General features: G+C 41.3%; 1 protein-coding gene across 15 annotated transcripts; it reads right to left on the bottom strand.

Annotated features, from left to right (window-relative positions):
• Nucleotides 1-46,971: 46,971 nt before the first annotated feature.
• On the bottom strand, nucleotides 46,972-101,854 carry LOC133404972 (neural cell adhesion molecule L1-like protein). Of its 15 annotated transcripts, XR_009768908.1 has the most exons (34): nucleotides 101,653-101,854; nucleotides 94,498-94,673; nucleotides 93,483-93,591; nucleotides 93,198-93,391; nucleotides 92,954-93,076; nucleotides 87,425-87,595; nucleotides 86,611-86,649; nucleotides 86,336-86,441; nucleotides 86,051-86,232; nucleotides 85,794-85,928; nucleotides 84,387-84,527; nucleotides 83,164-83,275; nucleotides 81,582-81,748; nucleotides 80,582-80,747; nucleotides 80,370-80,494; nucleotides 79,081-79,185; nucleotides 78,339-78,536; nucleotides 78,050-78,120; nucleotides 77,758-77,980; nucleotides 76,624-76,659; nucleotides 75,991-76,106; nucleotides 73,186-73,390; nucleotides 72,494-72,616; nucleotides 70,359-70,541; nucleotides 67,494-67,532; nucleotides 61,322-61,342; nucleotides 60,788-60,853; nucleotides 60,273-60,386; nucleotides 59,013-59,174; nucleotides 56,784-56,960; nucleotides 54,509-54,578; nucleotides 53,880-53,955; nucleotides 48,250-48,387; nucleotides 47,317-47,404 (listed from the first exon to the last, which is right to left on the bottom strand). XR_009768908.1 is itself a non-coding variant. In XM_061681587.1 (33 exons), exons 2-32 carry the CDS (start codon nucleotides 94,577-94,579, stop codon nucleotides 53,880-53,882), a joined length of 3,837 nt encoding a protein of 1,278 aa, XP_061537571.1. In that variant the 5' UTR covers nucleotides 94,580-94,673; nucleotides 101,653-101,854; the 3' UTR covers nucleotides 47,316-47,404. The 15 variants fall into 15 exon arrangements, 12 of the variants coding, with proteins under 12 accessions (XP_061537545.1, XP_061537519.1, XP_061537553.1 ...); XM_061681587.1 differs by lacking the exon at nucleotides 48,250-48,387 and having other exon boundaries at nucleotides 47,316-47,404; XM_061681561.1 differs by lacking the exons at nucleotides 48,250-48,387; nucleotides 53,880-53,955 and having other exon boundaries at nucleotides 46,972-47,404; nucleotides 56,829-56,960.
• Between the last annotated feature and the right edge of the window lie 42,325 nt (nucleotides 101,855-144,179).

Below are 144,179 nucleotides of genomic sequence, written 5' to 3'. Positions count from 1 at the left end.
ATAGTTATATTAGAAACAATTACATGAAACTACAAATTGCAATTTCACTAGAAACTGATTGAATGCCTGAGGAAAAATTTGCCCTGAATTGAGGACAGTTCCCCTGGTTAATTCCAAAACATAATACAGTATATTATACATTACCAGTTACTGTGATATGACAATACTGTAATCGGTTGTATTGCAGAACTATTGTCTGTGTTACACCACTGCTGTGTTACTTCGGAGTTACGACTGCGAAATTCTTAAATCTGACATGCACACATAAATCCATCCATCCATCCATTTTCTGTACCACTTATCTTCACTGTGGTCACGGGCGTGTTGGAGCCTATCCCAGCTATCGAGAGGCGGGGTACACCCTGAACATATAAACAAATAACCATTTGCACTCACATTCACACCTATGGGAAATGTAGAGTCTTCAATCAACCTACCACGCATGTTTTTGGGATGTGGGAGGAAACCAGAGTACCAGGTGAAAACCCACGCAGGCACAGGGAGAACATGCAAACCCCACACAGGCGGGGCCGGGATTTGAACCCGGGCCCTCAGAACTGTGAGGCAGATGTGCTAACCAGTCGCCCACCGTGCCGCTAAACAATTAAATACAGTTTCGTAAATTTCGTTCTTTGATTGAGTGAACTCCGGGTACTCTGGTTTTCCTACCACATCCCAAAAGCATGCGTGATAGGTTTGATTGAAGACTCTAAATTGCCCGTAGGTGTGAATGTGAGTGCGAATGGTTGTTTGTTGTGCCCTACGATTGGCTGGCGACCAGTTCAGGGTGTACTCCACCTCTTGCCCGAAGATAGCTGGGATAGGCTCCAGCATGCCCGCGACCCTAGTGAGGAGAAGCGGTACAGAAAATGGATGGATGGATGGAGGGTGTTAATGATATAAATAACTTCTACCATGAATGTGTGGCCAAAATCTTCATGTATACAGTATTTAATCCTCTTTTGTGTCCCTAATCAGCTTCATGTTGTCAGCTGCCAAATCAGTGTCCCACCCAAAAATTGTTGGTACCCTTAATTAAAGAAAAAAAAAAAAAACTACACCTTTCACTGAAATAACTTGAAATTGATGGGACTAGAAATTGGTAAATGCATATTGACAAGCCACACAGATTTTGGGATAATTTACTTTGCACATATGAGACAAAACTGGATCTTTTTGATAAGTCACATATGCTCTATGGTCACAGATGCATAAATAAAGCATCCAAGGAGGACACGGTAGTGAGGATGAAACATGGAGAAGGGTTGGTTTCTTTTGGACTGCTTTTCTGTATCTGGCACAAGACCTTTTGAATCTGTGCAGGACAGATGGACTCCAAGCCATCTTAAAGTGAAATGTGCTGCATGGTGTCAGAAAACCTTGGTTTCAGCTGCAGGTCATAATTCTTCCACAGGATAAAGACCCAAGCATACGCATCTGAAAACACCACAAAATGGCTTAGAACAAAACAATGGACTATTCTGAACGGCCCCAGTCTAAATTATATTGAACCTCTGCTGAAGGAGCTGAAACATTCAACCTGCAGAACGCACCCTAAAAACCTGGCACAGCTGGAGCAGTCTGCTCACAAGTAAGCCAAAATATATAATGACAGTTGCAAAAGTCTCATTGAGAGTAAAATAAATAGTTTTTTCTGCAACGAGTTTAGTTAAGGGTACTATCATTTTTGTCCAGGCCAAAAAACAACAACAAGCTATTGTCAGTGTGAAGTTGTTTATGTAAGCATTGTGATTTATTCTTTATTTAACGGAACAACAATTTTGCTTATGTTTCCACTGTAGGTATCGTATCAGCCTCAGTGATGGAGATGCACATCCCTAAAATACCCTATACACATGATTCAGGACTGACGATTGAGCCATCCATGCCACAGCACACCAAAAAGAGATTGAGAATGAAAGTGTGTTTCCCCGCTGCTGTGGTTGGAATGGTCCTACTGATGCATATAAGATATACGCCTGCCTATCTTATTTAGATACGCATTCATGGATTTGGAGGAAGCTCATGCTGTGAACCGTATCTCATCTCGCAGCATCTCCTGTGGTGAACCTACCTTTACCCAGGAGGTACCATCTTCTAAATGTTCAACTTTGTGTCCTCAGGCTTTGGTAGCAAGCAAGGTGCACAGCAATTAGTCTGGTTTCTGTGCTCTTATTAAAACGCCCAACTGAGGAAGTTTTTTGTGCATAAGGATTAGAAAAAATTGTTTTTATTAAGCGGTGCGACTGTTTATAAAAAATAACTGTGTCAAGGACATGTTTTCTTTGTGGTGGATTTTGTGGTTGTTTTTGCAGTTTTTTTTCACATTCTCATGTTTAGTATGGAAGAATAGACTCCAAATGGGTCAATTCAGAAGGCTGTGTGCATTGTGTCTTAAATGACTTTGTAGTATAAAGGGGCCTTTCGAGCTGTTGTTTGTTTTCGATCATTTAATTTAACATTGTGTGAGAATCATGTTCCATAGCGGATAAATTACTCAATTGGAAGGGTACCTTGAATATTAAAAGCCCTGAACGTTCAGGCCAAGTACAACTGGGGGCTATATGGATCAAAGTATGTTTCATACATGTCAACATATCACGTGAGTCATCAATGGATCACAGTCGTCTGGGTTGTTTGTTCTACTTTTGTTATCTTATGTCTGCTGCACCTTTTAATGCACTTGAATAGATCTAATTTCAGACTGAATTAAAGAATTAACTCTGTGTGCTTTGCCTTTTATTTTTTGCAACACCTTTTATGAAAAGAAGATAATGGTGAGAGAAGAAGAATGTGTGGAAGAGAAGAATATCCATCAAAAGTTATTTTAAAGTAAGCAAGCTCAAAGTCGTAGTAGAAAGTACTTTTGCTAAGGTCAAGTATTTCACTGCCATGCTTGTCGGAGAAAATCATTAGCACCTTGAGCATGTTTGATGTTTGGTGTGGTTACTTGTTTAATTTCTGTAGGTTATTGCTGTTTTGTGTTTGATTGCTGCTGGCTTGATCAAACCAAAGGGATATTTTGTGACTGGTGTTGTGCAGCATTGACGGAAGCTATAGACGACTACCTAGCTTCTTGTGCTAGCTAGCCCCTGACTAGTTAACTGTCATATTATGTTTGTTTTGCATTACATTAAAGATTGGTTTCATTTTATACTCGTGTGACAGTTGTTGGAGTGGTATAATGTTGGACTCTGGAAGAAATTATTCCAAATATAGCATTATAGATCTTAATGAGAAATGTTGTTTTGAGTCAACCAAATGGAAGTTCAACCAGCTTCACGCAACTCATTGTGGTCAAATCTGATTGGCCCGTAGTGGTGGTGTGTGGCAAGCAGAAAAGTGCAGAGAAAATTCTAATCATCATTTTCAAAACCACAAACTTTTTCTTGTCCGTGCTCTGACTGGCTGCAATGGAATGTTTCTGGCTGTTACCATCAGTAAAACATGCTCTAGCTGCCAAAGAGAAATGAAGGTGGTCGACCTGCAGCATATAAATACCGTACATCCACTGATGTGGTTTCTTGTTTCATAGCAGCATCTGGAATTCTTTTGAGGAGCTGTCTGAGGCCACACTACTATCAAACACATTGTAATCTGTGAAGTGTACGGTCAGTATTTTATTAAATATATATTTTTAAGTTTATGTTATGTTCCAATGACAACTCCAGAACTACTGTACATGGCTCACTCACACCAAGTGGTTATTGCAGATTGTGGCCATATACTGTACATGAAAGCTATAAAACAATTTCCATTCCATCCATCCATCCATCCATCCATTTTCTGTACCGCTGATTGTCATGAGGGTTGCGGGCGTGCTGGAGCCTATCCCAGCTATCAATTTAGAGTCTTCAATCAACCTACTATGCATATCTTTGGGATGTGGGAGGAAACTGGAGTACCCGGAGAAAACCCACACGGGCATGGGGAGAACATGCAAACTCCACACAGGCGGGGCTGGGATTTGAAACCCTGTCCTTAGAACTGCGAGGCAGTTGTGCTAACCAGTCACCCACCGTGCCACCTTATAAACAATTTCATCTTTCAAACAATTTAAAAGAATCTGGATTCCACTGAATTGTGATAAGTATAATGTATCCGTTATTGCAATCTCTACCCTCGTTCACCTACTTTTAGTGGCTTAATATTGCTGAAGCAGCTTCGGTCTCCAGTGTTGTGTTAGTACTAGTGATGATGCTAATGTTATTGTTACAGAGTTGTGTACTTTGCACACAAAAGCCCCTTTTCCATTGTACCTGTTCTACCCGCAACCAGCCTGGTTCCGCCCTGTGTAGTCGCTTTTCCGTTACACATTTTCCAGGCCGGGCAGTGACAATGGCACTGACCCTCAAAACATTCTCTGACCTAGTTCTAAAACACAGGCCGAGGAGGGACGTGACGTTACTGTCATCTGATTGGCTGACAGATAAAGGCATTTCTTTCACCAGAGTGACATCAGTGGATGTTTGCGCTGTGGTTTTCGTCCATTGAATCAAAAAATGATCCCGTCACAATTCCTCCCAATGTTGATTGGTGCCTGTTGTAATGGAACAGCAACGACAGCCAGGCCAGGCCAAGCGAGGCCAGGGCAGAACGGGGTTAGGCCGGTGCAATTTTCGTGCAATTCGAAATGAAATGTCAACTGAAGCCGCAAAAATGTACTTACATTCACTGATTCTTAGTCACTTTAACTATTGCATAACCAGTTGGTCCCAGGCTGGTCAGAATGCAAAAAAAAACATTTTGTACAAACAAGTAATTAAAGTGATGGATAAAAAACCAAGGCACTATCATCACTGTGCAATTAAAAAAAAATACAGTCTTTTAAACTGGGACAGTCTTCACATATTTAAATTTGATTTATAAAGTACTGCATGATTTGGCTCCAGCTCCTCTGGCTGAGTTCATCAGCCAAAGAAACAGCTCTGAGCGTGTCACTTGAGACTCTGTCAGAGGTGACTGTCTCATTCCACTGCGCAGGAGCACTTTCAGTAAATCAGCCTGGTCAGTGAGGAGCGCTGGTGAGTGGAACTCAGTACCTGAGGAGGTTAAACTGCTTACAACATACAAGGCCTTCATAAAAACCTGAAAATGTGCCAACACTGAAAGACAAGTATGTTATGATGTTTTTTTTTTGTTATGATCAAATGATTTGTGGTTTTATTCTCTCTTAATATTTTAGTAAGTCTTTGATTATGTATCCTGTATTATATTGTCTTGTAGATGTATTTTACTGCTTTTTTACGTCATGGCCAGGGGACTACAGATGTAAACAAGCCTTCTGGCTAATTTGGGCTTTTTTTAACCACGTGTACTTCATGTGTTTTATGAAATTGCATTGTCCCCTTTCAAATAAACCGATTAATGATAAATAATAATGGAAAAGTGTCCGAAAATGTTCTTTCATCCTGTGATCATTTTACACAGGAAAATCAGTTAGCCTTTAGCACATATGGTACATTCCTTGACAATCTTTGCTATTGTCCATTTGTTTGGGCTTTGCATATTTTGGTTAAAAAATACATTAAACTTGTAGAGGTAACTCTGGAGCATACATTCAATTCCTAGGCAGCTGGAATTCTGTAAATTCTGTTTGATATTTTGGGACTCAACAACTAATCATGCCAGTCAATGAGGAAATTGTTTTGGTGGTGCTGTGAAATTGCAAATTTAACAACCACCATAGCAGCAATTTCATCAGAACCAAACAACATCCACTGTGTGTTTGTGGAAATACTTTTACCGTTTTTGGCTCTTTTCTACCTCCCAGAATATGCTACGGTGGCCCTAAATGTTTAACTTGCAACTACAACTACTTGGACAGGGGAACCCAGGGGACACCAGAAGGCCACTAAGTAGAGAGCACAAATACTTAACCCAGACCTTTTGTAGTTAGGTGAGGTTTTACGTGTTTACAACCAACCCTCCTCAGTGCACATGTTTGTACGTTGTGCAGAGCCGGCTCACACCCGACTCAGCTTTTACTTGAACACATATTTCCATGCAAGATTCATATCCCTCCTCACACTATGCGGGTGCCGTCTTTTGTGTGAACAGCAAATCTATCCTTGGCTATAGATCAGAACAGGGCACAATGCAAAATGGCACTCACGGAAGAAATGGCATGGTGAGAATAGGATGGATTTAGTCAAGAATTTGAATAAGTATGGAGGGAAATGGCATAGGTTAATAATGGGGATAAATCATATCTTTCTTGCAGCTTGAGGCTGTGGCTTGTCGATCTGTCGGCGTCATTAGTCATCCCCTCTCAAAGACCTGACAGAAATACAAACGCACAAATAGAGGAGACAAATCTCTGACCTTGCATCCCACAATATAAAACCAACAAAGTGACTGATTGTAGATTCAAAGGCATCCAGAGCAAAGGCATTTTGTCCAAATCCTAATGCCTCTTTTGTCTGTTTTTAGCCCAGTTTCCTCATTTATTTCAAAGCTGTAGAGGGAAGCAAAAGTATTCCTAATGGATGGAAGGCATTGTGTGTCTTATTTATCATTGCACCTCACTTTTAAGACTATGCCTTGGAAATTGTAATATTGAAAATAAAACTGTCAGAAGTGAAAACACAACAGATGCGTTTATAGTTAGTTGTATTCGTTCTTTGTTTTTCTGTGCGAATGTGTCTCAGCTGGATGTTACCCACCCGATTCCTCAATTAATTTTTCATGAGGAAAGGTTTCACAGGCAGCACATTTCACGTCTCAGCCTTGCAAAGATTGTGTTTCAAGTTGCGGCTCGGCTGAAACGCAACCTCTCCGAGGACGTGAGCTTCTCTCGGGTAAACTGAGGTTGATCATGCTAATACGCGCTGACGTACGAGGGTCTTCGGGTCAGTCTTTGTTTTGGGAAAGCGGTGCGGATCCATTTCACAGCCGCACAAAGAAGATGAGTATTGACAGATACATGCAGACCTACAAGACAATATTACTACGATGAGCTACATACACTGATACATATATAAACTAGATTTTCTTGGCAGATAACAACCCCCTGGGAGCAGATAAGTAATACGTGAGACTAAAATTACAGTGCAACATCTGAAGTGAGGTACGTTTTTATTAATCGTTAATAAATTATGGCTTCAGTATTTGTCATTTTAATGTTTATATTATATCATCCTTGTCATCGCAGACACAGTTGCTGCCTAAATCAAAGTACCAGTATATGAGATTCCTGACATTCCATCATCAAAAATATCTGTGTCTATAGATTAATTCACCTTTTCCAATTATGTTTTCAACCCTGGTAACAAAAAATACAAGTCTATTAAAGCCGATTAATCAGCTCTCAAATGTCAAAATTACAACTCAGTACTCTAATTTTGAAATAAACAACATTGCTGAATTGGATAGTTTATGTATGGACAATAGTTTTGGTTTCTATTTTGTGCAAAGTACTGTACTTCTACTTCTGTAAGAAAAAGAAATGTAATTATCTTCTCTTGCATGCTATTTATGTTACATATTTATATTTCCTATATCCACAATTGCTGCTGAAACAATGCACAGTTCCCATTGTGGAACTAATAAAGGTTATCTTATAATTATGAATATTTATTATTAACAATAATTATATACTTTTAACCTGCCCATGTTCTGAAGGGACGTGTGCAGTGACATAATAATTAATTTCCATTTCAGACACTGGTGTCCTGTGTGGACATGTCCATTCCATCCATCCATTTTCTAAGCCGCTTCTCCTCACTAGGGTCGCGGTCGTGCTGGAGCCTATCCCAGCTGTCATTGGGCAGGAGGCTGGGTACATGCATGTTTTTGGGATGTGGAAAGAAACCGGAGTGCCCGGAGAAAACCCACGCAGGCACGGGGAGAACATGCAAACTCCACACAGGCAGGGCCGGGGATTGAAACCGGGTCCTCAGAACTGTGAGGCTGACGCTCTAACCAGTCGTTCACCGTGCCGCCGTGTGGACATGTATTAGTTTATATTTTATATCACGTAATAATTGGCCTCTTATTTTGTTGTTCAAAGTTGGTTACGCTGCAAAAACGCAGTTCCGGTTCCTATGTGACAAGTGTAATTGTTTCACCAAATCACTTATTTCGATGTTTTGCGACTACATGACATGATAGCTTAGCAATTAGCATGGCTTTGACATCGTCTTTGCCGAGCCACTCCTCGACCTCCCTGGTGACACTTTTGTAAGAAGCATGGTAAGAAGTGTAGCTTATTCGCTACCATGGAGGCGATGATCAATGGCTTACAATGTGTTGACACCGGACGCAAAGAGAACTTTCCTCTCTGCGGCTTGGCAGCCGGGGGACGTAATAAAATAGCGTGCACCAAACAGCTGTGCAACGTGGATGCGTCGGTAATGTCAGAAGCTCGATTGTATTTATTTTTTCAATATCCGGAACAATCACTGTTACGGCCATAATGAATCAACGTTCAGTGATTTCCGTAACAAAATACGGAAGTTCCGTAACATTTGGCCGTGTATTTATTGAATACGTTGCAAACAAAAAAGATGATGAGTGTGTAACAAGAACTCATCCATCCACCCATTTTCTTAAGTCTCATTAGGGTACATCCTAGAATGGTTGCCAGTCACTAACTAGGCATATACTGTATAGACAGACAACTATTTACATCCACATTTAACACGTGGACAATTTAGAGCCATCATTGAAAATGGGAGGAAAATAAGGTACAGACAATTGTTGTGATTAAATAAAGTGATCTCCACAAAACACTGTGAATGGATGGCGCATGAGAAAACGAAGAACCAGTTACATATACAGTATGTGAGGTTCTGGATAAGTGTGCAGATGTAGAAATTTATTTTTATATTTTACTGTTTGAGTCACTCAATTGATACCATCGCAATTGAACAGCCTCTGAGGAGGTCTGCGGCTGCACTCTACGCAGTAATATTATTGGTATGGCATTACAAAAGCTCAACTCTAATGGTGGCTTTTGCACCCATGCTGAATTGTCATCCGTTTGGGGAGGCATATATCCAAAAAGATGGATTTTGCACATGCAATGTGATTCATCAAAACTGAGACAAATTCTGATTCCAATAGCCTGTCTGAAAGGCAGGTGCAAATGGCAGTGCTGTGTGTAACCATGATGAGGAGGGACAGGGAAAATGAGATGTGACAGGGAGAATGGTTCTTTTCCACTAATGTAAACATTATTGAAATGCCACATACAAAAATTATCATGAAATTTTTCTTTTTCAGCAATGCGATTTTGGAGTTTCTGAATGACTTGGAGCCAATCTCAAGAAGGACTTGGAGCCAATCTCAAGAAGGAGTCATGCCATATCATAAATGACAAAACTCTTTTCAACTCTGCTTCAACTCTCCTTGTGTCTGGGTCATTTTAGCACACTGTGACAATTGTCTGGTGCTGGCCTATCAAAAAGCACTTATTCAGGCATTATGTCCTAAGTTTATCTAAAGCACAAAACTTCCTCCCACTACTTTAAAACTGTTGCCAACAGTGCATGCAATCTCTTAGAGTAAGTGAACATGCAATTTAGCATCTACTATTGAGCATCTTTGTAGAATTTTACAATCTTAGTAAATCACGCGCAACACACCCACTGACAGCGAAAACATTCTGTTAAAGTTAACAATAAAAGGAATGCCTGCAATTAGGGATCTTAGCATGGGTGTCATCAGAAGCATGTATGTAAAAAAAACAATGGTATGTGGGTACCAGAATGTTTAAAATGTCTAAACAGTATTTATACTTTACATCTTTGAGACAAATATGACAACAGTACATGTATTTACTTAAATCTTTAATTATAAAATGCTGCCACCACCATGCTTCACTGTTGGGACTGTATTGGACAGGTGATGAGCGGTGCCTGGTTTTCTCCACAGATGCCACTTAGAATTAAGGCCAACAATTTCTACCTTGGTCTCATCAGAACCAGGGAATCTTATTTCTCACCATCTTGGAGTCCTTCAGGTATTTTTTAGTAAACTCCATGCGGGCTTTCATGTTTCTTGCACTGAGGAGAGGCTTCCGTCAGGGCACTCTGTCATAAAGCTCCGACTGGTGGAGGGCTGCAGTGATGGTTGACTCTCTAGAACTTTCTCCCATCTTCCGACTGCATCTCTGGAGCTCAGCCACAGTGATCTATGGGTTCTTCTTTACCTATCTCACTAAGGCTCTTCTCCCCTGATAACTCAGTTTGGCTGGACGGCCAGCTCTAGGAGGGGTTCTGGTTGTCCCAAACCAGGCCACTGTGCTCTTAGGAACCTTAAGTGCAGCAGAATTTTTGTAACCTTGCCCAGATCTGTTCCTCGCCACAGTTGGGTCTCTGAGCGGTTCAGGCAGTTCCTTTGACGTCATGATTCTCATTTGGTCTGACATGCACTGTGAGTTGTAAGGTCTTACAAAGACAGAGTTGTGGCTTTCCTAATCAAGTCCAATCAGTATAATAAAACACAGCTCATCTCAACGATGATCAGAAGAAATGTACAGCACCTGAGTTAATTATATGAGTGTCACAGCAAACGGTCTGAATACTTATGGCTGTGTGATATTTCAGGTTTTCCTTTTTAATAAATCTGCAGAAATTTCAAAAATTCTGTTTTTTTTGTCAATATGGGGTGCTGTGTGTACATTAATGAGGAACTAAAATGAACTTAAATGATTCTAGCAAATGGCTGCAATATAACAAAGAGTGAAATATTTAAGGGGTCTGAATACTTTCCGGACCCACTGTATATATATATATATATATATATATATATATATATATATATATATATATATATATATATATATATATATATGAATAGATGCTGAATGTTACATTAAACAAAAATGTTAACAAGAAGTTAAGAGCTGTTACTGCAAATGGCCATTCATTAATTATTCCATCCTGATGTCAGTGTTTTAATTGGAATACACAATTTTTCACTCGCATGAACATATTAAAGCAAGCTAAGCAAATGTACAAATTTTTTTTTGCAGATTCATCATCATTTAATTTCATTTTTTTCCTCATTAATGTACACACAGCACCCCATATTGACAGATTTATTAAAAAAGAAAAACGGAAATATCACACATCCATAAGTATTCAGACCCTTTGCTGTGACACTCATATTTAACTCGGGTGCTGTCCATTTCTTTTGATCATCCTTGAGATGGTTCTACACCTTCATTGGAGTCCAGCTGTGTTTGATTATACTGACTGAACTTGATTAGGAAAGTCACACACCTGTCTATGTAAGACTTTACAGCTCACAGTGCATGTCAGAGCAAATGAGAATCATGAGGTCAAAGGAACTGCCTGAAGAGCTTATTGTGGCAAGGCACAGATCTGGCCAAGGTTACAAAAAAATCTCTGATGCACTTAAGGTTCCTAAAAGCACAGTTGCCTCCATAATCCTTAAATGGAAGACGTTTGGGACGACCAGAACCCTCCCTAGAGCTGGCTATCCAGCCAGACTGAGCAATCGGGGGAGAAGAGCCTTGGTGAGAGAGGTAAAGAAGAACCCAAAGATCATTGTAAAAATAAAAGTGTTACTTAAAATATAAGGTTGCATGGTGGCACTGACTGGCTAGACATCGGAACAGTTCATCGGATATCCAAACAAATGGGACCAATTTACCACAACGACTTGGAGATTGGACTGTATTTTGTGCGTGTGTTCATATTATAATTTGTATTATTTTGCACAGTCTGATCCAGCTTGATTAAGTGTCGTTCAAATCTTGGCACTACAACAGAGAAGGCTTCATTGTGGGATTTGCAGAGAGCACGCCATTGCTGTAGATGTCACCGAGATGGGATGTGGTAGTGGAGACAATCTGCTAATACCAGAGTTAATTAACTTCAGGGTCATCCTACACCATGTCAAAATGACATATGCATGTAGGTAGAATAACGTTAGTGTGACATGTTTGTCATCAAAATGTAAGGCTGTATGGTCACTGACGCGATACTCAGTGGTGGAAAGGAATGCAGTGTAAGAATTTTTGTTTCTGTACTTAAGTAGATTTTCCTGTTTTCTGTACTTTACTTGAGTACTTGCTTTTCCTGATCAGAATCAGAATCAGAATCAGAATCATCTTTATTTGCCAAGTATGTCCAAAACACACAAGGAATTTGTCTCCGGTAGTTGGAGCCGCTCTAGTACAACAGACAGTCAATTTACAGAACACTTTGGAGACATAAAGTCATTGACAAAAAAACAATTGTGCAAAAAGATGCAGAGTCCTCTAGCACTTAGAGCAGTTCGAATGATTAATATTGCAATGACCATTGTGCAAAGGGCGCTGAGACTTCAAGGAGTGTATGCGGTTTAAAGTGACGAGTAGTGCGATCATCTGGGACAATGTTGGTTGTACAAATGTTACAGATACTCCTCAATCAGTGTGCAAATGGAGCAGATGCTACTCTGGCATGAGTGGCCAGTATATGCAAATAATGCAGCATGGCGAGACAACTACAGTGACTGCACGAGTAATACATAATTGGCCCCACAGAAATGTGACAACGAACTCAAGTCAAAAAAATGCCAGCTTGTTGTAATGGAATTATAGGTTTGGTGTTTAAGAAGTTGATCGCAAGAGGGAAGAAGCTGTTGGAATGTCTACTAGTTCTAGTTTGCATTGATCGGTAGCGCCTACCTGAGGGAAGGAGCTGGAAGAGGTGGTGACCGGGGTGCGGAGGGTCCGAGAGGATTTTGCACGCCCTTGTCTTAGTTCTGGCAGCGTGCAAGTCCTCAATGGTGGGTAGGGGGGTACCGACAATCCTTTCAGCAGTTTTGATTGTCCGTTACAGTCGGAGTTTGTCCTTTTTTGTAGCAGCACCAAACCAGACTGTGATGGAAGAACACAGGACTGATTCGATGACCGCTGTGTAGAACTGTCTCAGCAGCTCCGGTGGCAGGCCGTGCTTTCTCAGAAGCCGCAGGAAGTGCATCCTCTGCTGGACCTTTTTGAGGACGGAGTTGATGTTGGTCGCCCACTTCAGGTCCTGAGAGATTGTAATTCCCAGGAACTTGAAGGTCTCGACGGTTGACACAAGGCAGCTGGACAACGTGAGGGACAGCTGTGGCGAAGGATGCCTCCTGAATTCCACGATCATCTCTACAGTCTTGAGCGTGTTCAGCTCCAGGTTGTGTCGGCCGCACCACAGCTCCAGCCGCTCCGCTTCCTGTCGATATGCAGACTCGTCACCGTCCTTGATGAGGCCGATGACAGTGGTGTCATCTGCAAACTTCAGGAGTTTGACAGTCGGGTTCGCTGAGGTGCAGTCGTTCGTGTAGAGAGAGAAGAGCAGCGGAGAGAGGACACAACCTTGGGGCGCCCCAGTGCTGATGCTGTGTGTGGATGAGGTGGCCTCCCCCAGCCTGACCTGCTGTGTCCTGCCCGTCAGAAAGCTGTAAATCCACTGGCAGATGGCAGGTGAGACGCCGAGCTGGAGAAGCTTGATTGATAGGAGTTCAGGGATGATGGTGTTGAACGCTGAGCTGAAGTCCATGAACAGGATCCTCGCATAGGTCCCTGCACTGTCGAGGTGTTCTAGGATGAAGTGCAGTCCCATGTTGACTGCATCATCCGCAGACCTGTTCGCTTGGTAGGCAAACTGCAGGGGGTCCAGCAGGGGACCTGTGACACTCATGAGGTGGTCCAGCACGAGACGTTCAAAGGACTTCATGACCACAGATGTCAAAGCGACAGGCCTGTAGTCATTCAGACCCGAGATTGCAGGTTTCTTGGGGACTGGAATGATGGTGGAGCGTTTGAAACAGGATGGAACTTCGCACATTTCCAAAGATCTATTGAAGATCTGAGTGAAGACTGAAGCGAGCTGGTCCGCGCAGACTTTGAGGCAGGATGGGGACACATGGTTCGGGCCTGCCGCTTTGTTAATCTTCTGTTGTTTGAAGATGCGTCTCACATCCTGTTCATGGATGGTTAACGCAGAAGTCAGAGGTGTGGTTGTGGTCGCGGGTGGGGCCGGGTGGGTGTGTGGTGTGAAACTGTCCTTTTCAAATCTGCAGTAGAAGGTATTGAAGTCGTTGGCTAGTGTGCTATTGTTCTCAGCTTGGGGGGATCGTCGCTTGTAATTAGTCAGCGATTGGAATGCATGCCAGACTGATTTAGAGTCGTTTGCGCGAAACTGTTTTTCCAACTTTGCTGCATAGATCCTCTTTGCAATGTTAATTTCTTTAGTCAGCTGGTTTCTAGCTCGGTTATACAGGGCCCTGTCCCCGCTCTGATATGCGTCCTCCTTAGTTTGGCGAAGCTGCTTAAGTTTAGCAGTGAACCACGGCTTGTTGTTGTTGAATGTGCGAAATGATTTTGTTGGTACACAAACCTCTTCACAGAAACTGATATAGGATGTGACAGTGTCCGTATAGTTTATCCAGGCTGCCAGCTGAATTTTCAAAGACACTCCAGTCTGTGCAGTCTAAACAGCTTTGAAGTTCCATCTTGGCTTCATTGGCCCACTGATGACTATTTACATTCCACTGCTTACATACGACCCCACCTCTTGCCCAAAAATAGCTAGGATAGGCTCCAGCACGCCCCCGACCCTAGTGAGGATAAGCGGTACAGAAAATGGATGGATGTATCGATGGATTCTTACATGCAGTACATTGTCAAAATGACCTTGCTACTTTATTTTGCTGAAGACAGTGAAAAAAAAGTCTTCAATAAATAAATGTAAAGCATCTTGGGGGAAAACAGGGACAGCAGTGACATGGAGTAATGTAAAGCATGAAGCATTAATGGCAATGGTGCTTTATTATGAATCCCACTTGTGTTCTAGGCAGGACACGCCCCGCTGCAATATGACTGGCTGTGGGCCGACCATTGGGATGATGTAAAAAACTAAAAATAATAATGATAATAACAATATTAATGGACTCAATTAATTGCTTTCTACAATGATTCAAAGTGTTCGATGTCCTCTATTCACAAATTATGAATGAGATACGTCTGATCCTCCACACGTCTGCTGAGCTCGCATATCTGTCTGCCTGCACCGCAATTAAATTCACTCAAAATTGCGTTAGGCCTGCTGCACACTGCACAATGCTGTCGAACCCGATTGAACCGAATGAGATTTGCTGACTCACCCACACACATTGAGCGATTGGATATATGGACACTGTGAGAAGCAAGCCTGTATGCTATACATACAGTATATTATACTTGATCACATTTATTAAACCATAGAAATATAGATTATTAGTTGAGTAAGAACCAGTTGCTAAAGAGAGTGTGGACATTTTAAGAGTCCTGCTCAGTCCCATTCAATTGAACTACCCAGTACAGTACGTACCGCTCGCATATATTTTGGCCACAAGCTTCACTTTGTCATCCACAGGCACAATAGAAAATATAAATATAGTTTTTACTTTGACTTGAATATTCATGTTAAGAAGAAACTGTACTTTTACTCCATTACAATGATCTACATGCTACTCACTACTCTTATTTATCAATTATTGCTTTTTAATTATTGTTGTGCAATCTGTTTGTTTAGATTTTAACTTCCGCATTGGGCGCTGTTGAACCAATCCAACGTAACCACAAGTGATATTTGACTCCAGTTCACCAATCAAACGGCACAAAGCAGACACGATTGCATACATAGTCTTCTATACGGCTTTGCGGGCCTGCCAAAGTGACTCATATTGAAACATTACAAAAAATCCTAAATAAAATCCAAAATATCGAAGTTTGTCTGCCCAAACTTTGATATTTCAGCCCAATACTAACTTGAGAAAACACCTCGTGGTTTGGTTGTGCATATGACATATGACGTCCATTTTATGGACATAAATAACTATTACGTACGTGCCATAATCTGTCTGTCTGTCCGTCTGTCTATATGTCTCTCTCTCTCTCTCTCTCTCTCTCTCTCTCTCTCTCTCTCTCTCTCTCTCTCTCTTAAACACACACACACACACACAAACACACAAACACCAACTACGGTTGTAGTACAAGTACCATAAAACATATCTACTAAAAAGCCGATACTTTATCAAGTCATTTCTGTGAATAAAGCAAATTGGCTGGCGACCAGTATAGGGTGTACCCCGCCTCTCGCCTGCAGATAGCTGGGATGGGCTTCAGCACGCCCGCGACACTCGTGAGGATAAGCGGTACAGAAAATGGATAGATGGATGGACGTTCTCTGTAAGGCCCTATGCATGTGTTGTGGATTTTTTTGGCACATGAAATGGTGGCAGGTGTCTGTGTAGACTCCATCCATCCATTTTCAACACTGCTTATCCTGGTTAGGTTTGGGGGACACTGGAGCCTATCCAGGTGACTTCAGGCGAAAGGCGTACCACACCCTGAACTGGTCGCCAGTCAGTCACAGGGCACATATAGACACGGACCAACATTCACATTCACATTCACATTCACACTGTCACTGAGTGGGAACTGAACCCACGCTGTCCGCGTGGACTGTGTGGACTCCTACTTTAAAATTAGTTTGACTGGTTACTCCTGACCACAGCCGCATGCCACTTATAAGAGGGAGTGCACCCTTGTGCAACCAGATCATTTTAGTTGTAAATTATCACATCCCCTCTCAAAAAAATAATAAACAAACGAAAATCAAGATACGACACCATTTGCCCTCCAGCGAATGATGCGCAGTTTATTAAAATACAACCCCAATTCCAATGAAGTTGGGACGTTGTCTTAAACATAAATAAAAACAGAATACAATTGTTTGCAAATCATTTTTCAAACTATATTTAATTGAATACACTACAAAGACAATATATTTAATGTTCAAACTTATAAACCTATAAAAAAAAATCATTAACTTAGAATTTTATGGCTGTAACACGTTCCAAAAAAGCTGGACAGGTGGCAAAAAAAGACTGAGAAAGTTGAGGAATGCTCATCAAACACCTGTTTGGAACATCCCACAGATGAGCAGGCTAATTGGGAATAGGTGGGTGCCATGATTGGGGATAAAAGGAGCTTTGCTGAATTGCATTGGCACTAACATATGGGGCTATGTTAGTGCCAATGGCATGGGTAACTTACACATATGTGAAGGCACCATTAACGCTGAAAGGTACATACAAGTCTTGGAAAAACATATGCTGCCATCCAAGCAACATCTTTTCCATGGACCCCCCTGCTTATTTCAGCAAGACAATGCCAAACCACATTCTGCACGCGTTACAACAGCGTGGCTTCGTAGTAAAAGAGTACGGGTACTAGACTGGCCTGCCTGCAGTCCAGACCTGTTTCCCATTGAAAATGTGTGGCACATTATGAAGCGTAAAATACGACAACGGAGACCCCGGACTGTTGAACAGCTGAAGCTGTACATCAAGCAAGAATGGGAAAGAATTCCACCTACGAAGCTTCAACAATTAGCGTTCTCAATTTCCAAACGTTTATTGAATGTTGTTTAAAGAAAAGGTGATGTAACACAGTGGTAAACATGACCCTGTATTTTACGCTTCATAATGCGTACGTTGCAGCCATAAAATTCTAAGTTAATGATTATTTGCTAAAAACAATCAAGTTTATCAGTTTGAGCATGAAATATCTTGTCTTTGTAGTGTATTCAATTAAATATAGGTTGAACATGATTTGCAAATCATTGTATTCTGTCTTTATTTATGTTTGACAACAGCCCAACTTCATTGGAATTGGGGTTGTAACACACTAATCAAGTATACGACATATGTACATTATAAATATACAGTTTATGTATATACTATACAGTATAATGCCATGTAACACTCCTGCTTAAGTTTAGGCTTACTATTGTACTTTATGGTTGGTCAATGCCATATTTATAAGTATCGTATAAAGTACAGTATAAAGAGACACTCATACAAACACATCAAACACCATGCACACATCCAGGTCAAATAAGCTTGAAACATATGTCACATCCATTTACACACCATACTCAAAGTTAGCGAGATCAAGTTTAAAAGCATAACACTTTAGCCATTGGTTCGAGTAATGGTTCATTTCTTGATGCTTCATGTCCATACTAAACCAACTGCTGGCCATGTGCATAATCACAAGCAGCTGTATTTTAACCACATATTTGATGCGTTGCATTTGTGCATCTTTTTGGCTCTTGTGAATGACTATGTATTACCATAATGTTTAACTGAATAATTTCCTGACATAAAGTGTAAAATATAATTTGTGAACGCACTCTGTGTGCGTAAAATGCTCATCATCACTGGTATGCCAGGTTGTATAATGTTTTTCTGTCACTTTCGGAAAATGGCATGGGCTTCAACTTTTTGTTTTAAGTGATTCATTCAAGAGCAAGATTATATAAATTGGGGTACAGTAACTTTTCCTCTTCCAGTAAGTTTTTATTGTACTTTACTTTATTGGAACACAATAAATACCTTCCCTTTTGTATATATTAAGAAATGGTGGAAAACACAGTGTTTGATAAAGGAATGTAATTGATAAGCCTCAATGATAGTTACTTATACGGCCCCGTCCTGCTTGTGGTCCGAGCTCACATGAACACCATACCCCAGGTTAAGAGTTAAGTGCACCAATTTCATTTATTCTATTAGACCAGGTTGCTGGGTTAGCGGCCAGCAGCCTGTTTCCAAGGATTCCGAGGACTGATGTTTGGCACCGCATGAGCTGTAATCACTCTCTCTACTGTCCAAGCTATGTCCAAACTCTATGCTGTAAACACTCTCCAAGCTATAGTAGCCTATACAAACTACACAATCTTTATCCAAACTCTGAATGAGCCAGAATGAGAGGTTTACATTGCTGTCAAACCTCACAGCAAACTCTCAAGCGCTTCCCGAATCTGTCACATGGTGAGGCTGCGGATATCATTTCTTCCGGACCCTCCCCTAAATGAAGCAAGCCTCGATACGCGCTTTGCGGAAACGCCCCTTTAATTATCCGACACACGACTAAAAGACTCAGCACGTCTCGTAACATCACTATGAAATGCATTCAAAAAATATACTCAAATCCTTTCACACAGCAATCTCAAATGCTCTCATACTGTACATGCTTGTGAAAAAAAAAACTCTTGGGAGATTTATTTTAAGATAGATTGATAGTTATTATTATAGGTAGTTACATATATATAATAATGCATATACATACAATGTACATATAATAATTTTGTGTTCTGCTCGCTTCTTCCATAAAATCAGTATCAAGAGAAGATAAGCATATAGAACGTGTCAACAAAGTGGAGGAAAAAGTGTGAAAAATTCTGTTGTGATGTTTTATTAAGCAAATAATTCACCAATCAGAGGGCACTTCATTTTCCATAAGCTGCCATTTCGCCTCATGAATGCCAATGAGGAGGTACTAGAAGGTTATTTATAGTTGAAGACTGAATACAGGGTTTATCCTTCTGACTGATAATGCCCCCATCTTTGTCTTTATGTGAAGATGGAGAGATGTTTATGCTTACAGCTCCACGGCCCGAGTATCGCACCCTGCACTCTGACACAGACAGAGGCAGAAATGATGAAGACAGTAAGAGGAGGATTTAGCTAAAGGACAGCAGGAAGTTGAGTATTATTTGTAAGGAAGGCCTGTAGCTGGAGCACAAATAGATCCAGGCACACACACATAGACACAACACATTGAGTTCTCCAGCAGGGGCCACAGTGCGTGGGCCAAGCTTAGTGGACAGTGTGTTTGAGAGTCATCGCTGCCTGCCATGACAATTGCCATAATGAATGTAAGACGACTCTGGACATGGACACAACTACAAAAATAGTCTGATAAGTCATCCTGTACAGCTCAACAGAACAAAAGTGACTGCTGTCCTCTTGAGGTAGACACCCAGCAATCGCTTCACATTCTGTTCCATGAACAAAGGGACGATACTACATCGCTGATGCAATGGTTACCAACAAGTTTCCCTACGTGTTTGTATTATTGTCACAATGTATAGCAGAGATGTTAGTTACAGTGCAGTGATGTTAATTGGTGAAATAGACTGCAATGTTAGAATAGTGTAGCTGTAAGTAAGAATTTGATGATACAGTATAAATAGGGATGGATATAATAATAATGATGAATAATAAACAATCAAAGAGCATTTTCCTTTCAGTTTGGTGGTATATAATACTTTGTCCTATGTGGGACATTGAAGGGTGGAAAGCTAACATTTCAAGAAAATATAACCCCAATTCCATGAAGTTGAGATGTTGTGTTAAACATAAATAAAAACAGAATACAATGATTTGCAAATCAAGTTCAACCTATATTTAACTGAATACACTACAAAGACAAGATAGTTAATGTTCAAACTGATGAACTTGATTGTTTTTAGCAAATAATCATTACTTAGAATTTTATGGCTGCAATACATTCCAAAAAAGCCTGGACAGGTGGCAAAAAAGACTGAGAAAGTTGAGGAATGCTCATCAAACACCTGTTTGGAACATCCCACAGGTGAACAAGTTAATTGGAACAGGAGGGTGCCATGATTGGGTATAAAAGGAGCTTCCCTGAATTGCTCAGTCATTCACAAGCAAAGTGGGGCGAGGTTCACCTCTGTGTGAACAAGTATGTGAGAAAATAGTCGAAAAATTTAAGGACAATGTTCCTCAACGTACATTTCCAAGGAATTTAGGGATGTCATCATCTACGGTCCATATCATCATCAAAAGGTTCAGAGAATCTGGAGAAATTACTGCATGTAAGCGGCAAGGTCGAAAACCAACATGCCCGTGACCTTCGATCCCTCAGGCGGCACTGCATCAAAAACTGACATCAATATGGAAAGGATATCACCACATGGGCCCAGGAACACTTCAGAAAACCAATCTCAGTAAATACAGTTTGGCGCTACATCCGTAAGTGCAACTTGAAACTCTACTATGCAAAGCAAACGCCATTTATCAACAACACCCAGAAACGCCGCCAGCTTCTCTGGGCCTGAGCTCATCTAAGATGGACTGAAAAGTGGAAAAATGTCCACATTTCAAATTGTTTTTGGAAAATTGTGGGTGTCGTGTCCTCCGGGCCTAAGAGGAAAAGAACCATCCGGACTGTTATGGACGCAACGTTCAAAAGCCAGCATCTATGATGGTATGGGGCTATGTTAGTGCCAATGGCATGGGGAACTTACACATATGTGAAGGCACCATTAACGCTGAAAGGTACATACAAGTCTTGGAGAAACATATCCTGCCATCCAAGCAACATCTTTTCCATGGACGCCCCTGCTTATTTCAGCAAGACAATGCCAAACCTCATTATGCACGTGTTACAACAGTGTGGCTTTGTAGTAAAAGTGTGCAGGTACTAGACTGGCCTGCCTGCAGTCCAGTCTCCCATTGAAAATGTGTGGCGCATTATGAAGCGTAAAATACGACAACGGAGACCACGGACTGTTGAACAGCTGAAGCTGTACATCAAGCAAGAATGGGAAAGAATTCCACCTACAAAGCTTGAACAATTAGTGTCCTCAGTTCCCAAACGTTCATTGAATGTTGTTAAAAGAAAAGGTGATGTAACACAGTGGTAAATATGACCCTGTCCCAGCTTTTTTTGTAATGTGTTGCAGCCATAAAATTCTAAGTTAATGATTATTTGCTAAAAACAATAAAGTTTTTCAGTTTGAACATTAAATATCTTGTCTTTGTAGTGTATTCAATTGAAGATAGGTTGAACATGATTTTCAAATTTGTTTTTATTTATGTTTAACACAACATCCCAACTTCATTGTAATTGGGGTTGTAAATTGAATTTGTAAGGCCCTGGATTATGGACATATTAGAAATTTACCAAATTTATATCTGTTTTCACATGCTGAGATATTACCATTGGTCTCTGCAGGACATATCTGCAATTGCCCTGCCACCGCTTTTCGAAGTGTAAATAATCTCAAAGCCTCACACATTTTAAAGCGCTATTGAATAATGCATGCTCTAAATTACAGCTGCTGTGATAGTTGCCGCTGTTGTAGCCGTGCATCTCTCCTCTCTCGTATTGCTTGCGGCCCCATAATTCCCCTTCGTCTAAAAAGCCAGCTGTCACAAAGACGACAGGCCGATAAGAGATTCTACTTTGTCACCCTTGCGAGGAGGAAGGTGCTTGTATCTCCGGTCAGACTGCAGGCGGAAATTGCGACACTTCACCGCACGGTCTGACACAACCTCTCAGAATGTCAGACCATGACCCAGGGACGTACGCCCCTGACACACATCTCTGATCATTTTAATTTTCCTAAACATTTAAGCAGCAACACATGCAGTACTTCACAAAACATTTAAGGATAAATCCAGTGGTGGCTGGTCAATAGAGGGCGCGAGGGCATCGCTCAACCATGCACGGTGGTCACCACATTACTTTCGTCGATGTCCCAAACATGTAATAAAAATATTGATCGTAAAATACAAATATTTTGATAAATAAGTATTTCTATTTTTAGATGATCAGGATAAATAATATGTGCTGAGGTTAAAGTTTGACATAGACCAAGGTGGGGCACTACATTCCAGTGCCCCAAGCTGGCTGACGTCAGACCCGACTGTCGCGGCTCGGTCTCAATGGACACACCACTTCTGCATTCCATGGATGAATGACTGACTGGAAACCCATGCTATGCCACTGCATTCGAACAATCCGATTGAATGCTCATGTTAAAACATCATTGCTTCTTTGTGCAGGCTTATTAGATTAATTGAAGATTCTAAAATGTCTATATGTGCCCTGTGATTCATCTCGAACCAGGCTAGGGTGTAATGTAACCCACCTCTCACATAAAAAGGATAGGCTCCAGCTCACCTGATACTCAAACAGGATAAGATGTTGAAAAAGACTTTTGTAGAAGTTATCCACTTGTTATTCTGTACTTACTGTAGCTGTCATAGAAACCACATTCTTTATTTGCTATTGTAACCCAGCTAATATGATTTCCAGGTCAGTTGTGGATGTGTAGTACATTACACCCCTGTGACCCAAGATAATTGTGTTCAACCCCCAGGAAAGTTTTTCCTCTACTCTGCAAAAAGGGGAGTAAGCCACCAAATTTCTCAGAGTTAGTGCAATGCAGTTTTATGACCTGCTGTGTTGTTTTCCGCTTACACTCCACTCAGGGGCACTCAGGCTCTCCCAAAAACCTTAAACTAGTTTCTGCTGAGTGTCAGGGACAGACAAACACATGGCCTTCCAATAAAAGATAATATAAATGACAATAAGATTTACCATCTTCATCCATCTTCTTCATGACTGATCTTTGCAATAGTGAGAATAAACCGATCCAAAAGACTCACTAGCTCACCAGGTCGACACCAGGCAAGTCATTCATCCAATTTCCGTACCGCTCATCCTCACTAGGGTTGCGGGCGTGCTGGAGCCTATCCCAGCTTTAACTCGGGTCCTCAGAACTGTGAGGCAGATGTGCTAGCCAGTCATCCACCGTGCCGCCAGCAGGCAATTCATTACATTTAATGGGATTTTACACGCACTTGTGCTTCAGGGCTTCTACATATTGAGTCTTTGAAAAGAGTTATAAAATCTATTCCTCTGTGGCAAAAGTATACGCAACAAACCTGTGAAGAAATGCTCCTCTGCAGCTGTGGTATGATAACTCCAGTATACTCAATAAAACACAAAGATGTGATCCTATACATTTGCAAACTGCCTTTGGCCCTTGAGTGTGTGATGCCATGACGAAATGCAGTCTGTCCTCTTCACAGATGAAAATCCTTATTAATGCAGTCTAGCGGCTGACGACAATTATCTCTCTTTTCGTAAAGGTTTGAGCAAAACGTGGAAGCTAATTTAATTATGATTAAATTAATTATGATTATAATTTAATGTCTGCTTGTTTTAGTTTGCATTGATCGGTAGCGCCTACCTGAGGGAAGAAGCTGGAAGCGGTGGTGACCAGGATGTGGAGGGTCTAAGAGGATTGCATGCTCTTGTCTTAGTTCTGGCAGCGTGCAACTCCTCAAGGGTGGGTAGGGGGAATCGACAATCTTTTGATTGTCCGCTGCAGTCGGAGTTTGTCCTTTTTTGTAGCAGCACCAAACCATACTGTGATGGAAGAACACAGGACTGATTCGATGACCGCTCTATAGAACTGCCTCAACACCTCCTGTGGCAGGCCGTGCTTCCTCAGAAACCACAGGAAGTACAGCCACTGCCTGGCCTTTTGAGGATGGAGTTGATGGTGATCTCTCCGCGCCGTCGAGGTGTTCTAGGATGAAGTGCAGTCCCATGATGACTTCGTCATCCGCAGACCTGTTTGCTCGGTAGGCAAACTGCACAGGGTCCAGCAGGGGACCTGTGATGCTCCAGGTGGTCCAGCACGAGGTGTTGAAAGGACTTCATGACCACAGTTGTCGGCCATTCTTTTATTGTTGTCAGTTTGGGAGGTTGGTCGCTTGTAATTGGTTAACGATTGTAATGCATGCCAGACTGATTTAGAGTCGTTAGCGGTAAACTGTTTTTCTAACTTTACTGCATAGTTTCTCTTTGCAATGTTAATTTCTTTAGTCAGGTGGTTTTTAGTGCGATTATACAGGGCCCTATACCCAATTCAATATGTGTCCTCTCTAGCCTGGCGAAGTTGCTTAAGTTTTGCAGTGAACCACGGTTTGTTGTTATTGAACGACTTTGTTGGTGCACACACCTCTTCACAGAAACTGATAAAGTATGTGACAGTGTCGATATATTCATCAAGGCTGCCAGCTGAATTTTCAAAGACACTCCAGTCTGAAGTTCTATCTTTGTTTCGTTTGTCCACCTTTCCACTATTTTCACAGTTGGCTTCTCGCATTTAAGTTCTTCCTGTATGTTGGTGTTAAGTGAATTAAGCAGTTATCAGACGAGCCCAGAGCTGCACAAGGTATGGCACGGTATGCGTTATTTAGCGTAGTATAGCAGTGGTCTAAAATGTTATTTTCCCTGGTAGGACAGTCGATGTGCTGCTTGTATTTAGGGAGTTCGAGGTTGAGTTTAGCTTTGTTAAAGTCCCCAAGAATAATGAGGAGTGAGTCTGGGTGGTTTTTGTTTTTCAATTTCATTTACTTGTTCAGCGAATGAAAGATGCGAACTCACGAGCTCCGTGACGTTTTTTGTTGACATAGAAGCATATCCCGCCGCCTTTTGTTTTAACTGATAACTCCATGACGCGGTCTTCCCGGTGAAGATCGAAGCTCGGAAGCATTACGGTGCCATCGGGGACACTCTCACAAAGCCATGTCTCCGTAAAGCACAGGGTGGCGGAACGTCCAAAGTCTTTATTGGGCTTTGTCAGAAGATGAAGCTCGTCCATTTTGTTGGGTAAGGAGCATAGATTCGCGAGGTGGATTGACGGGAACGCCAATCTGCATCCTCTCTTGCAGCGCTTCACTTGGATGCCAGCCCGGTTCCCCCTTCGTCACCTACGTCTCCATGCGCCATAGACGGCAACCGCCGACCCCCCCGGTGATTAACTCAGGTAAAAAACTGAGCAGATTTGCGAAAGTTGGTGAAAGAAAGTCCGGGGTAGACTCCCTGATGTTTAGCAAGTCTTTCCTCGTGTAAGTGAGTGGCCTAATGTCTCCAAAGACGAACAAAAAACACAAAAACATAGACAATACTATAGAGCACGTAACCGAGGCATCCACACGGATAAACGACATCTCTCTGGACGAGAGGCGCGGTACACCCTGAACTGGTCGCCAGCCAATTGCAGGGAACACATAAACAAACAACCATTCACACTCATATTCCCACCTATGTGCAATTTAGAGTCCTCAATTAACCTACCATACATGTTTTGGGATGATTTACATCAAATAGCATATGGGAATAACTGCGTTTCACAGGCCATTTTGTAGAGAGCTAAATTCATTCCATCACACCTCTATGAGTACGATGGTAAAGGGCATCAAATGGTTTTCCAGTAATTGCGCGTGTCAGAGCAGATGTCTCTCAAGCAGAAAATGTAAAGTTAAGAAGAAGGGTGAAGTGCGAATAAGCCACGGTAGGCAAAAGTTGATGGATTCCCGGGGAAGATGAGTGGCCACTAATTGAGGACTTGGCACCCCTGTTGTGTTGCCCTGCATGTGGCGCGTAGACATTGGACAGCGAAATAGGTTTGGTGAAGTCGTATGGGAGACATGAGGCGTGATGAAGTACAATGGAGGCAAATTAAATGACGTGATTTGGACTGAAAGATGCAGAGGACTCAACATACATGCACTGGAGTGTGAAGACATTTGAAGAAGTTAGGCAATATGAGCCCAGACAAGTCCGGTTCCATGTCCCTAACTTCTTTTAATGGACACTACAGAGATGTCAATGTTAACATTACAGGTGAAGTCTGACATGAAAGCCAGTTCAAGCAAAGTGACATGTCTGTGTGCACAATTCATGCTATTAAGGAGAAACTGTTTTAGAGGAATGTCTTGCTTGCTGACAGACACATACCTTAAGCAGTAGTGTTGCACAGCTAGTGTTGGTTAATGTTGGTTATGTAATGAATTAGACAGTAAGCAAGCCAAATTTGCTAAATATAAACTTCAGAAGATGTACTTGTTTCTACAGAGCAGAGAGAATCTATGCCTGCGAGTATTGTTGGATGTTTTATTTGTTTGCGTTACTGCCATGTTTATGCAAAAGCGACAGTTGTGTGATGGTTTAAAATGATCACAATAGCAATGCTAATATCCGTTAGCCCGTCTATAGTTTTTCTGATTCTGTGTCAGCATTAAGCTAGACTTATGTTAGGCTAAATATAATGGAAGTGATGTGGTGTTGAAAGTACTTTGAATGAACATTTACTGTATTACAATTAAACAGCTTGAAGCAAGAAGACTTTGTCTCTCATTAGGAGTTAGCTAACTGCTGAACTGAACACTGCATTTTCAGGATGGGGAGAATACATACAAATACAAGAGGAAACACGTGTAAATAATATAAAATAACACAGAAATGAAAATACTGCTGTTGCCACAACAACATTTATTTGTCATGTTTTTGGCATGATGAGGATGTGCGCTTGAGCAGAGCAGAATTTTTTTAATTTCAACATAAACAGTTGACACCTCAACATGGAGGTCCTCAAAAAAATCTTGAACAGTTAACACGATTTTGGCGAGGTAAAGAGAAGCTAAAAATAGACAAGAACGAGACAGGAAAATCCTCAAACATGCCGCATCTTTGTTTCAGCCTAAAGCTGGGGAAAAAGTTGTGGCTTTTAATTTGAACTTCATGGTACTCGAATGCAATTTTTCCTTACAATGTATTAATAATTACATCCATCCATCCATTTTCTGAGCCGCTTCTCCTCACAAGGGTCGCGGGGGTGCTGGAGCCTATCCCAGCTGTCATCGGGCAGGAGGCAGGGTACACCCTGAACTAGTTGCCAGCCAATCGCAGGGCACATACAAACAAACAACCATTCGCACTCAGATTCACACCTACGGGCAATTAAGAGTCTTCAATCAACCTACCACGCATGTTTTTGGGATGTGGGAGGAAACCTGAGTACCCAGAGAAAACCCAGGCAGGCACGGGGAGAACATGCAAACACCACACAGGTGGGGCCGGGATTTGAACCCCTGTCCTCAGAACTATGAGGCAGATGTGCTAACCAGTCGTCCAACGTGCCGCCGACTTGTCCTATAATAAACACACAATCACTCCTCCACCGCATATTCATAATAACCGCCACAAAGCAAAATAGAAATGAAGATAATGACTAGAAATAATTAAGTCCACCACCCGCTCAGTCACATGGGCTCCCATTATACATATCATGATTAATGTGATCGCTCCTCTGACCAGATATTCAAAATAACCACAACCTTGCACATTGGAAATGAACAGAAATGTAGCATTGTATAATCAAATGATGGCTAAATACTACACCTGTAACAATACAATCTCAAAACTGAAAATCGTAATACTCTTAAGACAGTAACCTGTGCTGCCTTTGAAAGTCATTTAAAAAAATGTAGACCGAGATTGAGCCTCCTTCAACTGCATGTCAATACTTTTTCTGGGGAAAGTCATTTTACTAGAGTGAGCAAACCTGTGATTACTAGTTCAACTACGCAAAGCGGATTGGAGCAAAGGAGGAAACATGGCTCGTACTACATAACAACTGAAATAGAGGGTTCACTATTCCAAGCTCATTTTGGTCAACGTTATGGGAGCATTTGGTTACTCACTTCAGAAAATAGATGGAAATCGCAAAGTCGACAAGACCGAGACTATTTGCCGTAAGCGCTGCAAGAAACTTCCGCAAGTCACGTTGAACATTTTAATACATGTTCAAATACATAATCCTGAAATTAGTGTAAGTGGAGCACTGAAGAACACACAAGAACATTCTACTCTGACACATTTCTATATTATATTAATGAATTATATACATTATACATATCCATCCATTCTCTGAGTCGCTTATTCTGAATAGGGTCTTGGTGGAGCTGGAGCCTATCCCAGCTGATTTTGGCTGAGAGATGGGGTACATTCTGAACTGGGCGGCAGCCAATCACAGGGCACATACAGTGTCAACAAACAACCATTCACACTCACATTCACACCTAAGGACAATTTATAGTGTTCAATGAACCTACCATCAACCATGCACTTCTTTTGGAATGTGTGAGGAAACCAGAGTACCCGGAGAAAACTCACGCAGGCATGGTGAGAACATTCAAAGTCCACACAGGAAGGCCGGAGCCTGGTTTTGAACCCAAAACCTCTAAATTGTGAAGAGGATGTGGTAACCAGTCGACCACTGTGCTGCCCATTATAAATATAATGTTGAAAACAAATTAATATTATATCCATTCATCCATCCATCCATTTTCTGAGCCGCTTCTCCTCACTAGGGTCGCGGGCGTGCTGGAGCCTATCCCAGCTATCATCGGGCAGGAGGCGGGGTACACACTGAACTGGTTGCCAGCCAATCGCAAGGCACATATAAACAAACAACCATTTGCACTCACATTCACACCTACGGGCAATTTAGAGTAGTCAATTAACCTACTATGCATGTTTTTGGGATGTGGGAGGAAACCGGAGTGAAAAAAAAAAACCCATGCAGACACGGGGAGAACATGCAAACTCCACACAGGCGGGGCCGGGGATTGAACTCCGCTCCACAGAACTGTGAGGCAGACGTTCTAACCAGTCGCCCACCGTGCAGAAAATTAATGTAATATGGTTATATATATATTTTTTGCTACAAAAAATGCTACGTGGGTCAGAAATCGAGATATAAATCAAATCTTAACTTTGGCTTATCGTTACAGTCCTACTAAAAGCCTAAACAGTCTAAAACACAAAGCTTAAAGAGAAGTGTGAGTGAAGGATGACAATGCATCAACGTGTCATTATTTTTCACGTCCTACATACGGCGTATTTAGTTTTTTTTTTGCTGCTCTTTTGTCTTACTAAATAAAACAATTGATTCTTCACAAATAGCAGCGATTTACAGAGGAATCAGAAAAACATACTCGACTTAGAGAGCAACACAACACTGTTTGTGACTGCTGTTGTCAGCATGAACACTGAGGTAGTTCAAGTGTGCCTTGAGGGCTTGGCACACAGCTTTAACAAAGAGAGTAATAAAAGAAGACAATTAGACAGAAAAGCTCACTAAACACATAATACCCATCTGTGCTCATTGTTCCAGCATGTAAGTGTGTGTGCGCGTTAATATGCAGCCTTAATGGTGCGGAGCTTGTGAAAGGATCAAATATTTCCATGGTGGAGTGAAGGGCAAAGCCAGTATATAATCACAGTAATCAGTATGTGCTGAATGGAATTCAAAGAAGAAAATATGTAGGCTTTCATGCCCGTGTCCAATTTGATTTTTAGAGATGACATCGTCATTATTATTTCACTCTAGGTGATGCTTTTTGCACTTGCCATTACCCAGCATCTCACGAGTTCACCTTTTTGCAACAATGCGACAAACAAATTGGCCTAACCAAATAAGTATGGACACATGAAAATGGGGTCACTGATGGTGTAGTGGTACACTCGCCTGACTGTGGTGCGGGCAGCGTGGGTTCAGTTCCCACTCAGTGAATGTGAGTGTGAATGGTTGTCTGTGTCTATATGTGCCCTTCGACTGACTGGCAACCAGTTCAGGGTGTAGTCTGCCTTTCGCCCGAAGTCAGCTGGGATAGGCTCCAGTGCCCCGTGACCCTAACCAGGATAAGCGGTGTTGAAAATGGATGACACATAATATGGCTTACTTTATTTGTGACAGGCTGACAGCAACAAGTGAGCAAGAAATAAAAAGCACAATTTGAAATGGGGCTTTTAGTGTTTCCTCATATAGTGGTAGGGACGCCACAAATTGTGGCGTAACTCGCCTAGCGCTGCCTCCTAGTCTTAGTAAAGCTGTGTTCGCCATCTGTCATCCATAGCTCCCACGCCGCTCGCAACTTCACTTTGAATGGACTGTTTACACTGATGTCCAGCGGTTGGAGTTCCTTCGCAAAGCCTCCCAGAATGATGGCAAGCAGTCGAATGGTGACTGTAGAGACGCTTCTCCCGGCTGTTCTTCGCTCATTAATCCATTGCTCGAGTTGGTCTTCCAACTCGGGCCACCGGAAACTCAGAAGACGAAGCTGAGTTTCCGTGGACTTGGCGAAGCTCATTTTCCTGCTTCCTCCACTTGCGAACCATGGATTCGTTGATCTTGAATTCTCTCGCGGCTGCGCGATTCCCATGTTCCTCCACGTAACTGATAGCTTGCAGTTTAAACTGTGCTTCGTAAGCGTGTCTCTTCGCAGTTGCCATTTTCGGGGGTCCTTAGCCAAACCGATGTTGTTTTGCACAATGCACATACTATATACTTATTGGGGGCGTGCCTTTAGCGTCCTCCTTCACGCGCACCCTTCCCCCTTTAACGTCCGCATGCTGTCTTCAGTCATGTCTGCCTTTCCTCTATATAAGCAGCGTGTTGGCAGGAAAAGCTCCCAGTCAGTCAAGCGGCACGCTCATCAAAGTCACACAACGTTTACAGATTTTGGAACTCGGTGCACACATAAGGCGCGCCGCATTATTAGGCGCCCCGTCCATTTTGGAGAAAATTTAAGACTTTTAACTGCGTCTTATGGTCGTGAAAATACAGCAGTTACAGCGCTAGCATTGCTTAACAGAACCACCATTTCTTTTCAATCATCCACATGACTACAAGCGATCATTTCCAACAATCATGACACTAAACACAAGCTATTGTGGGACGGAAGTCTTTGAACACCACTAAAATCCTTTTTGCTGAGAATAAGATTCAGCCATAAAGCCGAAGAAAAAGGCAAAACACACATGCAACATTAATCCTTCTGGCTGAAATGAGATCAGAGCTACTGAGGTGTGCTGATGGCTTGTGTTGTAAGACGCGCACTGACAGTTGGATAATTTTTTTCTTCCTTTTCCCAAAAATTTTGGGTTGAACTCCAAATTGTACAACTTTTGGGGCATTCCAATTTGAAGGTACTGTACTGTTTTCTACTTTCTCTACATCATGAAAAAAAAGTCACATTTTAGAGTGGAATTTTATTGAATCCACACAGCAGTTATCTAACGTATTCAACCTTGCGCTGATGAGAAAATGATTCTTGGTGATGTCTGACACATACAGTGGGTACGGAAAGTATTTAGACCCCCTTAAATTTTCCACTCTTTGGTATATTGAAGCCATTTGCTAAAATCATTGAAGTTAATGTACACACAGCACTCATATTGACAGAAAAAAAATTTAATTATTAAAGGTTTTGCAGATTTATGAGAAGCACCCTTTTCAGCTAATACAGCCATGAGTCTTTTTGGGGAATGATATAAGTTTTTCACACCTGGATTTGGGGATCCTCTGCCATTCGTCCTTGCAGATCCTCTCCAGTTCTGTCACGTTGGATGGTGAACGTTGGTGGGCAGCCATTTTCAGGTCTCTCCAGTGATGCTCAATTGGGTTTAAGTCAGGGCTCTGGCTGGGGGATTCAAAAACAGTCAAGGAGTTGTTCTGAAGCCACTCCTTCATTATTTTAGGTGTGCGCTTAGGGTCCTTGTCTTGTTGGAAGGTGGACCTTCGGCCCAGTCTGAGGTCCTGAGCACTTGGGAGAAGGTTTTTATCCAGGATATCCCTGTACTTGCCCGCATTCATCTTTCCAGCAGTTTTCCTGTCCTTGCAGCTGAAAAACACCCCCACAGCATGATGCTTCCACCACCATGCTTCACTGTTGGGAATGTATTGGACAGGTGATGAGGAGTGCCTGTTTTTCTCCACACATACCACTGAGAATTAAGGCCCAAAAGTTTTTTTCTCACCATCTTGGAGTCCTTCAGGTGCTTTTTTTAGCAAACTCCATGCGGGCTTTCATGTGTCTTGCACTGAGGAGAGGCTTCTATCGGGTCACTCTGCCATAAATCCCCGACTGGTGGAGGACTCCAGTGATGGTTGACTCTCTAGAACTTTCTCCCATCTCCCGACTGCATCTCTGGAGCTCAACCACAGTGATCTTTGGGTTCTTCTTTACCTCTCTCACAAAGGTTCTTCTCCCCCGATTGCTCAGTTTGGCCAGATGGCCAGCTCTAGGAAGGGTTCTGGTCGTCCCAAACGTCTTCCATTTAAGGATTATGGAGGCCACTGTGCTCTTAGGAACCTAAAGTGCAGCAGAAATATTTTTGTAACCTTGGCCAGATCTGTGCCTTGCCACAATTCTGTCTCTGAGCTCTTCAGGCAGTTCCTTTGACCTCATGATTCTCATTTGCTCTGACATGCACTGTGAGCTGTAAGGTCTTATATAGACAGGTGTGTGGCTTTCCTAATCAATGTTCAATCAATATAATCAAACACAGCTCATCACACGGATGATCAGAAGAAATGGACAGCACCAGAGTTAAATATATGAGTGTCACAGCAAAGGGTCTGAATAATTATAGCTGTGTGATATTTCAGTTTTTCTTTTTTAATAAATCTACAACAATTTCAACAATTCCGTTTCTTCTATTAATATGGGGTGCTGTGTGTACATTAATGAGAGGGGGGGGGGGGGGGAGAAAAATGAATTTAGCAAATGGCTGCAAAATAACAAAGAGTGAAAAATGTAAGGGGGTCTGAATACTTTCCGTATCCACTGTAGTTGCACTATATAAAATAATCACATGGATTGTTCTAATTTTTTATTGATAATAGTATTAACATTGAATCATTGCAATATTTATTACAGTCAACATCCACAATACAGATGCACACACGTTAATTTGTCCAATAAGCTATCCCTCACAAATTGGAATTTGTGAATCAACTTTGGGAACAATTGTGTACAGACACAAGACACACAATGCAGCTGTCACCAATACTTCCCCCACTCCTATATCCTACCCTAATGCAGATTCCATATCCAGAATTATTGTTTCAAAAATATTTTTCAAAAGTGGTAGTTGGGTCATTTTGCACATGTTAAAATGTTGTAAATTAAAATATATGATATGATATAAAATATATAATATGATATTTTAAGTAAAAATAGAAAATGCGTCACAGATTTTTCGCAAAACTTGCATGTCTTTACTTTTGTGAAGTGGTACATCATGTTGATAATGAAACAGCTTGGTGGGTGTTATTGTCATCCAATTATTTCAAAATTCCGCTTGGAGCACACATGATTGTTTCACACAAATTCTGCCCAGCAACAAGTTATCACAGAGTAAAATTAACCCACAGATGTTAAAGAGCCTCACTGTACCTGTAAAGCTGCCCAGATTTCTATTTGCTATGGTAATGTCCTGCTGCATACATTTTTGTGGAACATTTCTCTCGCAGAAATCCCCACTATATTGTTAAAATCTGGTTTATATCAATTGTGTTTATATGGTTTAACTGTTCACTTACTGCAGTGCCCTCACATGTGGAAAAGAAGAGCCACAGTAGTCAATGCACATTTCAGCCAGTTATTGAACACTGTGAGAACAGTAAAATACATAAACACAATGGGGACACTACTGCAGAAGGTGGCAGCCACAGCTCACATCCAGACACTCACATACGGGCTCTTATTACATCACACCCCAACAGGCTCCGCCTCTTGTAGGCACATACTATATCTAACACACTGACACTACAATGCATACGGTATTTTCTATACATATTATGCCTACAATTTTGCGTGTGTGTTCAAATATACTGTATCGATAATCTGCTTAAAAAGTGTATAAACAAGGCCTCACGTTAGTGGTGTGAATTTGGTTAAACAACAGCATACCTTTATTTTACGGATAATACATTGTCGTTCAGATGTCATTTTTAAAAGAGCAAAAATGTATCAAATAGTTTTGAATGTATCGTTGCCCTCAATTGACCTCAGTTCAGTGTTAGGCTGTGATTTGTTCGTCTGTTTGTGGGTGTGGCTTAGCTAAATGAATCTCTGCTGCTGTTGCAGCTCTGAAAAATGTTATTTTACTTCAGAGTTCTTAATGAATCACATTAATTTTTTGCTGTCTCGACAGTTTTACAAATGACATTTGCTTTATGCAGCTTATTCAAAAAGTATTCAAATACATCCAAAATGACATTACATGGCATGCTTGCTCAATTTACTTATCATAATTTTTCACCATACCAGAGTTATGCTCTGTGAACCAGAAAGTTTCTTCATTATTTGCCAAGATTTAAGCTGTAATCAGTTTACTTCGAGATGTTTAAAGTTGTCCATGTTCCCTGGTTGCTTGACGGTCCAGTGGCAGGCTAAATCATTTGACATTTACACGAGGCTCAAAAGCTCTAATGCATTTTCAACCGCCCCGTGTGTTATGCAAATCTCAGTGTTTTAATAAAGGCGTAATGAATAATTCAGGTGCTGTGTACCATCAAAGCACAATGCAGGAACAAACGCGCTGAAAATAGTTATTTGCAAGGATAAAACCTTATAATGCAGTCTTTTTTGTGAATGTCTAATAACCTCATCTCTTCCTTATTCGGCTTTAATGACCCTGTTAACGGGGACTGCGTGACAGACAACCGATTACTGGGTAGCAGTGAAGAAAAATGCTTTTAATTTGCTGACAAAAAAAAAAAACACATCACTTTTGATCACAGTTATCTCCAGAATCGTCTGTCAGATACTGCTCACCAATCATTGGACATTAATTGAGTGCTGAACAAATTTAATTGACCAGTGTCCAATGTATGTTTTTTTAATTAATTAATTAATTTATTTATTTTACCAGAGAAGTCCTAAACTACCAGCTTTGTAGTTACTAACATATTGTTTTATGTTTCTATTCGTTTGTTAATGTTAATACACCAGTATGTACAAGCTCATTAACCGAAATTATATTTTGAATGCTAAAATATAGTGATTATTATCAGTGGTGTCGCTTTTCAGCTTCAACCCCCTGAAATGTTCTTAAGCTCCTCCCAAAATTATTTTGTTGTTTGTGCTTTGGCCATTTTTGGGGGATTTTAGCCCCCCCCATATAATTTGGTAGTTTAACTTTTTAATTTTTGAACAGAAACATTTGATTTAGTGGTTGAATGTTATGCTTCTCAAATGTCAGGTGACTTAAGTTTGAAATACATTATTCCTCATTAAAGCACTTCATGATGATTTTATGATAAAAACAATCTTATTCATGATCTTACTGATGGTTGTCACTGTACATCCAGTGAAAATTTAGTTTAGTGAGTAAATGGGCTATTATGTAGAAAATGCAGATAAACTGCAACAACCAAGGCAAGCTTAACAGAGACACATTTGGTGCAAGTAACATAAGAGGTGTAGCTCCCCGGAACATAAGAATGTACACAACAATGCGGAGCAAGCACAGTGGCCACTGGAATGCGAATTCACCTTTTCAACATATTATACAGTGACTTCAAATACTCTTTAATACTACGTAGGAAAGTTGATTAGAACATCCAAGACTGCATCCTTTAATTCTGTGATTCTGAAAGTGTGTTACGCTGGCGGGCGAAAGAATCAGTGCCCAAGTACAGTTCAGGTTTGTTTAACTTTTTTATGTTTGCATTTAATCTTACACATTTATTTAGATACAATTGTATTTAACTTGTATGTGCAATGCATTTTAATTCAATTATTATTTAAATAAAGCAAGCATCACTATTTGGAGTGTTTGTTTCAAGTAGATGATGTACCCGACAGTAATTGAGGAGCCTCCACTTTAATAGATGCACACGTCATCTACTGCTACTATTCATCCATCCTTTTTTCTTTTTTTTTGTAAATAGAACTTGTCCCCATTAGGTTTGCGGATGAACTGGAAATTCAGCATGGCTTTTGCTTTGATATAGATACTTATGGAAGTAGATTGATTGATAGTTGCTGCCTTGCCTGCCAATCAGTAGAGTTCTTGCTTTTGACTAGAGTGAGGAATCAGAATCCTTTTAGTCATTTTCTTCTATCTTCATACTTTTCATACAGTATGGGGTGAGTGTTTCAAGCCCAATTTGTCTTATCTTGGGGTTCCACAATATAAGTGCAAAAAGAATAATAAATGCAATGTTGTCTTGTGCTTTGACATTTGCTAAATGGTTATAAGAAAATATTTCACACGCTCGAAATATCATTTAATAAAACCATCGCTGGTGTGAACACAAACAAATGGAAGTCATTTGTCATCAAGTTAAGGATGCCATTTTTCACACAGATTTCAAGAAGATGAACATTAAGGGTATGGATTTCGTTGAGAGCTGTGTCGTTGCTCTGACAACTCTAGGCCAAGAAAAAGAACGGTGAGAATTATTCACCACCCACACAACACTTAAGTGTCTCTTATTTAATCCTGCTTGCAGTGAATCTCCTCAAAACAATCTTTGACCTATAGGAGCCTGGACAGTATCCTTCAAATACTGACTCACGGCAGGTTCCGTGCTTATGTTGCTCTAAGTAACCTATCAATGGAAGCACAAGCTGGTATCGTGCAAATGAAGGTCCCTACGTGCACTTTTATGGGGAGAGATTTGTCTCAAAATTATTTACAAAAATAGATCCACAATTTCCACGTTTTTGAGATCCACAAATATAATCGCGGTTTACACGTTCTTCAGATCCACAAATACATCCGAAATTTGCGTGCTTTTAATGCTGTGTGAAACATTTATCATGACTTATCATTTGTAAATATTAAATTCTGCTTGTGAATTGTTGAAGTTGCGTTTGTGAATCAGCGGGCACATCCATTTATTTTTTAGACAAATGTAACGCAGTTTTCAAAATATTCACACACACGCACACACACACACAATTGGGAAATTCACACGTGTGAGAATTTCCTCCCTCCATCCGCTAGGTGGCAGTGTTGCTGACTCCGTTGAGAGCCTAGACTATAAAATAGATGTTGAGAGCTAGCCACTGCTAAGATATAAACACTAATAATAAGATGGTTTTTGTATCTTGCTGACAGATGAGGAGAGCGATTTCTTTTTATTTTACTTACTAATGACGGGGCTGCCGGTTGTCCACCTTGTACAGCCATGGTCAATTTATTGGGGATTTCAGCAGGGTCGGACCATAGACTGTTAGATTCCTATAAAAATCATTTGCAGTCAAGTCATCAACGGAGACAGCAACACTGCCGCCAAGCGAATGGAAGGACGGGTCTTCCCACACGTGTGAATATTCTCAACTTGTGTGTGTGTGAATATCTTTAAAATTGCGTTACGTTTGTCTAAAAAATAAAAGTGTGTGTCTGCTGATCCACAAATGCACCTTCAACAATTCACAAGCAGACCTGAATATTTATAAATGATAAGTCAGGATACTGTAAATGCACACGCAACATTAAAAAACAAGCGTAAAGCACAGATATATTTGTGGATTTAAAAAACACGTGTGTAACTCACGGATACATTTGTGGATCTGAAAAACGTGTAAATCGCACATATATTTGAGTAAAAAATTTTGAAACAAATCTCTACCCATAAACTTTGTCCTGCACTGTGTTTTCACTAAAGCTGTTCTCTGACATTGGCGGCATGACTTCAATTATATTACCATTGCATGTCTCATTAGTTTCTGACATGGCTGAGTGTTCCTGTGCATGCACACACACTTAGACACACACACACGTGCGCGCGCACACACACAGACACACATGCACACACACACAGTCACACAAACAGAAAACTTGCTGGCATTTTAAAATGTCTGGGCTTGCATCTTAAAGCAGTTTAGTGGGGAAATAATAGGTTTCAAAAGGAATTCTGTGTACGCAGCGTCATCCCATTACATTTGCATTCGAGTGAGATTAAATTTGAGAAAAAGGTAAGTGGCAGAGGAATGATACAAACAGTGGACCCCTAGGACGTCTAGTCAGTCGGGGGTGTTCTTCCAATTATTTTGGTGCCGAGCCAAAAACGTGTCAGCACTGAGTGAGTTATGCAGTGTGCTGCAAAAGTTTTAGTTGAGTTGAGGCAGGAATTGTTCAAATTTAGATATTTTTTCTGCATTCAAAAAAAAATAAAAAATTCAAAAAATTAGAATACTGTGAAGACATCAGCCCAAATTTTGCAGGCCATAAAATGTTTTAAACTGAGTGTCACACACTATTAAACTCAAAGCACCTGCACAGGTTTCTCCAGGTGTCATTAAATTGCTTCAGTTTGGTTCAATTGTCTCAGTTGAGTCCAATATGGGGAAGGCTGCAGACTTGACAACTGGCCAGAAGACCATCATTGATACCCTCCATTGGATGGTTAAGCCACAAAGGTTCATAGCCAAAGAGGCTGGCTGTTCACAGAGTGCTGTGTCCAAGCATATCAATGGAAAGTCTAGTGGAAGGACAAAATGTGGCAGGAGAAGATGCACCAGCAGAAGAGATGACCGTGTGCTGCACCAGATTATCAAACAGAGAAGATTCAAGAATCTAGCAGAGATCCAGAAAAAGAGGAATGAGGCAGGAGTCACAGGTTAAAAAACCACCACATTTAAACGCTTCCGGGAGATGGGCTACAACTGTCGGGTTCCTCGGGTCAAGCCACTTCTGAGCCGGAGGCAACGGAGGAAGCGTCTCACCTGGCCAAGGAAAAGAGGGACTCAACTGTTGGCCAGTGGTGCAAGGTCCTGTTTTCCAATGAAAGTAAAGTGTGCCTTTCATTCAATCAAGGTCCAAGGGCTTGGAGGAAGACAGTTGAGCAACAGAACCCAATCTGCTTGAGGTCCAGTGTGAAAATCCACAGTCAATTATGATTTGGGCTGCAATGTTCAGTGCAGGTGTTGGTAAAATCTGCTTTTTTAAATCCAAGGTCACCGCAACAGTCTACCAGAATGTTTTTGAGGACTTCATGATTCCTTCTGCTGACGATCTGCATGGAGATGCAGATTTAATCTTTTAGCAGGACCTGACCCCTGCCCATACCGCCAGAAGCACCAAAACCTGGTTTGATGCCCATGCCATCACAGTAGTTGATTGGCCAGCCAACTCGCTGGATCTAAACCTCATTGAGAAGCTATGGGGTATTATCAAGAGGAAAATGATGGGCACCAGACCCAAAAACAAAGAAGATATCTGGGCTTCCATACCTCCCAAGCAATGTCACAGGCTCACTGCCTCAATGCCACGGCGGATCGAGGCAGTGATTAATGCAAAGGGATTCCCAACCAAGTATTGACGATTAACATATCATTTTGAAAGTACCATAGGTCACAGTTTGAAGTCGGATGTGAGTAGAATTGGACCCAAGAGCAGACTGAGGCGGAGGGAGTAGATTTTAGAATGGTTTATTGCAGGTTGGCACAGGGTAAGGATATCCAAGGGAAGGTGGTGGGCCGTCGGGGACAAGGAGCGAGCAGGAAGCGGGAACGTGAGCAGGTGGTGTGGCTGGAGCAGACAGCGAGGCGGGGAAGGCACGGAAGGAACACTGGAGACGGGAGAGAACAAAATCAGGTGAGTACAGATGCGGGTCGTCGGATAATTACATGCATACCACAGCAACCTGGAAGTACGAGCGTTGACCAGTGAGTCACAGACAAGTGTCAATACTCAGGCAACGGAACTGACAGGCTTATATGCGGTCTGAGTGCTGATTGAAGACAGGTGCGCGGTGAACGTGATGCTGATTGCTGGGGGAGATAGAGAGAGGCGAGGCGCAAAGTGCTACCAAAGCTCCAAAGGAGGAACGGCAGGGCACAGATCATGACATCATATTTTGATAGATTTAATGTCACCCTAATTTCTTTCTTTTTTTTTCTTCAAAAACTGAGAAGTAAATGGTGATTACAGTCTTCTTTTTTTTTTTAATTCCTGATTTCTTGGGTTTTATGAGCTGGAAGCCCAAATTAACAAAAAATAAACAAAATTCTATTTTTTGGGAACAATTTTTGTTAAATTGAGTTTGAAATACAACTTTAGAACAATTCTGTGCAATAAATTAATCCATCCATTTTCTGTACTGTTTATCCTCACTAGGGTCGCGAGTGTGCTGGAGCCTATCCCAGGTGACTCTGAGCAAGAGGCGGGGAACTGATTGCCAGCCAATTGCAGGGCACACATAGACAAACATCTATTCACACTCACATTCACACCCATGGGCAATTTAGAGTCTTGAATTAACCTACCACGCATGTTTTTGGAATGTGGGAGGAAACCGGAGTGCCCGGAGAAAACCCACACAGGCAAGGGCAGAACATGCAAACTCCACACAGGCGAGGCCAGATCTGAACTCGGGTCCTCAGAACTGTGAGGCAGATGTGCAAACCAATTGTCCACTGTGTCATAGTGCAATAAATTCAATCTTTAAATTCTAATTTATAATTTCACATTTCACAAACCAAGGCACTGAGTGATTCTCTCTCACTCAAATGCACCCGTGCAGTCACGTGTTTTTGTGTTCATTTCACAAGCCTAAAACCCTAGACCTAGATAATGTCATTGTTCACACTTGTACTTGTTTCCTCCTACTGTATGTCAGTATGACGGCTATGAAAAGGGTCATTAAAGCAAGAAAATTATACAGTGGCCATTTTACACATAACTGTATTTTCTTTTAAAAACAATTAAAATCTCTGAAACTGAATGTGAGAAGAACGCCTTGAACACCAACAGCTCTTCATTTTTCTCTTCTTTTCTGAAAAGCCCACACTATCTTAAAAAGATGTGTGCAAGTAAAGGCCATTAAGAGAATGTAAAACAAATCAGTCTTTCCAGTTCGCTGTCAAGGTCACATGCCTTCTGTCGCACCTGCTTTTCTTTATCTCAAAATTTAGTCAGAACAGTAAAGAGCAGAACGTGAAATAACATTAAATGCTTGACTCTCGGCGGCACGGTGGCTGTCTGGTTAGAGCGTCAGCCTCACAGTTCTGAGGACCGGGGTTCAATCCCCGGACCCACCTGTGTGGAGTTTGCATGTTCTCCCCGTGCCCGCGTGGGTTTTCTCCGGGCACTCCGGTTTCCTCCCACATCCCAAAAACATGCATAAATTGGAGACTCTAAATTGCCTGTAGGTGTGAATGTGAGTGCGAATGGTTGTCTGTCTGTTTGTATGTGCCCTGCGATTGGCTGGCAACCAGTTCAGGGTGTACCCCGCCTCCTGCCTGATGACAGCTGGGATAGGTTCCAGCACGCCTGCGACCCTAGTGAGGAGAAGTGGCTCAGAAAATGGATGGATGGATGGATGCTTGACTCTCTTTTTTCTGCCGCCACCGTTGACCTCTTTTACTGGTGAGAGTGTTGAAAGTGTGTCCTTGTGTTCTCTCACTAGATTGTCGGTCCATTTCAAAAGTCAGAGCGGTGACGTTGCTTTAACTCCTTCACTGACTGCATATGAGAGCATCTTGGCAAACACCTGTCTCACACGCACTTACCCTTCCTGTGAACCCGGGCTGTGTGCATTATGGATGTGACGTTCATGTTCGTGACGTTCACTCGCCGTCTTCTTCACCGGACAGTCCTATTGTGAACTGGCGTTTGCAATTGTTGTCAGTTGTGTGCGTGTGTGAGGTGGAATGTTCAAAGCTGATGAGTGCTTCCTGCCTCTGGGTGTTGGTGCAAACATGTTATCGATTTCCTTCCACCAGGCAATTTCCGAGGCACTTAGCCTTAATATCGGCACCGATCAAATTGACTGAAAAAGAGCGGGTGATCTGCTCTGAAAGTGAGATCCATGTGTTTGTGTGTTTGAGTGTGCGAGCAGTGGGCTGGCATGGGTTTCCTGCACCTGGGGCAAGTCAAACTTTTAGTGACACCCCCCACTCTCCAACCAAAAGCCCAGCGCACATCCAGTATTCAGACACATCTCAATCAACACACTGGATGTATCAGAACACTTTTAATTGTCCAAACATAATCATGGTATTTGCAGATTTATGGAAGCCTACTTTGAGAATTATAAATTGGGAGATTGCAGTTTTAAAACTGCTAGCAAGAATTAAATGAAGCCTTACTTCATTTGTTGTACAAGCCAAATGTATAAGCCAATAAAAATCACAAAAAGGAGATAGCTGTACCTGTCAAGCAGAAATTCATTCCGCACCGCTTCTGAATCCTCTCAGCTGCCTGAGGTCCCTTTGCTCTGCTTCTGTGCAGTTATTGGTAAATGAGAGATGGGATTTTTTTCAGAGATGGATATTCAACAGTTTCAACAATGCTCCTGAAGCCTATGCTAAAAGGTCAGTGCATAGCTGTGCGGTGTGCTGGTGAACGGCTATGATCGTGTCCACAAGTGCACGACACCTCATTGGTCATGCCGTCTGTTTCTGATTTGTTATTCTTCCTCAGGCGCGGCGCTTTCTTAAAACTAAAATAAGAGGTACACGGTGAGGCCAAAGAGGGCTGACATTTTTTACAGATTATTTACTAATTTACTATTGTCAGTGATCTTTTTTTTGAAAATTTAAATTCCACTTTTAACACGTTTATTCGACAAATATGACCATCTGCAGTGGGTGATGTGGACAAAGGCATTATATTAAAAAATGGAAAAGGTGTTGTAGTTTAGTTGAATGCTACATGTGAGATTAATTAAAATTTAGCCACATGACTCACAGCTAACTTTATCAACCATGTGTCTATGTAACAGCTGAAACGCATCTTATTCACAACAGCTCACTTTACCCATCACAGCTTTCTATTTAACCATCTATCCATCTATCTGCATAGCTCACCATGAGTTGCGACTGACTCTTAACCAATTACTGTACTACTACTACTACTAGTACTACTACTACTACCACCGTCAGTTTTCATGTATAATGCGCACCCATGTATAATACGCACCCCAAAAGTTGACCTCAAAATTCTGGAAAACCGTTCTATCTATTTATAATGCATTTTTACAATGCATGATTTTGCTTCTTCCCATAAGATCAAAACATGAAGTATGATCTGTATTATGTGAGGTCTTTATCAAATAATTATTCTGACGTTAAGCAATTTATTTGAACACTTAATATTTTTTTTTATTTACTTGCTCTTATTTTGAAATTCACAGCCCTACTTTTATTTAATAAATTAGAAAACACAGAGTTGTGCTCACATATTTGATTACCCAGACAGAATTTTGGTTACAATTCTTTAAAGAAAACATGAATTTTTTTTTTAAATTAAATCTATTTTAATGGGATTCAAATTTAACAGTCCAGCATTTCAGAAAAGCATTATCATTAAACAAAACATAACCATAAAGAAATGAATGATGGTTTTTGTTCAGTCATCAGTCATATTTAAAAAACAAAAACAAAAAAACAAATTCACAAATTCTGCCAGGGTATGTAAACTTATGAGCACAACTGTATATATATGCACTCATACGTACCCCCGTCATATTGGAATGAAAGTGTACCCTTTCCTCATTACCTCTAGGGGACGGTGGCATTTTGGAATGAAAGTGTACAGCTTTTTTATAACCACTAGATGGCGACATACATTTATAAAATGTGATTTTTTTTTTTTCTTTTTCCATTTGCCCCTATACCTATGTATAATGCGCACTATTGCCTTTTGACAATTTTTTTTGGGGGGGGGGGGGGGGGGGTGAATGTGCATCATATACAAGAAATTACGGAACTACTAAAAATATTATGACTACAACTACAACTAACCTATAAACCTGTATCTGTCCACCCCGGATTCCCCATGCTATGCTACCATATGCAACCATGCAACAATTACCCATGCGCTTTCCCAACCAGGACTCCGTATGTTCTCACACACAAAAAAAAAGGCATTTGTGTGTGACCCCCATTGCAGCTTTGAGCGGCGTTGTAGTTTGTTGTTGTTGTTGTTGTTCTGGCATTTTAGCAACTGGCGGAAAGAAAGCAGTTTGGAAACAGATGAGACAACAGAGGGATTATCTCTTTATAACCTTTATCTTGCCATGAGCCAGCGAGTGCTATATAGGTCTGTTTTGGTTATTTTGAATCATCAGACTACAGACAGCTGTGAGAAGATGCCCACTTGAAACCGACATGGGAAATCTAGCAAGATGAACACTTAAGATGTTGCAGGCTGAATAAAGTGACATACACCGGTAGGCAAATCTCACAATACATGCCTGAATTGTGAGTAATTTGTGAAATGTTTTATTGATTCAGTTATTACATATTTTTGCTGTGTTTTCCCTTTTGGTACAATACCTATTTATAAACAGCAGAAATTCTATTGTTTATCTTTTAAAAAAAATTATTTCCTTGATGAGTGGGTTGGACTGACACCTTCACCCGAGAGAGTGTGACTAGTACTGAATGACCTTTCCATCCATCCATTTTCTATACCACTTATCCTCACTAGGGTCGCGGGCGTGCTGGAGCCTATCCCAGCTATCTTCGGGCGAGAGGCGGGGTACACCCTGAACTGGTCGCCAGCCAATCGCAGGGCACATATAAACAAACAACCATTCGCCCTCAAATTCACACCTGTGGGCAATTTAGAGTCTTCAATCAACCTACATCCTGTATGAAATTTTTGTTTACAATTGAGCACTATGACCTCTCCCTAGCAACAAGGTACTGCACAAATGTATGAAATAGAAAAACTGTTGTGCTGGAGAGTTGTGTCTTTTGATTAAAAATATTTTAGTTGGGTAAAGTTTACTTTCAGAATCTCCAAGAATGTTTCAGAAATAAAAAATAATCAGGTAGGTAATTTGAATGTTTTGCATGGCTAGACAGGTGCATGAGTCAGTCATATGCCATCTTTGTTAGTTGAGTATTTGTCTGTTGTTATTGTTATCACCGAATCAAAAGTTAATATATATTTCCTGGGTACAAAGGAGCTTGGATAATTGGTGCCACGGGAGATGCTTCAGTAAAGATTGACAACAATTTCACAGCTACCTTCTTCTATATGGCTAAGTTTGATCTAGTCAGTTTAAAATAAAATTTGCATCATCTGCTGTGCACGACGTGAGAGAAGAAAAAAAAAACTCAACTTCATTTTACATAGTAGTGGTTTGTTCCACTCTGAAGTCTAAATAAGAAGTCTGAAGTCTAAACTAAATAAAAATAGCTTCAAGCCATTGAAATATTCAGCACTTTATTTCATTTAAATCATCTAAAGTATATCTTTGATTAATATTTGAGCAATGTGCATTATGCATGCGAAGACTAAAGACAGGTCAGTGGTGAGGAAAGAGGAATTTCTGGATTTGAATGTTTGACCCCTGGGAACATCGCACTTATGTATCTCTGATTTGTGTCCTTTAGGTCACTTAGTGCATCAATTGAGTGATTAATATAATATAATAATAATAATAATAATAATAATAATAATAATAATAATAATAATAGTAATAATAATAATAACAATAACACAAAAAAATGAAGATCATCAATAAAAAGGTTTTGGTTTAAAAATAATGTAATTGGACTTTTAATGACATTAAAGCTCATATAAATTTTATTTTTTATTAGTTTTATTCATTAAAAATTATAACATATAACTAGATTCATACATAGAAGAAGAATATTCATACTCATGTCTATCATTAAGTTGGAATTGATGTATAAGAAGTTTTTTTCATTTAATTGGAATATATTATACTTATTATAATCCCTCAAGGGCAAATTAAATGCAAACGATTCTGAATATTTGTTTTGCGCACCACACAGCAGATCCGCTTTAAAAAAAAATAAAATAAATAGTTATGTGTAACATTTGTCTAAAATATTTTTTTTTCTCTTTGTCATTGTTTTGCCCCACACCTCTTGAGCATGTGTGAAGCAAAAGCATGTGTTAGGGCCTAGCACGTTTTAGTTTAGTAGCCTAAGACTCACAGCAAGGCTTAGGTAGCACTAATTGTAATAACCTTACTCTGTGTAATTAGGGCAATGCCAAGACACCGTTAAGTACAAACAGATGTATAAATATCTACATGGGGTTAGCAGACAAAGGGGTTGCCTTATCTCAGAGGGGCCGACGTGTTCACTATATGTGGAGTTTATACTGTATGGGGAGTTTGACAAACCAGTAACCAGTCAAACCTGTTACACTAAAGGGGACTAGGATTGTCGTGTCTATTTTGCTCTGTTTTGCACAAAATATATTTGTTTCACCTCACCGGTTTCAAACGTCTGCATTTGAGTTGTGATACTGTTGTAGTAAATTGACATAGTAAATGAAATTGATGAATCAAAACTAATATATATATATATATAAATCATTCACGTTTACTCATTTACCCTTTCTCTGGGTACTCCGGCTTTCTCCCACATCCCAAAAACATACGTTAGGTTAATTGAAGATGAAATTGACCACAGGTTTGCGTGTGAATGGTTGTTTGTCTCCATGTGCCCTATGATTGCCCAGCGACTGATTCAGAGTGTACCCTGCCGCTCACATACAGTAAAATCAGCTGGTGTAGGCTTCAGCTTGCTAACAACCAAGAACAAACAAGAACATGTGCTGTTGAATGGATGAATTGATGAACTACTTCATACAACTTCTTACAGTATTTCTTCATTTATAGCCAGAAGACAAAAACTGAATTTAACCCAAAAAATGGACATGGATTTGAATGTGTGTTTGTTGTGATCACTGTGTAAACATAATATACCAACAGAAGGGGACTGACAAGTAAACAAAGTTTAGTTTTTTTTTAAATTATCATCAAACCCTCAATCCAATCATTCAGTTCAGTACATTATGTATACAAACACTTGTCTTTACAGTCTCTTGGCAATTTTTTTTATAAAAGATATTTCTATTGCTTCATATTTTGGCTATGTGTGCTATACATAATGTTGTGAAAACCTAATATACTGTACAGCAGTTCTTGTCAGAATTTGAACGGAAGCTTGGCATTATGCAGTAACAGGGCCAAATCCATTGGGCTCGGTGACAGATCCTGATTGTTTGTGTCCTGAATATTCCCCGATAAAGGACCCGTCCTCGCTGAATTCTCCTCCGCCGTCAGCATAGTCGACCAGGCTGTCTCTGCTGACGCTGTCCCCGATCACATCATCGCCGTTCAGGGAACACAAGCTGCCCCTCAGTGGCTTTTCATCACTGTCACTGCCATCAACAACAGACCAGGGTCAGTGGTACAATTCATAAACAAAGACATTGTATAGCACAAGAAGGCAAGTTCACCTATGGCCAGTGGAGACTTCTTTACTCTACAAGCAAACACACAACATCACACAGAGCAAATGCTGAAAAACTAAATTATAAACAGACTATCAAAGGTTGGACAACTGGAGTAGGTGAGCCCACACTCACAAGGCAAGTTCTTATGGTTTCAATGCATCACTACAGGTTACGAGCGAGGTGCAGATGCAGCGGCTGCATGGCGCAAGGGAGACGGCGAGGGCTTGCTACAATCACTTCACTAATTGCTAATTGCCAAGGTTCCAGGACCAAAGGCAATTTCAAATCTCTTTAGAGCCCGTGATGGAAATTGCAAGAGTGGAGCTCATTCTGAACACTGACAAAACAAAGACGTGTGTGTGTGAGCTGAGTTAGCGTTGAAGGCTGAGATTGAGAAAGGGAGAGGAATCAGGAAGGTGGGTGGCAGAGAGAGGTGGGGCCAGACAAACAGCCTGTCATTCCCGGTATTCCCGGGGGGTTGCACACCAGGGCCGACGAGATTAGATGCCAATTTAAGAGCAGGCAACTGGCCAACTTTGCTGGTGTCTCACTACAAGACAGGAGGTCACCTCAAAACAGGATATTTATCCCTCGCTGTCCTGATTTCTAATTCCCCACACCACACCCCCCCTTTGATTTAGTATTCACAACACAAAGTAGCTATGTACAGAGGTGAGAGTTGTGTCTTCCCTTGGGGGGGGTTGAGGGATCTAAAGGACTTCAAGGTAGGTGCAGCAGCTTGAGAAAAATAAAGAAACATTGTTTTAAACCTGGCGGCACGCTGGACGACTGGTTAGAGCGTCTGCCTCACAGCTCTGAGGAGCGGGGTTCAATCCCCGGTCCCACCTGTGTTGAGTTTGCATGTTCTCCCCGTGCCTGCGTGGGTTTTCTCCAGGCACTCCGGTTTCCTCGCACATCCCAAAAACATGCATTAATTGGGGACTCTAAATTGCCCGTAGGTGTGAATGTGAGTGCGAATGTTATTTGTTTGTATGTGCCCTGCGATTGGCTGGCAACCAGTTCAGGGTGTACCCCGCCTCCTGCCCGATGACAGCTGGGATAGGCTCCAGCACGCCCGCGACCCTAGTGAGGAGAAGCGGCTCAGAAAATGGATGGATGGATGTTTTAAACCTGTGCTAAGCACTTCACGTTAAATTTAAAGTGTTTTTGTGATACTCAAAATCACTATTTAAATCCTATTGTCAAAAGGCACAATGCATTAATGTTTAATTTATACGGTGAGATAGGATCCTCTTTGAGAGCCACAAATCAGCCTGTTAATAAGGTTCAGTATTAGATGAATATAATATTTAAATACGAGACAATGTTGCAATAGTAATACAAGTTGCAGTACTGTGCATGTTGTGCAGTGGTGAATTCTATCATTTTCATTTTAAAAATAAGGTTTTTTCCGCACTTACAGAATTCATTGTGGCGTACTATGGTGCGTCTTTGTCCAACACATTCTGAGCACAAAGACGCACGTCAAGATTCAAAGAAGGTCTCCATGTGGACTTTTAATAAGCAATCTTATCTTTCCTTTTCTATTCTATTCCATTAGGCTGTTTTACCATGCAGGCCACATTGGGTCCACATTTCAACTCTTATCAAACCTCCTTCGGCTGATGATTGTTGCTCGGTGAAGATAAGTGGCTGTTATCGAAGTGCGGTGTAATGCCACGGACGCCGCTGCCCGCCCACAGGGACTTTGAATGTGCTGATAAAAAAGAAAAACAGCTCAATGCTTTTGAGTTGCAGCTCCTTCAGGACGTTCGGTCTCAGTCGGCCTCAGCTGTTCGTGCAACAAAGCTTTCCTGCGGCCTCCGACAAGAAGCTGAGTGATGGAGTGGAGGCACATCACCGGGCCCACAGTAATTACTTTTGTCTTGCCATTGACCCGTACTGACTTGGTTCCAGGGTGGGACAGAAACATCAGGTGCAAGGAGGAGGATTTGGGCGTCTTATCCACTGGTTTTATTGAGTTTCAAGGTGTTTTCACACTTCGCGTCTTTTTATAGCTGTCTTAACAAACACTAAGGAATTGACGTTTTCTGATACACCAAACAAACTAGCGAAATTAGCAACAGACCCAGAGAGGTTCGCTTATCCTTTGCATTGTAGACGCAAAGATTCACTTAGGCTTCTCTCCATGGGTGCCCTTTAATAGGCTTGCTCTTAGTAGAGTGGCGTCGGTGAAGTCTGCGATTCGTCAACTAATTACAGTATGCCCTTCCAATGACGGTTTTAAATTGTATGATTTTTGCAGTATTGTAACACAAAGTAAGCCACACGCCCAGTACGAAAATTAATGATTACTTTTGTCATCCATCCATCTGTCCATCTTCCATACTGCTTATCTTCAAGTTATTTAAGTGAGTATTGTGGTTTTTTTTCCTCAACAGTATTAACAATTTAGCCTTTGTGTGCGTTTCTCCTAACCAAATAGGAGGCAAACAGACATCCTGAAATGGATTATAGTCGACACAAGAGTTTGAACAGGACTCACTGTGAAAACACCCTAATGGTGTATGGGCAAAAAACATACTGACATATGTAGTCAACTTTAGCAAGCTCTGCTAAAAAAAAAAAAGGAAACTAGCTAAAGGTAAAAGACAAACAAAAAATAGAATCTCCTTCGTGGCTCCAAGCAGACCCTGAGCCGTGACACCTGCTGATTTTGCAGTGGGCAGCAGGGAAAAGCAGCAGAGGGCTGTCTCCTATGAGAAATCGTCTGAAGCATAATTACCACTTCTCAGCTCTCCGGACACGTGGCAAAGCAGTGGGTGGCTTATTGCCTTCAGAGACTCAAAGGGCATAAGATCCAGTTTTAAAGCTCAGAAAACAACATCATAGCCAGGCTAAGGGCACTCCAGGGGGAAGGCAGTCAGAACAGCTTCATGAAACCAAGCATGAGAGGCATTCTAAACAGATAGGAGTAGTCTAACTTCTTCACTGAATTCCCAATACTCCCTCCAGCTATACAATATTTATATTCAAACCTACAACATTAAAAAAATAACATCATGTTGAATGAGCAGTGTTTTTATCTGAAGGCAATTTGTTGCGTGTCAGATTCCTAAAACAGACACCAAAGTGCAATGCTTTTTAACACTTTTAACCCATTTGGCAAACAGTTCATCTTGACTGTGACTCTTAAAAAAATAAAAAATAAAAATAGCCCCGCCTTATAACAGCACAACAAAAATGTCAGTCACTCACTAGCCCTCAGACCTCCACCAAGACAGAGCGATACAAAAACAGCACTGTCATAGATGTGACATCCTTCATGTCTGGATTTTGCCATTATGATTTATCCACTGAGGGATTAAGGAACACAGCTGCAGCTGGCTATGTTAACATGAGCGAATACAGATGCAGAATTACACTTTTTTTCCAGATTTGTACCAGAATATATTATGTTCCTCCTTAGCCCATGCCAACTTCTCGTCAAATTTTGCAGACATTCGATAAGTAGACAAACTAAACAGCAACGAAAACACAAGCATTCGTCTTTTATCTTAAGAAATCAGCAAATGTTCAATTTGATCCAATAAGCACAGAAATGAAACATTGTTGCATGTTGAGGTCTTTAAACCTTTAGCAACAGAGCTCTTGCTTTGACTTGGTAAATAGCAATCCGTTTAAATAAGAAGATCTTGAGCTAAAGTACTGACTATCTGAAGCTCTGTGGATATGACAGAGTTGGTTGAGGTGGACTGGGTCCATATCCAATGTGGTCCCACTGCTTCACAAGGACTATTATTACAGCTAAAAGTAGTTGGTGTCATACAATGACCTCCATCTAGGTGAAACCTGGGAGACAAAAGCAATATCTAAAGCAACCCAATGTGTGTTTGAGCCATGTCAGCGTGTGCACAGCAGTGAGCGAATCAGTGCTGTTGCCCAGCATCACTTTCATGCCCACAAATTGCTTCGGGCTGCAGAGAAACCTTATCATGTCTTGGAGCTATAGTGCATGAAGAGTTTGAAGACACCCAAGACAACATGTTTCTTCCTTTTGAATTATTATCTTGGCAAGCGTCACGGGAATGCAATTGGCAGCCAGCGTGCAATTGTGACTCACTAATTTTAGAATGGAAGATTTCTTTTGTGTGTGTACAAACACATCTTTGTCACAAAAACAGCAAGCAGCAAAACGGGATTCAATCGATTCTCCTTTCTGTCAACATAACACCGACAAACCCCCCGCCCCCCCCAAAAAAATAAAAAAACAACAACAACGAACAATGACACTTCATAAACTGCTATTTATTATGAAGAATTTTCCTTGTGGTTTAGAAATACAGCTACTCTGTTTTAAAGGGGACATATTAGAGGGAATTGACTTTTTAATTGGTTGTATACACTTAGTTGTGTCTCTGGAGTTCCTGCTCACTCAACAAGTATTGAAATTATGGCTGCAACGATGAATGGATAATATCGATAAAAATCGATAATTAAAAGCTTTGGCAATCAATTTCATTATATTTTAAGAATGTGCTCATTGCTGTGCGTAGTACAGTATAACTGGGCATGAAAACAAATAATTTTTACTTGAAGTCTGGTAGGATTGTTATTGAGCAGCTTAACCTGCTCAGTTTTTGTGCACTTTAATTAGAAAATATATATATATTTTATTACTGTATTTTAAGAGCTCTGGGATGTTTGTGCAGCAACTTGGTTTCGCACTTTTCAGCACTGCCGTTTGAAATAATGTCCTGTTTTTTTTTTTAAATCAGATTAATCGAACAAATAATCAACCGAATAAGCCATTATTAATAGATGTTTTTACATTTGTTTTATGTTTTAACAGCTAAGCATCTACAATGATTTCCCTTTAAAAGGTTTATTTGTCCATTAGGTGGACCGCTGCCAGCATTTTCTCTCTCAACTAGAATTCCAGTTTGATACCATCCAAAGCTGAATACTACCAAATCACCCAATGCATCGGCCATGTTAACCATGCGCCCACTCATCTCTCTCCCAGTGTGGCAGAGGGAGTGCTGCTGCAGATGGCTTGTGCACTTTATTATGTGATTTAGGTCTGCATGACTCATTGATCCTTTTCTGCCTGTGGATTGCACAAGTTAGGATCTTTGACCCTAGTTTCTGGCTTTAAAAAATAAAGTGGCCTCACTGGTCTGTGTATTGACAAGTAAGTTCTGCTATCTCTGGTGCTGAAAGAGGAGATGGGATTATTCTGTTGCTTTTTTTCATTTGTTTGCTCTCTTGGCTTTGCTCCTTGCACATAGATAACTTTGCCACATTGAATCGTAGAATTGATGGTGTCAGCAACAACCTCCGAAAAAGAGTAAACATGCACTCACTGCCCAAATCATTAGGTATACCTGCATAATTTCATAAGCGCTAATACAAGGGGTGTATCAAAAGCATTGCCTTTACATAGATTTGATTGACACTGTCAGAGAAGTATCTGTTTTTTTCTCTCTTTGAGTCTCCAGTGGTACCTCGACTTACGGGTGAGATATGATATATATATATATATATACTTTTTGAGATATGAGCCGTGGCTCTGCCAATGTTTTGTCATGAGTTAGTTAGGAGTGCTAAATTATGGCATTGAACATCACAGCAAGAAGCAGATAATAAAAAAATTGCTGTTTGTTGCCATTCCCAGTTGAAGTTTAAACATAAAACAAAGAGAATTGTATGTTGTGTATTTAACCAAAGCACATAACCTCCAAAAGTGAGCTCGCTTCATCCCAAACGTAACCAGCATCGACGTTGCGGTATTTATAAGCCTTTAACCAAGGGATATTTGAACACAAACGGTGCAGGAACATGTATAAACATACAATATAACAATACTCACAGGCATATATTCTTTACCTTCTGTGAAAAACAACTAATAATACTGTGAGTTACTGAATCACATGGTTGTGAAACTCTTCTTTGGTATTATCTATGTTTGGATTATATGGCCCCCTGGAGGCCAAAGTGGGCACTTATTACAACACTGTAGAGTGCTATTTTTCTTTAAAAATAAATTTTAAAAATGTGACAAAAATGTTTTTTTGTGGAGTTGAAATGGATTGATGGCATTTCCATTCATTTATCGACTGTTGTAAGTTATAAGCGTGGTGACAGGAAGAATTAAACTAATGAGTGGCTTTATTTTTGATACACCAAACCTCTCATGTTAGACCTCATTAAATTGTTTAGATGAAGTGGACCTGGATATATTCAGTGCCAATGATAACACAACATAAAGTAAAAACACATACAGTGCATGCATATTCTAAAGCACTGCAATAAACGATTGATGCCACAAGCAATACACAAACTACACACAAGCCTACACTCAGACCAATTTAAAGGATCTGCACAACATATCTATTGAGTCCTAGTCCAACTAGTGTAATCTACACTGTGTGATTACCTAGCCAATTTCATGGCGGAAAGTCGAAAAGTGTCTTCTCGGCTCATCCTCGTAAAGCACATGAACAGACGGTTTGCTTTTTGGATGGGGAAGAAAGGAATGACAGTAAAAGAAAATGAAAGTGTGTTCAAATTGTGCTTGTTTCATTACACACAATCAGAGCCGGCCCTACCCAAAGTGGCCCACCAGGCAAAATAATATATGGCGCCCCCCTCGTTCTGCGATTTACATTCGCTTACAAAAGAAATCGAATGGCATGGTTTTTATCATCCTCTTTAATATCACTTGAGTCTCCAAAACCATCATTTTTCAGGAAACCGAAAAAAAAATCATGTTCGTTAAACCTTTAGCATTGCATTGTCAAAGAGAGAAAGCCATTTTCAACACTTTAGATTGATCAGTCATTTGGAAAAATAACATATCCACGTGGGGACTGACTAGTTGTATTGATTGGTGACAACGTGAAATTTACCAAATTTGGACATTCGGCCTGACACCAGAAATATAACGTTTTCACGATTTTGTACACCCCACCCTCTGCGCCCTTAGCATTTGCTTTCATTGCCTAATGGGCGAGCCGGCTCTACACAAAATGATCAATTTCCTCAAAACCAAATGTTGCAGCTCACCTGTATTCACAGGTGTCATCATTCATTGCTTGTGACTCCTCATTAGGGTGGAGGTCTTCCTTCTCTTTCACTGCAAAAACAATGGGGGCATTTTTGCTGTTATACATGGTTTTGTTTAGATGGACTGACAGGAGCCACAATTTGCACACCAGTCTACTGAAGGATAGCTCAAAACAGCAATGAAACCTTTTGTTAGTTTTCTACATTGCAATGCTTGCAAAAAGAGTAAAGAGCCACTTAACATTCAAGCTAAATAAAAAAAAAATCCTCATGAAAGCATTTGAGTGGATGCCAGAGTTAGATTTCCAAAGACAAGTGAAAAGGTTTTGGGGATAACGACATGTGGCGTGTGAAAACATTCTATCACGTTTGAGCATGAAGCGCTTCTATTCTCCCTTACACTTGATCTATTCTTGCCTTGAGGTTGAACTGAACAGAAAACAGGTTTTTACATAAATAACTGGATTGGGGCGGTAGGGCAGGAGCTCCAAAAGTGCTTGTGAAAATTTTCAATACTTGTCAAAAACTACCCACGCTGAGATGGGTTTGCAAGGGAGAAGACAGCTTGTGAGGAACTAAAGCACATGTAAGGAGAAGGAGTATCTCTCTGCTACGAGGGAGGACTAAGGCTCAGCGGGAACATAAGCACAGGTGAGAAGTCGAACCTGCCTCATCCGCCTTGACAAGATTTTTATTTGGAGGTAACGCTTTACACAGGCATGCAAACCATTTTTCACATGCAGTAGCTAGCATGTCAGAGCTGATTCTGTTGAGAATTTAATAAGACCTCATCAGTAATGCACTGTATTTAGTAGAGAATTTACATAAATAGAAAACAATATATAATGAAATCCATTCTAACATCCAAACTCAGGATATCTTTGCAAGTTCGTCCATCCATCCATCCATTTTCCGCCTATCTCGGCTGACTTCGGGCGAGAGGCAGGGTACACCCTGAACTGGCTGCAAGCCAATCGTAGGGCACATAGAAATTTGCACTTACATTCACACCTACGGGCAATTTAGAGTCTTCAATTCACCTACCATCCATGTTTTTTTGGTATGTGGGAGGAAACCGGAGTACCCGGAGAAAACCCACGCAGGGACGTGGAGAACATACAAACGCCACACAGGCAAGGCCGGATTTGAACCCAGGCCCTCAGAACTGTGAGGCAGATGTACTAACCAGTCTCTGCAGGTTCAGGGAAGACAAGTTAAAACATTTCTAGACCTACTTTAAGACCAATTCTAGACCTATTATATACTAAATACGACTGGCATGGTAGTGACTAATACGGGCTCAAAAACACAGTATTAAGACATTTGACAATATTTTTACATATAAAGTATGAACTATTGATTACAGCTTTGAAGGTAGCAGCAATACCAAACAGAACAAACAAGCAAAACAAAATGAAATATTGATCCAAATGTGTGTTTTTCTTGTCAACTGACAGTTGCAAAAGCACAGGAATATGATCATAATTCAGGCATCTAATTCATTTTGATCACATTTTTTCCATAAGGAATAACAGAGCATGGCATGTATGTGAAACGTATACTGTTATTAAATAGTAAAAGGGGCAAGCATTACCTTTGTGTATAGCTTTCAGCAATGAGCCCTTTTTTGTTCTATTGTCATCATTCCCATTTTCCTTTATTATTATGAAAGCGTTTGCGCAAATCAATAATGGATTTGGAGGATAGGGTTTGTTTAAAAAATATTTTTTAAGTAATAAGGATAAAGAAAACACAATATAACGTGTTAAATGTCTACAAATTTTAAAATACTGACAGCACTAATAAATTAGATCAAATGTTGGAAACAATAAAGCAACAGTTGTTGCTAAGTAATTTTGTATTGTCCGTTCTTGCCCTGTTTTTGTTTGGATTCTGGATTTGTGTTCCACTACTAGACTTGTTGGAAAACCAAGTTTGTTTGACTGCCGAACTGTCTAAGTGGTGCTGCATGATTTGTATGATGTGCTACTAAAATCTCAGGACAAGCATTGTTGAAAACATTGATGTCAGGCCTGATGGGGTATAATGCAAACATGGAACATGCATACATGATGCAGAGTTTGGTGTTTTGGGGTTGAGGCCCACTCTTTCAGGAGGTCAACCAAAACGAAGGTGAAAAGGTGATCAGATAAGTTGTATCCAAACGAAGGGGATGATAATGTACTGTATGTCAATGAAGGTCGCAACATTTTGGTTGACTTCCAAAAAAGACATAGGAGACGCGAAAGCAAACCCCCGTGAAAAAGTAACTGACCTTTGTCCATGGCGAGCATGTCTCGTCTCCCAGGCGGCGGCGTACCTGCATACTTGCCACCTTGGTTTCTCCATATAAAGCACACAGTGAGGACGACGAGTGTGAGGAGAGCCACAGCACACATGGTCCCTATGAACCAGCCCTTTGTGGATATGCTTCTCTGTTGACCTGCCAAGCCTGCAGACAACAGCAAACAATCTTTGAAAGACCAGCCTATGGACATTTACTTCTAACAAACCCACAGATCCAAGCTGGAGAAGCTGAAACTCATTTCTTTCAGCAGGAACACTGTCTTCACTAAGGACCATATTCTCCCGTATGCTTCAATCAAAAAAGCGTGCAGCTCCATGCTTTTCTGACTGTGGCCATTCTGCTGTCCACTTAATTCTATCATTAGTGCACCTTCTCGCCATTTACGCACTCTGGGTGCGGTAACCCTGAAGTATGGGCGTTCCCTCTTATATCTGGCCGAGCGCACATTCTGCTGCACTCCAGAGGCTGTAGTAAGTCGAGCTCGTTTTGATTCGGCCCCTTGCTCTGAGCCTCCGACGGCTGGTGAGAGCCCGCCGGCTGACTCGTGCTGAAGGACAAATTGCCCATATACGCTCACTGACTGCCCAATGGCCATAAATGTGTCCCGACTTCCGAACATCGACATACTATGTCATATTAATTGCCAAATTAATATGACATAGTATGCCAAATTAATCTCATGCACCTGCGAGGGTCATTTTTGCTTAACATGCTACATGGTGACCTGGAGTTTGTCTGAAAGTGCCACTCACAACAATTGCAGTCATCTTCATGGCGCAATGGGGTGTTAGATTTGAAATCTTTTGTTTTTATATATTTTTTATCAATGTCATTGTCGGTATTGTCGGTTGCCTGTGTGGCACTAGTATGGTTTCTGGGCAATGCTGATCAACAGCTGGATCACTCACTTTCCAATTGATGGCCCAAGGCTGTCCATCCAAACATGCGTTCACTCATAAACATTCTATTACATTCTTTTCAACATAAACATTCCATTCTATGAGTCTATAAACATTCTATTCTATGAGTAAATTAGATTTATTGTGCAGTATTTATTGAATAGAGAATACCAAAAAATAAATATGCTCCTTCAAAGTAGCCTGTTACATGGCGGTGCTCACGTCTCACTGACGGCGCCTAACTTCCGTAGCCGCTACGGGGGTTAATTTCACATTTAAAGCGTCGACATATTTTCCAAATGGATTTCTTTAGCAATCACATGTCTAAGGGAAACTCCACCTTCCGGGACCTGCAGCCTCCCACAGACTTCAAAGAGTGACTCCCCCTGGGAGGTTGCCCACATACAGTATTTACTTGGTACGTATGGGGGGGGGGGGGGGGGGGTGTCACTAGTCATTACAGGAGAATCAACGCACCTTGACAGCGTGCAAGCCAGGTGCGTAAAAAAAACAAATAAACAAAAAAAAAGACTTACGCACAAGTGGGAGAATATGGCCATATGCGAATATCACACATAGCAGAGCCGGCCCAAGTCTCCATGGGGCCATAAGCACAATTTGATTTTGAGGCCTTCTATTTATGTCAATAATATTGATTATTCGTCAGTCATTCACCGGAGACAAATTCCTTGTGTGTTTTTGACATACTTGGTTGGCAAATAAAGATGATTCTGATTCTGTTTCAATACTGAATGTGAATGAGGGATGACAGGAGCAAACTGAGGTTGATTGATTCCAAGTGATAAAACAGAGGGATACTGAATATCATTAAGGACTACTAAAAGTAACAACATTAAGGCAGTATGCTGCATTTGGTTTAAAAGTCTCCTCTGGTTTACTAATTTTTGTTCAAGATCATAAAATCCTTTACATACTGTACTGTATATAAAACGAACTTAAATCACACTAAAATAAAATATTAAATAAACGAAAATCAAATATTTAGATAATGATGTAATTGAACTGATTGGCTGGCAACCAGTTCAGGGTGTACCCCGCCTCCTGCCCAATGACAGCTGGGATAGGCTCCAGCACGACCGCGACCCGAGTGAGGAGAAGCGGCTCAGAAAATGGATGGATGGATGGACTCTTAATTTCTCTTGGGCGCCCCCTAGTGGTCACAGGGATTTTATCGGGTGCTTAATTCGCTTATGCCTTGGACCGGCTCTGAATGGCAGACAACAACTTCAGGCAGTAAACGCTACTGACGATACACAACAAGTTTGCCGCTGCTTACCTCTGATTTGCGTCTTGATAACATCTTCGAAAATGCTAGCGTTATCAAGCAAAGTCTTGGCCATGAGGCGCACCGTGTACACCATCCCCGGTTTGAGCCCGCCAATAATGTGGAAGCTTTGAGATGTGTTTACCGCCTCGGATACGCGCCAGTTACCATCACCTAAACACAAGCCAAGCACAACAAGTGCACAAGCAGCGAGTCTTAAACAAACATTTTGTCAGGAAATAAAGACATGCTGCTAGAGCAGAACCTCGAAAACTTAACGCTCAGTTCAGCCAACTGTGTGCCTGTGACATTAGCTTGTTGTCATCATTAAAAAGGGTTTTGTTGTTTCGTTTCCCCATCATACGTACATTATTTATGACTTTTCCTGCTTTTACATTTTACTAGTAAGAGTGGTTAACTTCTTTTTACACTTGTGTCACTGTTAATGTTGAAATGTAAAATCAGTTTAATGAAAGTGAAAGTTTGTCCCTGCAACACATCATTAGGTCAGCGTGGGGGGCACATTGTGTCACTCAATGAACGCACGTGCCTGCATACCACAGCAGGCATTGGACAAATTAAACACACAGTTTAGCTTTAGAGGAGTTGAGGCGGCAAGTGTGGGCATTTTTCTACATGCGACAGTGTCCTTCCACTCGCCTGTGCATTTTCTGGTTACATCTCTCAAACGACCAGCTGAACGGCTAGGCATTTGATGTTACTGAATATTGTGCACCTGTTGTCTGAAAACACGTTTATCAGAGTGGGTAATGAATTCTCGCATATTCCGTACTCCATAATCCAAATGTTAAGATAAGTTTGAAAGCATTCAGCTCACTTAACACCTGGCATGGCTATTCGATGTGTGTCTACAGTACTGTGATGTGACCATATGCAAATTGCAGTTTTTCTTATTTTTAAACTGTTTGGATTCTTTATCTCACTGTTAGTGGCTTAAAAATGGATTTACACATAGTTTGCATGAAAAGGCTACGCTGCAGGGGTCGGAGGCAGGGGGGGCATAGTAAGCCATTTGAGGGTGCACAATAACTCATTGGAGGGGGGTGGGAACTTTCCTACAAATGCTTCCCCATGATGCCGACACTGAAATGAATGAGGCAGCATTCCGAAAAGGACCGTATTCGATCTGAAGAGGTTCAATTGTATCTTATAATCTAATTTAAACGTAATCTTGAAGTTTTTATTTCAGATACATTTGTATTAATGTCACCTAAAACATCTGTCAGTGTGGAGTTGTCGAAAGAAGCTTACGGTTATTCATATAAGCCACATAAAGCTGCGAGTCCTGCTTCTCCTCCCCGGCAGTCCATCTGATTTTGGCATAGGTGTCGCTCACGTAAGAGCTTATGTTCAACAGGACTGGAACTGATAAAGATGGAAGAAACATGGAGGAGGGGAAAATACAGAGGGAGGGAGAGGAAAACACCATCAGGTACAGAAAAGAGAATGAAGGGAGGCAAAGAGGATTAGCAAAAGCAAATAGGATCCCCATTGCAGTTTGAGAACAGTGCAGCTTCCAGCAGAACCCCTTCGAGATGACACAAAAGGAAACCACAGTCCCCCAGATATCATTAAGCAGAGCTGGATTTGGGCTCATGAAGGGTCGCTGCAGATGTGAGTGACATCTACAACTCTCTTAAACAGACCTTAAGAGACCCAAACTGAGCAAAGCAACTCCATGCCTGGGATCTCATTGTCCACTGAAAGTTTGGATACATGGATATGTCATCACAGAGAGCATGGGCTAGAGTACATTCTGTATATACCTAAAGAAGGAGGATGAGTAGCACTGCCTGGAATTGAGTGAGGAAAGGAAAGAGAGCAGTTGTGGCCTGAAATGACAGAAGAAGATGTTAGATTCACGCTTCTGTGCAAGTTAGAAAATTAGAAGCAAACTAGCTAGCAAGACTAGAAGCAAGCAGAAACTACTACAGTAGAACCTCTGAGATCGAAACACCCCTGAGGTTGTACTACTCTCCAATTTACCAAATGTTCTGGAAAAAAAAGTCACCTCTAAAATCCTACAGAATCTCAGTCATTGAACTGCCATCATCCATGATGCCGCTGAAGACCTGAGCGCTCTGGGAACAGATTGTGTTCGACCTTAAAGCTTCTACTGTATAAGAAACTACTACTGGGTAAGCAAATGGAAGAAAGACACTATGAACTTACAAGTAAACCTGAATGTCAACTCTAAATGGAAAAGGCCAACACAAAAATTCTAATACTCAGGTGTAGAATACATCTCGCACTACTTCTGTTGTCAGTAAGCTCCAGAGGCTACAAGCGGTCATACATACCACGATCGACAGAGGCCATAGCTGCAATCAACAAATATAAAAAAGAGATAAATATTACAATATTTTCCAGAAAAAGACAGCTTTAAAGTTTGCACATGTGCAATATACAAATGTCTACTTATTGTTTATCACACTAAATACAAAAACTGATGATTTAAATGAGCAACATTCTCCTGAAATTCTTGAAGATATTAGAAAGAAAACCACTTAAGATTTTTCTTTTTGCTCCAGGGCTCCCCCTATGCTTATATACAGTATTGTGTGTGTGTGTCTGTGATTGTGTGTGGGCTCCAGCATGCCTGCGACCATAGTGAGGATAAGCGGTTAAGCAAATGGATGGATGGATGGATATATATTAGACTTTACGCCAATCTGATCGGTGTTATCGGTAGCGGCCGATAATTAGCATTTTATACTGATCGGCTGATCGGCTTTTATGTCATAATTCGCCGATCCGATCAATGACGTCATTGGCTCCGCACAAGACATTTAACTCTGCGTTTTCGTCGCGTATGAATCCAAAAGCTAGTTTATTTTTAGCCTTGTTACGTGTCTTGTTGCGCAGTACTGTAACTATCTGATGGCCAACAAAGTCTTTTCAATGTTGTCTGTGAAAAAACACGTCGTCGGTGTGGGACTATTTTGCGGTGTGTCAGACAAACCACACGTAAGTTATTTGCAGTTTGCACACAACTGAAGTACGTCGTGGGGAACGTCATGTAAATGCTTCAACACAAATTTGATCGAGCATGTGAAGAATGTATACAAGGAGCATGCCGCGTTCAAGCAACACAGCGTGGGGGGGAAGATAAAATAAATAAAAAGTCAAACGGGCTCGAACTCTGGACAACACCCGTCCTAATAGCTGGGACAGTGAGAAAGTGAGTAAGCATGTCATTAACAGTATTTATTCAAGTAATAAAGTAAATAAAGTCATTTAATTACAGTAAGTTAGCACCCATTATTTCCGTCATGTTGTAATGTTGATTTGACCTAAATTTATGCCAGTGGCCAATCCTTGAATGCCCCCTAGAGGTCATTGATGTTTTAACTTTTGTCTAAAAATGCTAGAGAATAATTTGAGCTAGGACGGACGGGCTCCAGCACGCCCGCAACCCTTGTGAGGATAAGCTCTACAGAAAATGGATGGATGGATGCATACAGTATACAGTACACAAGTATATACAATAAATGAACAAGGCATGTAAATAGACACATTGCTCCATCTTGTGATCGGATCGGTGATCGGTTATCGTTTTTTTTTTAAACTTGCTGATCGGCCCCAGAAATCCTGATCGTGTAAAGCCTAATATATATATACCGCTTCACCCTGCTGACCCATGACTCCACACCGACATACAGCTCCAACCTCTTCATCAAGTTTGCAGACGACACAACTGTGGTGGGTCTCATTAGCAACGGGGACGAGACAGACTACAGGAGTGAGGTTAGCCGCCTGGCAGAGGTGGTGCATGGACAACAATCTCTCCCTGAACATGGAAAAAATCCAGGGAGATTGCTGTGGACTTCAGGAGGGCGCACTCCAAGCATGCTCCCCTGAACATCAACCGTGCTGCGGTGGAGAGGTTGCGCAGCACCAAGTTCCTGGGAGCGCACATCACCGAGAACCTCTCCTGGACCAGCAACACCTCATCACTGGCCAAGAAAGCTCACCAGCGTCTCTACTTCCTGAGCAAGCTGAGAAGAGCCAGAGCCATGGACCCTCATTATGTGCTCGTTCTACAGAGGGACCATAGAGAGCATCTTGACCAACTGTGTGTGTGTTTACTGTGATGGGTAAAATACAGAGAACACATTTCGTGTGCATCCATGCATGTTCATGACAATAAAAGAGATTATTCTTCTTCAAACTGCAAACTGCATATACATATCCATCCATCCATTTTCTGAGCCGCTTCTCCTCACTAGGGTCACTAGGCGTGCTGGAGCCTATCCCAGCTATCATCGGGCAGGAGGCGGGGTACACCCTGAACTGGTTGCCAGCCAATCGCAGGGCACATACAAACAAACAACCATTCACACGCACATTCACACCTACGGGCAATTTAGATTTTTCAATTAACGTGCATGTTTTTGGGATGTGGGAGGAAACCGGAGTGCCCGGAGAAAACCCACGCAGGCACGGGGAGAACATGCAAACTCCACACAGGAGGGGCACACAGGAGGGGGATTGAACCCCGCCCCTCAGAACTGTGAGGCTGACGCTCTAACCAGTCGGCCACCGTGCCGCCGATATATACATATATCAGCCTGAAATATACATTTTTAATATTAATTATAGTGAGGAGATTTTCAGCCCTTACTACTACTGCTGATGGCTGTTTTGTGTCTACAATGTCGAATGTGGCAAGAAAAGGCTTAAGTTGGACACGTACATGCGCATGTGTGCACACACACACACACACACATCTACAAAAATACACGCTATTATACTGTTGAACTTCAACACCAGTAAACTATTATTTCAGTGCTTACAGAAAACAGTAAAAATATTGTTGCTACATGTTTTGAATGGGAAAAGGTGCTGCCATCTGATGGACGAATACATAGGATGTCAATAATGATAACATATTCCTTGAAATCCAGTATTTAATGGAAATTATTTTAGCTGTTTTTCAACATGTTTTACTTTTTTGTATGCTTAATGTGCAAAAACTGTTTCTCTACAGTTCTTATAGTTTAAAAATAAGTTATCGTCGGTTAGATAGCTCAATACATATTGAGGCTATTGCTGCATCACAATACTCTCATTACATTAATGATGGGTATTACAGTTCAGAGCAGTCACAGTTTCTCACCCAGAGTTTGCCTCAACACAATACTGTCTCTACTTAAAGGGGACATATTTTGCCAAACTAACTTTTTCTAGTATTTGGGATGTAATATTGTCTCTAAGGTGTCTCAGTAAACATGTGAAATATGATTTAAAATCATCCACGCATTTCTGAGTTCCAGGCGTTTTTCTGTCCTGAGGCCTGAAATCAGGTCACTAGAATTTCTCGAGCTTATCTAGTGACGATCTCCGCCTTTTCTTTCCTCTCCTGAGGCAGCGCTGTAAACATAATAAACACAGTGTGCTCTCACAAGTGGCTCTTCTAGACGGAGGCAAGCAGTCAGCGGAAAGGGGGCGGTCTTAGCCAAATATGGACAAAGCAGATACAAAACTCGGTCAAACAGACGTAACTGTCAGAGGGGCCTTTCTTGACACTCGTATGACAAAACCTAGGTGTTTTTTTTTTAAATGAAATTGACACTTTTATATTAAGTCCATGTTAGAGAGTCAGTCTATGGGGGTCTAAAAAGCCAGAATACGAGACCTTTAAAGAGAAATACTATTGCTGTGTGTGTGCTGTCGCAGTGTGTATTAGTGATTAACTCCTTGTTGTACTAAAATTTATTCTGATTCTGCTGATGGCTGCTTTGTGACTGCAGTCAAGCTGAAGAGCTCTTGATTGCTATTTTTCTAAACAAACCCTTTTATCAGCATTAGCTACTTTCAAAGCTATCAGCCAACAGATTGGTGATAACAAGCAGGGTGCTCAAATGTGTGCAAGAGAGCAAATATTTGAATGCCAGTGGGAAACTTATTTTTCCCACAACTTAAGATTTGAGTCACAATATGTGCTCTTGATGCTGTTTGTCTAGTTTGCAACCCACTTTATCTCTGCTGGTCTCTTATCTCAGGAGACCCCATGAAGGGAATGGACAATTTTTCCCTCTGTCAGTTTTATTCTTGTTCCTTTTATTTGTAGAGAAACCTTTCATCTACTTTGATTTTCATGTAACTCTCATCTTGGCCTCACACAAATCAAGTTTTTAAAATGTTAAATGCCATTATGACTAGAGTTGGGCATCGAGAATCGAGAACCGATTGGAACCGGGACTAACGTTCCGGTTCTCCCGGAACCGTTAAAATTTAAAACTTTCGGTTCCCAGTCCTCCAGCCGCGAAGAAGTGGTGAAAAGCAACGAAGAAGCGGTATAAACCAGCGAAGAAGAATGGGCACGATGACGTGCTTGTGCCCAACGGCAGTGGCGGGGAACAAAAGTGTGTCTTTGTTCAAATGAGTTGAAAAACTTGTTTTCTGAGGTGAGGCTCACTGTGTCACACTTTGAACACGCCTACTCTATAGTAAGTGTACATACAAGAGTGCCCTAATTTAGACTTCACTCCCTTAATTCTTATTTTTTTCTGTGTAATTTGGTAATATCTTTTGGGTGATTATTATTATTAACATATTTTTTTGGGGGTAATATCTTAAAGTGCAACCAAACAGCAGAATCAAAAGTCTTGGGAATTTGACACATCACAGGGAAGACGCTTGTCAACAAGCTGGACAATGAAGGAATGAATTAAAAATTGCAAAGTATGTGAAATCAGGCTTCAAAATGGTCAAGAATTTAGACATTCTTTCAGCTTTCAGACGCTGTGGGCGTGCCGCTGAGAGCTCTGAAAATCCCGCCTCTCCTGTCAATCAAATACTCATACCACCTTCCTTCTTTCACTGTGCGACCGAGATATCACACGCTTTGCAGAGAAGCAGCCTCTGAGTCGGCATAATGACCATAAACCGTGCCGCGAGGACAAATTTCCCTCCTTTGAAATTCACGAACAAAGCACTTCTGTGGCCACAGAATGGTGCTACTTAAGCGGCAAAAGCCATGCAACGCTCTCCTGGATCAAAAGGAGGGAAGTAGTCTGTGAGCCTAACGGCACTAACGCTGATGTGCTGGACCTCCAGCGGCTTCTCTAACCTCTCTGGCAATGAGCTGCGGAGTGGCGGAACTTGTCCGTTTTACCGCTGCCTCGCAACACAACGTGCATAGGGTGCCAGACGGCAAGACACGTTGCCCAAATAACACAAAACATATCATACTTCAGGGAAGATGTTTTTTCAAACTGTGGGCATAGTTTCATGGCCAATTGCACGCTATACTGGTAGAACTGGGTGAAGTTATTTATGAACAAGGCAGTGAAATTCCACCGAATGGCCACTGCATGTAAAGGGGCGCTTGGTTTTTAGATAGTGGGGTATAGACCCAAGGCACGTGACTTCACAAGGGCTAGTTTTTAGCCCTGCCCACAAAATCAGGAACATTTGGGAGGTGAAAAAGAGTTTTAAGCAATATCTCAACAATTCAGTACGATATTGTTCTCAGTCTTTGCACTTGTTTTTAGCACTTATCTTCAAACATATTGAATGTACTTAGAAACAAAAGACAAACACGAGCTTGGTTGCATTTTAATACAAGCTTTGGGATGTATTTCCCATTTAGAGGCGCCACACTATGATGGAAAAGAAGATTCCAAATGGTAACCCGACACCTGAACAGCTCATGATGAATATTTGATGTGAGTAGAAAATTTTAGACTTGGTAGGAAAAATTCAGGTGGCATCTTTCTGTGCCGGATACTTTATTGGATGCAAGAGTTCACCTAGCCAGCAGAATGGAATCGTTTTGTTAGCCTAATAGCATAATTGCCCAGGTCATTTTTAACTTAAAATACCACAGTGCTTGCAAAAAAAAATACAAAATTCTGTACATCTGTGTAGATTCTCAGTCATGCAGGTCATGTCAGTCCACATAGGTTGAATCGAGGCAAGTGGACTTATCTGGTTTGTTGAATTAGTTGTGTTTTTTTCTTGATTCTAAAAATGTTAAAAATTTACTTTGGCAAATATGCTATTAGGCTAATGATTTACAATAGTCTTCAGTTCTTGTGTCCACTTGTGTTCACATGTCCAAATTTCACTGTCATTTGCTCCTCACCATTTTTAATTGAAAACAGGTGAACAAAAATTGTTTTTTTTTTGGCCATTGGTTTACGTGACAACAGAATTTGGGATCTTGAAAACATTCTAAACTGGTCTTAATGTGGGAGTGTCACGGTTGCAGGTTGGTGTGGTGGAGTTGGTGGCAAAAGGTGGTGGACCCAAGTGCAGAGAAGCAGGGGAGGAAAGGTGGGAGTACAGGAGTCTAAAAGAAGTATTTTCAAAAAACAAAGGCAAACAAGGATCATGGAAAAATCTAAATAATACATTTAACAAAGTCTGAGATTTGTGAGACATGACAGCAACCACAATGAACAGATGGAGGGCCCTTTTTTCGGAATCGCCAATCTACTAACCTTTACCCCACCTTTCCTTTACCTTTGTTGGCAGCCATAAATGATATAGTGAGAAACATGCCTGGAGGATTACAGCAAACAGAACCATTTTGATCACTACACCAAGCTGCATTTACAAACAATGAATCTTATACAGCCAGGAGAAAATGCTGAGCCCCTCAAAGGAAACCTAAACGCCACAAAGGTATGAGTAACTTTCATTAAATAGAGGACAAATGTCTCCCTTCACGGGCACATTTTCCAACTGATGCTTCGAGGGCTTGTTTTCTAAAACTCCGAATGGTTTCTGTGTTGCTTGTGGACTAACTGCGCTGAAATTACAGTGCAGCCTGGATAGAATTGATTTGGATAACATGTTCTGGTTGAAGCAGGCTGGGTTCAATTACATGGTACAACAACAGTCTTCTTTGAGTTCTGTCAGACGTGTCAAGCAATATGTTGATTTAGACATTCATTCAACTCTGGCAGTGGGTGGGTATGCTCAGGAACAACAGGATTGGGGTTCACTGGATTCATCGGAGGTTTGATTTGAAAGAAGAGTGGACCAGTGGAGCATGTGCAATTGACTCATGGTACTATAAAACAATTAGCTAGCGTGCATTTGTTTTTGTGTCTGAGTGTGTTGTCATTAAGTGCCACAAACTACTTGCTTTCTAGCTACACCATTATAAATCTTTAATGGCTATACGAATAAACAAAAAGTGATTATTTACTTCTATAAGGTAGTTGTTTTCACTTTTTTTGGTAGCTGTGTTTTATGCTGAAAATTAGTTGATTCTATTTTATTGTTTGTTCACCTTGAGTAAAAAAACAAAAAATAAAAAATACTCCACATAGAAAATACAATATCAATTTTGATGTTGCTAAAAAAATAACATTTTCCATTTGACAAATTTGTGATTAGCTACAATTAATCACAGACAACTATACGTATGTCTTTGAGTAAATGTTGGTTACATTTAACAGTCCTAGTTAAAATATGCAAGAAGTGTTGAGAGGAACAAGAACTTGGCAGGAAAGTTTTTAGCTCAAAACAAAACAAAAAAAGCTGCTCTTTACTGTTCAGCTACACATAATTAATTAGTGCTCAGACTGATGAAAACAACGATACAAAACACTTTTGTAAAACCATATTACAATAAATATCAAAAGCATTATTGTGCTGGTTTTTTTTATTATACTTCCCCCGCTTAAAGCTGATTTTCAGAGGAGAGTAAACAAATGATTGGGAGTTTAAATGATTCTGTAATTAGACACAATTTGCACCACAAATTACCACCACTAATGCAGCTATTATTATTCAATTAGCACAAGAGTGGAGAAAAGTTGGGCAGCTTGTTTTCTTTTGCTACCTGAAATACCTGAAGTGGAACTACACGTTAGATGTTAAAAAATACAACATAATGTGATCGTGTTCCACAGAATACCAATAAGTGCGAAACATGTATCAACAATGCTGTTAAGGGAGGGAGTATCAGTATATGAAATAGTTTATCATTTCTCACATTTAACAATCGTACAGATGTGTTACGTTAGAAGTGTTGTTCTCTTCCTTATTAGCAACCCTCTTCTCACTGTCTGATCTTCAGTACTTTGTATGCAACATCTTGATGAACACTCAAGTTGCAATAATGCATTCATTACATGTGCCTCTTTGGAGGAGTTCCAGGCATCCATTTTTTTGTCCTCATTAGGGTTGCGGGTGAGCTGGAGCGTATGCCAGCCGATTTTGGGCAGGAGGTGGAGTACATCCAGGACTTCTTGCCAGTCAATTGCACAATTGGAGGAGTTTCCCAATAGCAAGGGAAAGAATTGTCATTATTTTCAATTAAATCAACCTAGAATGCACATTACAGATGCTTAACTGTAACTGCCTTCGATAGAAAGAAGAGAATAGAAATGTATTGCATGGAAAGTGATAGATTTGTCTGTTATTATTGTATGTTATTATAGCTATTTCCTTTAATTCATTCCTTTAATTGTGCTAATTCTCTATAATACCTCTGTGTTTCAGATGTACTGTTTTTCATCTAAAACAAATGAGATGTGTGATGTTTGTTTGTTTCTGCTCCTCATTCGTCATGAAAGTTAAAAGTGTTTAAGAGAGTGTTTGTTTCTGATATATTAATGTCTGGCGAACTTCAATATGAAATGTATTCATGACAATGTTATTTATGCAGCATCTCTATTGGAACATCTCTGTGAGGCGTTTGCATATTCTCTCTATACTTGTGTGTGTTTACTCCAGGTACTACTTTCTCCCATATCCTAAAAACTTGGTACTTATGGTAATTGAAGACTCGTAGAATATCCTTGTTGGTCAATATACAGTATGTGCCCTGTGATTGACTGGCAACCAGTCCAGGATGGATGGCTGGATGGATGGACAGACGAATGCATGATGTTATTGAAAACAATGTCTGTCTGGTTTTTTTCCCCCAAGTCGACTAAATTGAGTTTCAACCATTGTCACAGAATGGATTGTGGTCAAATTTCTAAGTACCACTGTACTGCCTCAGAGCGCAAATCTTCTTCCCAGCTTTTTCCCTATTTGGAGGCCCATTCTGAATGAAGTTTTGGAACAGGTTTAATGGTGGAATGCCACTCCCGACTCCATCCCTCCCTATTTCGCTGGGCTTGGAACCGGCACTGATTTGGTCCGGCTTGCCCTTCCAGGCGGTCTCCCGCCCAAGTACTAAGCAGGTCTGACCCTGCTTCATTTCAAACAAGGATCAAACAAGCTCAAATGTTCTCAGAGAACTATGGTTATTTTTGTAAAGGCAAAATTGTTGATACAACTTTTGTATTGGATACTGATGGAGCGTGTAGGTGTATATAGCCCATCATCCAATCTGCCATGATAGATTAGTCTTTTACATGTACTCACGGGCTGGAGTGACAGTGCTGCTCTCTCGTGCCAGTGGAGGTCCACACCCTGCTCGAGTGCAGGCACTGAGGTGAAAGAGGTAGAGGCTGCCCTCTTCTAAGCCCTCCAGCTGCCAGTGGGTGGTGTCGGGCCCTGTGATGTTCATTTCCCGGGAATCAAGCACCTCCTTTGTGGTCTCATTAACTGCAGGAGAGATGTTACATCAGTTCTCGTGACTCTAGCTTTCTTAGCTGTGTCCTGGCGATGTCTGGACACTTAAATAGGGGTCAGCGGCTGTTGGAGGTGGGTGGGGGATGAATAGGTGTCACACCCACTCATGCGGAAAACAAATGTCGCACATACATGTCATGAAGTGAGCTGAGCAGGAATGCATTAAAATGTCAAGAGGGAGATGAGGGCGGAATATAGAACTCAAAAGAAGAGAGGGTAGAGTTTTAACAAGTGGCATTTTATGAAGAGGGTAGGAAGCAAAACAGCGAGAGAGATGGCATCACAAAAAGTGGATAAACAAAGTAGCAAAACCTGAAGAAAGCTAGGAATGGGAGAAGAAAGAAGAAAGCATTTGCATAAAGTGTAGGTGGTGCAAGGAAGTGGGAATATAGGGGCAATCATGAGCAGTCGAACATATCATCCAACATGCATTATAGATCAAAGTGCAGCGCGTGTGTGCCGAGTGTGGAAAGCAACCTCGACGCCAGTATTGAAATGCACGTGACGACTGATGCTGAGCCAAAGCAGTTCGCCACCATTTTTAGAAGCTTTCAAGTGCTGATGAACGCCATCAGGTTAGTCATCAACTAATTTAGACACACAGAGTGGATGACTTTGCAGCACTTTATCCGCACATTCAATACACAGCTGTTTTTTTTTAATGTGGCAGAGATACAAAGGGATCTGGTGTTATCATATCATTACATAATTGAGCTAATGACAGTGTAAAAAGCAGAGCCCCTCACCAACATTTCTCATGCATCTGGGAAAAGCTTGTGAATGGGTGTGGGCATCAGGGCAAAAGCAGCCGAGACATGAATGATTGTTTTGGGAAAATAATCTGCAGTCTCAGAGGATGTGAGCCGCTAGAAGACTTAGGAAGTCATCAGTCTTTTGGGTGTTGGTAGGGCCTACTTCAGAACTAAACACTGCCATCTAGCGTTTAATATTAACTCACACTGAGTAGAGGACAGGCTTTCTTTGATTCCATCTATCCATCCATTTTATTAACCACTTATTCTCACTAGGGTCGCGGGCTGCTGGAGCCTATCCCAGCCATCTTCGGGCGGGAGGCGGGGTACACCCTGAACTGGTCGCCAGCCACTCGCAGGGCACATAGAAGCAAACAACCATTCGCACTCACATTCACACCTACGGGCAATTTAGAGTCCACAATCAACCTGCCATGCATGTTTTTTGGGATGCGGGAGAAAACCCACGCAGGCACGGGGAGAACATGCAAACTCCACACAGGCGGGGCCGGGATTTGAAAATGGTCCCCAGAACTGTGAGGCAGATGTGCTAACCAGTTGTCCACCGTGCCGGCACTCTTTGAATCCAATTACTGTATTTTATAGTAAACCCAGACCATTGACTCACTTGAGAAATCAATGTATACATATTAACATGTCTCACAATCCTTATGACGAGATAAAACCCAATGTTTTGTCAGTCTACTATACTTCAAAGTGCTTTCCATTTGACCATTCAAAATAAACAAGCCAAATTGGTCTGTCTGCTACAAGCAACAAATGGCAATGCCAACATGTGACGTGACCAGCAAAACAAATTTGTCTAATGTATCGCATTGCTGTTGAAAAAAAGTATTAAGATTTGACAAGGACATCATCTGATATAACCTAACTGAGGTGGTTGATTTAAAAAATGCTTTCATGTAAATCAAACCTTATGTACTGTATGTGTGTATATATCCTCAATCTGTTAAACAACCTTTCTGCACATCAAACAATGTACACAATGCCACACACAACATGTAAACTCAATGTGCCACACATTGGGTTGGTGCAGTACGTATAGGCCAGCCTTAAGTAATTGTGTGTGTGTGTGTGCGTGTGTGTGCGCGCGCGTGTGTGTGTGTGTGTGTGTGTGTGTGTGTGTGTGTGTGTGTGCCTGTTTACACATACTGAGGTGGTACTGTAGGAGGTAGCCTGTCAGAATGCCGTTTGCCACCAGTGGTGGACCCCATACAAGCCGGATGGAATCTTTCTGGGCATTGGAGGTGGTCAGAATGGGTACCTTTTCTGGAACTGTAGAAAACTATCATTATCTTTTTGTTTGTTTTATTTTACACTCAATGTATTACAAATGTTTTGCATGTGAGTGCAACCAAATCAACATTGTTGAACAATGCTACTTTCTTATTTAACGAGTGTCTCTCACACTGTCTTTACTTAAGGGTAAGCATCATTCTATAGCTAATGTAGTGTTTTTTTTCCTGTGTATATATATACATATATATATATGTGTATATGTATATATATGTATATATATATATATATATATATATATATATATATATATATATATATATATATATATATATATATATATATATATATATATATATATTATATTTTTTTTTTTTTTTTTAATGTAATTATAATTTATTATACCAATCCTTTGGGGGAAATTCAACTCACACTCTGCTCCTCTTATTTTGCACGAGCATCTCTTCTTGCCATTTTACATTGTGCAAATACATTCATTGCATGTATTACAAATATTTTTGCACACGTGTAAAGGCTGTGAGTACATGAGGAGCACTTGGGTGTTAGGAGCTGTATCTATATATAGTTAGGTGATATCAACACCTCACCTCCTTCTGGAGTGTTGAAGGTGACTGGATCACTGCTAGGCCCATTTCCCTTCTTGTTGAAGACATTGACAGTGAGCGTATACTCTGAGAAAGCTTGAAGGCTGGGCACAATGGCGTGAGTCCTCTTCCCGGGGAATGACAGCATGTGGCGTTCATCCAAGATCCTGTCAGGATTCAGGAAACTTCGCTTCTTCAGCAAGTGAACCTGTAAGAAGCAGGCAATGGTGAAATGCTGCCTTTAAGGGGAAAAATGTCCATCCAGTTGGACTTCAAATACAGAGCTACTTTGCTTCCAATTTCCTTGTTATTGTATTATTATATTGCGGTGTCATGCGGTGGCAAGAGCTCATCTTTAGAACCTGAAGGTCACCTTTCAATACCCGCTTCAGACACAATAAAAATAATAGTTTGCATCCTGACTATTCTCAAGGTGCCCTTGAGCAAGGCACCAAAACCCATCGGAAACTTAGCTTGCTAGCCTATGCTTGCGCGCCCCATCACTCTGATGCCTCTCCTTGCATATGCCTGCACATGTGTGGTCTGCTTCTTTTTGAGGAGTGCAACAAGAATATACATTTGTATAATGTTTCTTCTTTGTTAATTAGTCTGCATGCAGGCACGGTGGGCACATCAGCCTCACAGTTCTGAGGACCCCGGATCAAATCAGGCCTCGCCTGTGTGGAGTTTGCATTTTGTCCCGGTGCCCGCATTGGTTTTCTCCATGTACTCCGGTTTCCTCCCACATCACAAAAACATGCGTGGTAGGTTGATTGAAGACTCTAAATTGTCCGCAGGTGTGAATGTGAGTGTGAATGGTTGTTTGTTTATTTGTGCCCTGAGATTGGCTGGCAACCAGTTCAGGGTCTACCCCCCCTCTCGCCCGAAGATTGCTGGGATAGGTTCCAGCACGCCTGCGACCCGAGTGAGGTTAAGCGGTACGGAAAATAAATGAATGTCTGCATGCAGCATTTGGTGAGGTGTGACAAAAAAAAACGAACAATGACACATATTCGTGTTGTTGTTATTTATTGCCCAGACAGGCTGCCATCTGGTGAGGTGTCAGACGGCCCCTTCACTTTCCTCAGAACAGCGTAACAGCATAACAGATTTTTATTCACTTGAGCCTTTCAGGCAGAGCTCAACGGGGCGGGCCGCTGTCTGCGTGCATCGTCAAAAAACCGATGCGGCTTCCCACAAACAGATGGTTGGATGTGATGACCTCTGTGCAAGCGTCTGGTGAGGCATATTTGATACTTGTTGAACAGCAACAATTGCGGTGGGAAGGAAATCTCAGAAATTACAATTCACACCACGTCCCCAGACACATAGCACACATTGAGCCTCTTTTATAACTCGGAGACTACCTCCGAAGACCGCTAATTCACCAGTTCGACTTTATCACCTCGCTCCCTCCTATCTGTCTGACCTCCTCCACAGCAACAATCCCACTTGGACTCTCAGGTCCGCCTCTTCCATCAGGCTCACCGTCCCTCCAGCCCGTCTGTCAACCATGGAGTCCAGAGCCTTCAGCCGCTGAGCTCCTTGGTTGGAACCCCCTCCCTCCAGACATCAGGAACATGGACTTCATAACCAGTTTTAAAACTCACCTGAAAACCCTCCTTTTTAGAGAGACCTGTGAACTTTGATTTTTGTTTGCAAAGTTTTTCTGCTGGTACTGTTTGTCCTGATAGTTGGCAGTCTGTTGCAAACTGTTCAATTCTTAACTTTATATATTTGTTTACTGTACATTTCATTGTGCACTATTTGCATATACTGGCCACTCATGCCAGATTAGCATCTGCTCCATTTGCACACTGATTAAGGAGTATCTGCAACATTTGCACAACCAACATTGTCCCAGATGATCGCACTACTCGTCACTTTAAACCGCATACACTCCTTGAAGTCTCAGCGCCCTTTGCACAATGGTCATTGTACCGGACTATTGCAATATTAGTCATTCGAACTGCTCTAAGTGCTAGAGGACTCTGCATCTTTTTGCACAATTGTTTTTTGTCAATGTCTTTATGTCTCCAAAGTGTTCTGTAAATTGACTGTCTGTTGTACTAGAGCGGCTCCAACTACCGGAGACTAAATTCCTTGTGTGTTTTGGACATACTTGGCAAATAAAGATGATTCTGATTCTGATTCTGATTTTAACTGTGTTTTCATTGTCCTGCACTGTGAACTTGAGTGGCTTGAAAGTCACCTTAGAAAATATTAATTATTATTATCCAGCCATCCATCCATCCATTTTCTGAGCCGCTTCTCCTCACTAGGGTCGCGGGCGTGCTGGAGCCTATCCCAGCTATCATCGGGCAGGACCCTGAACTGGTTGTAATTATTATTATTATTATTATTATTATAGGACAGCGACACAGGAAAAGGCTGATAAAAAGGATGTGTGCACAGAAGTGTAATAAAGGCAAATCTGTGTTCTGCGTTCTCTTCTGCATTTTAGTCTTAATTCTTTTGAATGTGGCAAAGATCTTAAAGATCTTAATTTGAAATCACCACTCCATTATCTGATCACTTTTAGATTAATAGATATACTGTTCTTTTGTCTCTGAAATATTCATTTCAGGTATTATCTGTATTGGTACTATTTTTCCACAACACAGTATTTATACAGCTGGTAGTCTAAATCGCAAATCTGTTACTGTGTTGTCCTACCAAATCAGCAGGCAAATTATGCATGATAGAAATGAATAGATAACTGTTACATGATATATTAATAGAAAACAAATAAGTCATTTGAGTATTTGCCCACAAATCATTTCAGGGAGGTGCTTGGTAAAAACTTACATGGTACCCCCTTAGCTGACCTCTCAGTGTGGCAGGCGGAACCGGTGTCCAGCTCACTCTCAGAACAGTTGTGTTAATCACCTCCACTGCAACATCCCGTGGCGCTGCAGTTGGAACTAAAGCACACATGGAGGGAGGTCACTCAACTCTACAAAGCCTCCAAAGTCTCTTAACACTACAGTCAAGCTTCTGGATTGCAGGACCATTACTGCACAGAAATGTTGCTGCGAGTATTTTGGTTGAGCTGCTAATGGTGGTACTAAATGGGCAGGCAAATACTGTATACTTGAAAACAGAATGCCCTAAATCATCTTTTAAGTAGAAGGGGGACACCAAACATGAGCCAAAAGAGTTCAACATAATTTCTGCTCTACATGGTAGCTGGATAGGATGGAAGCAAAGCAGACACTAGAAGCAGCAGCATCGCGCCTCAGTCAGCCTATGCTGCGGAGCGTGTCGTGATCTAATAAAGGTCGCCCAGACTCTGAGACAGAAGTGGTACATTTCAGATCTCACAGCTCTACAAAAGGTTATTTGGCACCTGCTGCATTTGAGGGTGGGAAAAGTCACTACTGCACAGCGGCACAGGCAAACAGGGAAAAAAAACAAAACAAAACAAAAAAGGAACTTAACCTGACACATTTTCCCGTAGACAGTGGCGAAAGATGACTGAAGAGAGGGTGGGGTACGATAAAAGGAAGAATTAAGAAAATCATAAACAATGTGGGCAAGTTCAGCCTCAAGTTAAGAGAGAAGAGATATTTAACACAGCTCGAAAATTTAACTTCCCTTCTTGACCTTCCCACTTTGTGTGTGACTGCTGAGGATGAAACTGATTGGACGAAAATGCTCGTTAATTCTGGGGAAGGCCATCTGACAAAATATTGTGGTGGTGGCATGGTGGGCGAGTAGACAGCAAATTGACCTGTGTGTGTGTGTGTGTGTCCTCCCACATTCCAAAATCATGCTTCTTAGGTTAATAGAAGACAAAATTGTCAAAATTGTTCTTGGTGTTAATGTTCGTGTGAAAGGTTGCTTTTCTATATGTGCCCTGTCATTGGCAAGTGACCAGTCCAGGGTGAAAATCCCACGGCCTTAGTCTGGATAAGCAGTATGCGAAATGGATGGATGATTGTGATGCACCGAATTTTTGGCTGAAATGGCCCAAACTGCGCCTTTTGTCACAGAAAGAACACGGCCGAAAGAAGACGATGAGATGACGCAAGCAAAAACCGCGGCCGTCCTATCAAACTGTCCTAAGGTTGGGTCGCTACTAACGCGGCTAACACGATGCGAGTTGTGGAGTCGCGAATTCTTCTTATTCTATTAAATATTATACTGCAATAACAGTCCCGCGGTAATGTTTTTGACAAAATTTAAAAACTATGGAAATTCAGACATTGTTCTGGAAGTGAATTTCTGTAGGTTGGTTGCTCTGCAGTCACAGCCATAAATGTTCGGGTTTCCCACGGGATCCCGTGGGTCCCGCAGGATTCCCTTTAGACGTGAGTGAATTTCAGTGTTTAAGATGTTAAAAATCAGTATGTGTGTGTTGTTCTTCAATTGAATTAAATCAACAGCTACTCTGCTGATTGCAGTGATGTAGTGTATCCATTAAAACCCCCAAAATTATGCAGATTTTTATCTCCAACGGAAATTTTGTAGAACGCACTATTGCGCGTGTGAAAGCTTGTCTTCCAGCACATCCACAAGAAATAAATGTAAGGATACAGTATATCTATAGTTACGACATCAAAGTTCACTCACCATCTTCTCCAGAATAACCTGTAGAAATTCTAGGCTCTGGTCCCCATCCGTGGCTATTCCTGCTCTGAATTTTGATCTCGTACGGGATGAATGTTGATGTGTTCCTCACAATGAAGGAGTGTCTTTTGACCAGATGTTCTGTCCAGGTGTCATCCACAGCGAGTTTCCTGTAGCTCACCTTGTACTCCAGGTCTGGGCCGTTGTGTTCAACAGGCAACAGTGGCTACAATGGGAACATTTCATTGGACTGGATCCTAATACATAGAAATGTTGTAGTTTAGCAAAGTCTTACCTCCCAGCTAATGTCCATTTGATTTGGTAGATGGCCTTGGATTTTAATGTTTTCTGGGTTCCTATCAGGCGCTTTCAAGGGTATTTGTAAAAAATTATCACTTTTGGACACTGAATGATGCACAGATGGTCAATTTCAAGCTGCGACAAAATGCTTTTAAGAGGTTGAAAAACATAACCAAGTATCCTGCTGCAGAATTACAGTGTGTTATTCTGGTGTGCCCTATTCATTTAAAGTTGTGAAAAAATCCCTAGAGTAGGAACCAAGTGCGTGAGTGAGTGAGTCTCACCAGCTAGGGGGGTTTTGTAGAGCACAGTGGGCTCACTAGGGGGCCCAGGTCCAACAGCATTCACAGCGTACACTCTGAACTGGTAGTTAAGATGTCCGTGGAGTGCCAGCTCGGCTGTTGCCTGGTTACCAGGGACTTTGAGGAGCTCCTTCCACTTGCCTGGCTCCCATTGGCTCTCCTCATACTCCACAATGAATTCTGTATTCATGCAGGAGATCAGGGCGGTGCACATTTCATCATCACACACATGCTCATTTTGACTTCTGAAATGATACAATGGACATCCTGTTTCTGATTGTTATTTATTTTTTAGTGAAGGGTCAATGTGTGGTTCGACATGAAGACAATGCTGATATAATTTAATAATATGATAAGATGAAGACCTTTGTAAATACAATAGCCAGCAAGGAAAACATATTTCATAGTTTCTGTTGTTGTCCTAAATTATTATCAAAATAACCAATTATATTTTTCACATTTAGAAGCACAGGTTAAACATTTATAGTAACACAAACTACTAGTTCAGAAGGCACAGCACAGTGTAGAAAATATTCAGAAGTTTGAACTTATTTCTGCCTTATTCTATGAGTAGTTTGCAACTGTAATATTACAATATAATAATAATAATGACAACAACAACAGCAGCACAATAACTATGTAATAACCTTTTAAATGGGCATAAAGTTTTTGTGAACATGAAATAAAAAAAGGGAACACATAATTCACGTCAGTTTTTGCTTACCTATTATGGAGCTGTTGTGATCACTGCCAGGTACCCAAGCCAGACAAATATTTCTCTGATTCTTGAGTTCACTTATCTCTACATTTTGCGGGGCATCAGGAACATCTGTAGCATACAGCAACATCTAATAGTCAGGTTACAGTAGCTTTTTAAAATGTTACAATGAATGTTTAACCTGATGTGTCACACATTGGTAATACATCGTGCAAAACATTCTCGGGCACCGACAATTTTTGGTGGGCTAATTACTAATAAAATTGTGTGCTATATCATGTATTACAATATACTCAATATATTGTTATACACCACTCACTTTCCTGAACATGTTAAGGTGATGAAAGACATACAGTAACTTACTGAGATGTAAAATCGTGTATCATTCAAGTTTTACAATGGAGTGCTTTATTTAATGCCTTTTGTTCCTTCTCGCCCTTCGTACTCGAGGGACTGAGTTAATTAGATAGTTTTTTTGTTTTTCTTAATACACATGCTAACACGAGGTAAATTACTTCAAAAACAGCACTATAAGGATTAAGGGTGTGTGTATATACATATATATATCCATCCATCCATTTTCTGAGCCGCTTCTCCTCACTAGGGTGTGCGGGCGTGCTGGAGCCTATCCCAGCTGTCATGGGGCAGGAGGCGGGGTATACCCTGAACTGGTTGCCAGCCAATCGCAGGGCACATAGAAACAAACAACCATTCGCACTCACAGTCATGCCTACGGGCAATTTAGAGTCTCCAATTAATGCATGTTTTTGGGATGAGTGCCCGGAGAAAACCCACGCAGGCACGGGGAGAACATGCAAACTCCACACAGGCGGGGGCGGGGATTGAACCCGGTTCTCAGAACTGTGAGGCTGACACTCTAACCAGTGGTCCACCGTGCCGCACATATATATATTTTATTTTACATTTTATATATATATATATATATATATATATATATATATATATATATATATATAGTTTAAATTTTATATATAGTTTACAGTTTACAGTATACAGTTTAAATTTTATATATATATATATATATATATTTTTTTTTTTTAATTTGAAATTATATATATATATATATATATATATATATAAAATTTAAACTGTTCTGTATGAAATACAAAATAATTGACTAGCACCATATGGTGGTATTTATTCTGTTGATACATAATCACAAGGCATTGGAATATGTTTGGAATTCACAGTCCATTACATCCTTTCCACACATGGCCAATCACTACATACTGTGTATACTGTATACAGGTATAGAGTATTGTGAACAGCCTTACCAAGCACTGTGAGAAGGGCGGTAACATTATCCTCATCCAGACGCGTTCTGGCCATGCACGCATAAACTCCCTCATCCCTCAGGTTCACGTTCATGATCTGCAACATGCCATCACCCACGAAGTACCTGAACATAAAAGCCTTTGATTTGGTCATGGTTTGTAATTGTACACAATACCGGAAACAATGGAGAAATGGTATTGCATCCACAAACCTGGACTGTTCCTCTGTGGAAAGTGTCATTTGCTCCCCGTCCTTTATCCAAACCACCTCAAAGGAGTCCTCTAGACTTTTATCATACTCAGCCTGACACGTCAACTGAGCTGTGGTCCCACTGATGACCTGCATGTCCTGAGGTCCATTTACAATATGTGTGGGGTCTTTCAACAAATGAACTCAAGTCAGTGAGGAAACTGGATAAGACCATGCAAATACACATTTTATTTAAGAAAATATATAACCATCCATTAATCATCCATCCATCCATTTGCAGGTAAACTGGAAGCCTATCCCAGCTGACATCGGGCGAAAGGCAGACTACACCATGGACTGGTGAACAAACCAAAAATCCTGAAAAATCTTTGACTTTTGGCTTTATCGCTGAGCTGTTTTTTTTTAAAAATATAAATTCATTGATATATATAACTGTATACAGTATATAAAATATATATAATTGTTTTGCATACCTTTACATACATTGATGGATCAGTTTTAGCGTGTTAAATAAAATAAAAGAGAAGAATGTCAATGTGGACCTTGCACTCTTTGAACTTTCCGTATGAGGCCCTTGGAAGAAAAAGTTTAGACACCCCTGCACCACATCATCAGTGACTAAAATATGTGTGTATATGCGTCTGTTTTTTAGATTAAAAAAAGACAATAAATGACAAAATACAAAATGAATATCATCCTTGATATGTGAAAACCATTGACAAGAAACCTATAGCGACTATACATATAATCACAAAGAAATGTACCACTTTATGTACTTAATGCCATTCAATTATTAGGACTTCCAGTCTCAAAGAAAGTCATTATCCAGTATGCTATCTAAAATACCTGCCATCCTCAAAGCTAATTTATTAATTTACCTCAACCATTACAATTCTTTGTAATAGGTTAATTTGTCACCATTTGTGTTCATTTGTGCTTGGCCCTTTAAGAACAATCTTGTCGACTAATGATTAAGCAATGTACTTATTTTATTGTGATACCTTTCACTGCCAGCACAGCCGTGATAGACGACTTGCCCTCGCTGTTATCGGCAACACAGAGATATTCGCTGCTGTCTTTTTTCTTCACACTGGAGATTTGTAATGACCCGTTTTGAAGGGTAACAAATCTTTCTCCCTCAATGGTTTCTGGAGTCTCATCTTTGGCCCTGAGAGAGAGCGAGAATGCTTTCACAACAGTAGGTGCTGCATATCTGACAGCCGAGTCCATTATGCAGAACTGAATTAAAAGCAATATTTTACAGTGTTCACAATATCACAAATTTCCTTCAGGATCAATGAACAAAAAAATCACAGAAACACAAGTGAAGAGTGAAAGCTGTTGTAATTGCAAGGGGGGACTAACTCTAGCCATCCATCCATTTTGTATACCCCTTATCCTTAGCCTCTCAGCTGAATTCAGGCAAGAAGCTGACAGCACCCTGGGGTGGCCGCCTGTCAGTCGCAGAGCACATACAGTATAGACAACACAATGCTGTGTAGTGTTTTCGACGAACTGCATTCCTTCAATTTCGACCTTGTGCGTAACAGCCAAGTGTCCCTGTGGTTAACCAAAACACATACAAAAGTAGATTTGCCTCCAAGGGTTAGTTAATGCAGATGCATGTTATGTAGTGAGTAATATGTCTGCCTCATAGTTGAGAAGGTTGTGGGTTCGAATCTCGGTTAAGATCCTCCTATGCGGAGTTTGCATGTTCTCCCCATGCTCGTGTGGATTTTCTCTGGGTACTCTGGTTTGCCACCACATTCCAAAACCATGCATGTAAGCTGCATTGAAGACGCAAAATTGTCCATAGCTGTGATATCAGTGGAGTGGCTGTTTTGTCTCTACAAACTCTGCCAAAAGTCCGCTGGGATAGACACCCTGCCTAAAGAAGATAAGGGGTATCACAAAAGGATTGATGGAAACAATGCTTGCTCCCAAGTTTGGGGCTATCTAAAGTTGTTATTGCTAGTATTTATGTTCAAAATCTGTCCCAGCCGTGTTGCCCAAACAACTCCTGCTGCAGTTCTACTCGGTAACAACCACAGTGCTATGTCCATTCAGTGCACTTAAGTTGGTGACATGGCAATAAAACGGCTTTTGAATGGTGATGTTGCCGCATTTTTTTTTTTTTACCATTAAATTACTAAATATTGCGCAAAGATCTATATGGTGTCCCTTTGCTGGTGTAGTGAGAAGTCCTTTTTTGTTGTTGTTCTTGCACATGTCCATTCCGTGTCAGTAAAGTTTTTAAGGGGATTTTCACCAGGCACAAACTAATGAGTGTGTCAGGAGGAACTACCTGTAAGATCGCTTTTAAAGGAAATGAAGCCGAGCTTTAATGCTCTTTAATAGAATCTTATTAGCCACAATTTCAAGGAAGGCAAGAGGAGAATCTCATGATACAGACAGAAGCCTGTGTGGTGTGAACACCTGAACCAGTGTGGATTGAATAGGTGACTCAGTCACACTCCTCATGTATTCATGACAAAGACCCCCCCCCCAGCCCCCCAAAAAAGAAAACGCCACATGATATGTCAGTTCTGTGAAATTTCTCACCAACAGTCCTGCTTTTCTTACCAAGAGATAGTGGGAGGTGGCGAGCCGAAAACACTACAGTTCATGGTCACGTTCTCGCCACGTATCACTGCATACTCCTGGTAGTCCTCAGTAAGGATCAGAGGAGCCATATCTATAAGTGAATGGAAAAAATACTGGATGGTGTATTCATGCTCAATTAAATACTGCACACGAAACCACTAATGAATTTTGTTTAATTCGTCTTTCTGTGGTAATTTGATGTCCTTCAGTCAGCTTTTGGTAGCTTTGTTTTGTCTTTGCTTTTTTGTTGGAATTGAAGCAATTATGTTCTACTGGCACTCTGTCACCTCCAAACACAGTAAGTAACCATCAATTTCAATAGAGAGTGACACACATAAATGAAAAACATACAATGTGAATGTGTTCATAGTTTATAGCTCATATAGTTAATTGTTGTTTGTAAGCTGCACTAATATACAATTACACAAAGAGTAAATTACATCTTTACCATGTATGTAAAAAGTGATACACAACAGTTGAGGTGAAAACATCCAGTTAAATTATACCACAGAACTGAATCTTAAAAAAAAAAAAAAAAAAACTTGAAGGGAAAGTACTAAAGCAATTAAAGCAAAGTGAAGGGCACATGTGGAATACAAAACAATACGATTTTTGTCGAGCCAATTTCAAATTCAAAGTTAACGAGTCCTTGGCGCAAACGTGTAGCAAAAATAAATAAATAAATATGCCTTCACAGATATGATAATGCTAAGTATTGAGCTTTCACTTTAACATGTTGAGCTGTTTCTATTATTTTTCAGTAGCGGGACACATTCTTAACCAGTTAAAATACAAGTTATAATGATAACAGCTCTCAGTATGGCGCAATGCACAGCAAAACACAATGGCACTAATAAGCATTGTTATATTGATGCATCTCTGACAGTTTCAGAACATATCAATGCATTATTACATTATAGTTTTATTTTAGATTTTTTTAGATCTTGTGTACATTTGTCAAAATGTACACAAGATTACACATTGAGTAGAGAGTACACATTGTAAATGTCTGTAAATATCCTACATGTTCGACATATATTTTGTCTCCACTCCTTGTGTTTATGTATATAGTGGATTTTTCCTTTCGTATAGGAGAGACACCAACTACAGGAATCAAATTCCACATTTCTTTAACATAACTAGTGTAGAAATATGATTATGATGATGATCAACAGTTTTTTATTGCTACGCAGTCTACTCACTCATGACCATGATGTTAATGTTGCTTAGAACAAGACCGTGTCTGTTGACTGCTTCACACTGGTAGACGCCACTGTCATCTGCCATGACATTGTGGAGCACCAGTGTGTCATCAAGCACTCGTTTGTTGTTCAGGGGGTCATCTGAAAAAGAGGAAAAAAATTAAATCGTGTGAAAAATCATTCTGATGAACTCATGTCTCAACAATATCCACTCTTTCTACTTACAAATGTGCACCAAAACTCCCAATTTTAAACATGCAACACAGATAAATGCATTTGGACACATGGCCATTACACTTTGAAGAAGAGAAGATATGGAGTTGGTGCCACCCCCATTGCACCTTTAAAGGCTTCCATTATCTCAGGGAAGGCTTTCTACCAGATGTTGCAGTGTGTCAGTGAGAATTCTCGTCCATTCATCCAGAACAGCATTTGTTCAGTCTCTGCTCTAGCTGATCCTAAATGTGTTTGCTCTTCCACACCAAACCCGTCCAAGTAAGCATTAATGGACTGCACTGGGATGCAGTCTTGCTGTAAAGCAGTTGCCTTGAACAATCAAGGGTCAGGGGTAAATTTTCAAAGATCGATTTGAAAACTTTATTTTTATATTTATTTATATTACACATCTTTACATCTGGCGGCACGGTGGCCGACTGATTAGAGCGTCAGCCTCACAGTTCTGAGGACCCGGGTTCAATCCCCGGTCCCGCCTGTGTGGAGTTTGCATGTTCTCCCCGTGCCTGCGTGGGTTTTCTCCGGGCACTCCGGTTTCCTCCCACATCCCAAAAACATGCATTAATTGGAAACTCTAAATTGCCCGTAGGTGTGAATGTGAGTGCGAATGGTTGTTTATTTGTATGTGCCCGATTGGCTGGCAACCAGTTCAGGATGTACCCTGCCTCCTGCCCGATGACAGCTGGGATAGGCTCCAGCACGCCCGCGACCCTAGTGAGGAGAAGCGGGCTCAGAAAATGGATGGATGGACATCTTTACATCTGTCTCCGGGCACTCACGTTTCCTCTCACATCCCCAAAACATGCACGGTAGGTTAATTGAAGTCTGTAAATTTTGTCCGTATGTGTGAATATGAGTGTGAAAGGTTGTTTGTTTATATGTGCCCTGCAATTGGCTGGCGCCCAGTTCAGGGTGTACCCTGCCTCTTGCCCGAAGATAGCTGATCGATATAATATATATATAGTGGATTTGGTATGTGCATAAAAAAGACAACTTGGGTTTTAAACGGCATCAGTGCATACAGTGTGTCATGCTTCTTGAAGAGTCGAGCCAGTCTTCTGTGCTGTGAAGAACATTTAGCAGAGGTGCTTGCTTGCCATCTTGAACTCTGTGTTTGACAACGATGACTGATGTGCAAACAGATGCATGAATGCATGACTTTCTGTCACCCACCTTCAAAAATGTGTCCATTTTTTTTCCACATTATGTCTGGTTGTGGTTTCCCGCTGACCGAGCACTTGATGTGCACATCAGAGCCGATCACAGTCAGCTGGCTGTGAGACGGCACTGTCAGCCACTTTGGAGGTTCTGGGAGATGTTGAGAAAAGAAATGTGTTTGCTTTGTGTTAAATCAACTTTCATCCCTATGAGTCAAAACAAAAGTGCTCACAGTATGCTTCATGTATAATGAGAACGTGATGTTGACGAACCTTCTACTATTACATCAAAGTAATGGACAGCCTGTCCAGCTGAGTTTTTGGCTAAGCACATGTATTTGCCCTCATCACTTTCCTCTATTGCAGGTATGGTCAATAGTTTTCCAAAGTTGTAAAGGTTTGCTCGAGCGGTAAGTTTCTCTCCCATCTTCATCCATTCTATCTTTGGAGTGGGACTGCAAAATGACACATTTAGATGTTATTAGCAGTCAAGGCAGACAAATATGAACTAAATGCAATCAGGAATGAATAAAATGTGGTTGCAGTACTAATACTTACTATCCCCCTGGTACACACTCAAGCTGAAGCTCTGTGCCTTTCAAGAGCACTTTCTCAGTCTGAACACCAGAGGGAAGCAGAAGGCTGGGTGTTCTCACAGGGGGGCCTGCCAACAGAATCGCCCTTATTTCTATACATAATTTATGTCAGTGGTCATATCAGCAAAAGCCATTTTCATCTCCCAGCTATACTGTTTCATATTTTCGAAAGTAGCACTAACATGAAACATCTTTATTTTGCCGGGTCGGATTTAAGAAGAAGGGGGAATCACTCACTGGCGTCACTGCTGTCAGAAGATTCATACTCTGGTGTCCCTGCAATGGAAATAAAGCATCGTGAGTAGAATATACTGTAGTTTTAGCAACTATCACAAGTAAATACTCTGACATCCTCACACAGCCTACAGTCTACAGCACAAACTAGACAGGACAAGCCCTGCATTTTGGTATGCAAAAACAAAAAGAAGGTTAACCAGGCAATTAAAATACCTACAAAAAAATATCCAAGTGTCCTATGTTCAAGCACTTTGTGAGAGTGGTTTATATATATATATATATATATATATATATATATATATAAAAAGCTGCTTAGTGTATATATATATATATATATATATATATATATATATATATATATATATATATACACTATATATATACACACACACACACACACACACACACACACACACACACACAAAGCAGCTTTCTACCGTGCGGCCTACATCCCTGAAATTGTACTATAAATAAACCACTCTCACAAAGTTGACCGACTGGTTAGGTTCAAATCCCGGCCGTGCCTGCGTGGGTTTTCTACGGGCACTCCGGTTTCCTCCCACATCCCAAAAAGATGTATGGTAGATTGATTGAAGACTCTAAATTGCCCGTAGGTGTGAATGTGAGTGCGAATGGGTGTTCGTTTCTATGTGCTGGCGACCAGTTCAGGGTGTACCCCGCGCCCGAAGATAGCTCGGATAGGCTCCAGCACGCCCGCGACCCTAGTGAGGATAAGCGGTTAAGAAAATGGATGGATGAATTTCAGGGATGTCTCCTACAGTTGTAGTTTTTGGTTGAACGCCAATAAACCTACATGGCTTGACCTCAACTGCCATAGCGAGCTTCTGGACGATTGTGCGTATGCGGAGAAAGTCAGCAAAGCAGCAGTAGTCCGGACGACTGTCTTTCTGTAAGGCATGAGAGAAGTACAGGCTGCCGTCAGTGCCCATGGAAACCCTCTCATCCTGATCAATGTGCTGCAGACCTGCAAAAAGAGTGTACATTTCTGTTAGAGACATGATAATGATGTCAAAACAAAACTAGACATATCCTGTATATATTTTCTTTTTAAAAACATTGTGGAATGATCAACATACAGTGTATTGACAATTCCACAGGTTCATTCTTTCAAACTAAAAGGTCAAAATGCCATCGAAATGCATGGATTGAAAGTATTAAAGATTAGAACATAAAACAACATTTATGAATAAACCATTTTCAGGACTTATGGGATTTTGTTTTTCAAGCCACGACTCTGATTTACTCGACATTTACTCAAGTTTTTTTTCTTGCATCAATATGGTCACACATTACACGGGACAACCGCAAATCTACTGCTGTTTATCCTCTAAATTGAATTTTGAATACCCTATTTCTGCATATGACAATCTTTAAAATTAGTCGTATGTAAGTAACTGCGTCACGCCTCTGACCTTCAACCCATAGGCAGGTGCTTAGTTTAAAACTGTTATTAAGTCTTCGGTCATCCAGGTTAATGGCATCCACAGACTTGAATCAAGTGCCACTTGGCCTTACAACCTGGCTACCATACAGGCCAGACACCCTTGTTTCCTCCCCATCTGTCAGTACTGAGAAACTAAAAATGTATCGGATGAAAAGTGGAATGTGTCTCTGAACAAGTCCAAACAAGCAGGAATCCGGATCCACAAGAGTAATTTACCACTAAGCACTTTACTTTGGAAAACAGGTGTTATTTTAAATCCAGTTTGAATCAGACTGTACCAGTTAAGGCTACAACAGCAATGCAAAGTCAACAAAAAAATCTTTATCACTATCATCAGCCAATACAATAGAAAATGATTCTGTGTTCTGATGAGTCCAAATTGTGGATTCAGACTTTAGATGAACAGCTGATTTCGTGCAAACCTAATTGTTTGTTTTTCTATTTGTATCTGAATAGACAGATAGTTGTTTAACAATATACAATAATACAAATCCCAATTCCAATGGAGTTATGACTTTTTGTAAAATGTAAATAAAAACAGAATACAACCCGAATTCCAATGAAGTTGGGACGTTGTGTTAAACATAAATAAAAACAAAATACAATGATTTGTCAATCATGTTCAATCTATATTTAATTGAAAACACGACAAAAACAAGATATTTAATGTTCAAACTGCTAAACTTGATTGTTTTTAGCAAATAATCATTAACTTAAAATGTTATGGCTGCAACACGTTCCCAAAAAGCTGGGACAAGTGGCAAAAAAGACTGAGAAGGTTGAGGAATGCTCATCAAATACCTGTTTGGAACATCCCACAGGTGAACAGGCTAATTGGGAACAGGTGGGTGCCATGATTGGGTATAAAAGGAGCATCCCTGAATTGCTCAGTCATTCACAAACAAAGATGGGGTGAGGTTCACCGGTTTGTGAACAAGTGCGTGAGAAAATAGTCGAACAGTTTAAGGACAATGTTACTCAACGTACAATTGCAAGGAATTTAGGGATTTCATCATCTACGGTCCATAATATCATCTAAAGGTTCAGAGAATCTGGAGAAATCACTGCATTTAAGCGGCAAGGCTGAAAACCAACATTGAATGTCCGTGAACGTCGATCCCTCAGGCGGCACTGCATCAAAAACCGACATAAATGTGTAAACGATATCAGCACATGAGCTCAGGAACACTTCAGAAAATCAATGTCAGTAAATACAGTTCGGCACGTAGTGTATTCAACTGAATACACTACAAAGACAATATATTTCATGTTCAAACTGATGAACGTTATTGTTTTTTTTTTTTTTTTTTTTGTTTTTTAATAAATATTCTCTCATTTTGAATTTGATGCCCGCAACACGTTACAAAAAAGCTGGGACGGTTGAAGAATCTTCCCCCCCAAAAAAAACACCTGTTTTGAACATTACACAGGTGAACAGGTTAATTGGGAATAAGTGAGGGTCATGATTGGGTATAAAAAGAGCATTTGCCAAATACTCAGTTGTTCACGAGCAAGGATAGGGCGAGGTTCACCACTTTCTAAACAACTGCATGAGCAAATAGTCCAAAACTTTAAGAACAATGTTTTTCAATGTACAATTGCAAGGAATTGAGTGATTTAATCATTTACGGTGCATAATATCATCAAAGGATTCAGAGAATCTGGAGAAATCACCAAACATAAGCCGCAAGGTCGAACACCAACACTGATTGCCCATGACCTTCAAACCCTCAGGCGGCACTGCATTAAAACCCAGCATCACGAGGTAAAGGATATTGCCACGTGGGCTCAGGAACATATCAGAAAACCATTGTCAGTTAACATAGTTCGTCGCTACATCTACAAATGCAAGTTAAAACTGTACCAAGCAAAGTGAATGCCATATACACTATATTGCCAAAAGTATTCGCTCATCTGCCTTGATTCACATAATAATTTCTGATTAATAATTTCTGATTATTTGGATGGGTGAGCGAATACTTTTGGCAACATAACAACAACACCCAGAAAACGGCACCGGCTTCTCTGGGCCCGAGCTCATCTGAAATGGAATGATGCAAGGTGGAAAAGTGTGCTGTGGTCTGATGAGTCCATTTTTCAAGTTATTTTTGGAAAAAATTTTGGAAATCATGGATGTCGTGTCCGCTCGACCAAAGAGGGAAAGGACCATCTGAATTGTTATCAGTGCAAAGTTTAAAAGCACGTGTTACAACAGCATGGTTTTGTTGTAAGAGAGTTCTAGTACTAGACTCGGATGTCAGCAGTCCAGACTTGTCTCCCATTGAAAATGCATTATGAAGTGCAAAATACGACAATGGAGACCCCGGAGTGTTGAGCAACTTTAGTTGTAAATCAAGCAAGAATGGGAAAGAATTCCACATACAAAGCTTCAACAATTAGTGCCCGCAGTTCCCAAACGCATATTGGGTGTTGTTAAAAGGAAAGGTGATGTAACACAGTGGTAAGCATGCCTCTGTCCTCGCTTTATTGGAATGTTTGGAATGTGTGGAATGTCAAATTCAAACTGAGTGAATATTTGCAACAAAAAAAAAAGAAAAAAAACACTTTAGCAGTTTGAACATTAAATATCTCATCTTTTTAGTCTATTCAATTGAATATACAGTCGGTTGAAAAGGACATAATTTTCTAATGAGAGGGTAAATATGAATTCCACCTTCAAACTGTCAATGAAAAATAATTTTTGAGGCCAACTATTTGGACACTGGTATTGGACCTAATTAAATGTGCTCTGATTCTATTGTGTTTGTTGCCTCAAAGATCTAAATATTACAGCAACCTGTATTTATTAGTGTTAGAAAAGATTGCCCCCCTATTTTTGTGGGGTTGTAGTTTGGGGTTTGTACAATGTAGTCTCATATACACTGACTTGATTTCAATGGAAAGTGCACTTGAATGGAACCAGTGAACTCCTATTGCAAGAGTGCTAGGTTTTCACAAACCTATTATTTATGTCTCGGGTCACTGAAGCTTCATTTACAGTCTAATTTAAAGCATAGCCTTGAGTCATTGCTTAAGTCAATACACAAAGCAAACTCATAAAACACTGAGCACAGAGTTATGTTCCATGGCATTTGGGAGAACAGTGAATGAATCTGTTTTCATGCATTTGGGTCATATCTAAAAGAAAAGCACAGCGAGCACTTCTTTTGACTTCTGACTTTCTGTCATCTGTTTGAGGGCACCTCGAGAGGGAGACACTTAGTTCAGGTCTTCCTCGGAAAAGACAGAGGTCACCTTTTGCTCAACAAATAATTTTGTTTTGGCAGAGCTTAGGAAACAGGCACAATGTGAGGTAAACTCAGGGGAGGACAGTGGCGAGGTCTGCGCTATTTTGGGTGGGCTCAAGTCAAAAGCCAAAATTTACCTTAGCCCTCCCTATGAATTCAGTCGCTCAAATTATTTGTTTTCCATTTTTTAGAAAAAAATGTACTGTGGTGATAACACACGCTTTGGCATTGACAAAAAAAAAGAAGAAGTAAACCTCATGAAAATCGGTTGAGAAATGAGCAAGTTATGACTTCATTTTAATGTCCATGTATTGCCTTTGAAGGGAACATCGACCTTCCCAACATGGCCGCCACGTAGGCACGTCAGTTAGCTGGGTAGCGACAGCAAACTGGCGTATAGTTTGATCAAATTTCAGAAGGGTACTTTCCAGAATTAGGTCATGAGCTCAGCCCACCCAAAGTACTCGACCTAGAATCACCCATGGGTGAGTAGCTTTCTTCGCCTCACAGAGGGTTTGAAAGATTCCATACTATATTGTCAAAAATGTTGAGCAACTCATATTCATTGTGGACAATTATATACAGTAGTTCTAACTTTGCCCGAACAGTTTGGGGAAGGCCCTTCTCTGTTTCCACTGCACACAGGAAATTCCTTAATGATATGCTGAGATGACTTTGGGCGGGAAGACCCCCCTATAACAGAGATGGTGGGCAGCCGGGCCCCTTTCTCCAGTCCAACATCCCACAGACGCACTCCAGCATCTTGTCGAAAGTCTTCCCAGAAAACTGGATGCTGTTAGACTAGCTGCAAATGAGGCATCAACTCCATATTTTCTAACATTTTCACTTTCTAGAGGTTTCCCAATGCTTCTGTCAATATAGTTTTGGCTCATGCAAACAACCGGTAGGACACTCTCGGCATCAATTACCACTCTATAAAGTCTTGGTTTCAAAATTGAGTCAAAGGCCTCTTTCCAATTCAATGAAATCGTTTCCCAGCAGGTCCCAATTATGAGGCTATTATCCCTCATTATGACAAAAACACTTTTTGCCTTTTTCGTTACCTGTTGATCACATTAAACAACCTTTGTCAAAATTATATTTTGTGTGTGTGTGTCACCTGTTTACCACCAAAATAAAAAAAGTGGAGCTTAAAAGGACATGTTTTGCATACCTGTATACACACCAGGCGCAATATCACATTAGCATTCATTCATTCACTAGGCATGATGTCCAATACGAGCTGTATCAAATATTTTACTAATACATAGTCAATGATGCTCCATTTTGATTGACACTGTCAAATAAATATTAATTGAACAAAGGGAATGTTTGAGTGGTTATAGTTTTCAGTGGTGTACAACTGTATAATGCTCAGAGTAGTTCCCAATATTTTGGACTCTGTCATGTAACCATTTGAGGTACGCAAAATCTTAGACACAGCTCTAAGTAGCGTTCAGTACAGGTGAACACCATTACAAAAACAATGATGAAAATAATGAATGTCTCTACTCTGGCAGTCAATCGAAATTGAGCATTATTACCTTTATAAAGGCAGAATATTTGATACAGCTCATCATTGGTTTGTGTTAAAGGTTGGTGTAAATGACAGACACAATTCTGATCTTACCAATGGACATCCAGTGGATCTTTCTTGGGGGAACGCCCTCTGGAGGGTTACACTGCAGGACGAAAGGTTCTCCCTCCTCAACAACAATTGGTTCAATTGTCTCCTTTGGAAATTTTGGCATACCTAACGAATAGTTGAGGGAAAAAAAACTGAAACATAAAAAACTGAACTGAACAGTTAACCATGAAAGGCATTGTCTGTAGCTGGTAATAACAGTTCCGTTTTTGCAGTCAAGGTTACTTACTAGGTACTATTAGCTCAACGGTCTCTGTTATGGCGGTTCCCAGCTTGTTGGAAGCGTAGCATCGATATTTACCCTGAAATCGAGCAAGGCTTTTGTTTTGAAGTACAAAAGTACCATCTGTGGCAAGTTGGTCACTTCTGATTGTTGCAGGCTGGGGAGGAATAAAGTCGAGATCATCTTTCGTCCATCTGTATCTGCTCACGCCGAACAAAAAGCAGGATGGTTAATTGAAAATTCTACAGCTGGTCATAGTTTTTAATATTCGCAAAAAATATTGTCACTTACTCGGGGGGAGGGTTTCCCCTTGCTTCACATCTGATTGTCACAGTGTTGTCGTACGGAAGTGCAATAATGGGCCCCGTTGTGTGAAATATAATAGTAGGAAGCTGCTCCACTGTCATTAACAGTACATGCAAAATGTAAAGATAGGTAATATGCATGCATGATGTAAAGATAGATAATATAACCAGCAACAACATTAGTATAGATGCAATCTAATGATCTCCAATACAAGAGCTGTATGAAAAATTGTGCCTCTACTAAGCTAGACCACTGTAAATTACAATAATAAACATATTATATTGTTACACCACCACTGTCACGTTGCAAATATAGAAACTATATGAACATCATCTGTAGCCGTTCAGAATCAATATTTAACTAATACCATGTCAAAAATATGAAAAAAAATAGATAATACAATACTCAATACTCCAGAGATGGTGATTACAAATGTAATTAATGTGTGCCGATCGCTACAGAAGTGATTAGCTTGTTGATCTTAGCTGTAACGAGTTCTGGGCTGACTATCAGACGGCAAAAAAATGCTGACGTTGTCGGCCAGCTAGCTGGCCCTGTGAGGCGAATTTGAAATCTAATAATTTAAAAACAAAACAAAAACAGTGTTGTTGCTAATATACTGTCGATTAAGTTACATCGGCGAGCACTACTAATTCTGAATGCACTGGATAGATAAGATCGACATGGCAGCACATATAGAATGAAATCTAATTGGATTAAAAAAAATCTAACATCCACTAAATCCACATACAGTGCTGGAAGCAATGCAGTGAAGGAAAACGCAACAAAATGAAGACAATAGACTGTTGGGAATAAATTAATATGAAATTATAAAACATGAAGCAATGAAACAAATATTAGAATTTAGTTTGTAAATGTAGGTCAGTGCTTCTCATGCTGTTTAGGCCAGCATTCCAGGCACTGATGGCTCACCAAGGGTGTATCTAATGTACAGGATTTCGGATACTGATGGTGATCTGATCTCTAATGACTCGCCTACCTTCTGAAGGGATATTGAGGCTTGTGGCCTCGGTGCTCAGGGCCAGCAGCAGGACAAGCTGGAGACTCCCTGCCAGCCTCATCACCCCCTTCTGGTCAATGGAGACAGATGAGTTAAGGGATATGTGTTGAGGAAGATCAATTGGTAATCCTTGGACTTTCTAAGGCACGGCAGACCTGCAGAGTGGCATTTAAAAATATGGTCATGGTAAGTCTCGTTCAAAAAAAATAATCTAACAAAGGTAAGATAATGGCATTGCAAGCATCTGCTCTAATCAAATGCAGCACTGAATTAACCTCCAAGATGAAGAGTTGCTTCCCAGCAAATGAACAAGGTGGCGGTGTTTAATATAGGCTCTATAAATAGCACTTTATGCAAAATGGCTGGCTCCCAGGGAAAACAAAAGAAAAACATCGATAAAACTTAAATGCCATAAAAAAAATTATCAAGTCACACATACTTCTCAGGGCTTTTTCCTCAGAAATCCTATTAAAGATCTATTCTGTTATCTTTAGACAGTTGATTTTTCAAATAAGCTTCCCCTCAGGGAAATAAAAGTGTGCTTTATTAATGTGTGTTTTGAGAAATTAATAATTGGATTAGCTGCAAGGACTTTATTAAAGTAATACTGAACTCAATTTCAGAAAAGGGAACAACCTGAATAAAAGCACAAATCAGCGACAGAAAACATATTTCCAACGGTAACTTGAAAATTAATTGAATGAAAATGTGTTTTTCTGACTTCATGGTCAAAAATATAAACACCAACAGCATTAAAAAGAAAAATCTCTGTCCACTCAAAAATGAATTTTCCAGTTTAGCCACTTAAAAGAAAATAATAACTTCTCGATGGCATTCAATAGAGCACAGAACTCAGCCAAGGCCTAACTGCTACAAAGTGTGTGTGTTGCCCAAGGGCGTTTCTAGACCCCCTGGGGGCCTCAGTCAAGGACCATGGGGACCTTCCCCTCAAAAAAAGACTATAAGTAAACAAATATATATTTTGTTTTATAGTCGCTGTGGTCTTAAGTTAGTAAAAACAACTTGATAACTATTAAAAACTACTTTGGTTTGAAGCGGGTTGGCGTTGGTGGTGGTGTCCAAAAAAAGAAAAGACCATACTATATTTGTGTATATTTATTTATCTTAGCTTGCTTTAATCTGTTCATGCATGTGAACAATTGTGTGTAACAGTTAAAACATTGAGATTTGTATTGAATAATGAACAGCCATTTGCTGGAACAGCTTCACACTTCATGTTAACATTTTATTTAATGTAACATTTGGCTTATAACAGAAATTTCAAGGATATCCATCCTCCATTCATTCTCAATACCACTTATCATGTTTAGGGTCATGGGGTGCTGGAGCCTATCCCAGCTGACTTTGGGCAAAAGGTGGACTACACCCTGAACTGGTCGATTCAAGGATATACAGTATTCATATTCCAAACACAAGTTAGTACAAGACTAACTTTTTACAACATGGCTAATGATGGCAAAACAGTAATCCCCCCTCTATCGCGGGGGTTACGTTCCAGACGCCCCCCCCTACACACACACACACAACACACACACACATTTTATTATATAACAGATACACATTCACACTTACCACTATCTCGGTTTATCTTTTTGCGTGCCCTGATCAATAAGTTTGTTTCATTTTTCTGTGCGCCAGTCATATTTCCAACTAGCCTGTTCGCAGGGTGTGCCGTTAGAGAGCTCTTCGATGCCCAACGTCCCATTGCAGTGTCTGTTTAGAGTTGTGTCGTCAATATCGGCCATCTGTCAAAGGTAGGGTCACGTAATCCTACTAACTACTTAAATAAGACCAATCAAAAGAAAACCACTTTACATACTTGGTCAAGGTAATAATGGTGAATTTAAAGACCCACCAAAGAGGCCCCTCCTTGAGCCATCACCTTGTCGTGGTGGCGGGGTTTGTGTGTCCCAGTGATCCTAGGAGCTAAGTTGTCTGGGGCTTTATGCCCCTGGCAGGGTCACCCATGACAAACAGGTCCTAGGTGAGGGACCAGACAAAGCACGGCTTAAAGACCCCTAATGATGACGACAAACAATGGACTTCGTTTTCCCTTGCCCGGACGCGGGTCACCAGGGCCCCCCAGTGGAACCAGGCCTGGTGGTGGGGCTCGAAGGCGAGCGCCTGGTGGCCGGGCCTGCACCCATGGGGCCCGGCCGGGCACAGCCCGAAAGGGTAACGTGGGTCCCCCTTCCCATGGGCTCACCACCTGTGGGAGGGGCCATAAGGGTCGGGTGCAGTGTGAGCTGGGCGGTGGCCGAAGGCGGGGACCTTGGCGATCCGATCCCCGGCTACAGAAGCTGGCTCTAGGGACGTGGAATGTCACCTCTCTGGCAGGGAAGGAGCCCGAACTGGTGTGTGAGGTCGAGAAGTTCCGACGAGATATTGTCGGACTCTCCTCCACACACAGCTTGGGCTTTGGTACCAGTCCTCTCGAGAGGGGTTGGACTCTCTTCCACTCTGGAGTTGCCCACGGTGAGAGGCGCCGAGCAGGTGTGGGTATACTTATTGCCCCCCGGCTCGGCATCTGTACGTTGGGGTTCACCCCGGTGGACGAGAGGGTAGCCTCCCTCCGCCTTCGGGTGGGGGGACGGGTCCTGACTGTTGTTTGTGCCTATGCACCAAACAGCAGTTCAGAGTACCCACCCTTTTTGGAGTCCTTGGAGGGGGTGCTGGAGAGCGCTCCCGCTGGGGGACTCCGATGTTCTACTTTGTGGTCGTGTCATCGGACTTGCGGCCACATGTCTTGGACACTCGGGCGAAGAGAGGGGCGGAGCTGTCAACTGATCACCACCTGGTGGTGAGTTGGCTCCGATGGTGGGGGACGATGCTGGTCCGACGTGGCAGGCCCAAACGTATTGTGAGGGTCTGCTGGGAACGTCTGGCAGAATCCCCTGTCAGAAGGAGTTTCAACTCCCACCTCCGACAGAACTTTGCTCATGTTCTGGAGGAGGCTGGGGACATTGAGTTCGAGTGGACCATGTTCCACGCCTCCATTGCTGAGGCGGCCGACCGGAGCTGTGGCCGTAAGGTGGTCGGTGCCTGTCGTGGCGGCAATCCCCGAACCCGTTGGTGAACACCAACGGTGAGGGATGCCGTCAAGCTGAAGAAGGAGTCCTATTGGGCCTTTTTGGCCTGTGGGACTCCTGAGGCAGCTGATGGATACCGGCTGGCCAAGCGGAATGCAGCTCTGGTGATCGCTGAAGCAAAAACTCGGGTATGGGAGGATTTCGGTGAGGCCATGGAGAAAGACTTCCGGACGGCTTCGAGGAAATTCTGGTCCACCATCCGACATCTCAGGAGAGGAAAGCAGTGCACCACCAACACTGTGTATAGTAGGGATGGGGCGCTGCTGACCTCGACTTGGGACGTTGTGAGTCGGTGGGGAGAATACTTCAAAGACCTCCTCAATTCCACCGACACACCTTCCCATGTTCACTGAGGCGGGCTCTCCTATCTCTGGGTTTGAGGTCACCGAGGTAGTTAAAAAGCTCCTCGGTGGAAGGGCCCCGGGGGTGGATGAAATTCGCCCGGAGTTCCTAAAGGCTCTGGATGTTGTGGGGCTGTCCTGGTTGACACGCCTCTGCAACATCGCGTGGAAATCGGGGACAGTGCCTCTGGATTGGCAGACTGGGGTGGTGGTCCCCCTTTTTAAGAAGGGGGACCGGAGGGTGTGTTCCAACTACAGGGGGATCACACTGCTCAGCCTCCCTGGTAAGGTCTATTCAGGGGTGCTGGAGAGGAGGGTCAGTCGGGAAGTCGAATCTCAGATTCAGGAGGAGCAGTGTGGGTTTTCGTCCTGGCCGTGGAACACTGGACCAGCTCTACACCCTCGGCAGGGTCCTCGAGGGTGCATGGGAGTTCGCCCAACCAGTCTACATGTGTTTTGTGGACTTGGAGAAGGCGTTCAACCGTGTCCCTCGGGGAGTCCTGTGGAGGGTGCTTCAGGAGTATGGGGTACCGAACCCCCTGATACGGGCTGTTCAGTCCCTGTACGACCGGAGTCAGAGTTTGGTCCGCATATCCGGCAGTAAATCGGACTCGTTCCCGGTGAGGGTTGGACTCCGCCAAGGCTGCCCATTGTCGCCGATTCTGTTCATAACTTTTATGGACAGAATTTCTAGGCGCAGCCAAGGCGTAGAGGGGGTCTGGTTTGGTGGCCTCAGTATTGCATCTCTGCTTTTTGCTGATGATATGGTTCTGTTGGCTTCATCAAGCCATGAGCTACAACTCTCACTGGAGCAGTTCACAGCCGAGTGTGAAGCGGCCGGGATGAGAATCAGCACCTCCAAATCTGAGACCATGGTCCTCAGTCGGAAAAGGGTGTAATGCCCTCTCCAGGTCGGGGATGAGATCCTGCCCCAAGTGGAGGAGTTCGAGTATCTTGGGGTCTTCTTCACGAGTGAGGGAAGAATGGAACGGGAGATCGACAGACGGATCGGTGCAGCGTCTGCAGTGATGCGGACTTTGTATCGGTCCGTTGTGGTAAAGAAGGAGCTAAGCGGCCGAAATGAGTTTCCTCCGCAGGGTGTCCGGGCTCTCCCTTAGAGATAGGGTGAGAAGCTCGGTCATCCGGGAGGATCTCAGAGTAGAGCCGCTGCTCCTCCGCATTGAGAGGAGCCAGATGAGGTGGCTGGGGCATCTGATTCGGATGCCTCCCGGACGCCTCCCTGTTGAGGTGTTACGGGCACGTCCCACCGGGAGGAGACCCCGGGGACGACCCAGGACACGCTGGAGAGACTACGTCCTTCGGCTGGCCTGGGAACGCCTTGAGATCCCTCCGGAAGAGCTGGATGAAGTGGCTGGGGAGAGGGAAGTCTGGGCGTCCCTGCTAAAGCTACTGCCTCTGTGACCCAACCCGGATAAGCGGTAGAAAATGGATGGATGGATGGACCAAAGAGGCCAAAACATTTGTCACACCACAGAGAAGTGTTTTTAAAAAGCCTCACGAATTACATTCATTCATTCATTCATCTTCCGTTCCGCTTATCCTCCCTAGAGTCGCGGGCGTGCTGGACACTTTCCCAGCTACCTCTGGGCGAGAGGCAGGGTACACGCTGAATTGGTCGCCAGCCAATCGCAGGGCACATATAAACAAACAACCATTCTCACTCAAAGTCACACCTACGGGAAATTTAGAGTCTTCAATAAAACCCACGCAGGCACGGGGAGAACATGCAAACTCCACACAGGCGGGGCAGGGATTTGAACCCCGGTCCTCAGAACTGTGAGGCAGATGGGCTAACCAGTCGACCACCGTGTCGCCCCTCCCGAATTTGAATGAATGAAGAAAAAAAATAATTCTCCTGTATGTAAAATAAGGCTCTGAAATCATGAAAAAGGGTTGTAAGGACTTTTTGCTTGTCAATCAAATATGTTTGCTCGTATATGCTCAGCCCCCTAGCGGCTAATACGCACTAGCCTAGCCGCTAGTAGGAGGTTACTTCGGAGTGGAGCCGTCCAACTCGCTGTCGGCTCGCTGCGTGAGCCACGTGCAGGTCACCATAACAAAGACACTAGCCCAAATAACATGCTAAAAAAAAAAGGCTTCAGGCTTCAAAAAAATCTGGCCAACTGAGTTTTAAGGTACGTATATCTCAACAAAACAAAACAAAACACAAAAAATTGCTTGGGTTCATCTTTAGGAAAAAGGGGAATCTGAAGTCACCAAAGAGTTACTCCTAAATATTGCACTTGAATTTAAAGTTAGTAAAAAAAAAAAAATGAATTTTGAAAAATGTACACCTGATTCCTATATGACTTTTGGAACACATTTCATTTACATTTCAGAACAAATACAGAAATTTTTGACCAACAATCTATTCAAACTCTGTGGGTCCACTGCACAAATAGTCATGTTTGTGTAGCCATGTCCTGAATGAATTCAAAACAAATCCAATGAACACAAGCCAGTTAGCATCATATGTACCTCATTGTTGTGATGTGATTGTAGAACAATGCAGCAGAACACTTGGTGACCCTATTTTCCCCCCCTGGCAGCCTGTCTCGTGGCATGGTTACAGTAAACCCAACTGGCATAAAGGCTGAGCTGCTGTCTGCTACGATGACTAGATCCAAGTATCAGACTATAAATTGGCTTAAACCCACCGCCGTTTTACAGATTAGTAACTCACAGTGCTGAGTCTGTGGCAGCATCCTTGGCAGTGCCAAACGGCTTCGCCCTGCAGCTAATCACACTATCAGAAGAATGAAGGCTCGGATGTCCAACAATGACAGAGTGCGACTTGTAAATACGCAAGTGGACATGTGTTACCCCTTCTTAGCGAGGAATGTTAATGTGATAATTGGTGTCGACCCGATTCAGGATTAAGCTGCTTGAATTTAAAATCAATTAAACAAATTGAGAACGCATTATATAATTTATTTGATTATCTTCCACTGGATTAAATGGTAAACAAAACTGGTTAGATGTTTATTCCAGAGTAGTAAACGTACATTTTCTCACTGTAATAATGTGGTAAACTGCTTTCATTCATAGTCTTGTACTATTATAAAATCCAGGCTCACATGGATCCCCACACACAGCTTTTGGATGCCAGTACAATAGTAAAAGACATGTTTTGGTGCCAGGAGAGCCAACAGGGTGTTTGCAGAATGGCCTCAAATATAGGCAGTGGCATTCGATGTCAGACCTTCCTTTTAAATGTGATGATCTCAACAACAGAGCATCAAATAGAACTTGGCACAAATTCAAAAATTGCACTACTGAAGAACTTCACCGACTGGGTAATCACTGGTTATGCATGTGTGGATCTGTCAAGCTGCCACTTTAATGATAACACAAGCAATCTTTAATGTCAATGTAAACAGAAAACAGAGACATCCAGCACCTGAACACATGGCAGATCGTGGCCTTAAAGTCTTTGCGATTGTGCCTCCTAAACCAGTGCATGAAAATTAGTTGCGGTTGGTATGCTACACAAGTAATCCTTGTTAACACACAATGTGTTTTAAACATTAAAACTTAAATAGGAGCGACTTGTTACATAAACCTACTAAAGTTTCCTTAAGATAAACAGTTGTTTGAAAAAAAGACAAACTCTAATGTCCAATAAAATGTTGTGTGCAAACAGACTTTGAAGAAGTACTTACTAATTCTTGAGTCATTCTACATCCTTAAGTGCATGGGGAATAGCTAGAATTCCAAAAACAGCACCATCAGGGGAGCGTTCCAACTCCTCTGTCTGAACTAACTTCTGACATGTCCTTCCTCTCCACTTCAGGCCTGCCCCAGTGAACACGCCTCCTCCTCCCACCCTTCCACTCAAGCACGCTGAAGGGGTGACAGGAGAGTCGCTCAAGTGACATATGTCGCCAAAGCCTCTCGCTTGGCAAAAGAGGCTCTCTAAGCCTGTGACAATGACTGGGACAAAGCTTGCACTGCGGGGGCTTGTTGGGAGCATGAAAAAGGAAGTACAAGCATGTCTCTCACTCCTTTTTTTTTGCTTGGATCACTCCATCACTCCTTCTACAAACTATGCACGCCCATTTACACCGTGCTCATGATTTCAATGCAAAATGTGTCTGAGCTTCATTGAAAGGACAAGGGTGTCATCTTTTTGAACATAGGAGCTTTTGTAGGAGGGAACTCTCTTTGCCCTGACTTGCTCCAGGCTACTTGTACAGTAACTGTAGGAATGGGAGCACATGCTTGAAATAGAAAATACGTTGTTTTCCTTTCTTTCTGTCTGTAGTTTGTCTTTTTAAACTTCTTTTTTTTAAGCTTGTAAGCACCAAAATTAGTTTCTCCTGAAGTTGGAACCATGACTTCAATTAAAGGATTGCACTCAATCGTGAACACGTCTGACGGAATAATCATGGCATACTATTCCACTCTAGTCCTTAAAGCAGCAGGATTACACATTACAAACCAAGACTTTAAGCGGCAGCTCCATCAGTCAGATTTGGTGGGTCAATGCAACTCGAGACCCTAATGCAAGTGGACTGTTTCAGCAAACGACAAAGTAAAAATAATATCCTGAAGCCAGAACTATGATGGGTTTTCTTCATGAAAATCTGCTTTTATGTAAACTTGCCGAGCACTAAAACCCTTAAAAACTATGCATTTGCGACTTGTTAACAAACACCTTAAAACACAAAAATCCCCTCCATCCATATCCATTTTCTGTACTGCTTATCCTCACTAGGGTTCGCGAGCATGCTGGAGCCTACCATGCAGCTGACTCTGGGCGAGAGGCAGGGTACACCCTGAACTGGGCGTCAAGCCATTCGCAACATTAATCCCACTCACAGTCTTTTGATTGATATCTATGGATTCAACATTATTGTGATTGAAATGGTTGAGAAATGTAGTACCTCGAAGTCTGATCACCACCTATTCCGTAACACTAGTCAACCTTTTTCTTTTGATCAGTGTAGTGGACACACCATGAAAAGATGACACCCAGATGACGCTCTCCCCGCCGAGATAGACAACCACGGAGTGGCGATATTCAACTTCGCATACAGACGCTAAGTGAATCACAACCCCGGATCATCAAAAGCAAGACACAGACATTTGCTTTTGAATGCCGAGTCTAAGTGAATTACCAGCACCCAGAGCATCAAAGCGGAGACAAACGATACCTAGTTTGCACCAAAACGCTAAATTAAGTAGCTTCCACCACCAGCCAGCCCACAGACCCTCACCAACAAAGGCGTCTCCTCCCTGCTACGCCGGTGTGACACTTAGCCAGTCAAGCCGGGACAATAGACGGTTTGCTCGCGGCACCTGGGCTCCGGCCGTCCTGCCTGGGAACTTTTTGGGCTCGTTTTTTTCTTTTTCTTCTTTCTTTCCGCCAAATCTACCTGTTCCCCATGCGGACCGGGCTGGCCGAACACCCGGAAGCTTGACCTGCCTGACTCAATCGTGTCCAAGACACGTAAATCCAACATTGCAGTCTACTAAAAGTACATATTAGTCCATATTTGGGTTTAAATTAACAAGAACAGGAATCCCCACCTATATGCATTCCCTACACACTCATTCTACCAATCTCACATCACAAGTCAGTTTCCTTTGCCAATGTTCGTCCGTACTTTGTTTGTTTTGTGTTTTTCTGTATTGTTTCCCTGTAGATTCCCCATGTTAGATCATTACATTTTCCATAAAATTCGCTACCTGCATTGTTGTGTGTGTTTGGGTTTGATGAAAGAAACCCCTGGCTGTCTAGAACTCTTATCAAAATTTCAGACCATGTAGCAACCTTCAGATTACGAGACGTTTCTCGTCAATTACCCAAAATTTTATCCACATAAAAAGTGACGTGGTGCCCCCTTTTACGAGATAAAATAGCTTGATTTATAACGCTGTAATTTTAAATTATGCTAAACCGGAAGTAACGCAGGCGTCGCTTCCAGCTCATTCTTTTTGCCTAAATTAATTAAATTCTTACACTACACAACCATTAAACTTTCATTCACTGTACAGGCAATGATTTTGGTAAAACCTTTCATTATTGATGGTCATGCAAGTGCAAGTCACTTAAAAAGAATAACTGACACAAACGTAAAATGAAATCAGCCGTCACTCAAAGCTCATGCTTGTCTAACATCACACAGCAAATGCACAATACCAGTCACGGAAGATCCAAATCAAAGTTCTTACAGAAAGAAGCTAAATAACGGCTGAGAGGAACAAAAATAAATAATAACAACAGAACTCAAAGCCTATCCCACCCATCAAAGGCAACACCTTTGCTCAGTCACCAACATGGCTACTGGCAATGATCCCTGACTATTGCCACACAGAAACACTCACTGACACTAAAAAGTACTTTAGTGCTAGTTAATATTCTCTTTCATTCCTTAACACCTTCGTCCTATTAGATAAAATTGTTGCAAAGAGCAAAAAAAAAAAGAAAAACAAGTGAAATGAAACCGCAATAACAGAGAGCGCTATTTTCATGAATAGTCCAAATCCAGCGCTGTGCTTGGCGTAACTCTGCGTGGAAGCCGGCTAAACACAGTAATGGTAATTTCATGTATGTGTGCATATCTGCAGTGCATTTAAGAGTGTCACTTCTCCGCTGGTGTGGGCAACACCATAGCTGAGTTCACCCTGCCCAATCGAAAACGGCTTCTTTAATTCCCTTTAAAAGTGACACAATTGTCCCAGATGTAGACATCGCTCTACGTTCAATGTGGTAGAGGACGCAGCGATCTGTGCATGACTGGAACATTGTCACTGCTCTTGGCTGTTGTGGCAACAGTCAATGTGATTAAATACAGTACTAGCTGGTGATAACTGCGGGTGACTTACATACAGGTATGTCCGTGGACATCATTTATCTATGCCTACCTATCGTTCGTCTGCTCCCACCCATAGCTGCGTACCGGCCAATTGATGATATCGAAAAAATATAATAATGATGATAATAATAATGGGATCAATGAATTGCTTTGTACAATGATTCAGAGGGTTCTCTGTCCACTGTTCACATATTTATGAATGAAATACATCTGACATCCACCACACGTCTGTCTGCCTGTACTTCGATCAAATTCACCAAAATCGAGTTACAACAGCAGTCTACCTTGCGGCAAATGTTAGACGTGGTCTGGGCAGGTGTAAGTTTGTACCGACTTTCAGTCACCAAATTGTCACATGTGCAGGGCGGATGTCAAAGGACACACCCTTGCTGCATTGGTACACCCATCTTGACGCAGACAGGTTTGTCAAATTGACAAATGCCTGTGAGCCTTGCGCTTGTAATAAAATTAAAATATGCCACCATTTGTGCTCCAGCACATGTAGGGTCCACACACTAAAACCTTTGATGCCGGTTCAAATGAGGTCTAAGTCAGGCCCATGTGATATGAAAAACAGTTGGGGATATTTTTCAGGAAAATCTGGGATCAAACCTCAAGATACTATCCTTTCAAGAAAATGACTGTACTATTGTACATTATATACTGTAGCTAATATTGAGGCCCCTTGTCTGTGAGGTGAATGTGTCCATTAGTTATTCCTTGTCAGTGCAGTCTCAAGTGACTCGTGTCTGTTTGCAATCCCCGAGCAACTCGACAAGTTTGTAATCACGCCTGGAATTCACACAAACAGCTCACACTGACACACATCAAAACCTGATCTTCCAGTATCATGTAAAGCACATTTACAATACACATTGGTTTCCACATGTACACGAGGTAAAACCAAAATTAAAAACAATGATCTCCAAATGCTCATGTGCTTTATACACACATTTGGAGGAGATTACAATGTACTTAATTGTAGTTATTCCTTTTCAACACAGTAGATGGAATGAGGTGCCGTAAACACGGGCTAGGCTAACACGTGATTACACCCTTTCATTTTGGATTCCAAAACACAGATGATGTTTTATCTGTCCTGTAAAAAACATTTTGCCTTTTGTAATGCCATTAATGTGAATTTATGCAAAAACTATCAACAATTTTGTCCCCAAAAGAACAGAAAGTGGTCATTGTCTGAGTGAGAAGCGTCACAGGGTGGCTTTCAGGAGCGCCTTCATTCTTCACCAGAGGAGAGACAGTGTGGAGACATGCAGTCACACTCTGTTTCCTCCCTTCAAATACCAGCGACCTCCTCACACCTTCTTGTCAGCGCCACATATTGTTCATCACTGATCCAGAGAGTCCAACTTGCAAGCGGTGCTTTGCTTCAAAATATTAACTAAGCTCCTAATTACGTAGTTCACCCTAGATATACTGTGGCCTAATGTCTCCATGTTCCATTGTGTTTAAATTTTCAGCATGAACAACAAGGATTTCCATACTTGTATGATTGTCTGGCAGAGGATTTATCATTGTAGTACTGCTACTGGATGTGTTTCTATTTATGCCTCAGTGGGATGTTAGATAATAGAGGTGTCACTTTGTTTTAACACTTGTAGGCAATCCACATGAAGAACTTGGAGCCAATGCACTGTAAGTGTGTCATGATTGGTGCGGATTGTCGTGGATTCATTGTATGCTGATCAACCCCTAGAACCCAGCAACCTGCCTTGATCTACTGATCTGCAGTCGAAAGCGGAATCCAAACAAACAAATTTAGGGGTGGAAACCGCAGATTCATTTTTGATATGATATTATCACATTATTTTTCTCACAATATCAGAGATAATACCGTAATGAATTGAGGAAAAAAACCAAAATATATTTAAGAGGACTTTTGTTTCAGAATGGACACATAGGGCTCTATTTTCATGGACTGTGCAACTGTGCCGGAGCTCATAAACTTGCGTATCCTGATTTTCATGCAAGCACATGGCTCACTGGGAGTGTTTGCTAGGATAGGCATTCCGGCGCAGTGAGGGTGTGTCCTTTGACATCTGCCCAGTGCATGTGACAATTTGGTGGCTGAAAGTTGGTCTTGGTCTTACCATGTCTAACTTTTGGCGCAAGATAGAGCGCTGGTCTAACGCAATTTTGGTGAATTTGATAGAGAGGCAGGATGTCAGATGTATTTAATTGATGAAGAATATGTGAATCCTTGAACCCTCTGAATCTATGTAGAAATCCATTCATTGAACTCAGTATTATTATCATCATTATGTCATATTTTAAATCATCCCACTGGGTGTGGCACACCTATGGGGGGTGGGGTGGGGTGGGGTGGGGGGCACACAAACGATCAGGGTGGTGGGCAGCCTCCAAGTGCCCACTTCACGGCGCAGATCTGTGATCTCCTCTCTCGCCAAATTTACATCATCCATCCGTGGAGGTCTGCTTGCAGTTGCTTATGAACATACTTTCCACATTGTGTGTCTGCACACATCTATTATTAGACACCATCTTCGACTTCCGCATAGGATGCCCGTTGCGCCAATCAAACTGGATTACTAATGTCATTTGACTCCAATTCACCAATCAGATGACACAAAGCAGTCACATGACCACGTACGTAGCCTTTGCGAGCAAATCAAAATTACTCATTTTGCACCAATCAGACAACACAAGGCAATCACAAGACCGCGCACATAGCCTTCACGAGGCAATCAAAATTATTCATTTTGGGGGGGAAAACAGCCATGCGTCTGTTGATTTTACAGATTTAAAAAAAACAACAGCTTTATCATGCAGCTCTTAAATTGTGACTCCCCAAACTTGGATATTTCAGTTTCTAACTTGAGAAAACACCTTGTGGTATGTTGCAGATTTTTCTATTGTTGTTTTGACAGTGCATGTGGCAAAATTTGCGCTAACCCTATGGTGTCGCACACTCACACACAGTCACTAGGTCTGTGAAGCAAACAGCTTCTTCATGAAGTCATTTAAGTGAATAAAGCAAATAATGTTTCTGTCGGGCCCAATGTATGTGTTGTCTTGACTTGGTCAAACCAATAATACTTACTTTTGAGACAACAACTCTTAACAAGTGCTAATTTGTGACTAGTGACTTGAAGAAACAGCAGCCCATCTGACCAAAAGCACACAGACTGCTTATATTCTGATGTATTGAGGAAAATGACCGGGAAGACATTGTTCATCACAATGCCCCATTAAGGTGCAGAAAATTTTACAAAATGCAAAGAAATGCGCTGTTGCCACACTATTTTTTTATTTTTTCTTAGTAAAAAGTGTATTTGATTAACAACAATCAAATCCTTTTAATTTACATATTAAGAGTAGAGTTTTGCTGCCATGTTAAGCGTGCAATGCATTGTGGGTTAATTACTCATACCGAAGTGCATGGTCAGAAATCGTCATGGATGTAAGGACTGACTCACCGAAGGACTTACAAAAGTTATCTTAAATAATATTTACAATGAAAAGTGAGAACTTTCAACTTCGTCTGGTTTAACACGCTGCACCACTGACGTTCACCGAAGTAAGTGCTTCTCCTTCCGTTGATTACCCACCCCTTTGCTAGTTAAACAATTGTGTAATCTTGTCACCGGAAACAAAAATGTTTTCTCACTCTTCGCATCTAAATTACGATGGTGGAAGGGAGCGTGTGTGTGTGTTCGCTTGTGTGTGTTTGTGCGCGCAACACACTGTTGCCTTCATGGATCCCGCACAATCGGAGACCACAGAACTCAATCAATATGCTGGGTTGCTGCAGTCTATATGTCTGTCTATCATCTATCATTTAAGAGTCTTTAGAGAAGTGTACTTGAGAATCGTGTGCTTCTTTACATTGTTGGGTACTTACTCATGTCCTTACTCATGACTTGGCATGTCAATTCTGCACAAAGTAGCTCATTTAATGTGGCTTCAACTACACTAATATTTCAGTTATTGGTTCATGTTGCGACCAGTTCAGGGCGTACCCCGCCTCTCACCCAAAGATAGCTGGGATAGGCTCCAGCACGCCAGCGACCCTCGTGAGGACAAGCGGTATGGAAAATGAATGGTTCATGTTGATGATGTCATTCTGTAACCTGTTTGGCGTATACTACCAAGTAATTGGTACGGTTAAGATAAAAAGTTATTTGTAATCTATTTTAGTTACTTTTGAAATGAAGTCATCAGTGAAGTAATTAAGTTACTTTTTCAACACTGATGCCCACACCAGCGCAGACATCCCACTTTAAAAGGGCTGGGGAAGGCTGGTTCATGAAATTACCAAAACCAGGTCTATCCAACGTCCTCGCAGAATTACGCCTAGCGCTCGTCATGAAAATAGAGCCCTGAATTTTGTAAGACAGTGTTTTAACAGCCATGCAGTAAGTTTGTATGACTATAAGGAAAGTCCAGCCTGCAATGGCAAACCATTAACAGTCCCCGATTTAAGAAAGTATCTGACTGCTTTTATGGACAAAGTGACGACTTTGTGTTGTTTAGAAAGAGCAGCTGTTCGTCTATCCTGTGGATTAACATTAATCTCCAAAAGGCTCAGATTACAGAAAGTAATGAAGGCTCACTTCACCTGCTCGGTCTTGTAGCATAAACACATTGTGAACACTCACCCTGCATTTTAAACACAAAAAAACATGGTGACATAGAGGGTGGATGTCATGCCCCGATCCCCTGTACGCAAACAATGGGATTTTCTTGTCAATGTGAAAACATTTTTTTCAGAAATCTTCCACCTGCAGCTAACACAAAGGGATCAAGAAAAATCCATGCACTGTTGTATCCGTTTGTCTTGGATGAAGAGTCAGAGCCAAGATTATTGCCTCATTGTCTAATACAAAACATAATTAAGACAATAATGAAATTTAAAATTATTTATTCATTTTTTAATTTTGTTATTATTATCCTAAGAGTACAAAAACAAGGTATTTACTGGTCTTACAAAATCATCTGTTGTGAGAATCTGGGATACAGAAACTAAAATAATAAAACATGACTCGCCCGCATTGCAGTGATGAGTTGGCAATCGTTGAGTATCGAAGTGGCTGTTGCAGCATGTTGGGATAAACAAGGGCAATGAGTCACATTACAGAGCTGCTTCCATTTTCAAAGAACCTTAGCTTTGACAAGAACTGATGCAAAATACTGTAATACCTCGGAGTACGATCACAATCCATTCCATAACGCTGGTCAGATTTCTCTTTGGTCAACTTTCCCATTGAGCTCAATTGTATTTGAAATAATTACTTCTAAATTCCAAACTGTCACCATCGTAAAACCATGGATAACTGTACAGGCAATGTTTCAAGTAATATTTTAACAAACAAAAGGAATTGAACCATTACATTAAAAACAATAAAACACTCTTAAAACATGTTTAAGGAGTAGCATGCTCCTTAAACAAACCAGGAATCTAATGTAAAATGTTAAAACGTAACATAAATTTTACCTTTTGATCACAAGTGTCGAGCATGTAGCATTTAGCCAGTCAGTGCCTAACTAGAGGCCAGTGCGAGAAGCTGTTGTGGGAGTCTACATCTTCACTCAGTCCGCTTTGTCAATCATCACAAACACATGTGACTGAGATACACTACACCAGTCACATTAAGATCCAAATATGTCTTTTGTTCACAAAACGCTGCTCAACGCGAACTGAAAGTCGGTAATTTAACAATCAAAAGGAAGTTGTAACCTACCAAAATAAAACCATGAACGGTGGTAAACACACTGATATTACATATGCGACTGTAATTAAGGGCTGGGTGGCTCACAACTTCTTTCAGTTAAATGCATCGACAACTGAAATATTAATTGTTCACTATGACAGTTTGGTTCCTTAAGTTGCCACCTGTTCAGGATCACTTTCTCAAAATGTGCGCATAAGCTTCAGAAACCAGTTGGGGTCATGTTCAACCAGGCCATGGTTTTTGGTGAACACTTTAAAACTGGAAGCCTTTCCTGTTTCTAGCTCCAAAAGAATTTCTAAACTTAGGTCCATTTGATCTCATTCTGAACTACAAATTATAATTTTTTTATTTTGTCTGCTCCTTTACACCTTTGGAGTGATGAAGGTGTCATGTGTTGTTGTTACGGTGTTTAGTGTCGATGTTGGTGTCTCTTTGAAAGTAGCAAGCAAGGCACAGGAGAAACAGCAAGTAGCCTATGGAATGTATACAGTGACTATATGGTCGCTACTTGCGCGGCGTGCTCTTGTTTCTTCATCGGTTCATGTGGTCCCTTCAGAATTCAATGACTGTGAGTATTGGATAGTCTTTGTGTGTTAATGTGGTATGTGTGATGTTCAATTACATTTGGCGATTTTTGTGGGTAAATACAAACGCGGTAGCAGCACGAAATGCCGGTCAGACATTACCGCTATAGCTACCGTAATTTCTCGTGTATAATGCAAATTTTTTCCCCAAAAGAAATTGTCAAAAGTCAATATTGGTATAGGTAGGTACAGGAGAAAATGAAAGGTATAGGCGAAAATGAAAAAGTCTTTCACATTTTATAAATTGATGCTGCCATCTAGACGTTTTGAACGAGGTGTACACTTTCATTTCAATATGCCACCGCCGCCTAAAGATTATGAAAAAGTTGTACAGTTTCATTCTAGTATGCCACTTAGTGATAATCAAAAAGGCGTAGCCTATAATTTCATTCCAATATGACAAGGGTACATATAAGTATATATGTACAGTTGTACTCATAAATTTACATACCCAGGCAGAATTTGTGAAGTTTTGTTTTTTAATACGACTGATGACTGAACAGCGACCAGCATTAATGGCTTTCTGGTTATGTTTTGTTTAATGATAATGGTTTACTGCAATGCTTGACAGTTTAATTTGAATCCCATTACAATAAAATTCGTGTTTCGGCTGGTCTTTCATGTTTTCTGTAAAGAATTGTACTTACAAATTCTGCCTGGGTAATCAAACATATGAGCACAACTGTGTGTTTTCTCATTTACTAAATAAAAGTAGGCCTGTGAATATAAATAAATAACAAATAAGAGCAAGTAAATAAAATCAAACTATTATGTGTTCAAATAAGGTGCTTAAATTCAGAATAATTCTTTGAAAAAACTAACAAAATACAGATAATACTTAATGTGTTGATCTTATGAGTAGAAGCAAAATCAGGCATTGTAAAAATGCATTATACATGGGTTGAAGGGTTTTCCAGAATTTTGAGGTCAACTCTGGGTGTGCGCATTATACATGGGTGCGCATTATACATGACAAATTATGGTAAATTTAGATTGTAATCGCATGTGATGTCTTTCAATTATAAAAGGGATGGGCTACTGCTCCCACAGGCGCTGTGTCAGTCATGTTATTTTAAAATTGTCCACTACTGTGTTTGACTTTTTTGTGAGTAGTTTCCAGAAAAAAAATGTCATTGATAACACATTGTTTTGAATATTACACTTTATATTTGTTGAATTAAAATTGTCCACTACTGTGTTTGATTTTTTTTGTGTAGTTTCCAGAAAAATTAGTCATGAGAAAACGTGGCTCTGAATATTACACTTTATATTTTCTAGGGCTCTATTTTCATAGACTGTGCAACAAGTGGTGGCGTATCTTGACTTCTGTGCAAGCACAAGGCTCGCTGGCCAATTTGGCAGATTAGCCTGCGTCAAGATGGGTGTACCAACGCAACAACTGTGTATTCTTTGAGATCCACCAGGCGCATGTGACAAATTGGTGACTGAAAGTTGGTCTAAACTTACAAGTACAACTAATTTTTGATGCAACTAGTCTAACACCATTTTTATGAATTTGATGAGGGCACAGGCATGGATTCTGATTCATTCTGTATTTGATAAGGGTACAGCCTACCACTAACATTTAATGCTCAAGTCACGCACGGATCCCTGAGTCCTCTTCCACATAGAGACATCTCCATGAAGACTATTTGCGCTGTTTTTAAAGGGAACGAGAGGAGCAGTTTCAAATGGACAGGACAAGTCAGCAGTGGTCATACCCACCTGTGATGGCGGTAACGTGTTACAAGCGTTACTCCAAAAATGTTGCTATTTTGAGTAACAAGCAATGTAACGCGTTACGACACCTGAGAAAGTACAACCCCAATTCCAATGAAGTTGGGACAAATAAAAACAGAATACAATGATTTGCAAATCATGTTCAACCTATATTTAATTGAATACACTACAAAGACAATATATTTAATGTTCAAACTGATAAACCTGATTGTTTTTAGCAAAAAATCATTAACTTTTAATTTTATGGCTGCAACACGTTCCAAAAAAGCTGGGACAAGGTCATGTTTACCACTGTGTTACATCAACATTCAATAAATGTTTGGGAAATGAGGACACTAATTCTTGAAGCTTTGTAGGTGGAATTCTTTCCCATTCTTGCTTGGTGTACAGATTCAGCTGTTCAACAGTCCGGGATCTCCGTTGTCGTATTTTACGCTTCATAATGCGCCGCACATTTTCAATGGGAGACAGGTCAGGACTGCAGGCAGGCCAGTCTAGTACCCGTACTCTTTTACTATGAAGCCACGCTGTTGTAACACGTGCAGAATGCGGTTTGGCATTGTCTTGCTGAAATAAGCAGGGGCGTCCATGAAAAAGACACTTGGATGGCAGCATACGTTTCAAAACGGGTATGTACCTTTCAGCATAAATGGTGCCTTCACAGATGTGTAAGTTACCCATGCCATTGGCACTACCACAGCCCATACCATCACAGATGCTGGCTTTTGAAATTTGCGTCCATAACAGTCCGGATGGTTCTTTTCCTCTTTGACCCGGAGGACACGACGTCCACAATTTCCAAAAACAATTTGAAATGTGGACTTGTCGGACCACAGAACACTTTTCAAATTTGCATTACTCCATCTTAGATGAGCTCGGGCCCAGAGAAGCCGGCGCCGTTTCTGGGTGTTGTTGATAAATGGAGTTTCAAGTTGCACTTACGGATGTAGCGCCATACTGTTTTTACTGAATTTGGTTTTCTGAAGTGTTCCTAAGCACAAGTGGTGATATCCTTTACACATTGATGTCGCTTTTTGATGCGGTGCCGCCTGAGGGATCGAAGGTCACGGGCATTCAATGTTGGTTTTCGGCCTTGCCGCTTACATACAGTGATTTCTCCACATTTTCGGAACCTTTTGATGATGATATGGACTGCAGATGATGAAATCCCTAAATTCCTTGCAATTGTACGTTGAGGAACATTGTCCTTAAACTGTTCAACTACGCATTTGTTCACAAAGAGGTGACCTTGGCCCCACCTTTGCTTGTGAATGACTGAGCAATTCAGGGAAGCTCCTTTTATACCAAATCATGGTACCCACCTGTTCCCAATTAGCCTGTTCACCAGTGGGATGTTCCAAACAGGTGTTTGATGAGCATTCCTCAACTTTCTCAGTCTTTTTTGCCACCTGTCCCAGATTTTTTGGAACGTGATGCAGCCATAAAATTGTACGTTAATGATTATTTGCTAAAAACAATAAGGTTTATCAGTTTGAACATTAAATGTATTTTCTTTGTAGTGTAATAAATTAAACATAGGTTGAACATGATTTGCAAATCGTTGTATTCTCTTTTTATTTATGTTGAACATAACGTCCCAACTTCATTGGAATTGGGGTTGTCGTTAGATTACACTGAGTTGGTCAAACCATGATAATGATGTCTTTCTTTTCTATTCTTTCATCCACTTTAGTGTTAGAATTTCACTCCAATTCACTCTTGTCAACTTAAGGAAGTCAATAAAGGAGCAAACACTCACCTTCCTGGCTCAGGAAAAGGAATTTGGCTGACTATTTCATCATGTTTAACGCTTGTAAGCACAACACATTGAGAGGGCAATACAGACTGTCTCCAAATAGTTCAGAATGCACTGCTTGGTTTTGTCTGGCGGTTCAGCTACATCACTCCCATTCTATCGACTTTGCACTGGCTCAATGTTCAGTTTAGGATTTAGCACAACATTTTAAACCTCACCATACTTGGTGGATATGGTGCCATTTTATTGTCTTGCTAGGTCACTGCGGTCTGCTGACCGCTTTTATTTATTGTCCCTCACACAAGATTAAAAAATAAAGGTCAGAGAGCCTAGCAAGCCTTTGCTCTCAAAGTGTAGAGCACACTTTTATTTGAGCAAAGAGCTGCCTCCTCTATGGACATTTTTAGAAAGCAGTTTAAAACAGATTTCTTTCAGGCAGGAATTTCATTAAGACTTGTTTTGATTTGTTTTCGTCTTCATTGTCATTCTTTATTTTAGCCACGTGAAGTACTTTGTGAGTCCTGTCTGTGAGAAATGCTTTATAAATAAAATGTACTTACCAGTATTAAATGGAAGCAGTACTACTTGCGATAAACTCTCACTAACGTGGCAATGAAACATGGTCATGCTGGACAAAGGTATGTTGTCTTTTCTTCTTAGAATGTAAGCATGCATACTTTATAGAAACTTCCAGTGGATATTCTTCTCCTGAGCTTCGATTTTCCTTTCAGATATATCCATTTTCTGTACCACTTACCCTCACTAGGGTCGCGGGCGTGCTGGAACCTATCCCAGCTATCTTTGGGCGAGAGGCGGGGTACACCCTGAACTGGTTGCCTGCCAATCGCAGGGCACATATAAACAAACAAGCACTCACATTCACACCTACAGGCAATTTAGAGTGTTCAATCCACCTTCTCAGATATATCCATCCATCCATTTTCCGTACCGCTTGTCCTCACTAGGGTCGCAGGCGTGCTGGGGCCTATCCCAGCTAACTCCGGGCGAGAGGCGTGGTACAACTTGAGCTGGTCGCAAGCCAATCGCAGGGCACATATAAACAAACAACCATTCACACATTCACACCTACAGGCAATTTAGTGTCTTCAATTAACCTACCATATATGTTTTTGGGATATGGGAGGAAACCGGAGTACTCAGAGAAAACCCACGCTGGCATGGGGAGAACATGCAAACTCCACACAGGAGAGGCCGGATTTGAACCCGGGTCCTCAGAACTGTGAGAACGGATGTGCTAACCAGTTGTCCACCGTGCCACCTCGTATCAAAAATAGTTTCAGAAAAAGCAATGAGGTCGAGTGAGGTGTCATTACGACTAGGGTTGGGCATCGTTTGAATTTGAGCGATTCCGGTCCCGATTCCAGTTCCTCATTTCGATTCCGGTTCCAAACGATTCTCAATTCCGATTCTTTTAGGGGGCTGGGTCAAAAAAGTTTGCATGGTTTAAACATGCAACATGTTTTTGAACATCCATTTTCTTAGTAGCCTGCAGCATAGACTAAAATGACATTTGACTTCTTTATAACCAGTATCAATATCAAACCTATGAAATGAAAGGCAAAGTGTGTACAACTAAGCTAATTGACTTAATATTTATTAATGTTCAAGCTAAAAGTAAATATATATTGTTAAAATTGTTATTTGGGACAATGTTATCACGTCAAATGGTTTATATGTGTAAGTTTTAACTTCCTATTTAAAGCTTGTAGCCTTTTATTTTGAAGGGTACGCACGTTGATTCCAAGGTTAGTGTTTGTGATACTTTGAGAGAATGTTTATGTGAATGTTGTCCCAATTCATTGTGATGTAAAGTTGCTACGATTAAGTTTTTTAGCACCATGTACATCTTTTTTTATTTCTGTCATCGGCTCTTATGTTGGTTTGAGGACTAAAATAAACGCTAAAAACCATAAGTGCAAAAGTGCAACCAACTGTTTACCTTGCTAGCTGCCTCAATGTTGGCATTGATGTATTTTATTGTTTCACTCACCCAATTGACTTCTTGACTTCACTGAAGCTCCATGTGGTGTCGGCTGAGGCTTGGAGGAGGACGGAGCACATCAGACTGCTACGCATCATGAAAGCCTCCTTTGCACAAAATAATCTTATTCCAAGTGTTTCACTGAGGCGACATGGTCATTAATTTTAACAAAGAGACACTTTTGTTCGCCGGCGCCGTTGGGCACAAGCATGTCATCGTGCGCGTTCTTCGTTGGTTTTCCCCACTCGGACTGTTGGCATCGAAACTGGGAGCTGAAATTTTGAAACTTGAACGATTCCAGGAGAACCGGAACTTTAGTTGCGCTTCCAATCCAAATAATAATGTACTTAAAAAGAATAATCCTGTATTGTTTGTTTTTATATTGTTTTTTAATGTAACACAGAAGTCACGTTTTTTTTGTTTATCAGATGATTTGCAAAAAATATTATCTAAATCACTTATTAGAATAATTATGGTGAATTGGAAAAATGCCGTTATGACAGTATTAAATCCCGCCGAGGATCTTTCTTAGCTGTTTCAGTAAGATGATGAGCTCAGTTTGTTTTAACCTGGTTTGCACCTAATCTGTTAATTATTTTTTTGGCCCCAGTCCATTGGTGCTCGTGAAGCAGGTAGGTCTAAATTACACATGAGACAGTTTCCGTAGGAGCTGCACCTTGCATCGCTCAGCCTGACTTAGGGCCTGTCAAACATGGAGTGCTGACAAAGGTATGCTTGTGCAAGTGTTTCATTTGCATTTTTGGAGCCCTATGAATGAAAGTGATTGTTCCTGTCTATGCACCCAATAGAATTGGTCCATTAAAAAGTGTTTGGAGGATTCCTTTCTATTCGTTGGGATCTGATATATGGTGGAGTGAACAAAATGATTCCAATGCCAGGGCCATCACGGTGGTCCAGATTACTCTGTATGCAGATGATACATTGCTTGACATCTTTTAGGGTTTCTGCGACACAATTCAAATAAATAATGGATTAATCATAGAAGGATTATGATTGGGACCAGTATAAGTAGAAGTCCATATAAGGAGGACTTTTTTTTTTTTTTAAATGCAACTCATAACTTATTTTAATATGTGGCTCTAAAAAATAACTGTTTGAATTTACAGTATCGATGCATTTGTTTAATTTTCTTTTTTGCATTGTTGTTGTCACGTAAAGGCCAAAAGTGATTTATCTGTAAATCACTCATTGGTAACACTAGCTTTGCTTTCTGCTCACTATGCATACCACCACCATCTGTACTCTCTGTTCTAGCAGTTTTATTTGCGTCTCTGTTCCTAAAGTCCGCTCAACTTTTGGTCAATCTTTTTTTTTATTTTCTGCCCCAAATGACTGGAACACTCACGAACAAATTATTAAACTCACCCCATTCATGCCAATATCACTGGTTTAAAAAGTAGTGAGGTATACTGTACATCATCGTTCCCCCATTTGTATCCTATTCTGAAGGTTTTACGCAAAGTGTTCCTTTGATGGAATGTAATTTATTATGTAACTATATCACGCTGTACGGTAGTGTGTCTATGTATTTGGATTTGCTTCTGTCTGATCGCCAGGTTGGCATTGCAAATGAGAATCTGTTCTCGATTGCCTTACTTGAATAAATAGTTTATTTAAAAAAATAATAAAGTTAAATGTCATACTTTAGAATTCCGAAGTTGTTTTGTTTCTCCCGATTGCAAAAGTTGTGCACAACTTTTGCAATCGGGAGACTGTAATATTGTAATACAGAAAAATACTTTCAAAACACAGTAATTAATCATATAAAATTTTCAAATACGGAAGTAACTCAACTTGAATTGATTTAGAAGCTACACAGGGCATAACTTTCATTTGCATGTAACCTTTTTAACATGAAAAATGACAGGTCAAACTGAATTAGTGCGAGTACAATGACAAAGCACGGATCAGTTTCTCTCGCACACACACATACACACACGCGCACACACGTTTTGAAAGCTATCCCTATGGGAGCCACACCTGTTTCCAACTCTCAGACATTTCTAACATTGTAGGTTAACAGTTCAGGTCTGATGTTGCATTCAAGACAGGTAGGAAGTAGGAAATATCCCTCATGAAACATGACAACATACCTATTGTAAAAGTGTTCCAATAGAAAGTACTGTGGACCGGTGAGGGTAGTGACCAGGCCCGACCGTGAATGGCGAAAATCTGAAACTCTGCGAATAACTGACATCATAAGTCGTACGGAAAATGAATGGATGGATGAAAAAAATATGAATCAGTGGGGATCTTGTCCAAAAACTGGGAATAAGCGGGAGATCAGGAAAGGAATTATGCAAAAATAATTCTGCATATAACCAAGGATAGGTCCCCCAAAAATGTGAATCAGTGAATGCCGAACTTCAAATATACGGGGTCCTCTATAAACATAAAAAAAACATGGCTGACAGGCAGGGCTGTTCACGAATGGGCGGTGGCTCGAATTGGCATTCGAGTCCACCAAAAAAAAAAAAAACGGTGAAGCAGAATTTTGTGATTCAAACCACAGTGAATCAAAGAAGTACATACTACTAACTTTAGTCTGACAGGAGCTGCAACTCCTGCCACGCCGTATTAAAAAAATTCAAAATATTTCACAATTTGTATCCTTTTTTTTATGGCAAAGGCCATTTTGGCATACTGTGCATAGTTTCTGTGCATGTGCACATTTGACCTTGGTTGCCGCATTGGCGATGGCGAAGTTTAAAGCCCTCCGCCGAGATGATAATTAGGTGGCAGTGCCAATCCAAAACCGGAAAGGAGCAATCGCTGGAAGGGGACGCGGCAGAATGAATGGGAGAAAAATGACGAGAGCCACCCAGCAATGCTACCGAGAAAGGAGGCAGCTGGTCCAAAGCAGCGAGGATTTACAACACTGACAGGCGAAACACCAACCGGGATTCTACCTTTGGCCATGGTATAGTAAGGGATCCTGGTTAAAGTAAGCCATTTTAAACTGAAAAAAACCCCAAAAACTTTTCAGGAGGGAGCAGCGGCAGCAAAAACGCGCCAGCATACTCTCTTTCTGGTTCAATAGATAGTTTTCGGATTACACAATCCAATTTTTTCATTTGTTGGACATTGATGTCTTTATTTCATAATTGATTCTGATTCGGAAGTCATTCATTACTGTCCACACAAATAGGGAATCGTGATTCAAAAGACCAGTCCAAGCCTTGATAACCATTTACACTCAAATTCACTCCTATAGACAATTTTGAGTCTCCAATTAACATAACATGCATGTTTTTGGAATGTGGGTGGAAACTGGAGCATCCTGAAAGACCCAAACAAGCTTGGGGAGAACATTTAAAATCCACACAGGATTTGAACAGAGGACCTCGGAACTGTGAGGCAGACATTTACATATCCATCCATCAGTTTTCTGTATTGCTTATCCTGTTCAAGGTCACGGGGAGCTAGAGTCTATCCCAGCTGACTTTGGGCAAGAGCAGACCACACCCTGTCAATCACAGGGTACATACAGAGACATAGAACCCTTCAGACTCACATTCACACTGTCACTGAGTGGGAATTGAAGCCGTGTTGCCTCCTTGAAACTCAGGCAAGTGATACCCTATGAGTTATAAACTAATGTCTAATATAGTCACTAAATATAGATAGGTTAATTTCACATTCGCAATGAGTGTTGCCATCATTTTGTGACTTCACATTTCTTCAATATGAATTTTCAGAAACTAATGCTTCAAGATGTACATTTTTTTAACTCTCCATTCATTTTTCGGCGATATCGCAAACCAGCAAGACGATGTAGTCTTTGATTGATTCTTTACAAGCTCTAAATAGTCTGAGATTTGTATCCACACCTGGAATAAAGGTATCACAGCATACCATCACTGAGAAAATATGTGTAGTTAAGCGGAGCATTGTTAAGATATTGCGTAACAAAAGAAAGCTGCAGCATAGGAGACATCAACACAGATGGCAGGAGAGATGAAGGGGGTGGGTAGGGGTCTGGCCAGTTCTGTGGAAAATATCCATTGGACAGGAGAGGGAAATCCATTGGAAGCTATTTCTTTAGCATATGAATCAAATTCCAGCAGCAGGAAACAAGAGACACTCAGTGCAGTGCCCACAAACAAGATGAGTGGGGGGGGGGAAAAATCTTCAATTCTTGGGTTAAAAAATCTTTTTGGGGCTTTATGTATCCAGGGCAAACCATGATGAACTTGAACAACATATATTCTCGGGTTCAGAGCTGGCCAACAAGTATTTGGTGGGAAGCTAATTGTGGCTCGACTATCTGACAGTCAAATTGTGGCTCGATCTTCAGAGATTTACCACCTTCTTGAAAAACAAAACAAAACATGTTTTTACAAGAACAAGGAAATCGAATGGGAGTAGTACAAGCTAGCAGTATGACTTGTTGGAAATGCAACACACAGGACTCACTGCCAACAAACCTCATGCTCATGGTTGTGACATACAAATAATATTTAAAAAAAGTAAATGTCTAACTCAACTAACATTAACCATACCAAAACCATGGTGTGAACTTTTAGAAAGTACGAATAAAACTGCGGCTATGGCAACGTTCATGTTCGTCTCTTCAGGGGCCTCCATTCATAAAATTGAAAGTTGTTGGATGTCTGTAATGCCCCATCCCAGCTGATTTATGCAAATGCCTACTTTGCTGTACAGTGGACCCCCGATGTTTCCGGGGTGTTGGAGAGAACCAGGCTGCGATTTACAAATTTGTGCGTATAATGGAAGTCAGGCAATATAATTTGTGATAAGGGATGAAGTCATAGAGAGACATACTTAAGGATTTGTTTTTTTCATTAGGTATGATTCCTGTGTGCAAAACATTGACATAACCCATACCTTCCTGATTTGGTCATTCATTCATTCATTCATTTTCCATACCGCTTATCCTCACGAGGGATCACGGGCATGCTGAAGCCTATCCCAGCTATCGTTGGGCGAGAGGTGGGGTACAACTTGAGCTGGTCGCAAGCCAATCGCAGGGCACATATAAACAAACAAGCATTCACACTCACATTCACACCTACGGGCAATTTAGAGTCTCCAATTAATGCATGTTTTTGGGATGTGGGAGAAAACCGGAGTGCGCGGAGAAAACCCACGCAGGCACGGGGAGAACATGCAAACTCCACACAGGCGAGGCCGGCTTTGAACCTGGGTCCTCAGAACTGTGAGGCAGACGTCGGTCAACCAGTCGGTCACCATGCCGACACTGATTTTGTCAGCATTTTCTTTATCTAAAATATTGAAATAAAAATACAAGCATGCGTGCAAAGACATGTTTTGATGCAGTTTTAAGCTCTGCTGGGGACTTGTGGTAGACCATCCAACAGAGGGAATGAGTATGTGGAAAGCAGCCAGAACGTCTCAGCCAAATTCTTTTTTTCTCATTGACAATGAAAAGCTTTCTTATGATGACGCCTACATAGCGCCGTCAGACAAGTTCTTTTACAGTGACATGGGCTGATTTTCGAAAAGGCTACCTGTGGAGCTCCTTATTCCACAGGTTCCAGGAGCACAAATAAAACTGCAGTGAGCCACAGAGAAATCTGCAGGAGGTGACCGTACACAAAGTGAATGTTTACTTCCTCGTCTGGGACTTTTTTTCTGTCTCAAAGTCAGCATTTGTACTAAAACAAAAAAATAGAAGAAGAAGAAGCAGTCTCAACAGTGACTCTACTGTTCAAAAAGAAGTGTCCAGATGAATGTGTGTGGAGCTATTTGAAGTGCCAGCATACCATGCTCATTCTAATGTTTATAAATGAGTAACTACTGGCATTGAAATCATATGACAAGCACTGTAAACCATCATCACAAGACAGTGATCATTTAGTTGACTCTTAGATAAAGTAGTTAACATTAGACATTGCTAACTCTCATGGCTATGTCAGTGTGAAAGCTGAAACACATTAAGTGGGGTACACAAATACAGACAATTGGGCCAAGCATTTCCACCTCCTTGGAACCAAAGTCAGCAAAGGCTCGATTCATGGGTGTCTCTGAAAGTTTATCATGAGTGGTTATCGTGTGGTGTGGGGTGTGATTTTTCCTCGTTAATCAGCTTGGAAAACAGTCAGGGCCAGACAAACGTGAAATGTTAATGTTCTATACTTCTGTTTACAAATAGTCAACACAGCAATTGTGGCATAAAACAGAACAATTTACCAATTATAATTCGGAAGGACCTAAAGTGTACACTGTTTTTGGACATAAATTGCAACAAGGAGAAGAGTTTGCAAATGTAACGCAGATACAAGACAAACTAATAGTTAGCCTGCCTTCTTCTGTGTTTTCTTCAACAATCACTCTGTCTTCTTTATATTTTGTGGCAGTCTCAGGGCCTAATGGCACCATGCCATGCTCCCTCGCAGTCTTGGTATTACGACATCTGTTCTGTTCAATTTTCAGTATAGATAACGTGTGTGTGTGTGTGTGTGGTGTGCTGTGTTGGTCACCTTGACTGAAACCACACACTATAAAGAACAGTTAGAACTCACACGGCACTTTTTTCCCCTTGTCCGTTTAAGATGTTCAAAATAGGCATGTGTGTACCCTGCTGAAGTCATGTGAACTCAACGCTTATTATCATGGATTTGCTTTGGAAACACCCATGTCTTTTGTGCCTTTTGGGACCATATGTATCCTTTTGACCGGCAATTCAAAAGCGTGCCAAAACAGAATCAGTGTCTGCAAGTAATTTACGAGCCACTTTGTCACATCACTGTATCTCTTTACACCCACACATAATGTTGTCACTATGAGAGGGAGAGTACAAGTTAAAGGAGGTGGAGAGTGGGTGGAAGGCAAGCAACACATTTAAGGCATCCATTTCCACTCAGAGATTGTTTTTTTAAATTATGACCACCCCTCCCAAACCTTCCTAAAAGTACGTATGACAGCCCTTGCTTCAGTTGATCAAATTCAAATGGGGTGAAAGGTTATTTCTGCCTCCTGTGTGAGCCGTTGATTTCACCAAACAGTTGTCGGCTACACTGGTCATCACCTTTGCCCTGGTTTGTCAGGAACCAGCAGGGCCGAGAGGCATAAAGCCAGATGCTGTGGCAACAAGAACACCGCTCAAGACATTTACTGAGCGTTGGTAAAAGAAATCCACACACTGAATCCTAATCCTTCGGTGGGAGGAGAATTTGATTTAGATCTATAAAGCATTTTTTTTAGCTTGCGAGACAGACAGAGTGATGACCCAATCATCTTGCGACAGTGACCCCTCTATTTTAAACTGCTGTGTTAACAGTGGTGAATTCTGTCAGTGACTCCTGGAAATATTTCACAAGCATTCCAACTGTGAACTGTGTCTGTCCTCAGAAGAACCCAATTGATTGCACCACCAAATACACACACGCACACACAAACACACACACATTATGATTCGCTCGCATTGTCGTCTTTTGACATCTTCAAACTAGTCAACTGGGAGAAGGCGTGTAATTGCTGTGTGTCCTATAATGGCAAGGAAGAAGAGTGTTAGTGTACAATCACAGTAGACAAGAGCCTGGGAAAAAAGATAACACTGCCACCTGGCCCTCTTCATCAAATCATCATTAAAGATGGGATTCTCAACTGGCAAACGCAAAAGCAAAAGTGGGTTTGGGTTGGGTCGAATTAAAGGTTTTTAATTAAGTTAATTCACCATGAGAGCCAAAGGTATTTTATTTTGAGAAAATCTATTGTTGACGATTAAAAAGGGACAGAGACCCAAGTGTTTGATACTGACTGAAGTGTGGGCCTTTTTTTAATATGCACAGTTTTTATATATTAGGCATTTATTTCTACATGGAAGTGTCATGTTCTTCTTCAGTTTTCGTTTGAATGCAAAGCTATAAGAGAAATATCTATGTATCATTTATTTGGTACAATTTTATTTAATTTTAATTAAAGTGAAATGCTTTGAAATGCACTTTGCATGTGAATGACATTTGTGTGTGTTTGAAGGAAATTTAAAAGACCAAAAATATTACCTCAGTTTGACTTCTATTAAAATGGGTTCCAACTTCAAATATGTGGGTCCCTGAGAGAGCCCAGTTAAAAAACATTGATTTAAAGTGCAATGTTTCAATTTAGAAGAGCTCATTCAAAGATATGCATGTAACCTGAATAGTGATAGCATCAAAAAATAAATTTAAACACACAAAAATGAATTCCTAAAGTATTTCTGCCAGCTGCTCATTCCTTAGATGAAGCACTAAAAATATTCATGTATACAGAGTTCTCAGATTCTTATGTCAAACAGTTTAAAATGTTTAGCCACATGAATTATTTTGTCAAGACCATTGATATGTAAAATCTGATCATTGTGCCCCCTCTAGTAACGCAAACTGATTCCAAATTTTTTTTTCTCTTCCAAACTGATTGAGTAGTTGGAGCAGTATCCATCCATCTTCTGGATCGCTTATCCTCACCAGGGTCGCCTGCGTGCTGAAGCCTATCCCAGCTATCTTTGGCCTCTTGCCCGAAGATAGCTGAACTGGTTGACAGCCAATCGAAGAGAACACACAGGAGAAAATTAGACATTTCTCTTATTAATGAACGACCAATTGGTTTCCTCTCTTAGATAATCAACAGTATCCATCCATCCATCCATTTTCTACACAGTTTATCCTCACACGGGTCACGGGTATGCTGGAGCCTATCCCAGCTAACTGTGGGCAGGCAGGCGGGGTACACCCTGAACTGGTTGCCAGCCAGTAGCAGGACACATATAAACAAACAGCCATTCGCACTCACATTCATACATTTGGCTAATTTAGAGTCTTCAATTAACCTACCATGCATGTTTTTGGGATATAGGAGGAAAACGGAGTACCCGGAGAAAACCCACGCAGGCACGGGGAGAACATGCAAACGCCACACAGGTGAGGCCGGATTTTAACCTGGGTCCTCAGAATTGTGTGGCGGATGTCCTAACCAGTCGGTGACCGTGCTGCCTCAACAGCATTTTTCTTACATTCACATTGTGCATAAAGTAGGAAAATGCATTTTCTTGTCTTCAAACATTTCTAGTAAGGCAATTTCAAACACAAATAGATTTCAGTTTGAAGTTGACATTTCCTGTGGGTATCAAACACAATGAGGCATTAATTTAAAAAAAGAGGAACATACGTTTGTTTGTTATAAAGAGACAATTTTATCCAACTGTGGTATCTCAGTCAGAACACTAGGGGGCACTCTCAAAAAAATTACTTCAAAAAGAGGCGAAGAAAAGGACATGAAGAAGAATTTAACCCCCCCCACCCCCCACCTCCAATTCCAATCAAGTCGAGACATTGTGTTAAATCCCAGCTTTTTTGGAACGTGTTGCAGCCATAAAATTCTAAGTTAATGATTATTTGCTAAAAACTAAAAAGTTCATCAATTTGAACATTAAATATATTGTCTTTGTAGTGTATTCAATTAAATATAGGTTGAACATGATTTGCAAATCATTGTATTCTGTTTTTATTTATGTTTAAAACAACGTCCAAACTTCATTGGAATTGGGGTTGTAGTTTCACGTCGTCGAATAGTTGCTAGCTGTGTGCTGATAGATAAAGGTTAAAAAAGGGAATAAAAAAAGAAATATAGTACAGTACAGACTGATTCTTGAGAACACGACACTGACTAAACCAGACTGTAATGTACAGGAAGCCCAGACAGCGCACGGCCAGCCTGCTGTGTAATTGCTTGCGTGATCTCTCACAAATCTGGCCGCTATTGCTAACAAAAACAACCATACACAATGCAATGTGGATTTGTTTTTGTTGAAATAATTAACATCTTTATTGTTACGTCAAATGTTGTCGTTTCTGTTTTTGTGAACAGTGGTTCTTGGAATGTATATCTTATTTAGCTGTCACATTATTATTGATTTATGTTGCAGTGTTTTTTGTTTTTAAATAAAACCATTAGTTTAGGTAGTGTGTGAAAGACTAAATTCTTCCAACAGGATGTTAACTGTTCAATAATAAGAAAAACTAACTTCACATAAGCAATGATGGCGTGGGACACTTCAACCTAATTAATAGTCATTAAGACCTTCAGTATTATGTAGTCACTTGTCATATTTTTCTGTAGTAAAACAGTAAGTTGCACATATAAGCTATAGCAAGTGAAAGCTACAAAGTGTTGGTTTCTCAGTTGCTTTGGTCAAAATGGCAAGTGTCCAAAATGCTATAAGAAATGAATTTTTTTAAATAACTCACAATTCACATCCAAATAATTAAACCTCAAAAACTTCTGCCACAACGGTGCATTTAAGGATAAAAAATGTCTGATTAAATTGTTACTGCTGGATCTTAATATCCTAGAGTTGCTGAATGTGAAACAACCTCACACCCCAAAAGGTGATATATTAGAAATTGTAAACATAATAACTTGCACTTGGGATTTAAACACAATAAAATATCTTCCAGCCTAATTATCTCACATACTTTAGTACAAAATAAAGCATATGATCTTGCTCACACAAAATAATTATCTCGTGTGAACAAGTTGAAGTTATATTCCCCTTAGGGGCTCAAAGGGGCTTTGTGGTTACATTATTCAGCTAATACTGTAAATGTATTGAGGGAGAAACACTTTTTTCAGGACAGCAGGAATAAAAGAATGAAGGAAATTATCCAAATTCAAATATGAAATAAATAGTATTATTACTAGATTATTTTACTAAGAATGAAATATTTGCTGGGATAGGCTGCTTGAGCCTATCCCAGCAATCTTTGGGCTGGAGGCGGGGTACACCCTGAACCGGTCGCCAGCCAATCGCAGGGCACATAGAAACAAACAACCATTCGCACTCACATTCACACCTACAGGCAATTTAGAGTCTTCAATCAACCTACCACACATGTTTTTGGAATGTGGGAGTAAACCGGAGTGCCCGGAGAAAACCCACCCAGGCATGGGGAGAACATGCAAACTCCTCACAGGCGGGGCCGGGATTTGAACCCGTCCTCAGAACCGTGAGACAGATGTGCTAACGAGTCGTGCACCGTGCCGGCCCTTGTTAAATCATTGTTAATAATTATTGTTCACAATTATTAAGACGATCAGTGTTTTCACATTGATGAAAGTCATTAATTATTAATAGCATACTGTATATCTAGTCATTCTTTGTATCGCTTAGCCTCACTATATTTGAGGCTAATTTGAGCAAATGTATTATTTCGGAAGTGTGTATCAAACTGGTTGTTCTTCGCATTAATCAGTTTCCAACACATACAGTACAGTAGTTTTCAGTTTCATAAAGGTTGGTGACCTCTGCCTTCCTGAGCTGAAGTCTCACAATGTTTGCTAAATCAACGTGAAGCATTATGACCATGACCATGTTGATTGGAAGCCTGGGTTTTTCCATCTGACTTTTAGTGGCTTATTTTGCCAGGACAAATAGGACCCCCACAACCCTAGTTAGGAGAAGCGGTACGGAAAATGGATGGATGGATGTTAGTGTGTCTACTAAGCACTGGAGTAGTCTCATGATTAGTTATAAATGACTACATGGTTTTTCATATCAGTGGTTCTTAGACTTTTTTCACCAAGTACCACCTAAAACAATAATTGACTGTCTAATTACCAATATAATGACATCATTAAAATACAGTTGTGTAGTAGGCCGCAATCTTCATCAAAAGCGAGGCAGAAATACAAGAAAATTAAAAAAATTGCACTTACATAATGAATAAGAAATAGATGACATAAATGAATGAAATAAATTAATTAAATAAATGAATAAATACATAATGATCAATTCAAATGTATTGCACATAAACGTTAAGTAAAAATTAAAATGGTAAAAGACAAAATGCATATTACTGTATTTATTGTCCCTAAAAGTAAAATACAACTGAACTGTACTTAAATGTACTTAACTGAATTAAAAAAGAAAGTTCAAGCCACTGTATTATTATAATGCACAGTTTGAGCATTTAATTCAGTGATTCTTTGGGATACCACTAGATGAAGCCCGCATACCTCTCGTGGTACTCGTGCCAGACTTTGCGAACCAACTGCTCTATTAGCCACAGTAAAATGCACAAATAAATGATTTCATCTGCCACAAGCAAACAATATGTTTCTGCAGTTTCCTATTCATTAAGCAGCAGTGAGGACAAGTGTTTCATACCGATTTAGATTTCCTAGAGAGTCGAAAATATGAGCCACGGTCAGTTCCAGCTATCGTATTATCACATTGCCGGCAGGATAATGTTTTTTGTCCAGTTTTCCTTTACACCGGCCACCAACCACATCTTTGAGTGAACCTGTCACCCACTGCAACTGTACCTCCAGTCTCAACAAGGTTGTACCTCTATTTTGGAAGCAAAAGAGGTTAAAGGACACACTGTGTGTGTGTGTGTGTGTGTGTGTGTGTGTGTGTGTGTGTGTGTGTGTGTGTGTGTGTGTGTGTGTGCGCGTGTGTGTGCGAGACAGCGTTGCCATACTATGAGAGGCATGCACCCATCGGCTTGAGGGAAATATTCCAGTCCGTATGTTTGTGCGTGCGCAGTGTCATTCATAACGCAATCGTAGTATTCCTCTTCTATCTTACACATCCGGTTGATGAATGAGCCCTGTTAGTCCATGCATGTAATCGTCTTTTCTGGGTAAGTGGGCTGAGCCTCTGTCACTTTCTTTCTGCTCTGTATGTCATTTGCATGCACTTGCAGAATAATGCGATTGTACTCATGCAAGTGTATGGCATCGCTCAGGTTCTTTCACTTTTAAGGAGTGGAGGCAGAAGCATTTTCAATCACTTGTACCTACAACTACCCAAGTACATGTATTTGAAGATGAAATGTTAAAAGCATTTGATTACCTGTGATTTGTGAGAAAATGTCTATAATAATATTGGCAAATACAGTACATTGGTAGAGTACATCTATTGGTTTTGTCTTTTTTGGCTGATTGTAGATCTCTCCACAAATTTTTCTTTAAGTGATCATAGAAGCTGAAACATTGATAACCGTGAAGATTTTGAGAGACTGGGGTGGTAGTCCCCCCTTTTTAAGAAGGGGGACCAGAGGGTCTGTTCCAACGATAGTGGGAATCACACTCCTCAGCCTGCCTGGTAAGGTCTATACAGGGGTGCTGGAGAGAAGAGTCCGTCGGGAAGTCGAATCTCAGATTCAGGAGGAGCAGTGTAGTTTTTGTCCTGGCCGTGGAACAGTGGACCAGCTCGGACCTCGGCAGGGTCCTCGAGGGTGCGTGGGAATTCGCCTAACTAGTCTACATGGGTTTTGTGGACTTGGAGAAGGCGTTCGACCGTGTCCCTCGGGGAGTCCTGTGGGGGCTGCTTCGGGAGTATGATACGGACTGGAGTGTGCAGTTATATACTCTTCTAAACTTCTTCTTTTCCTTTCGGTTTGTCCCTTTAGGAGTCGCCACAGCGCGTCATCCTTTTCCATGTAAGCCTATCTCCTGCATCCTCCTCTCGAACACCAACTGCCCTCATGTCTTCCCTCACGACATCCATCAACCTTCTCTTTGGTCTTCCTCTAGCTCTCTTGCCTGCCAGCTCCATCCTCATCATCCTTCTACCAATATACTCACTATTTTTCCTATGAACGTGTCCAAACCATCGACGTCTGCTCTCTCTAACTTTGTCTCCAAAACATCGAATCTTGGCTGTCCCTCTGATGAGCTCATTTCTAATTTTATCCAACCTGGCCCCTCCGAGAGCGAACCTCAACATCTTCAGTTCCGCCACCTCCAGCTCTGCTTCCTGTTGTCTCTTCAGTGACCACTGTCTCTAATCCATACATAATGGCTGTCCTTACCACTGTTTTATAAACTTTGCCCTTCATCCTAGCAGAGACTCTTCTATCACATAACACACCTGACACCTTCCTCCACCCGTTCCAACCTGCTTGGACCCGTTTCTTCACTTCCTGACCACACTCACCATTGCTCTGGACGGTTGACCCCAAGTATTTAAAGTCCTCCACCCTTGCTATCTCTTCTCCCTGTAGCCTCACTCTTCCCCCACCACCCCTCTCATTCATGCACATATATTCTGTCTTACTTAGGCTAATCTTCATTCCTCTGCTTTCCAGTGCATGCCTCCATCTTTCTAACTGTTCCTCCACCTGCTCACTGCAGATCACAATGTCATCTGCAAACATCATGGTCCACGGGGATTCCAATTGAACCTCATCTGTCAGCCGATCCATCACCACTGCAAACAGGAAAGGGCTCAGGGCTGATCCCTGATGCAGTCCCACCTCCACCTAAAATAAGTCTGTCACACCTACAGCACACCTCACCGCTGTTCTGCTGCCCCTTGTACATGTCCTGTATTATTCTAACATACTTCTCTGCCACTGCCACACCCCTATGTTCCTGCCTCTTCTGGAAAAAAGTGTTCACTTCAGCCATTTGCATCCTTTTTGCAAAGTCTACCACCATCTGTCCTTCCAAGTTCCTTTCCTGGATGCCGTACTTACCCATCACTTCTTCATCACCCCTATTTCCTTCACCAACATGTCCATTACGATCCACACCAATCACGACTCTCTCTCTGTCTGGGATGCTCAGAACTACTTCGTCTAGCTCCTTCCAGAATTTATCTTTCACCTCTAGGGAACATCCTACCTGTGGGGCAGAGCCACTAATCACATGATACATAAGACCCTCAATTTCAAGTTTCAGCCTCATCACTCGATCTGATACTCTTTTCACCTCCAAGACATTCATAGCCAACTCTTCTTTTAAAATAACCCGACTCCATTTCTCTTCCCATCTACACCATGGTAAAATATTTAAACCCTGCCCCTAAACTTGTAGCCTTACTGCCTTTCCACCTGGTCTACAGGACACATAATATATCAACCTTTCTCCTAATCATCATGTCAACCAACTCCCAACATTTTCCTGTCATAGTCCCAACATTCAAAGTCCCCACATTCAGTTCTAGGCTCTGTGCTTTCCTCTTCTCTTTCTGACGAAGAACCCACTTTCCACCTCTTCTTCTTCTTTGACTTCGACCCACTGTAGCTGAATTTCCAACGGCGCCCTTCAATTCTTTGGATGAACGCTCATATTTGTTTGGCAAAGTTTTAAGTCTGATGCCCTTCCTGACGCAACCCTCTGCATTTATCCGGGCTTGGGACCGCCCTACAGTTTGCACTGGCTTGTGCCGCCCATAGGGCTGCATTATATACTGTTCTAAACGATGTTGTTAAATGAATAAAATCTCTCTCAAATATATTTCAGGTGAGTCTATGCTGATATTTGTTCAGACAGCACAGATCTGTCTTGTTAGCATTGTACTCTCCTGCAGCATACAGTATATACAGTATATACTGTACTGCAGAGTAGGAGCAAGAGAGAACAGACTCAATATATGCTTACTGAAGGCCTCTTTATACTCCCGCGGTCACCCGCATTGCATCACGTGACCAATAAATTGCCCCGCACAGCATGTCTGCGTAGCTTGCCGCGCACCCAACAAAAATTGTTGCTGCGCGTCGAACGCCGCGGAGATCGTCTCTCGTGATTGGTCCGTTTTAGTCACATGCTGTGATGATGTACCAGCGTGCCCATTGTTTCTACATACCATCTATGTCGCCGCCTTCTCGATCGATTTTGCAGCATAATTAAATGTATCATCTGCTCATCTCGGTCCATTTGTTCTGTCGCGGTCGCCATTGTTGTTGCTTTGTTCCTGAAAGGAAAGTAAAAACGTCTACTGGAAATGGCAAAAAAATGCAGAGGAAACTCCACCGTGTCTGGTATCCAATACCAGCCGTAGCGACACCCCCGATTTGGAGGAGAACTGCAGCACACTTTCAAAACAGCGCGCGTGGGTTGCGCTCGAGTATAAAGCCAAACTACGCGTCGGACACCAGCAGTGACGTCAGCGCCGTCGCCGTCCGCGTGAGTATAAAGAAGTCTTGAGGCTGTCAGAAATGTGTCAGTCTCTGTTTGTGCATGCCTGTGTGTTATTTAAATTACATATTCTGCTGTCACCTTAGTGCTTGTTCACATGCAGGAATGTGAAGTGCAAGTTGAGAGTGATAAGTGGTTCTCAGAGCCAAACACAAAGACAGCAACATACCGCTCGTCCTGTAGCCTAGCCCAGCTGACTATGGGCGAGAGGCCAAGTCCACCCTGGACTGGTTGCCTGCTAGTTACAGGCCACATATATACAATACAAAGAGAAAATGCATCCATGCATGCATGTGGGAACATGAAAATTCCACACAGGAAGGCTGAGGTGTGTGTGAGGCAGACATGCTCAGCACTCCACCACCGTGATGCCTGTTTGAGAAAGTACTACATAAAAAATATCATGATACAGGGAATTTATTCATTCTTATGTAAGTTCTTAATTGTAGTCATAGATTGATGAAAAGGGCATGAAATTAAATAGCATTTAAAAACCTCAGTCCAAGACTATCTAAAGTAATATTTTTACGAGGGTAGCATGTGGGGTAGTGGGTAGCACATCTGCCTCACAGGTGAGAAGTCATTTGACTTGGAGTTTGAATGTATGGATCAAGGTTAATTGAAGTATCAAAATTGCCCACAGGTACAAATGTGAGTGTGAATAGTGTGTTTATATGTGCCCTGTGATTAGACGACGACCAATCCAGGGTATACGCACCCAAAGTCAGGCCCAGGCTCCAGGTTACCTAGGACGAGCATGATAGAAAATTGGATGGAGGGATGTTTTTGCAGTCATGTATTGGACCCCTTTGTAAAAATGGTTGCTAGATAAGAATTACATTTTTCATTTCAATTTTTTTCCTACACATGATTTTGAACATGAAAGAATCTTATTCTTTACCTTGCGAAATGTTTACTTTCATGCCAGCCATTAGTTGTGCGCACACACACACGTGCGCATGCACACACTAAACAACATTGATTAACCCTAAAAAAGCACCCTGATGTCAAATTGTTCCCACAAGCACCAGCCTTAATTTCAAAGCCACTTTTTTCTGTTGTTTTTTGTTTTTTGTCATGTTCGGCTGTTAGGTCAAGGAGAATGGAAAATCTGTATCCCTTTCATGCCGGAACAGTTTTACTGTGTCACAGTGGAGTTTTTAAGCTTCCGCTGTGGTATTATAATTGAGGTTTATTGAGAATCAGACTTGATCACTCGAACAGAAGTTTCTAGAAGGGAGAGAGAAACAAAGACAAAAGACAAAGCACTAACTGTAACAGGGTGAGAGAAGTAAATCATTACTTTATCTACAACAATGAAAATTCAATATGAGTGTTGCATGGGGCTGTAGTGCTACACCCTGTGAGGGAAGGACAGGATAAGATAGAACAGGAATAGGACAGGAGAAGAAGCATGCAGGACAAGGGTCGTGAACCTGGCTGTACAACTGAAGTGTGGTGGCATTAATTGTGACCAACATCAATGTGTAAAGGATATCACCACATGGGATCAGGAACACTTCAGAAAACCAATGTCACTAAAAGCAATTCGACGCTACATCCGTAAGTGCAACTTGAAACTCTACTATGCAAAGCAAAAGCCATTTTGCCCAGAAACACCGCTGGCTTCTCTGGGCCCGAGCTCATCGAAGATGGACTGATGAAAAGAGAAAAAAAGGGTTCTGTAGTTCCGACGAGTCCACATTTCAAATTGTTTTTGGAAATTGTGGACATCATGTCCTCCGAGCCAAAGAGGAAAAGAACCATCCGGACGTTTATTGAATGTTGTTAAAAGAAAAGGTGATGTAACAGCGGTAAAGATGACCCTGTCCCAGCTTTTTTGGAATGTGTTGCAGCCATAAAATTCTAAATTAATGATTATTTGCTAAAACAATAAAGTTGATCAGTTTGAACATTAAATATCTTATCTTTGTAGTGTATTCAATTAAATGTAGGTTGGACAAGGTTTGCAAATCATTGTATTCTGTTGGAGGCACGGTGGACGACTGGTTAGAGATTCTGCCTCACAGTTCTGAGGTCTGGGGTTCTCGGCCCAGCCTGTGTGGAGTTTGCATGTTCTCCCCGTGCCTGCATGGGTTTTCTCCGGGCACTCCGGTTTCCTCCCACATCCCAAAAACATGCATGGTAGGTGAATTGACAACTCTAAATTGCCCGTAGGTGTGAATGTGAGTGCGAATGGTTGGTTATTTGTATGTGCCCTGCGATTGGCTGGCAACCAGTTCAGGGTGTACCCCGCCTCCTGCCCAATGATAGCTGGGATAGGCTCCAGCGCGCTCGCGACCCTAGTGAGGAGAAGCGGCTCAGAAAATGGGTGGATGTATTCTGTTTTTATTTGTTTAACACAACGACCCAACTTCATTGGAATTGGGGTTGTACATGCACAAAGACTGACAGAAGTGTCCTGTAATTGCTGTGGCCGCATCGCGGCGGCTGAGGACCCCACCCAATCAATCGAGGGGCGGGATCAGGCCCAGGGGTCCACCCGAGAGCAGCCCGGCAGACGGGACACATCCCACACCGAGAGACCCTGGGCGGTCTGCCGGCCCCACCGAGGTGCCCTGACAAGTAGCCACCCGGTGGGGGCCGCAGGCGGATTGGGGCACCCGACAAGGGAACGATAAGAGGGGGAACCAAGGAGCAGCCGCGGGCCATGAGAGGTCAGCCCCAAAACCTTTCAAAGCCATTTAAAATAATCTCATGTTCAAATTTCCTCTTGAACCCGACTTGACGACTGTGGCTTGAACCTTGACAGTGCTGGGTCTCCACGAATTGTCACTCATTAAAAAGGTTGTGGTCCGCTGACCTGTCATCTCACTGTGTTTGGCTGTGGCTCACAGCACTTCACTGCTCATAACTGACGTGTCCATTCTGCAGCATGTTTTAGACATGCCAACAGTAATTACATGACAAAATCCCCGCCTCCAAATTGACAGCTTTACATTCAAGCGGCAACAACAAAACACTGATGGCAGTATGGTCAATCCTCGTGCTTGTTTGCGTTGACCTTTTGGCCAATTGCATTTCACCAACAGTGATGTGAGCAAAGGTGGAAATGTGAAAAATATATTCCAATAAATAAGTTGTAAATAAGTGAAAAAAAAAAACAAAAAACAGTTGGCATGGCAAATGGTAATACATTAGTATATATTTTACTGGCCTCCTGTGGTATAACAATGCCCCCTAGTGACTTCTCAAAATGGCCCAGCACATCAGAGCATAAGTAAAAATGTCAACACTCATATTCACAGTCTTGCAACTGTTTTGTTTGTTTACTGTAAATGCTGGGGATGCTCATAGATTCTTTCTGCGTTTATTACAACCCCAATTCCAGTGAAGTTGGGACGTTGTGTTAAACAAATAAAAACAGAATACAATGGTTTGCAAACCTTGTTCAACCTACATTTAATTTAATACATTACAAAGACAAGATATTTAATGTTCAAATTGATCAACTTTATTGTTTTTAGCAAATAATCATGAACTTAGAATTTTATGGCTGCAACACGTTCCAAAAAAGCTGGGACAGGTGGCAAAAAAGACTGAGAAAGTTGAGGAATGCTCATCAAACACCTGTTTGGAACATCCCACAGGTGAACAGGCTAATTGGGAACAGGTGGGTGCCATGATTGGGTATAAAAGGAGCTTCCCTGAATTGCTCAGTCATTCACAAGCTATGATGGCGCGGGGTTCACCTCTTTGTGAACAAGTGCGTGAGAAAATAGTCGAATAGTTTAAAGACAATGTTCCTCAACGTACAATTGCAAGGAATCTGGAGAAAATCACTGCATGTGAGCGGCAAGGCCAAAAACCAACATTAAATGCCCGTGACCTTCGATCCCTCAGGCGACACTGCATCAAAAACCGACATCAATCTGTAAAGGATATCACCACATGGGCTCAGGAACACTTCAGAAAACCAATGTGAGTAAATACAGTTCGGCGCTACATCCGTAAGTGCAACTTGAAACTCTACTATGCAAAACAAAAGCCATTTATCAACAACGCCCAGAAACACCGCTGGCTTCTCTGGGCACAAGCTCATCTAATATGGACTGATGCAAATTGGAAAAGTGTTCTGTGGTCCACATTTCAAATGGTTTTTGGAAATTGTGGACGTCATGTCCTCCGAGCCAAAGAGGAAAAGAAACATCCGGACTGTTATGGATGCAAAGTTCAAAAGCCAGCATCTGTGATGGTATGGGGTTGTGTTAATGCCAATGGCATGGGTAACTTACACATCTGTGAAGGCACCATTAATGCTGAACAGTACATACAGGTTTTGGAGAAACATATGCTGCCATCCAAGCAACGTCTTTTTCATGGACGCCCCTGCTTATTTCAGCAAGACAATGCCAAACCACATTCTGCATGTGTTACAACAGCGTGGCTACTAGATTGGCCTGCCTGCAGTCCAGACCTGTCTCCCATTGAAAATGTGTGGCGCATTATGAAGCGTAAAATACGACAACGGAGACCCCGGACTGTTGAACAGCTGAAGCTGTACATCAAGCAAGAATGGGAAAGAATTCCACCTACAAAGCTTCAACAATTAGTGTCCTTAGTTCCCAAACGTTTATTGAATGTTGTTAAAAGAAAAGGTAATTTAACACAGTGGTAAACAAGACTCTGTCCCAGCTTTTTTGGAACGTGTTGCAGCCATAAAATTCTATTCTATTTTCTCACGCACTTGTTCACAAAGAGGTGAACCTCGCGCCATCTTAGCGTGTGAGGGAAGCTCCTTTTATACCCAATCATGGCACCCACCTGTTCCCAATTAGCTTGTTCACAAGGTGGGATGTTCCAAGCAGGTTTCTGATGAGCATTCCTCAACTTTCTCAGTCTTTTTTGCCACCTGTCCCAGCTTTTTTGGAACGTGTTACAGCCATAAAATTCTAAGTTAATGATTATTTGCTAAAAACAATCAAATTTAGCAGTTTGAACATTAAATATCTTTGTCGTGTATTCAATTATAGGTCAAACATGATTTGCAAATCATTGTATTCTGTTTTTATTTATGTTAAACACAACGTCCCAACTTCATTGGAATTGGGGTTGTACAAGTAAAAGTTCAAATGTATGTCATATTTTGGAAGCAGTAGTCCTTGACGTTCTTTTAAATGTGATGATGCGTGGAGCAGAAATTAAATGTGTCTTTACACATTAACAAAATAAATGTTAATGCTGTCCTCAACTCTGTTGGTGGTTACTTGCAGTTGGATAGTGAGAGGAAGCCTGAATGCAAGACGATGAACTTGTCAAAGTTGGATGCGAGTCAGATCCGATGTACACATTTGCATTTGAAAAAGACTTATTTTGATTACCATCAAATGATCAACTATGGTGCAAACTCTGGCCCCACTATTAAAACCGTAAGTATAGAGTGGCTTGAATGGAAACGAAACGTGCTTCCTGGAACACTCTGAAAGTATTCAAGAGGCAAGCTCATCAAGATTTCCTGCTTCCGTGTATTGAACACTTGCACTAAAATTCATCTCTGCAATTTGGTTTTTGGGATTTAGTTTCTTTGCCTCACATCACTAAGTTATCCTGTTCTTTGGCAAAACCCATTGACACAACCTGATATCTTTCTGTGTATCCCTTCCCAGCTGTATGACCTTTATGATGTGTCTCTCATGCAGAAGTCACTTGCTCTTTCAGTTCTTTTTATAGTACAACAAATCCACCTTTATTTGCACAAGAATGAACTAAATGTGTGGAAAGAGAAGGGATGTTTTCTGGGATTGGTTGCTCCATCTGAAACAGGAGCCCTTGAGAGAGTACCGACCATCTGTATTTTATCTGAGGAGAGACATAACGGAGATGATGCTGCACACGGTTGCAGTAAATGAATGCACCATGTAGACAACACTAGGACCATCAAGTTCATATGCAAAATCTGCACTGTGCTGTGCAAATTGATGACAAGATAACAGCAAAGTGATGGCTACTAAATGGAGACTGACTGGGAACACATGCTGACTGATAAGTACGGTCAAAGGCTGCAGCTCCAATCATTAATTTGACTTAAGAGGATGCTGAATATGTGTTGAAGGCATAAGGAGTTACATCATCTCCATTTAACAGGATTAATGCAGCTTGTTCGATTATTGGTGCTTCAGGGAATAATTGAAGTTGTGTTAAATGACTTTAATACACATGCACATTGACTTTAATACACATGCACATTTAGGACATGTCAGAGGAGCTGCATTCATGTTGCTCTATGCTCTCTTCATTTAAAAATGTGTCTCTTAACGTACGGTTCATGCTTTGGCGTGCATACTTGTTGAATTATTATTTTCTTTTATATAAATCTATGCATTTGCAGCATGCAGGACAGGTTCCACTTTATATGTTTGTACCAAACTACAAAACCATTGCAAGCGACACACTGTCACCAACACAAAGCGATCTTCTTTCTCGAAGCAACAGTCTTCGAGAGTTGCTAGGAAAATCGGTTGAAAGTGGCAGCTGATGCGTTGTAGAAACATGGATGAATTTACCCTAAGCTATTATAACTATCTTGCAGCTTTCATATAATTAAAATTCATAGAGTTCCTCCTTTAGATAAGGAACAATAATCTCAGAGTTTTAAAACGACGCGGGTGTGTGGAAAAAAAATAGCACCCTGTCGTGCACTGATAAGGAACATGAACCAACCAATCAGAGTTGACCTTGCTTGCTGCTTGAAACATCTTCGGTCAAATCCTGAAAATCGGGGATTCTTGCTTTGGCAAAAAATTGCATACATTTTTAAGATCACTTGAGAATTGCTACAATGTCATGCAGGAAAACACTGTGCTTTAGCAGAGACAGCGATTTTGTCTAAATTAAAAGACATCTGTTGTACATTCAGTCGGACAAAAATGTATGTTTTCCCAATTTGACACCATTTTTTTTTTATTTGCAATGCTGTAGTCAAAATTGGTCAGAAGAAAAATTTAAAGTGAAATAACAAGAACATTTCTTTTGTGGGACTACGGTTTTATCCAAGCAAAATAAAAAAGAATGCTCAAAAGTGAAAATTAGGGGGACTATAGATTAATTACATAAACATATCTACAGGTGAATGGGCGCAATCAAAGTTTGAATGTTATCCCCTTGGCAGAATGTGTTCCATGTGGCCTCCCAGGTTTCCTCCAACTGACTAAAAGCATGCATTAATTTGAGACTTTTCACTCTTAGTGTTAACTCAGATAAGGCAATAACTGCAATGTTACCCCACCAATGTTAGCTGGAATGGGCTTCAAATGCCCTGCACAGGCCAAGCAGAGTAGATAAAGGATGAAGGCATACTCATCATCAGTCAGCGTATTGATTCCAAAGAAATCCTTTAATGTAAATGAAGATAATTGAATAATTCATGTATTTAAAAGCTGAACTGGACACTATGAAACAGATGTGCTCACCTTTAACCAGCTACTGATCATTCATCCATACTTGATGGCCACAATTCCAACATGGCCCTTTTCGACACAAGCTAATATGCTTGTAGCTCTACAGTGCAAGAGATCGTTGCATCATTGACGAGAGCAGAGAGAAAACATTCATTAGGAAGAGACTATTTAAAATTAATAGAGGTCTCCACCTTGGGTCCTACACATATCTAAAACTCACTCAATGGCTATAGATTTTTTTATTGAACACGAGGACAATGTGTAAAAACAAATACCGGAAGCACAGATCTGAACTTCTCTCGCATGTATCTGTGCATGTGCACAGGAAAATAACAAATGGAGAACAACTTCATTGTTTGCGCCATTAGACTGTAGAGATCACTCACATATGCTTCTGATGCTCGCAAATGGAAGTAAACACAACACTAAAATGCTTGGTTAAAGGAGGCAAACATCTCATTTGCAGCCTGACAACACTTTCTGGCCTCGAGAGGAGGGCTTCATAAGAGGATTTATTTTCTTAGCTTTTATATAGAAAAAAATAATACAAAAAAAGAAACATAGGGGGTTCTTTGTTTGAAGATGCTCAAAAGGTTTTTCCTGTTGCTTAAAATAAGTCTACGCCATATCTGGGAATATTAAAGAAAGATCAGGCAGCCAGCCTACAATGAGGCACAAGTGGATACATGGCGCAAGACAAAATATGCCCATGAAATGCATAAGGCAAGAACCCTAATTGATGATCTAACATCTAAGACAACGTACTATTGGTCTCTTTGTTGCTCAGTATGGTGTTGCTGATGTTTTAGCATTTCAAGTGAATGTTTTTTTTACTTTTTCTCCCTCTATTTCTTTGTGATAAATGTTTTCTGTTTAGTTTACAGTAGTTTTTTCTTTAGTGGTGGTTGGTGTTTTTTGGTGTTGGGAAGTGGAGCGTTGTTTCGTTTGTTTGTTTCGCTCCATGTCGCTGGCAGACACCGCCGTGGCGGAGTTTAAGCAGCGGTAGGACACTGCGTCATGCCATCAAACTGGTCACAGCGGTGCAGTGCCCTGTAGAGGAATGTTTAGCGGTTGGGAAGGTGGTGGAGTACTGCAGCGTGAAATCAGCCTGCATATGAACAGCACGCTTCTTATCTTCCGAGATAGTCCAGCTAAAGACGGCAAGGTGGTGGAGAATGGTGTAGTGATTCAAGGGACTTTCACACCCGTTCTCCCGCTGGTTAGCTACGACACTACGAATCTCTAATTGTGCTCCATTTATTAAAACCATGTGCTGGCTAAAGAGTTTTCCCAAGATGGTGTCACAGATAAAAATGGTGGCCAGGCGGTCAACATATGAAGCTGATTAGCCACTCTCAACAGACTGCTGCTGTCGTGTCCATCGACAGCATGCTTGTAGGTGGAGATGACCCCATCCAAACCAACCCAGGTTGGTGATGCCATCAATCCCACAGCAACCATCGGTGGAACGGACAGAGTTCACTCGACCTGCAATGACCAGTCCCCGGTGAGGAGGAGACTCCATCAACCCCACGATGAACAGCCCACAGTGGGTAGACAACTGGCAGAATCATCCAAATCCACATCTTGCTAATTCCCACAGGGTCAGACATCTGAGGAAAATTATGTCCCACCTGTGGATGGCTTTCAACAGTTAGTAATATTTGACAGAAAACAATATTATATGATAACAAATATAAAACATGTATTGAGCGGCAGAATGTGCCTCCTCAGCACTGACCTATTGCCCCTGTACCGGATGTGCTCTGACACTGACACTGCCCTACTGGCATTTGAAGACCAGGCTTTTAGAACTGCTTTTGTTTTGGTTTTCCCACAGAGAGAGCATGCCTCCTTTTCCAAATACTCACCAATGGTGGGACTTGGGGAAAAACATAAACAACTCTGCCAACAGTTCACTTGCAATGTAACTCTAGAGATAACCCGGTCCATGAAGGATCTGGAGAGACAAGTCAGAGAATTACAATAATAGTAACTTCTACGGATGATCAAAGGCTTTTTGTCTCCATCAAGTTCAAAACATCGACCATAGCCAACCTGTTGGCCATTTCAGTACAGGGAGCTCTGGTCAGAGATGGATGGCCCCTCCCAGTTCTTCTTTAGGTTGGAGCATAAAAACAGATAAAGGAAAGACCATTCATCGTGCGGCTGTGGCAGTGGCTCTGAAGACTCTGACCCGTCTGGGATCAGGAAGTGTTTTGCTGGTTTCTATCGAGAGAGAGAGCGGCTAACTAATGCAGAGCTGAAGCTGCAGTAGCTGACCAGTTGTGGGAGGTTTGCAGAGTGGTAAAGATCCTACTGATGTCTACAAGTCTTTCTGGCCTATCATTAGACCTGACCTGCTCAGAGTAGTAAAGGACAGTGTCCAAACAGGAAGGCTTCCTCTGAGCTACAGAAGGGCTGCCATCACCTGGCTGCCAAAGAAGGGAGACCTACAAGAGTGGGTGGGTCTCCTCCTCAAGGAGAAAGTGGGGACAGAGGTTGGTACATCTGGCCAATAGGGGCGCTGCCTTCCGCCTCCAATTCATCCATAAGCTGTTAACTGAACCAAAGGACACTCTGTGGAGACATTTATCCCAGTGCATCCTGGCACATTTAAACAGTCTGGGTCTTGATTTTAAACAGCTTTAATGGAAAACAATAAGTTAATTTCATCATCGCTTCCTAATTTTTACAGTGTGGAATCTGCTTATAAAACAAAGGAAAAAGCAGAGAGACTCCCTACAAGCATTGCAAAGAGGAGCATTAGTAGGCAGGTCGTTATGTGTGCTTTTAAACACTCTCTTCATAAGCAGAAGTGTCAGTTTTTAAACTTTTTATAATGGCAGGCAAAGATAGTGTACACTACCAGGAAGGAGTGGGATGGGGGCTGGGCTGGGGGGGTCTTTGTTGTATGCAAAAATTTAATGAAATTCAGATTACTGGTTGATTTTAAATGTTTTAAAGCAGCAAGTGACATGGTCTCTTTTTTAATAGTGTTACTAGAAGAGTTTGTGTTGTGTCACAGCATAGGGGTTAATATACGGTATGATGATTACCTTTTGTAATGTTCAAACTAATCAGAATCAGAATCATCTTTACTTGCCAAGTATGTCAAAAAACACACAAGGAATTTGTCTCCGGTAGTTGGAGCCCCCTAGTATGACAACAGACAGTCAATTTACAGAACACTTTGGAGACAGAAAGACATTGACAAAAAAAAAACAGTCACTGAGCAGTAAAGGGTTGCTAGCTATCTGGTAATGCCGGAAAAAAAGTTTTTTTGACAATTGTGCAAAAAGATGCAGAGTACTCTAGCACTTAGAGCAGTTCAAATGACTAATATTGCAATAGTCCGGTGCAATGACCATTGTGCAAAGGGCACTGAGACTTCAAGGAGTGTATGCGGTTTAAAGTGATGAGTAGTGCGATAATCTGGGACAATGTTGGTTGTGCAAATGTTACGGATACTCCTCAATCAGTGTGCAAATGGAGCAGATGCTACTCTGGCATGAGTGGCCAGTATATGCAAATAGTGCAGCATGGCGAGACAAGCTACAGTGAGTGCACGAGTAATACAGTAATTGGCCCCACAGAAAATGTGATAATGAACTCAAGTCAAAAAAATGCCAGCATGTTGTAATGGAATCGTAGGTTAGGTGTTTAAGAAGTTGATCGCAAGAGCGAAGAAGCTGTTGGAATGTCTACTAGTTATAGATTGCATTGATCGGTAGCGCCTACCTGAGGGAAGGAGCTGGAAGAGCTGTGAAACTGTCCTTTTCAAATCTGCAGTAGAAGGTATTCAAGTTGGTGGCTAGTGTGCTATTGTTCTCAGCTTGTGGGGATCGTCGCTTGTAATTAGTCAGCGATTGGAATGCATGCCAGACTGATTTAGAGTCGTTTGCGGGTTGTTGTTGTTGAATGCTTCCCTCTTTGGCGTCGCCTCCGCCTCCATGCGCCGAAAACTGCGGATGCCTGCTGCGGTGAGTAACTCGGGGAAAAAACTTATTGATTCATTTACATAAGCAAAGCAAATGTATTTCTATAGCGCATTTCATACACAAGGTAACTCAATGTGCTTGACATGATTAAAAGCATTTAAAAACAAAGAAAAAAAAACAGCATATAAACATTTAAAACAAAGAGGGGGGAGGGGGGGAGAAGTACAATTAAAACAGCGTACAGTGCAAGAAATATCATTTAAAAATGGAAAAAAAAGCATGAGGAAAAAAATATTTTTTAACC

This window comes from Phycodurus eques, chromosome 1, assembly GCF_024500275.1.
Source record: "Phycodurus eques isolate BA_2022a chromosome 1, UOR_Pequ_1.1, whole genome shotgun sequence".
Classification (NCBI taxonomy): Eukaryota; Metazoa; Chordata; class Actinopteri; order Syngnathiformes; family Syngnathidae; genus Phycodurus; species Phycodurus eques.
This window is presented reverse-complemented; position numbering and strand designations above follow the sequence as displayed.

What these genes read in the sequence shown, in the direction of transcription:
- LOC133404972 (XM_061681535.1), bottom strand. Translation starts at nt 94,579, where the DNA reads ATGAGGCTGGCAGGGAGTCTCCAGCTTGTCCTGCTGCTGGCCCTGAGC. An exon ending in GGCAGTTGAGGTCAAGCCAT is followed by an intron (nt 86,650 to 87,424) that starts GTAGGTTTATTG and finishes TTTCCATTGCAG; the next exon opens with GGACACCAGAGTATGAATCT. An exon ending in GGCTGTGCTGGCAGTGAAAG is followed by an intron (nt 80,748 to 81,581) that starts GTATCACAATAA and finishes ATTTGTTGAAAG; the next exon opens with ACCCCACACATATTGTAAAT.